The sequence below is a fragment of the Eumetopias jubatus genome, unplaced genomic scaffold (assembly GCF_037043125.1).
Source record: "Eumetopias jubatus isolate StellerSeaLion01/CBP00866 unplaced genomic scaffold, mEumJub1_p1.0 scaffold_13, whole genome shotgun sequence".
NCBI classification, from domain to species: Eukaryota; Metazoa; Chordata; class Mammalia; order Carnivora; family Otariidae; genus Eumetopias; species Eumetopias jubatus.
The window spans coordinates 13,270,801-13,410,328 of NW_028274819.1; the positions used below are offsets into that span (position 1 = coordinate 13,270,801).

Below are 139,528 nucleotides of genomic sequence, written 5' to 3' on the forward strand. Positions count from 1 at the left end.
TCCCTTGCCCTTCAAGTGGACTGATTCTAAGGCACGTATTAGGTACTGTTTCCCAGGGCTTCCCAGGGGGATCAACTTCCAGGTATCCCCTGAGGCAGCGGGCTTTGCAGCACACATGTTATTGGCTGTCTTCCCTCATCCATCTGAATTCTCCTCTTCCTTACAAGTGTCCCTGCACCTCCCAAATAAGCTACTTGCTCTCAAATCCTTGTCTCAGGGCCTGTTTCTGGGGAAACCCAATAGAAGACAGCATGTTCAACTCTCTGTAAGACCTGGGAATACAAGACCCAGCTTCTGGCCATTCGGGAACATACAGTTGTTTGAAATAGAAGCACAACAACATCTACTAATTGTTACTGCTTATTGCACACCCACGAAGTACCCCCAGCTGAGGCAGGCACCTTGCAAAGGTGACCTTGTGTGATCGCTAATTATGACCCCATTGTACAAAACCAGGCTTAGAGAAGTTATGGCCCTTGCAAAGACCGGCCCAAGGCAGAACCTCTAAAGGCGACCAATGTTGTGACTCGGCCATCTGTTCCAGAGTGTGTTCTTTCAACCATAGGGTCCTGTGGCTGGTAGCACTGACTGCTTCCAGGACAGGGTCACCTAGGGATGGAGCACTGTGGAGAGGCAGGACACATTCCCTGACCCTTGGGTTCATCTTGGGACATAGGACTCCCACCCAGTGGGACAGGAGGGAGTCCCAGTCAGAGGTGGGGAAGGAAGGCATTCCAAATCCTCACTCCACCAAGGAGGTGAGCAGAAAATAAGGTGTCAATGCCCTAAAGTGCCTTTTCCTCCTGGACTCCTCAAATACATAGGGCTCTAGAATCCCAGAGGCAAATTAAGAACCTGAATTTTTTGAGTGTGGCCCAGACTGGGGAAGCCACTTGCTCAAGGCTGCACAGTTAGTTGAGAAAGATAGAAATCAGACTGAAGCCCATTGTAACTGCTGTTCTATGACAGTCTGCTGACTTCAAAGACAGTGGAATTCTGGGATGTTCTTCCGGGTTCAGCCTTGGGCTGCGTGCTGGGGAGGATGCCACTTAAGTAGAACTTTCACTCCTTGTCCTCATAGACTATATTCTGCTGTGGGAAGGCATGGCTTCCCTATATTCCAATATACCTAATAAAGAGTAACACTACTTCCCATTGATTAAGCATTTACTAGGTGCCAGGCTTTACGCTAAGTGGTAAGTGGACTTGGTCTTGGTCCTCACCGATCTCTTCTGCTGGGGTTGTGTGTTGTGACAGAAGTGGGCCTTCCAGTCCATGGAGATCCCCTGTGGGGGATTCATGTCAAGGAGCCATGAAAGAGGCATTTGGGTTCCTGGAAACATTCTGGGTCTTGATCTGGGCACGGCTCCAAGGGTACATTCACTCTGTGAAAATTCCCTGAGCAGCCCACCCTCCAGTCCACTTTATAGGATGCATGTTATATGTCCATAAGAAAAGTCATATAAAAGTAAAAAGTGAAATAAGAGGACTGGCCTTGCATCCCCAAGTGTGGGTTTGTGTGTCATTTTTTCATCTCCAACAAAATGTTAACTAAGCTCTCTGAAGCTAACTTGCATTTTTGGGACGGAATCCCTGGAGTTCGTTACACTCTGCAAAGCACAGAGCAGGAGCTCAATCAACACACAGTGCTCATTTGTTGACTGGGGTCACAGTTCCAGGCCTGGCTTCCTGACAAGGGCCACCTCTCAACCCCATGAGTCAGGCACTGTTCTGGGAGTTTGGCGCATTAGATGGAGGTCCTGCTATGAGCCTCTGCTTTTGGATGAGAAAACAGAATGACAGACGGGCTGCATTTGGACTCTTGATTCCAGGACACAATCACACTACACTGCCCCTCAAGACAGAGAGACCCGCCCTCTGCACGGTTTGGGGCAGGGCTGAATCTTGAGACAAGAGGCAGTGTTTGAAACCCCTATGAATCCAAGTGCTAACAGTAAGCCAGAGGATTGGAGTCTCATGAATGCTGGACATGTTAGCCAGAATGTCTGGGGCTAACACAGTTGGGCCTATCAAAGAAAGCAAGGATGTGGGAGTCCGACAGACAAGGGTCACACGTGCCGCTTCTTACTAGTTGTGTCTACTTGGGCAAGTAATTTAACCTCTCTGAGCTCGAGCAGTAGATATGGAGGCTAGAGATGACAATACCTAATTTGCAGGATGATTGTAAAAATTAAGTACGTAGGATCGTGGAGATAAAAGCCTTAATGAGACATAGTGTTTGGTCTGTGGTGGACCTTCAAAAATATTATTTTGGAATCAGACAAGCTTCACTGTGGTCAGTGAGGAGGTCACTAAAGTTAATGCACTGTCTTTGCCCAGGGTTTGTGTGTAAAGAAAGTGGGGTGAATGCAGAGAGGGGCAAGTTGTAGAGAAGGGAGGTCCATGAGAGGCGGCAGAGGGAAGGGAGGCGTGGGGTGGATGAGAGGCTCGAAGGCCTGGGTTTAGGCCTGTCTCTGACTTGCTGTGTCTTAAGCTCTCTGAGATGCCATTCCCTCACCTATGAAATGGACTTTCCAATGAAAAGACACATGTAAAACTTATCATGGTGCTAACTGACTTTACTGGTCACCCCAAACACTGATGAAATGATACCCCTGTCTGGGCCCCAGGATGGGTTAGAAAAATGGGGAGGGGGTCTAGCCCTCCCACTAGGGAGATCTCAAGTTCAAAATCTGGAGACTGGGTTTTAGGGGCCTGGAATTGGCCCAGCCCCCAGTCTCTGAATCAGGAAGAGAAGCCGAGAGTCAAGTCCGTTGGGCTGGGGAGATAAGGGGCAAGACCGTTACCCTGCAATTGGGTGCAGAAATGAGCTCTCAGATATTTCTCCATTTGTAGGTCCCCTGAGAGAGCAGAGGAGGGGAGGACCCAGGCCTTTTCACCTTCTGGGCTACCTGTCTGGTGCTCTGGGTACTGGAGGGTTGGGCTGGAATCCAATAATCAAATATGCATTGCCCAGCTAGGAAGGCACAGAGTTGAGACACCCAGCCCAACAAGTCCTCTAGCTCTTGGTGGGGATATCCAGCAAAATCAGGGCTCAGCACTTGCTGGCCTCTTCTTGGATTACAGTTAATTTGGCCGGAGCTTGATTGATTAAAAGTTTGCTATTTTGTTCATTGTGGATTTTTTGCATGTATCTTGAGTTTTAAGAAAGATCACATTAAAATATTGTTTCTCTTGACTACTGAATTCTTTAGTGCCCTCTTAAATTTTGCAATGGAGGCAAGTGCCTTGCTCATGTCCCCCTAGTCCTGGCCTTGGTGGTGATAGAGAGCTGGTGGGAGATGGGGAGTGGGGGTGGGGAGAAGGCTGGCCCAGAGTGTCTGAACGACTCTGCATGAAGTTTTCCATTGCAACTGCTGCCTCCTGGCCAGAAGATATGGCTTGAGATTGGACAAAATGGCATGTTCTACGTGTTCTAGATCAGTGATCCCCCAGCCAGGGCAATTTAGCTACCCAGAGGACATTTGGGACTGTGGGGAGACATTTTTGATCATCGTAACTGGGGGAGGTGCTACTGACATCTGGTGGATGGGGGCCAGGGATGCCGCTAAACTTATTACAATGCACAGGACTGCCCCCACCCCCCAGCAAGGAATGATTTCACCAGAAGGAGCAAGAGTACAAAGGTTGAGAACTTGATCTGGAGCCACATCATAAAAGAACGGGCATAAAAGCTTTCACATATTAAAGATGAGAAAGAGGGAGAAGGGGCGGAGAGGGAGAGAAAGGAAGAAAGTGAAGGAGAGAGAGGGCCAGAGTCAGACAGAGACAGAGACGGAGAGTCAGAGAGAGACAGAAGTGTTTTGAGCCACAAAGACTTAGAAATCCCAGTTCTCCTACTTCTTGTGCAACCTTGGCAAGTTGCCTTCCCTCTCTGAATCTCATTTTTCACAACTGTGAAGAAAGGATAAGCATACCTTCTCATGGAATGAGGTGAAGGTGAGGATTCAGGGATGTGAAGCATGTAAAGGACCTGGTCTAGATAAGCGCTCAGGAGGGCTGAGCCTCCCGGGGGCCTCCTACCTGCCGCCCCAACGTGGTCTCCTAGCTCCCTGGGATTCCCCACCTCATTAGCTGGGTTACTGGCCAGAGGAAGGCAGCTCCTGGGGTTAGGGAGTGTTGTTCAGACTGGGGCACCTTAGGGGCAGTAATAATGCCTGGACAGTAGTCAGCTGGGGTCTTCTTGAGCACACCAGGGCGTCTGGGTACCCACATGAGAAGGGGGCCCCGGGAGGTAGGTCTCTGCAGTCCCAGCGGACAGCGAGCTCAAGGGTGGGAGGACTGAGCAAAACTCTTCTTATCAGCTCCTCTGCTGTCCACCCCAGCCAGGGGCAATCGTCCTGGCCTCTTCCCACTTCCCCAGAAGCCCAGTATAAGAGCTGCCTCTGGGGCCCAACAGCCAGAAGCACCGAGAGTGGCGGCCTCAGACTCTCGGAGGCGAGTGCTTGACCCAACGTGGCCTGCACCTCCAAAGCCCGTCCTCAGGACTATTATGGCCACCATCCTTTCCCCTCATTCCCTAGTGTGAACGAACGTGGCCCTGACTCAGAGCAGGCCTGTTCCTGCAGGGGCAAGGGTCTGAGCTAAGGATCATCCAGGAAGCAGGGATGGGGCTTTCGGGGAAAACGGGACTTTTGTACCTGAGCTGACATCCCACAGCCTTTTCCTAATTCTCCAGTTCAGGGTCTGTTCACTGGGGAGGAAGCAGTGCTCTAATCAACACTTTGCCCCGTAATCAACTGGTTAAACAAGCATTTCATCCCCTATGTGCCGGGAGCTGTGCAGACACACAGGACACCCACACGGAGGGAAGGGGGAGATGTGTCCCTGTCCCAAGCTTGAGTGGACATGAAAGGCCCCCCCCTGGGCGCCTGGGTGGCTCAGTTGGTTGAGCGACTGCCTTCGGCTCAGGTCATGATCCTGGAGCCCCGGGATCGAGTCCCGCATCGGGCTCCCTGCTCAGCCGGGAGTCTGCTTCTCCCTCTGACCTTCCTCCCTCTCATGCTCTCTCTCTACCGTTCTCTCTCTCTCTCAATAAATAAATAAAAATCTTAAAAAAAAACTTACAAAAAAAAAAAAGATAGGCCCCCTGCTCCTGCCCCTTCTCTTGCTGGGGACGGTTGCTGCTCTCCATCTGGGTAAGCCTCCCCTTCCTGTCTCACCAACCTTTCTCTTTTCTCCTCTTTCCTGCAGCTTTTTTGCCTCATGGGGCCAGGGCCCAAGCTGCCCCCCTTCAGCTGACCCAGCCCATCTCTGGTTAGATTTCTCCTGGACTCGGAACTGGGACCCAAACTTTCTGTCAGGGCTATTTCACAGGAAAACCCACCCACCTGTGAAGATGAAGGGCTTCTCAAAGGTGCTTCCTCCCACCTCCACAACACACAGCTGCGGTCTCAGCCAGAAGTCAGGGTCTCATTCATTCGTGCTTATGACCTAAGCGTTCTCACCTCACCCAATGCTAAGGAGGTCCTTCCAGTACTGACTGCAGACGGTGGCTCTAAGAAGGCCCGCACGGGCCTTCAGAGTTGTCTGTGGTCCTGGGAGAAGGGAGACCCCTGACCTGATAGCAGCTTACCCCTTCTTCCCGGAGAATAATGGCCCCCGTCTGGACAGCCGAGAGACACAGGCAGACCTGAGTCAGAATCTGGAATGCTCAGGGGAGCAGGAGGGAGACTCAGCCCTGACCCAGGAAGTGATTTGTCTGAGGGAGAGGAGACCAAGCCTTCTGGATATCAGGACACATTTGAGGAGGAGGAGGCCATGGATTCTGACCCAGCTGCCCTAGACAAGGACTTGCAGTGCCCCGAAGAAGAGGGCACAGTCTAAATCCCGGCAGTACTGGGTGCAAGACTTGCTGCTTCCTGTTGGTGCGGAGCCTCGAGAAATTTGTAAATGCTCAGGTGAGTGGCAGGGAGGCTACTGTCGAGGACTGGAGGCGGGGAGAAGAGACCGGACTCAATCTTCTCTTCCCTTTTAGATGAGTGTTTCTCCAAGCCTAGTGTGTGTCAGGATCTCCTAGAGGTCTTGTTAAAATACATTTCTGGCTTTGCGAATCTGGGGCGGGGCTTGAGAGTTTGCATTTATAACAATTCCCAGGTAATGATGGTGTTGTTGGTCTGGGGACTGCACTTTGAGAAACACTGTGTGGACGAAAGGCTTTGGTATTAGATATGTCTGTGTTCAATCTCGCTCTGCCTGTCATTGGCTGTGTTACTGGGCAAGTCAGCTCACCTTTTGGGGTTTCAGAGTCTTCGTTTGTCAAATGGAGATATACAGTACCAACCTGTTAGGGCTGTGGTTGAGGATTAAATCAGATAATACATGGAAGTATTTGGAATAGTCCCTGGGTCACTAAAACTCTCAGCAAATGGTAGCTATGATTGTTCCAAGTATCATTAGTTTTTGCAAGAAGTTCTGACCACAGAGAAGGGACACAAGATGGGATTGAGAGGGGCAAGTAGGTCACTGATTTCTGACCTGCAAAGGGATGAGAAGCTCTCTCCTGGAGGCTCAGAGACTTGAGAAAAACCAGCGAGTTCTCTACCCTACATTTTTGTCTTTCTGCCGAATGTCTGCAGAAGGTGCTGCAGGGACAACCTTGTCTCCATACACAACTACAACTTAGATTACCGCGTCCTGTGCACGGTCAGAGGGTCAACGAAGGCCAGGTCTGGATCGGAGGCATGCTCAAGGGCTGGGTAAGCAAGGCACCAACCTCCGCGGGGACAGGAAGTTCTCTCTGACTGCCTCCAGGGAGCCCCTTCTGGCCGTCTGGCCGCATCTCAGCAGCGGAGGCCAGCCTCAAGCAGCGGGCAGGGCTGCGCTGGAGCTGGCTTGGACTGGATCAGGAGGACGGATGATTCTGGGCATCTTGTCCCAGCTCCATGCTCACGGACCTCATGCCTGTAGCTTGAAATCTGCCCCCCGTGGACGTACGCACACCAAGGAAATGGGCAATTGTTGTAAATCGGGGTTCCTCCCGCCCTTTGTGTTCTCACCGTCCCCCAGAGCTGGCTGCCGAACATTTCCCAGCGCATCACTGGAGTCAGGAGATAGGCTCCATGGCCAGCTTAGTGACCTACTAGCTGGATGACTTCCTTGGAGTCTCAGTTTCTTCATCTCTAAAATAGACCACTTCTCTCAAGGCAGCTCTGGGATTGTGGATGAATAGGTGCCATTATATTTGCTTCTCAAGCGTGGTCCCTGGACCAGCAGTGTCGGCAAACCGGGTAGGTTGTTAGGAATGCCCGATCTTGGGCCCCACCCTAGAGCTCCTGAATCAGAACCTGCATTTTAACAAGATCCCCAGGAGATCTGTATGCACAGGAAAGATGGAGAAGCCTGCTCTGTGTGATGGCTGGGGGTACTGGCATTGCCTGCAAGCCCTCAGGCATGGGTCTCTAGCGACTCTGGCTCCTGTCTGGGTGGGCGGTGAGAGGAGGAAGGAACACTCAACGAGCCTTCTCTGAGGCTCCTGGATCTGTCTCCCTGGACCTCAGCCCTCTGACCCAGCCTATCACTTCGTTAGTTCCTGTGCCAGAGATTTCATTAGACTGATGGGAGCTGCGGGAATTTTGGATACTGGGCCCCAGGGCAGCCTGCGAATGGGGAAGGCAACTGTGTGACCCTATGCACCAGAGGTGAGGGGAACTGGGGACCAGGGCAAGGGGAAGGGGGGACAAGGTAGACTCTTACACACTGTCCCTTTGAGGTCCCTGAACACACCTCCCCAAACTCACACCTTCCCCCCAACTGGAGAAGCCACGTCCTCTGTGAGGGGGGCTGAAATGTAGGGATTCCTCAAAGCAAAACCAGGCGATGGGGTGCCCTGTATGGGAGCTAGATGGAGGCTCTCCATCCTCACCGGCAGCGCTAGGCTCGGGGCCTGGGGGCTGCTTTCCTTCCTCTGATATGAGGGCCACGAGGAGTGACTGATGCGACAGATGACAGGAGCAGATGTGAATGCAAGGTATGGACAAGGGACGAAGGCAAAATGTGGGAATCAGGGCTGGCTGACGGATAATTCACCAGTTTGAACAGCATGGAAGCCAGATGTGAGGGAGCTAGCACCATGGCTAAGACCGTATGTGCTGGAGGAAGCCTGCTGCCATCCACATCCGGCTCTGCCTCTTGCAGGCTGAGACCCAGGCAAGTTATCACCCCCACTAAGCCTCACTTTCCCCATCTGTGAAATGGGGATGATGATAACATCTACCTGTTGGGGTCACTGTGAGGATCAAGTGCAATAGCCCACAGGCAGCACTTAGCACACTGCCTCCCTCCTCCCTCGGGAAGAGCCGGATGCACCTTAGCTAGAAGGGACACGCGGGGAGCACAACTGACAGTCCTGACCACAGCCAGCTGGAGAGGGAACGAGGGCCATACGCCGCACAGGTGGCAGCTGATGTCACCGTGCTCTCCACTGCTGGGGGGACACTGACAGTGGACTTCATTCAAAAGGAGTCTGCCCTTCGTCTGCTCCTTCTAAGCCCGAGGCTCGAGGCGCGGAGCCCCTGTCTTGGAGCCCCCTCCCTTCACCACTCCCGGCAGCCCCCAGAACCCCCAGGCTGTCCCCCAGCCACTCCTGGCCGTAAACCCAGACTTTCCCGACTCTGTCTCATTATTGCGCACATTGGAGGGCTGCCGGTGGAGCTGTGGACGTCTCCCTGCCGCGGGGCGGGCCGGGAAGCACAGCTGGAGCAGCTGGGGCCCCCGGGGGGGGGGTGGTGGGCTCCCCATGGCTCTTCTCCGCCTGGCTTCCTGCACTTCCACCCACTCCCCAGGCGCCGGGGGACCGCCTCATTTGTGCACCACGCGAGATTGGCCCTCTTGCTTTTTTGGCTCCCTTAAGGGGTGCCGGGGGGGGGCGGGAGTGGGACAACTTTCCAATGTGGAGGGGATGTCACTCATTCATGAACTGGGGTGTGCATGGGGCGTAGTGAGATCCCACCTGGGGGAACCACGTGGGAGGGAGGAAGTCTCCTCTAGGGCAGCCGGCTCCTCTAGCCCTGGATCTTCCTGGCCTCCCAGACACTGGCCCCTGTTTTCTATTCTCCCAGCCACCTGTGGCTGAGTTCCAAGTCCCCCGCTCCTGAGATGGGTCCTCACTCCTTTCCCAGGTGTGTCCCCCACCCCAATCCCCTCTCCCTCTCCCCTATCCCCCGCTGACCTCCCTAGAGAGAAGACATTCTCAGATGGGAGCTGCCTCCCACCTGGAGGGCCTTGGGGCAAAAGTTACAGCATCAGGGAGCAGTGTGGCTCCCGTCCCTATTCTCGAGCTCTAGCGACCCCCCACACCCCTCCACCCCCCCACCCCCCCGCGCCGCTGCTTTCCCTCACCTCACTGTCTCAGACTCCGGGGACCCAGATAGACAGATGGAGGGAGAACACTGCTGCAGCTCTTCGTTCCAGGCAGGATGCTGGGGTTGATAGGCAGGAAGCTCGCACCTGAGACTGGGTATTAAGAGGGCAGAGAGCCCTGGGTTGTTGGGGGGCGGGGAATGCAGGGAGAGAGACTGAGGCACAGAGCTAGCTAGCTAGATGATATGCATAAATCTGTATGAGCCTCTGTGTATTTATGGATACACCTGGGTGTTGTGTTCGTCTGTATCGCTCTGCCCCCTCACATGCCTGGATCTGGCTGTGCCTGTGTATGTGTGTACCAGTACGTTTGTGAGTGTGCGTATATGTGCGTGTGTGGCATACGTATGTACAGGTCCACGTCTGTGTGTACATGTATCTGTCCAGGCACGTGATGGGATGCAGAGTTTCAGGAACAAAAAGAACAGTATTCTCAGATGGGCTTTGCTGCTAAAGGGGCAGGAGTTAATGGCATAGGTCAGGAATGGAGACCCCCAGGGGAAGGAGGTGGTGAAAAAGCAGGAGATGAGACAGTGAACATGAGCAGGCCCCTGGCAGCAGGATGGGCCTGGGCATTGCAATGAACATCACCAGTGCTGGGCCCAGGGACTGCCTCTAGTGTAGAGGCCTCTCCTCAGGAGAGGGGTCTGTCCATCTGCCCTGGATGGACACTGAGCCGGGAAGCTAATCACAGCATGTTGGTCTTCCCAGGGGCAGAGACAGGGGGCTCCCTGGGGGTCAGACCCTCCTCCCCCCAGGTCCCTTCCTTGCATACTTTCACAAGCTAATTCTTGACTCTCTGCTTCTAAAAGGACAGTGGAATCCCGCTGGGGGTGGTGGGAGGATGCTCGGTAAGGGAAGATCTGCACAGGGAGCTCTGGGACCGGTATTTTTGCTTTTATCAGCCTCCACTTATCTCCTGGATGGGGATGAGCAGTAGCCAACACCAGTAGCCCAGTATCTTGCCAGCCAACCCAAGAGATAGAGGCAGGGAGGGGAACTGAGCAGGGCTCAGACCCCTCCAGACTGAGGCTCACTTGAGGCAGGACAGGGGAGATAAGATATCTCTCAAATATCCAGCACTGTCAGTTACTGGGCTTCAACTTCAACCATTATGCATTTATATCTTTGGCTGTTTAAGGCCTTTCAGTCTTGTATAGCCCTTGATTAAAAGGCGAATAGTCTTGGGAGAAGAAACTCCTGAGGGTGTTATCTACTAAAACCTCTGAGAGGTTGATGGGTAACTGGTGGAGAACAAGGTTTTGTGAGAAGGAACACAGGAGGGAAGGGTGTGTGTAACTGTCAGCGGCCGTGGGCTGGAGAGAAGGGGGATCATGCAGCGGAGGGTGCTGTGTGCACCGTTTCCTCCTCCCGAGGACCCAGGAGGACTGTTTCCCAGTCTTCCTTGCGGTGAAGTTGGGCTCTGCAGCCTGCCGCTGAGCCTGGCCTGTGTGGCGGGTTTGGAGGTGCTGTAAGCAACTTCGGGGCCTGGCCTTTCCGGGGTCCGTGAGCCTCCTGTTCCCCCTTCCCTATCCCCGTGACCTGGCCTCCCTGGGTCTCGGATGGGACAGCCACCAGGCAGGGGGAGGGGGCTGTCTGGCCCACTGTGTGATGTGAAACTTTTGGGTTCTGCTATTTCCTTGGTCCTGCCGCCCAGACACCTCGTTTAGGCCAACACACACCGAAAGGAAGGGGCCCATGGACGTCCTGGTTTTTCTCAGACAGCCGTGGCACAGAAGTCAAGATCGCAGACTCCGGAGCCATAAAGCTCGGGGCTGGAGGCCCAGCTCTGCCGGCTCAGTCTCTTCCCCTTACTAAGCCTCATCCCCCTTCTGTAAAAGGAGGGTCACAGTAGACGACCCTTGTCGCGCACCCCGCCCATTGCTCAGCAGAGGTGAGTTATCTCTAAATGTTAGCTTTTATGCGGGGTAACTACAGACACAACAGACTGCTAGGAGTGAGTATGGGCTCCAGTTCAAACTTCCACGCATTCCAGATTTCTTTTTCCATCCGGCAGGATTAGTGACAAGCCACGGCAACCCCAGCAGGGTTGGTGCGTCGGGGATGCGGCAGGGTCCAGCCAGCGGCTGTCGCTACTGCAGACGACAGCTGTCCATCTAGCGCCCAGAAGCCGTGGCTCAGCTCCGTGTGGCCTGCACGGCGGGCTCGCCGCCCCGAGTTCACACGCTTGCTGGCAGGCCCAGGAGTGGCTGCTGTACCCGCGGGAGGACCACCCCAGTCCGGAGGAAAGGGAGGACATGGTTGCTGCAGTCTCCTCTGCAGGGAACATCCCTGTACCCCTGCCGGGGCTGCCTGTGGGTCTCCCGGGTGCAGAACACGGCCTCCGCTGATGTCTCTGCTGGTCAGATCTCTGGACACGGCCTGATGCCCGAGGCCACCCCTGGGGAAGTGTGATCCCACCAGTCTGAGGATGAGGTGGGGTGAAGGCCGAGCAGGGGAAGGCGCGATGGGCCTCCTGCGACGGAATCTGACCCCTTTCCCCCAGAGGGGGGCATCACTGGGGTCAGGCCTTTGCAAGTGCCCACTGCCCCTAAACCAGTCCCTTCCAAATGACTCCCAAAGCTGTCTCCCCCACACCCCGCCATCTCCCTGCGCCTTCTGTAGAGGGGCCAGCCCTCCATCTGCAGGCAAGCTCCTTGCAGCTCAGACCACATGGTCATGCCTACACTCCAACTTTTCCAGACACCTCCAGACAGTGGGGCTAATGAAATTCGTCCTTCAGGGCCACCCTCATGCATGGGCCCCTTCTAACACCTAATTTCGTATTATTTTGAAAAGATGCCCTAAATTGTATATGCTTCAGTCTTCCGAAGACCTGGGTGTGCTCCTGAGCTCTGCCCTGGGGAGACTCCCGGGCCTCTCACTGGAGGAGAGCACAGAACGGGGAGGGGACGCCAGGCTGACAGAGGTGTGGGGGGACTAGATGCTCCCACAGCAGGCTTTCTGGCTCCTTCTTCTTGCCAGGACACCTGGGTTCTCGTTTGGCCACTAACTGTGTGACCCAAGTCATTTCCCCTCTCTGGCCTCGGACTGCTCATCTGTAAGCAGGAGAGTGGGACAAGAGGGATTCTAGCACTTGAACACTGACCACCGATTAGGACCCCGTGGGGGGTGTCCTGGCTGACCACCTGCTCACAGGGCATCGGGCCTCACTGCAGCCTGTTCACCAGCGTCATAAAGGAGCACGGCCCGCTGAGAAAAGGGCCTGGGTCTGGGAATCACGCCCACCCTAGGGGTGGCCTAATACCACTGCTGAAGTGGGGGGCCCAGAGAGAGAACAGAATGGCCCTTCCCTGGCTGGGGACAGAGCTAAGTCATGCCTCCTCTTTACTTCTGAATTGGGGATCCACCCAAGTCAGAGAGAGAGACCTGCATCACTATCTAACTGGTCTCCACTAAAATGGGGCCTGAGTTCCTACTGAAAGCACGGGGCTTACTCTTTATTAAGCAGAACCTAATCCTGGTCACTGTGGGGAAGGCTGAAGCCACAGGGGCGGATCACCCCTGGGACTTCACTCTTCTCTTGTGGGCGTGGGTGATGGAGTTAGATCTGGGTTCAAACCGCAGCCCTCTTGCTTCTTGGCTGTGTGGCCTTGGGCAAATGACTCAGTCTCTCTGAGCCTCAGTTCAGCTTCAAAACAGGGAAACTATTATCTACCTCATCGGATTATTCTAAGGGCTAAATGAGATAATGTGTGTGATGCCGCCTGGCACTTGGTAGTGCCTTGTGACCACCTGTTATTACTATTACGCTCTCTACTCTTCAGAAGGGGGACAACTCAGGTGCTGCTGCCCTGGGGCTCCTGGGAAGCTGACAGGGGCAAGGCAAGGGGTGAAGGGGAGATGGAGGTCTTAGCAGGGGTACTACCTGTCTGCCAGGGCACTGGGAAGCCCAGACACCTGGGTCCGGCGTGGCTTTGTGGGGTAAGCAGCAGAAATGAAAGCCTCGCCCCTTTCCATCCTCCCTCGCCCGGGTGGGGTGCCCTATCGGGAGGCCTGGAGCCCAGGGGTGAGCCTGGGGCCCTGGAAGAGGCCTTAGTGGCCGATGGAGAAGGCCCCCGAATCCGTGGACTGCTTCTCCTCGGTGGTCTGGTCGCTGGGGCACACTGGGTGGGCTGAGGCAGTGACCTTCAGCGTTGTCTCATCCACCTGCAAGCAGAAGGGCTGGCGTTATCATCCTCTGAGCGTCACTGTGCTCACTATCAGGAAGTTCCAGCAAGTCTGTGTGACCCCAGCAGTCCTTCCGTGAACCTCATGGGCCAACAGAAACCTGAGCTAACCCATAGCTGTCCTGCCCCAGAAACGGAGAGGGGACAGTGAGTGGGTAGGGGTGTCGGCGGTGATGAGCCACAGAGCCCCCCCAGAGCCCATTCTTGGCTGAATCCCTCAATTTGCATTGAGGTCCCATGAACTCCCCTTAAGAAGCCCCCAAAAGGGGGAGCCACTGAGAGCCCCTTGGGGTCTAGTGCCCCTCCCTGCCCTCCCCTCCAGCTCACCTCCTCAAACTTCTTGGCTTTGTACTGGTCGGCCCCCTTGAGGAAGTTGAGCAGGATGATGTCACAGAGGACAGTCCCCTGCAGGAGAAGAGGCCGAGTGGGCTCAGTGGGGTGGGAAGCAGCAGGCTCAGGTGGCCACGGAGTGGCCCGGGCAGTGGGCAGGACCGCCCTCAGGCAGACAGCAGGCCAGGGGTTGGGGTGAGTCCTCCAAAGACACCCGACTGATGTTTCCACTTGGAAAAACATCCAGGGGCTTTGCAGAATGTCTTCATCACCCACCTCTCCAGCTCTTGGCAGTGACCGCCGACAAAAAGGCAGAGAGAGGACTTGGTGGGAGAAGCAGAGGGTGAGGGGGTAAAAGTCCCTTGGGAGCTGGGCTCTGTTCCTTTGGTCTGTGGAACCCTGGAGTCTCCTCCCTCACCTTCATGGTGGGGAGCAGGAAATTTATACCAGGTGGAGCCTCCTGCAAATGGGGAGGCTGCTGTGGGAGGGCTTTGCAGAATGTCTTCATCACCCACCTCTCCAATGAGCTCCCCGTGACCAGAGACGTTCACTCAAGGACTGACCCAGCAGGGAGGCGGTGAGGGAGACTGAGGCACCTGGCCAGAGGTCAGGCTTTCCATTCTAGGCAGAAGCAGGGCTTACCTGCCCCCACCCCCAGCTGGGGCCCCACCTTGATTGGTCTCCTGTCTGAGCCTGGAGGGGCTGAACTCACCACTCCCACGGAGGTGAAGGCTGCCACAGAGCTGATGATGGTGGGGATGATGTTGAACTTGCCAGCCTGCAAGCAGAAAGACCAAGGCAGGTGGGCCGAGGGTCTAGCACGAGGTCCTGAGGCTTGAGGCTGAATGTGGACTCCCAGCCCGAGAGACCGTGGAGTGGAGGTTTCTTGGTGGACCAGGAGGCCCCAGCCCTTGACCGCACTGGTGAAGAGACTAGAGATGTGATTCACTGAGGCTCCTAGAGCTGGTCAGTGGCAGGACCTTGCCCCCTGGGAGGAGGTTTTTGAGGGCCCAAGACTGGTCCGGGTTTCCTCCCCTGTCCGCCCCCTGCTCTCCCCGGCCCAAGGACTCACGTTCCCATACACCAGCACGTCAAAGCGGATGCCGAAAGCCTTCAGGAGTGTGCGGTACTCACTGCCATTCTCCATCTTGTAGTACTTGGCAAACCTGGAAGCCAGAGGCGGAAGGTGGGTCCCACTGTGGCCTCCTACCTGAAGCTTCAGGGTCCTCTAGAGCCTACAACCCTCACTTACTGAGCTACTCTTACTGATGGTTTGCTGGACACCTGCCAGAGTCCTCCCTGTGCGGTTGGCTGACCCTCTGGGCAGATGTCATCCTGGGGGCGTGTTACCAAGGCCGATTCCCAGCCCCACGCTGAACCTGTGGAACCCACATCTCCGTGGGTAGGGCCCAGGATTCTGCCTTTTAAGTAATTTCCCTAGATGATTCTGATGTGTGCAAAAGTCTGAGTCTGGACCCCAAGCTTCTTCGGTTTTATTTGTTTGGGTATCTCTGGGCCCAGCTCACTACAGATGCTCCCCTCCCCTTGGCTTCTCAGCCTGCTTGTGTTCAAAGCCTGGCTCTGTCACTTACCAGCTGTGCAAACTTGGGCCAGTTACTTAACCTCTCTGAGATCCAATTTCCACTTTTATTATCGGGAATAATATAGAAGTCCTGCTTCACAGGGGTGTTGTGAACATTGAGGGAAAGCACACATACCAGCGATCTAGAGCAGTGCCTGGAACACAGTAAGCACCCAGGGAATGCATGCTGGTATTGGCTGTTATTATTGCTGAAGAAATACATTCTTGCATTTATAGAGCAGTTTTAAAAGCCCTGCGGGATAGGGATGTGACTGCTCGGTTTTTAAATGAGGCTCTGAGGAGGTTAAGAGACTTGTCCAGTGTTGCCCAGCTGGCTGAGACTCAGTGCTAGAGTTGCCCAAGACTTTATCTAAAGCCAGTGTATTGCCCCTATGGCCCTGCCCATTGTAGGCAAAACTCTAATATCAGCAAAGTGTAATTTCTTGGGGCTACCACGGACCCGCAGGGGTGACAGGATCCCAGGAGCATGCGAGGGGTAAGTGAGATGATGGGGAGAAGGGGCTCAGAAAGCTCCGTAACTCTGTGGGGTTGCCATGGATCTTATTTGGTGCCGGATGTCTCCCCTTCAGTGTTTCTGATGATCCCCAGATCCCCAGGCCTCTCCCACAGAGATGGGGAGTCTGGGAAACTCCTTCCCGGAAGGTGTCCAAGTGTTCTGTGACTGTGACGCCCCTCCCAGGGCTATTTGCCTTTGAGCATGCACAGCAGGGAGAGGGCAATGCTCAGCCCAAGGGCATAGATAGCAGAGGGATCGATCACAGGCATGGGACTCTTCCTTTTGGGGAAGAGTCATCGAAACTGATGCGATGTCAGCCATTGTCTGCTCTGGCTGTCTGAACGCTGGAGGCAGGCAGCAACGAATCTAAATCCTGGCTCCACCCCTTGCTGGCAGTGGGGCCTTCTATGTGACTCAGAACAGCTTCATGGCTCACGTCTATGACCTCGGGGTGCTCATGCCCCCCCCCCCCACCACGGGTCTGTTAGTGAGAGGGGTAAACACTGAGACCCACCATTTAAGACGGGCCCTGTCGAGATCCGGGGTTGGGCCTTCTGCCTGTCCCTCCACACAGGTTCTCTGCCCGCCCTTCCCCGCAGGGCCTGGGAGCCTGGTCTGCAGACCTCCCCTCCACCAAGCACCCTGCCCTCTGGTTCCCGGTGGGCTCAGCAGTGGGAGGCATCCATGGGCCATCAGAGAGCGGGAATGGAAGAAGAGTTTATTTAACTGGGTCAGGAAGGAGTCCGGGCTGCATGTTTTCATGCCTGCCTGTGCCTGGGCATGGCTGGAGCCTGTGTGCCCACATGGTGCACCTGCAGCCCCAGGCTGAAAAGCTAAGGCTGAAAGCTAGTCAGTGAGGGAAAGGTTCCCCGGGGAGCCTGACCTGGGAACGTGTGTCCCATGGCCTTTGCAGCCAAAGGGAGAGGCAGGGGAGGCAGGATGATCTTGAGACTGAGACCCAGAGTAAAAATGGGAGTGGCCCCAGGAATGAAAGAAGCCCAACTACTTATGCCAAAGAAGCAAAGACCTGGAGGACAAGGAGAGAGGGGAGGGGCTGGACCCGCTTTGAAGATGTGCTAAGTTATGGTCCGGGCGGTGGCGGCAGAGGGCTTCACAGACCAAGGCAGAATGGAGTGGGCCAGGCTGCACCAGCAGGGGGACCCATTTTACAGATGGGGAGACAGAGAAGAAGGTAACTTGCCAGAGCCGGGATTCCAGTCTCTGCTCTTAACCGTGAACCTGCTGTCTCTGGGATTTGGGTGGCCGGTAAGGAGCCAGATCTCAAAGCCCTTCTGTATTCTGTGTTCTGTTCACATCACTGGAGAACTCAGGTTCCCAGTCTGGGAGATGTGGTACCTGATGTCCTCGGGGACCGGGCAGGGGTGGGGAGGAGGGTCACGGATGTTTGGGGCAGGGCAGAGGCCAGGACAGTACTCCTGAAGTCTGCATTCTGGCCCGAGGCTGTAGGCACGAAAAAACGCTCTCACCTCGCCTTGGAGAACAAAAAGTCAGCATCCTGGGCACTGCGTTCAAAGAGAAAGCTGGCTAAATTTATCTTGGGAAGGAATGTGAAGGAACAGGGAGAAAAACCAAAGCGGACTTGGTTTTTCTCCAGCACCTGCCTTCCAAGAGGCAATAAGTATGATAAGATCATTATCTCACCAACCACCCACCCTCGGAGGAGGGTTGGCAGGGACTGGTTCTCTTCCTGGGAGGGAGGGAGGAGGCAGAACAGTGCTCGGGGAGGGAGGGCCCCGGCTGCAGGAGGGAAGGGCCCAGGAGTCCTGACTACTGTGTTCAAGGGTGGCCCGTGAGGGTCACGGAATCCAGCCCAACCCTGTGGCACTGGAGTTTGGGTTATCTTATCTCTTGGCACAAGGCTGGACTATGCTGCCCACCCCCTTGCAGTGAGCTAGGTGGGGCCCTTGACTAGTAATGTGAATGGAAGTGAGGTCTGGCACCTGTGGGCTGAGGCGTGTCAGAGCCGTGTGCCTTGTTCACCCTCCCCGTCCTCATGGCCACTTGCTCAGGAGCTAGTGGTGAACTCAGGCCCTGGGGGAGCCTGATTCAATAGGTGACAGGAGCCCTGCTCCCTAGCGCCCCACCTCCCCCGACCACACTGACATTTGGGTGAAGCCTCTGAGCCGAGGGGGTTGTTTGTTACAGCAGCTGGCGATAGTTACCCTGACTGTTACAAACACCCCTGATGTTCCAGCTGAGGGAACCTGGGGTTCAGGGAGGAGAAGTTCTCTACCAAAGGATGAAGACTGAGTTAAAGTGGGGAGTTTTTCAAGATTAGCCCACAAGAGGGCAATTCCCAATGATGACACATTCCTAGGCTTATTCCCTCTAAGAGTCTTGGAGATCTGGGTATGGTTCTGTTATCTTTAATTAGCTTTTCCACCCTGGACCAGTGAAGCCTCTCTGAGCTTTCTGCCTCAACTGAGCAATGAGAGTAGAAAGAGCCATGGGGAGGATGGATGAGATAATGTTAACAAATAGGAAGTCCCTAAAGCTTGTTCCTTTTCTTTCTTTTCCTGGGATCACGGTAAATGAAAGAATATCTACGTTCACCTGAGCCACTACAGTCTCCTGCTTCCTACAGAGAATCCCATCAGTGGTAAGAAGAGCCAGCACACACCAAGCGCTTACTATGTGCCCAGCACTGTGCCACGTGCTTTATACTTCCTATCTCTTTTAAGACCCAGCCCCATGGAATTGAGTTCTATTGCCCTTCCCATTCTACAGATGAGGAAGCAGGATCACACAGATTAGGCAATTTGTCTAAGGTCCCCAAACCCAGCAGTCAGTAACCAAACCTGGGATTCAAACTCAGGCAGTTCCAGTGCCAGAGTTCACACTCTGAGCCAGTATTCTTTCTAGACTGTTCTTTTTGTTGCCTGATTTCTATTAGGTCGTGGCTGATTTCTTTCAGTTCTCCAGCTGGGGGCCCTCTTGCATTGGCAAGGCAGGTCTCCACACCCAGCGTCATCGGCTGGGAGTAGAACAGAAGAGCCATGGAGTGTGGGAAGAAGGATTCCCCAGCCTCCTCAACTGAAAAGGAGATGGACGGAGCGACACCCTGGCCAGCCCTGATTTCTCCCAAATCCCCTGATTCCTACTTCTCCAGCTTTAGTTTTCTTGGTTGGGAAATGCAGTCGGCGAGAACACCACCACCAATACCCTCCTGCCCAGTCCACCTTCCTCACCCGTCGGAAGAAGCCCCCTCCATGCCATGCAGTTCGAGTGCCAGCCACACCACTCCGCCCGCTTTCTTATTTCCTGAACACGCCCCTCAGACGTGGGCTTCTTGCCTGTGCCTACGCTGTTCTTCCCCTTCCCACCTTGCAAACTCCTATTCAGCCACCAGGGCCCAGCAGGTATTTAGAGCACACCTACCCTATGCCAGGCACTGTGCTAGCCCCACTGACACCTTGGCAACAAGCTCTGCTCTCATCAGAGGGAGAGAAATATGAATAACCACACACTCCCATAAATAGCTAAAATCTGATGTAAGGGCTGGAGAAGAGAGAGCACCATTCGAAGAGCACATTTAGTGAAGACAATCTGACCTAGGCTGCGAGTCAAGGCAGGCTTCGTGTAAAGTGACGTTAGAGCTGAGGCCTGAGGGATGGAGGGTTGACAGAGGTGCGAAGGCCAGAGGTGGGGGCCGCTTTCCTGGCTGTGGGAACCACGAGCCCTCTCCTGAGAAAGGACATAGTGTCTCTGAAGAAGCTGTAGGGGCTTGGTGGGCTGGAGACTGGGACCGGCGGAAATGGCTGGGTCCACGTGGTCCTGCCACTGCCCATATGTCTTCCCAGTTCCACATTCAGGGACTTCACATGCAGCTTGAAATTGACAAGAGGGGTATATTTACACCAGGGAAATTGGCGGCCACCATGAATCAGGTGTTTCCTTTGTCTGTTTCCTTTTTCTCCAGAGCGGTTTATCAGCGTACGGGGAGGCTGTCAAATCGCCCGGAGCTACCTTTCCTGCCACTGCTGGGCCCAGGTCTCTCCCTCCGTTCCCACGCACCAGACTGCACGTAACAGTCTGCACTATGGACGATGCGCCAGATCTCACCGCCTTTGTCCGAGGGCCTCCCTGGTGCCGAAACGGGCAGGGTAAACGCTTTCTGAAGGCAGCCGTGGATTCCTGACATCTCCCACACTGAGTTTAACGACGTTGGCCTCCGGGTTTCCTCCTCCTGACTTGGCTCCTCTAAATTCTCCCAATCTTCGGTGGAGCCAGTGTAAGGTGGTAGCATCAGGCTGTGCCCCCCCCTCCCCCAAGTAGAAAACATTTAGATCTGGCATGTGGCTGGGTAGGCGCTATGGGTGGGAACCGGCCCCTGGGGAGGGAAACGGGGTGGGGAGAGCAGAGACATAATCTGTGCGCCCTGCTTACTGCTGCTGAGCGCCAGGCTGGAGGCTTGCACACCTGTTCCTACATTCAGGCCTCACAACGACGACGGCTCGGTGCTGCGGCTGTTGGAGGAGGAGCTTTGGAAGGAGACAGTCCTGGGCTTGAACCGTGGCTCCAGATTAGCTTACATAAGCCGAGGGAAAGTCCTTCGCCTCCCAGAGTCTCCGTCTCCCCAGATGTGAAATGGGGGTACTAGCGAGAGCAGTGGGCTTGTGCCAGAGGATTCTGTGAGCTGCTGGCTGTGAGGCGCCGAGCTTTCGGTGCACGCCACCTGGTGCTCATCGGGCTGGAGAGAAGCCTGGCCCATGGCTATAAAATCTCCTGGGCCTGCCAGGGGCACAGCTGGGATCTGAACTCCAATGCCCACCCCCGCCGCTCCCCTGAGAGACGAGCCAGAAAGGGGACTTCAGGGCGGCCTCGGTGAGCAGGGACTTGCGAAGCTGGTGCCTCCTGCGGAGAGGCTGCATGGCCCCGGATGGTGGGGATGCACCGAGGAGGAGAGAAGGGCGCCCGCCGCCTGCAGCCCTGGGCCCAGGAGGGGCAGGGAGGGGGGCGCAGGGCAGGCCAGGAGCTTCTCTGATGGGCCCAGCTGTGGGCAGCGGTGGAAGGAGGGCGGAGAGCCCCTGGCATGCCCACCACTCTCCACTGCTGACCTCCACAGGCCACCTGCCTGCCTCCCTTCCTCTCTGGTTAACGCGGGGCTTTGGGGAACGGGGACACTGGAGGGGCCAGAGGGCAGGCAGATGACCGGTATGTGGTCCACTGCTTCCCTGCGTGGCTAGGGTTCTCTCCGTGGTTGTGCTGCTCTATGACTGTCGCTCTTGTCAGGGACTCCAGCTCTCGGCCGGGCTCCCGTTCCTCCCCTGGGGCTGGGGGCTGGTGGTGGGAATGGCTTCCCACTCTGTTAGGCTCTGAGTGTCTCTGCTCCCTCGCTGGGTGAGTTTCTTCACAAACGTCGGCTGAGAGGGCTTTCCCATGAGGACCCTCCCGGGGACACCTGTGCTGTGACCAGACAGGACAAGCCCAACGTGGCACTGAATCCAACAAGCCGAGGCCTGACAGGGCTGAGACACTTGTGTGTGTGTGTGTGTGTGTGTGTGTACATGTGATCCCTCATGCCACGGGCAGCAGCAGATAAAGAATGAGTAAGTACAAACATCAATTACCATAATAAATCATTTGTCAGATGTGCTTCTGCCGGGCAGCGTGGAAGCTACGTTCCAATGTGACAGGTCTATAAATAATAGTGCACGCTTCAGCAGCCCATTTCCAGAGCCTTCCCCAGACACCTACATGCACTCATTCAGACTTTCAGAGCTTGAAGGGACCTGATCACCTTGAAACAGCCCATTTCACAGAGGAGGAAACTGAGGCCTACGGAGGGCCTGAGAATTGCTGAAAAATCACACTGAGCATTCGTGGCAAGGCCTCAACCACAGCCTGTGGGCCTCCTGACGTGCAGCCTGGGCTCTCCCTGCTTCACCTTTGCTTCATCTTAAGATGAATAATTAATTATTCTCGGCTTGCTCCAGCACAAAATATTTTGCGTATAAATATTTCGTTACTTGGGTTCAGGTTTATCATTTCCACGTGATCATAGGAACGGGTCTCGTTCGTGTTTGTGCCTGACAGAATCTGGCATTGGAAGAGATCTTCAGAGCCCTCCCCTGGTTAGCCGCAAGAGGTTTGCTGCCGCTGCCTGGACCGCCCCAGAGAGAGGAAGCTCGGAGCACCCCAATTTCAGCCTTGGGAGGCTCCGGCCTGCAGGAACGCTTCTCCACGCCAGGCTGACATTTGCCACAGTCGGCAGTCCATAAATGTCTGTTGAATGGAGAAGGTTTTGATCACAATGTACGAATCCCTTGGAAGCTCTCAGACATCTGTTTAGAAACGATCCCATAGAGTGATGGAAATTCCTTCCTAAAGCAGGGACACGTAACTGTTACAGGAAAAATAGCAACAAACTCGCGGGATCCAGGTTGGACTTGCGAGGGAAAACTTGGGCCTGGGATTTGAGCGTCTGAGTGAAGGAAGTGGTGTTCTCTGTGAAGCTTTTGGCTGGTGAGAAGTGATTTTGCCAGCTGAAATATACTTTTACAGTTGATTTTATACTGATAGGAAAATATCTCCTGGCAGACTCATTGCGTGGGGGCGGGGCAATGTCCTTGGAGCAGGCTGGGACTCCTTCCCTTAGAGAAGACCCTGAGCCATGTTTACTTACGCATAGTCTGGGAACCTAATCAGCTTCAGGGGCTGACATTTAAGCAGTGGTTGGTTGTTGACCTTTTTAAACAGATTACTATTAGTTCATCTTGAATGAGGCAGGGAAAGATAAATGGACCTGGAGCTGGAAGATGTACCTGAGAGCCAGGTGGCTAGCTGTTTGTTCCTGGGACTTAGCCTTTTTGGCCTCAATTTCCTTGTCTGTAAAACGGGGGGTAACTATACCGGTCCTATAGGATACTCGTGGTCACCAGCATAGGTTCCAGAGGCTGCTGGAATTTGAAATCCAAGCCAGCACTATTTGCTGGGTGGCCTTGGGCAGATAACGAAAACCCTTGAGTGTTAGGTTTCCAGCTATAAAATTCTCTCTTCAGAATTGACGAGATAATCCACAAAGAGCACATGCTAAGTCCCTGGCTCACTGGTAAGCGCTCGATGAGGGTTAGCCCTTGTTTTCTGCCAATAAAGTTGGTTGCTGTGAGGACAGGCTAGACATTAAAATTATAAAAGGCTGTATAAATTCCAGATCGCTCTAATGGTCTCTCCTTCCACTTGAACCTAAACAAAGAGGGAAATGGATCAGGGCGAAGGCAAGCAAAATACATTCCCGTCAGCGGGGCCTTCAGGCATCTCTGTGGAGATGATGGAAGATGGCTGCTTTTTTAAACACATATTCTATGGCTTTTGGAAGGAGAAAAATCCAGATTGCAGAAAGAATGATCAAAGCCAAGGGCGCACTTTCGATTCCATCTCTGTCAATTGGCCTAAGATCTTGCTGATCTGCACGTTTGTGCATGGGAAGCAGAGCAGGCGCCAAATTTCCGAGCTCCAGGAAAGCTGTTGTGGGTACATTTCCAACACGAAACCATCACTAGAAACACCTCCGGCATGAGGAACATCTAGCAGCTGAACAAGTGTTTTCTGTCCCAGACACCAAGACAGGAAATCCAAAACTGCCTTGCCTTTTTGTAGCAAAGCTGACTCGGGAGCTCTCAGAGGAGAAATACGAATCCGACGTCGCGAGACGCACCGTTTTGCTTCTGTCCATCGTTCCCGCCATCACTGCTGGGCCTGTCTCTCCCGCTCGCTTCTTTGTTGCAAACACTCTGACGATGTGACGGTGGAAGGTGTGCTAGAAGCCGCGGCTACAGATGGACCGGGTCTCCGGGTTTGAGTCCCGATGTCCCTCTTGCTTAAGCTGTATAATCTTGGGCAAGTCTCCGTCTTTCCGAGCCTACTATGGGGGTGTGGGGGTGAGCTGTGAATCCTGTCAAAATAGGCACAAAAAGGCTTTGCAAACTTAACTCTAGGGGCTCTCAATCTGAGGTCTGGGGATGGGCTTTAAAAGATCTTCAGAGTCCCGGAATTGTATGCCTCATAAACACAGAGAAAAAGCACTAGAGGGAAGCCCGCCAAACTGTCCAAGATGTTAACTTCCTATAAGGGGAGAAAGGCTGGAGGAAGGAAAGGGACTCTCCACATCATCATGCCTATGTATCAGGATCGCTTGGATTTATTACTCTGAGGATGTATTTATATCTTTTTTTGTAGAAATAAGATATATATATATATATATATATATATATTTTTTTTTTTACAAAGAAATTGCCTGCAGAACTGCTCATGTGTATGAATATGTGCATCTTACTGGGCATTTGGTCCATGAGTTCATCCGGGGGCTATAAGGGTTAGAGACCTCCAAGTGTTCATGAAGGAAAGCCCTGGTCCGGCGCTCCTGCCTTCCCCACCCTACCCTGGGCTGCCCCCCCGGCAGCTCCTGTCCCCCCAGTGGTATCTCTGGGTCCCACTAACTGCTTCCTGCCTTCGCCCCTTCAGACCTGGGCAGTCACCAATGTCCCGTTGCTGGTCCCAGGCCCTGTGCTATCCTTTGTGGCTTCCCTACATCCTGCCCACACCTTTGAAACAGTCCTTTTATTGAACTCTCCTCATGTCACCCAGTCTGCGTGTGCTGTTTCCTGCTGGGACCCTGACTGCTACGGTATTTTCAATCGGTTTTTGTACCATCTCTGCCCACATACTCCCATGCGCTCGCATACATTCACTCACATACTCGCATACACACACACACACACACACACACACACACAGGCCCCGCTCAGGCACACTCACCCACAGATTCACGCTCATCCCCTAACAAACACACCCGCTCACTCAAAGACATAGTACTCACATCCCCCAGAACCGTGGCGGGGGGCGGGGGTAGCTCCCTGGTTAAAATCCTGTGCCGGCGAACGGAGGGTCCCCCTGTGATGCCAGAACTCAGCCCTTGTCTACACCCCCCCTGCTGGTGGGGTCCCTGGTGACTCTCGCCAGTTCTTTTTAGAAATGCTGTCCTTTGCCCACTACTAATCCGGATGGACCCACCAATGCCACATCTCAATGTACTTGGAAAGAGGCTTCATAAAAATACCAAATTAAAGTGGCCCCTGGAGCGGTTAGCCATACAGAATAGATATAGGAGTGAAAACAAAATCTTTCCACCAAGTTTCAGGCACGTCTTCATGTCAGCGGCTGTTAGGTTGGGACAGATGGCAGCTTCAGGAGATCACACAAATAAAGATTAATTTCGGTGGACGGCACCAGGTAATTTGGGGGAAAGTCGAACGGAGACACATTCTGGCTCAATACAAGGTCACCTTTCCAATAATTGGAGCTGTCAATGAGGGACAGGCCATTTTGTGAAGTGGCCCCATGTTTGGGAGACTGATGTAGCTCGAGCTGGGACAAATGACCTTGAAGGCTCCTTAGGATGTCTCTGTAACCTTGGGCAAGTCACTTCCCCTCTGAAATTTCTGCTTCCTCATCGGTGGAATGGCCACCTCAGCCTAGGGGTATCCCAGGGGTCTTCGGTGGCTACCAATTCTCTAAATCTCTGATCCTACAGGCAAAGAGCTGCAAGAAGTGGGGTGGGGGGGCATTTGGAAAGGAGCTGCCGAAGTAATTAGTGATGGAAATGAGAATCTCTAGCTGCCTCTTGCCTGAGTGTGCAGATTAAAACAAGGCTGACTCTTGGCTGAATGACTGCATTTCCTCCAGAGCAAATGGCAACAGTAGGACATTTAAAAAAACTCTGGCCTCTGTTAGAGAGGGAGTAGCAGACGAATTTGTTGGGGACACAAAAGGCCAGACCCTGAATTGTGCCTCCAGCAGCCGCTAGTCCTTTAGCCTCTGTGGACCTCAGTTTCTTCGTTTTTAAGTGACGGAAGTATCAACCACATGGGCATGTTTTTTTGAGGATTCACAAATATGAATGTCCCCAGCCCTCCTGGCTGTGTGGAAATCATCCAAGAAAAATGTGTTTGCGTCCAGGCTCTCATGCCTACTGGCTGTGTGACCTGGGGAAACTGGCTTCATTCCGCCAAGTCTTTGTTTTCTCATCTGTGAAGTGAGGGGATTGTGGCATCTACTTCACAGAGCGGGTAAAGAACAATGGACCAAAGCACATGAAACACTCGGCACCCAGGGTGGTGAGTATGGTGCCCACAGATCAGGAGGTTTGTGGGATCCGAAGGTCTACCATTATCGGAAACAGCAGTGCCGAACCTGGCTGTGATCTTTATTCTCTGTGGCCTCTCCAACGTGGGCGCTTGGCTCCGCCTTGGAGGTCCATGTGGTGCCAGTAGCTTGAAAGCAATATGAGGTGGTGGGTGGGCACCCAGGGGAGGGATCTGAGGGGGCTTGGGCGGAGACCTCTGCTTGTCATGGCTGCCAGATGCCCCCCCATGCCATCGCTCTGGAAATTCTTTTAAACTACAGGGGGGTCAAAATGAGCAGCTTTGTCCCTTCCTACTCTGGCCTGGGGGTCTTTGGTGAGGGGGTTAGTTATTTGGGTCCACACCTCTCATAGGCCCCTGGAGGTTAGGCTCAGGGATCCTCGGATCTGTCTGCCCAAATACAACCTAAGCTGATTTAGGACCAGGTCCACCTCACATTCTGCCGTGTGGAGTGGGGGTGAGGGGGGACCGGGAAGGGGAGTCGGGGTGGAGGGGCAGCTGAAGCACAATGCACTGGAGATTGAGAACTCCACACCATTGCTTCTTTAGATCAAAGAGCTTGTTCTAAAACTGTGTGGCACCCGTAGTAGGGGTCTTCATCATAGTTCACATTCTTCATAAGCTCTCCTGCCAAGTAAGTTATTTGGGAAATTGAAGAATTCCCACTGGCCACAGGGAAGTTATGAAGATGAAAACTTTGCATTTTAGATCCTGAGAATTTTATTAATATGTTGCTATTTTAAGCCACCATACAAATATCCTTTGTATTGATTTCTGTGTGATGTACCCACTGAATAAATATGCCAATTTCTGCCAGGGAGCTGAACAGTATTTTTAACCTACTTTAAAATATGTGTTGTTTCCTATGGTTTTTTAAAGTTTGGAGTTGATTATGAAAGCACTTTCAATTTTAAAAAATTCTTCTCTCCAGAGAATATACATATATATTTTAAACTATTAAATATAAAGTGTAATGGGACGTAGTTTTAGATGTAGTTTTAAAACTACAAATAAAAGTAAGAAAAAGGTGAAATGATTATTTTTTTTGCTTATGTCTGCCATTATATTGGAAAACACCACCACCACAAAGAAAGTTTGAGTAACAATTCTTTGGATATATAACTGAAGTATATTCTTATGTGTACTTTTTTTTTTTTCCTGATCACTGCCTATTTAGCCAATGTCTCCTGTTTAGTGTATAGCACTGTTGTATGTAACCAGGGCTCTGCCAGAAACTTCCGGGTCTTCAAAAATCAAGGGCAAAACAAAACAGAGAGCTGAAGCTTTTCACACCTTGGCCAATAGGATCCTCAAGATAATGGTACTATGGCCATTTCATAGACGGGGAAATTAGGATGGGAGAAGACCAAGGGCTTGCTCAGTTTCAGCTGGTTCCAGATAGTTAACCCCAGGTTCTTCTTTTTCCTTTTCTTCAAGATGGGGGTGATGGGAGGGGGCGTCAGGGAGAGATTCCTTATGGCTCAAGGCCATTGGGGATATAAACTAGATGATATTTAGAGACCGGTTTGAGCTCTTGGTTGGAATAGCAAGGGATCACTAATGATCATTGTGGTTATTTGTGAGTCAGATGAAACTTCCTGGTTATGAACAGAAAGACAAACTTCCCATCTTGTAAACTGATCCCACTATTGCTCTGGCTTTGTGGACTGAGAAACCTTAGAAAATGCAGGCACCGGAGAAGGGCTGCCTGGGCGTCCCTTAGGCTCAGGACAGCTTCAGAGCCAGAGCTAAGAAGGGCTCAGAATCACAGCACATGCATTCTGGGAGACCTTGGTCACATGCTCACACCGCTGACATAGCCTGTCCATCTCCTAGGGACGGCGACAGTTAGAAAGCCCTTCCTGGTTTTGAGCCAACACCTGACGGGGGTACATGGGGTCTTTTCTTCCCGATATACACGGCTGCTGGAGGTGTGACTCTTTAGAACAGCCCCTGCTTCCTCCTCCCGAGGTCCCAGGAGACAGGGGATTACCTGAAGTTGTAGCCTGGGGAGACGCTGCTCTTCTCCGAGACGCTGTCCAGCCGGGTGAAGGAGTATTTGGGGATGCACTGGTCCCAGGCCCTGTCCAGGTCACACACCCAGCCGATCTTAATGCCTAGGACTCCACCCTGTGCAAAGGGGCCACATATGAGGAGGGAGGGCTGTCTCCGCCGCCTGCCAGGGTGGGGGCTGGGGGTCGTGACACAGAGACACGTGATTCTTCCTATTGGCACACGTCGCTTAGTAAACAAAGTACTGCAGTCAGGGACGTGGACCTTTGGGTCTCTAGATCCTGCTTTTGTCTTGCTTCTCTTAGCAGCAATCCAGGATCCACTTTCCCGTTGTGTGGGCTTTTTCAGAGCACTAAGGTCAAGTGTGAAGGCGGGAATGGGAGACCGAGGCTTGGCGGGAAGGGTGCGGGAGGCACGGCCCCTCAGGTCAGGGGTGGGAGCCCGCGGCGAGGCACAGAGCCAGTTGCAGGCCTGACGTGCTTCCACTAGGTGGCGCTGCTGCCTCGCCGCTGCTCCGCCTTCCCGGTAGTTCCACCCTCCGCATGCCAAGGGGCCCCGGGTATTTCGTGAGGTCCTCACCGTGCTGGCCAGCTTGGCAAAATCCTGCCCTGCAAACTTGACCACATCCCCCACCCGCAAGATGGGGCAGAAGGGGGCCTTGTCAGGGTGGAAGCGGCACGTCTTCATGTCAGCGGCTGTTAGGTTGGGAAGGAGGTTTCCCCTGCGGAGGAGGAGAGGAGAGAAGCAAGGCCCAGGGGCTGGTGTGAAGACAGGCATGCACCAACGTCTCTGGCCTTCTCCAGCCCAGGCAGGAGGATCTGGGACCTGATGTCTTGGATACTCGCGGGCTCTGTCTCCTCCATTCCTGCATCTTCCCTATGACTCCTATCCCCTCTCTCTGCATCAGGGTTGAGTGTGTTCGTGTCTAATGTCCCCCAGCTCCCAGGCTGGGGGTCCCAGGGGGCAGGAGTCACACCTGACTTCTCTCAGCACCTCCGTGGTGCCTGGCGTTGTGCTTTGTACATGCCTGATGCCCACTGGGGGCCTGCCGAGGGAAGGAGTCAGTGAACTCCTAACTAGCCTGTCAAGAAGGGACGCCCCCGCTTGGGCTTGACGTGGGAGGAAAGGAAAGGACATGACGTCCCCCCTTGGGCCCTGACCTTTGCAGGTATCTGGACTCCAGGCCCAGGTGGAACTTGACCCTCACCTGCCTCAAGCAGAGCTCCCATCTGTGTTCCGAGCCCCAAGGCGGGAGGCTGGCAAAGAGACTGGCTCCAGGGCCCACCTAATGCTCGCTGGTCAAGGCCAGCTAGGAGATCGGGGCTAGGAGCCCCAGGGAGATGGGCAGGGGGTGAGAAAGTGTGGAGAACCGTGTGGGCGGGATTCTCCACCCCTCTGAAAATGAGCTGGCAGGGTGGGGTGGGTGCCCTGCTTTCTGCTTTAGGGAGGGAGCTGGGACTCACTTCTCAAAGTTGAAGAGGGGGAAGCGGATGCTGTTCTTGATGAAAATAGTAAAGTTCTCGGCTTCCATCATGACAGGCCTGTGGGTGAGAACAAGGGGGCCTTAGCTTCTTGGGAAGAGGAAGAGGAAACACGGGGCTTTCGCCCCAGGGACCACCTTTCTCGGTGGACGTTTCCCACCGGGCACCTGGTCATGGCCTCTCTGGGGCTCTAGGGACAGAGGGAGGGGGGTGGCAGGTGAGGCGGGGGGAAAGGCGCCATCCTGAGGCCACTTCCCCCCCAGAAGTGGATACTACTAGGGGAACCCAGGAGACCCTCTGCAGGCTCGAGATGCAGAGCTCCCCCTATTGGCAAAGGAGAGCTGGGGCGGGGTCCTCACCTTTCCACTGTGTCCACCTCGGTGGGGCACCAGCCCTGGATCTCACAGGTCCGGAGCACAGAGCTGTAGTTCACGCACCGGCCGGTGAGGATCCCTGCCAGGGGGAGCCACACGTGCTGGGTGCCTGCCTGGCCCTTTGCTACTCCCTCACCCCCACCCCACCTCTCATCAGGGACCACCCCCCATTCAGGGATGCCGCAGGGGAGGGGACAGACAGGCAGGGCAGGGGAGGTGGACCCGGGGTACAGGAGCCCTGCTGAGGTCTCGCCCTTGGCTCCTCCTGAGCCCTAGACCAAGCTAAGGGGAGGTGACAGCCTTCCTCTGACATGTTCTGGGCCCAGCCACCCTGAGGGCCCTGTTCTCTTTGTTCCCAGGGCACACCGTGCTCTTCCTTGCCTCCGAGTCTTTGCTGTAGCTGTTCCTTCTGCCTAGAATGTTCTTTCAAACCCCTTCTATCCTGCCAACTCCTTCCCATCCTTCAGGGCCCATCTAAAATGTCCCTGCCTCTAGGAAGCCATGGGGGGCCCCCTACCTGGAACAGATCCCTCTCCCTTCCCCAGCACCCACTGCCCCCCTTCACAGCACTTGCTGCCTCATGCAGGCCTGCTCCCTGGGCTGCAAGCTCCTCCGGGGGCGGCCCCCACCGGGTCTGACACCAGCCAGTGTCTTAAGTGCTGGCAGAATGGCGAGGAACAGGCCAATTCCCACTTTCTCCGCCATGGGGGCTGTGCTGCCTTCCAGGGTCCCACGAACACCCTGGGGTTGTAAGGGGGTGGGGAAGGGCTGCACTCACCCCCACCCGGGAAGCGCTGAGGCCCGCACTGGCTGTCTGATACACAGCGGTACTTCTCCTCGCTCTGTGGGGAGACACGTCTGCAGGTGGGTGTAGGACCCTGCTCTGGCCCTGGATGAGCCCTTTGGCTCCCAGTGCTTCCCCATAACCAGGGGCCTTGGGAAGTGGAGGTCTTGAGACATAGCTCCAAGGCTGGAGCTCGACCTCTGCATATAACCACGCCCCTCCCTGCCACCGCTCCCCACTCCCAACGTTTTCTTCCTTGACCTGCTCCAACCAACCTCCCTCCCTCCCCTCACCTCTGGGCAGAATCCTTGCATCTGGTTTTCAGTGACTATCATCTTGGTGATGATGACAAAGACAGAGGTGCCCTTGGTAGGAGAAGGGAGAAAAAAAAATTCACCAGTACCAATCCCCATTCTACAGGTGGGGAAACTAAGGTGTGGGCTAAGAGATCTGGCCAAGGTCACAGGGCTAATAAAGGGCAGAGGTGGGTCCAAGTCAAGTCCAGCCACCCACCTAGCTTCTCTTGCTCCCTCTGTGTGTTGTGTTGATCACAGGATGAGTGTGGCAGAACCTACCCCACTGTCCTGATGCCTAGGGCTGCACTCTGGAGGGCACCCCCTGACCCCCCCTCCCCGGCACCTCCCAGCCGCTGCGGAGGGGTTTCTCTGATCACTAATGCCTGGGGATCGGATCCCATTGGCACCCTCCTTGCCTTGCCCCAGCATCTGGGAATCTACCTGTGGCCCTGGGGTAGGGGAACCATACCTGGGGTGGGGTCACATAATCAGACACGTCCATGACTCTGTTGGCATAGCGTCCAAAGCCCTTCACCTTGGTGACGACCGAGGACTCAATGGCTGTGTCCCGCACCTGGTAAGCCTTCTCGTGCAAGAAAACCCACCTGGGCAGGAGAGCAGGGATGGAGAGTAAGAGAGGAGGGTCTAGGACCAGCAGAGAGAGGCCGGGAGGTTTTCTTCCCCAACACTAGACCGCATGGAGTGTCCGGTCAGGGGAAGGCCTGTGCTGGAGGGGAGGGACCTCGCCCTGAGTTGGCTTAGACTGGTTTTTTTCCATCTTTCCCATTTCCCGCTTCAGGACCATTTGTAGACTTTCTCCCCCAACCGCCCCATCATGAAATTTTAAAAGTATAGATATTAACTTATGTGCTGTATGTATATTTGTGCTTTACACATAAGAAGAATGAGATTTTTTTTATCCCTCAAGAACAAATTTTCACCCCCTTGAGGGTGACATCACCCCTTTGCCAATGCGTAGTCATTCCCCCTGACCAGGAGGCCACCTCTTTGGCAGGCAAGAGGAGGGACAAAGCATCCCAAGCCTCTGACCCTGAGCATCCCAGGCTTTGCTCATGGGTGTATCCTAAGTGCCGGCACATAGTAGGTGTTCAGTAAACAAGGCAGTGAAGGCATTTGGGAGCTGGGTGCTTGGAGGAGTCTCCATCTGTGCAGGCGCCAGATGAGAAGGGTAGAGGAGGAAGGTTGGGGCAGCCGCTGAGCCTTTCCCTGGCAGGTAGGAGTTGGGTTAAGCAGGGAGAGGCCGCAAATCTTATTCCTTGCATTGTGCTGCCACCCAGTGGACATTTACCTGTACTGCCTTCTTCCCGCGGCCAGGATCAGGGAGGGCCCCCTTCCTTCCACCCCCACGTCCCTCCCCGGACTCTGGCAGCTTTCCCCAGCAGCAAGAAGAGCCTGCAGGCAACTCTTCCCTCTGCAGTTCTGTGAGGTGCCCGCCTTTCTCATCACAGCCCTCAAGGCTCGACCCACTCTCCGCCTCGATAGCAGGCTTCCAGCCTGCGGCCTGCCCTATCTGTAGCCCAACAGCACACTGGCAGGCAGATGCTGTCACTGTCCCCATTGCACGGATGAGAAAAGGTCATCAGATACGTTTGGAAAATGCCGCACACACTCTTACTTTTGGAGAAATGCTGGTGACATCTTGTAGAGTCGGGGAGTGCACTTTTGGAAATGCTCGATTAGGGCATTTTCTGCTGGCTAACCAGGGAGGCACAAGGTTGAGGATGAGCGGGAGGAGGGGACTGGAGACGGTGTAGTGCAGAGAACACAAAGCTGGGGGCGCGCTAGGCTGGGAAGCTGACCTGACGGCTTTATAAAGAGGGAGTTGGGACTTCAAGCCTGGGAGCTTTCCAACCCCAGAAAGTTGTCCAAGAGCAGACTGCTGTGGGTGGTGAGTTCCACATGCCTGGGAAGACTTAAGGAGAGGTGTTCAGTTGGGGGGTGGTTGGATTGGATGACCTCTGGGTCCCCATAGAGGGGAACAGCTCCTGGGTCATGCTGGGGGGTCACAGTCACCTGTGGGATGGGGCACCTGCCCGTCATGTTTGTGCTCACACAGGCTGACATTTGCAAGAGACTCTTCACTCAGTTTTCAGTGAGGGGGCTGGGAGTTATCCCTAGCATGGGGCTTCCCTCATGCGCTTGAATTCCGAATGTGAATGCTCTCTTGAGTGGGAGAGAAAGGGTGGAGTCACAGCGCTGGTGGATGGCTCCTAACCTGTCCCCGGTTTTATTGCTGCTGCTGTAGAGCAGGTGGTGCCCTGAGGGATGCACCGTTAGGAGGGGGTCACAGGTTTGTAGAAGGCTCTTACGAACACCCCGCCTGTGTGGACTTTTGTGGTGCTATGTGCTTTCCTTTCCTAGCACCTTTCTTCTTTTTTTTTGGAAGGGGAGGGGTTTCATCAAGTCTCATAAGGAAGTATGGGTTTCACAGAAATGTCATCCACCACCTTATGTCCGAATGAGTATTATCAGCTCACGGGTGGGGGCCCTGCGCAGTGGAGGGAGTGAGGCTGAGGGCCCAGATCTCCCTGCTCCCAACTGAGCGCACCTCTGTCCTGAGTAGAAGCCACAGTTGCAATACGCCCTCTAGAGCCTCAGTGTGCCTGGCCACGGAATGGACACATCTCTGAGTGGTGATCTAATGACATGGTTTCCCAAGGCCCCCTACCCTGTCCTTAAAGTCCAGGAACATTTGCAGATGAGAAGCGGGGTTCAGATTATTATTATCTAACCAACACAGCCTGCTGAGTGCTCTATGTGGTAAGGGTTCATGGAGTCCTTACCACGTCCCAGTGAGAGCCCTTTATTGTTCTGCTTACGTTACAGATAAGGAAACAGAGGCACAGAGTACTGTGCTAACTTGCCAAGCCGGTAGGTGGGCTCCAACCTGGGCAGACTGCTCAGAACCAACTTACACCCTGAACGGGATCCTGGTCCCGGTGCTGCTGGTCCTGTCGGTCACTAGGGGAACATCTGCAGCTCCGGGAAAGTCTCAGGAGGAAGGGCCCTAGGGCTCGGAAGAACAATTAACCTATCTCGCTCACCTTTCTCCTCCTTCAAGGCTCCTTCTTGTGCCCAGTGGGTAGGAGAGGCCACATCAGAATTCTCTCTCTGAGTTAAATAATAAGCGGAAGAATTTCAGTGGCCCCTTGGGGCCCAAGGACGTCATCAGGGCAGCTCAAAATAAGGGGATGCTTCATTTCCAGAACAGAGGGGGCTGAGTCTGTCTCTAGAGGCCAGGGCTGAGGAGATGGGGCAGGACTAAGCCTTCAATTCTTGGCATTTACTCTGCTGCTCTTATTTTTTTTCCTCGTGTTCCTGGTTTATTATTTATAGACTGGAAGGCGGGTGGCAGCTCCTTGGCAGGTGGGATGTACAGGAAGGAGGCCAGAGCAGCATCCCGGCACCCTTCTGTCCACCCCCAAGGAGTCAGGGAGGAGGCTGCGGAGTGGGCGTGGGGAGTGTGTGCTCTGTGCGCCAGGAGGAGAGGGGTCTCTGAGGAAGGTGTGGGCTGGATGGCGGGGAAGGGGGAGGTGTGTTGGGGGATCTAGGAAATGACAATTGTTGCCCTCTATTAGTGGGTCTCCCATTTCAGGCAAGGCACTTGACATGATAGTTCTCCTTGCTGTAACTCCCTGGGGTAGGCATTCCTAAACCCATTTTCTAGATACAAGGACTGAGACTTAGAGACATAAGGTGACCTGTCCAAGCCCCACTCCTAGTTGGTGTCACAGTGAGGCTTCTAACCAGGGGGTCCTCGTTCAACGGTCTCCCCATCATGGGGCTGCAGAGAGGGGTGGGGGAGACAAGAGTGACACTCTTCTCTGCATCTGTAAGGTGGGTTCCAACAGGTCTTCCCACCATACTTGTCACCTAGTATCCCACGGGATGCCTCAGGGTGCTATTCTAGGCTGAAATGATGGGGTGGTGGGTAAAGAAGGTGGAATTCCAGGCCCTTCTCTTTAAGCTAGAACAGCTCCTCTGTTTAACCACTTTATGTATTGAGCTTCTTCATAAGATTCAAAGTGAGGCATGGGGCACCTGGGTGGCTCAGTTGGTTTGGCATCGAACTCTAGATTTTGGCTCAAGTCGTGATCTCAGGGTTGTGGGATCGAGCCCCACATCAGGCTCCATGCTCAGCGTGGAGTCTGTTTGTCCCTCTCCCTCTGCTGCTCCCCCCGCCCTCTCTCTCCCTCTCACTCTCAAATAAAGAAGTAAATAAATAAAAAAGATCTTTTAAAAAAAGATCCAAAACAAGGCTGAATATTATGAACCAAATGGGACAGCTGTGCAAATAGTGAGTCTGTGGATCAGGTTTTGCAGGGGGAGGAAGGGATGGGGAGAGCAGGGCTGTGAGGGGTCCAAGGCACCACCAGCCACTACAGGTCTTTCTGATGATGGAGCATCAGATGGCCGGGAGTGGCCCTCTTCTGGTTTGCAGGGAGGTGGCTTCCTTCCAGGAGGCTCTGCAAACTAGCTCAGGCCATGGAACAGCCAGCACTTCTGGAAATTCAGTCCCTAGGGATCTCCTGTGTCTTAGGATCCCAACAAGAGATTGGTTCTTAGGAAGTCCCACCCCACAGAGGAGACTGGGGATTGCCACCTGGGCCCTGGGAAAGCCATGTAGAAACACCACTGGTGTCTCTATGCATCTGGGTGGGTAATAGACACCAGGGATGAAGTGGTGTCAACTCCAGACAAGCAGCTGAGGCTGGAGCAGGGGTGAGAGCACATGTGGAGACAATTAGCTGGCATGCTGTGGTAAATGCATAAGAGAAACAGTTGGCTCATGTTACACGTGTCCTAGGAAGACTGTGCATCTGGTCTACCTCGCAGGGATACTATGGAAGAGATTCAAGTCCTAGTTAGATATTAATATTACAGCGTTAAAAATCCTTTCAAATTCTACTGAGTCTAGGCCACCATCATCTCTCTCAATATACTGCACTGCCCTCTCCAATCACTGCATTCACTCCTACCCACTCCAATCACTCAGTGAATTAGCCAGAGCGATCTTCCCAGCTCGGATCTCATTGTCTGTCTCCCCCCCGCCCCTGCCCCCAGACACACAGACACAGACACAGACACAGACACACACACACGCACACACACACACACACACACACACACAGAATTCCCATCCATTGCCCCTGTGTAAAAACGAAAGCTCTGAGGGTGTCTGAGGTCTGGCTGGGTGTGATCCCACCCCCATCTTACAACCACCCTCACCTTTGCTCCCTCTGCTCTAGCCATAGAGACCTTCTTTTCTTCTCCCCATTTGCCTGGCTCTTTCCCTTCACAGAGCTGGATTTCTCTGCCTTGAACGCTCTTTCTTCCCTTTTTTTCTCCTGGGTTGCTCTTACTTATCCTTCGGATCTTGGCTTGGGCATCACATCTCCAGAAAACCTTCTCTTAGCTCCCCGACCAGGTCAAATGCCTCCATACTAGCAGCTCTCCTAGCACTGTGCACCTCTTCTTCAAATCTTGAGCCACAGTTGAAATTTTACATTTGTTTTGTGGAGGTTGTTGATTAATGTGCATCTCTTGCATTGTAACCTCCATGAGGGTGAGGGCCCTGTCTGCTTTTGCCCATGTTCTATGCTTGGTGCACAATGCCTGGCATGAAGAAATGCTTGATAAATTTCTGCTAAATTAAAGACAATGGATTCATGAAGTCCTAATGGTGCCTGGGCTCATGTGCACAGAGATGGGGCTCAGGCCAGGGGGCTGGGCTACAGACTACACAGATGTAACTGGAAGGAGCAGCTCCGTGGGGAGCTGTCAGGCTGGGAGATAGATGGGGTTGGATATCAAGACGCCAAAGAGCCTCTCATGCTTGTTTCTGCAGGCCGGGCTCCAGCACTGAGGATCAGAGCATCAGATCATATCACAATGAAGGAGAGACAGGGGCAGCGGGAGAGCAGAGCAGGCTGGTCCAGCAGCCGCTGTCTACCCTCCATCAACCTTCCACCTGGAGCCAACAGAGTCAGGAATGTGCTGAGGCAGCTTTTGGACTCACCTGGAGCCCCACACCGTCTTGTGGGTATAAACAGTGACAGCATTGCATGTACATGCGAACATGGAACATTTAAGAACCAACTTTGAGCCAGCCTCTGGAGATGCAGACACAGAACATTTGCAAACACCATACCTCACAAAACCTCGAAGTTGTAAGTAAGCTTCAAGGCCATTTTTCTTACCCCAAAGCTTGAATCCCTTCTCTAATATCCCTGAGAGAAGTACTAGAAATACAGCCTTGCCTACAGCAGCCACAGAAATGAGTCCTACTGGCTCCCACAAAGCATGCAAAGCAAAAAAAAAAAAAAAAAAAAATCCCTTGATCCACGCCTGCCCACTTTTCCACACACACGATCACACACTATTCCGACCTTTCAGGCAAGGAGGCCCACGCACACGCAGCTCCAGCCCACGCGCACACCGGATGTCTTCTTTGACTGACTTGAATTAACTCATGACAGTTGTCCGTGGCTTGTCGTTTCTCATACACAGAGCTATTGTCTCAGGCAACAGCGTGAGACTAGAGACCCACACACCAGGAAAGAAAACTCTAGAGGTTTCTGCCTGTCATTTCTGGTGCCCACCAGTGGGTGCAAATGACCACAAGAAGGACGGAACCATTGTCTGCTCCATGGCCCTTGGTGCATATGTGTGCGTATGTGTGTGTGTGTGTGGGGGGGGGGTGGATGCCTCTAGAGGTGGGAGCCGAGAGGGGGTGTTCGGATCACTGGCTCTTAAGCAACTCCTGGGATGGGTTATATGGTACAAAGTCAGTAGCAGTAGAGAATTTATGCTTTCTGGGAAAGGGGAGTGTTTCTGGATTCACGAGGAGGTCCCCTGGATTGTGTGCAGAAAAGCCACTTTCCCCTGAGCACCTCTTCCACTGAGTTATTTGTGCCCGTGTCTCTCCCCCTCCCCAAGCCGCAGACACCCTGCTTTGTCCTACCTTCCAAGAACAAGGGCTTCTCCCCTTGCCCTGTTCTTTCACCATCTCCTCAAGCCAGCAGGGGAATCCCTCCTTTCAAAGCGGTCCAGTTCTCTCCTTCCCATCCCACCGTCGACCTGATCGACCCATGACTGTCTCCCTCATGTCAGCGCCATCCCTTCCCCTTTCCTGTGCTCCCTCCTCTTTGTGAGACCCCAAAGCACTGGCTGAGGAGAATGGGAAGGTGTGAAGGTGGTCTGTTCTCTGGTGGGAGCAGGAAAGAAGGGAGAGGGGAGATGGTCACTTGGGACCTCTCCTGGTGGAGGGTGGCACCAGTGCAAGAACCCCACTTCTTGCGGTGTGTGCCTAGAAACCACTCTGTGACTCCAGAGGATTTACTGGGGAAAAGAACTAATCTGGGGACCAGATCCCTGGTGGGGGTGGCAGAGTCCAGTTCTTGGACTCCAGAGTAGAGACTGTTTCCTCCAAGAGAGGAGAAGGTCAGGCAGCTGGACAGCAACACTGACGGGACACCAAGCAGCCCTCCCCTGCTATGACCCGAAGGGCCACAGGACTCACCCCACGAAGTAGGAGATGATCAAAAGCTGGACTGCCCGGTTGATGACCCCAATGGTCCAGCTCTTCACAACCACTGACTTGGTGGTCTCGTAGGTGAAGAAATCTGACACGCAGTTCATGCTGAGAGAGCATTCAGGGGCCACTCAAAAGGGACCCAATGGTGGCCTCAGGGGGGAGAGGTCCTCAGGACAGGGAGAAAGAGATCAAAGCCTGGAGGGGACAGCTTGGAGGGGCTTGAGGAACGGGGAGCCTGTTCCTTTAAGTCAGGCAACCCTAGCTCAGTGTCCAGGCTCTCTCTGCCCTTGACACTCTGGGCTGCCAAGAGTCCAAGGCCAGGGCGGGGGACCCCCTTTTTGTTCGTCTCCACCCCACTCCCCTGTGATGTCACGGCAGGGGTGGGGTCTCCAATCCCCGGCTCCTGATTGCCTGGGATGCAGCTGGCTAGGGCCCTCTGGGACTAATGTTTTATCTGCACTCTGTCTACCCTTTCTGTTCTGTTCTCTTATGCTGCATCTTCATCCCTGCTCACCAGCTGCTTCATGCTCTCCTTAAAGCTCCTTGCAACGCCCCAGCCCCAGCCACCTAATAGCCTTCCCAGGGCTGGGTGCCCCCTTCATTCGTGAATGCCTTCCCAAAGCCACTCAATTCGGCAACCGACCGCTCCCTTCCTGAGTTGCCTCCAATAGCATGGGTCTCGGGGAAGGGTCTCTTGAATATTTCTCTTGATCTCCTGGGGCGGGGGTGATTAAAGAGTCATATAGTTCACGTCCCTAACTCAAGTCAGCAGTGGCTGAAGCTCGACCTGCAGCACAGCATTATCCCATTGGGGTGTTTTGTTTTATTTTGCTTTGCTGTACTGTTGAGTTTACTTATCTGAATCTTTTGTTTGATAACATGCTCCTGGAAGGCTGGGGCTGTTCCCATCTTGTTTACGAGTTTCCTCAAATCCTAGAACTCAGTGGGAGCTCAATCCGTAGTTACTGAATCCAGCTGAATGTATGTTGCTAGACAGTGCTGGAATAGCCATTTCCCAGAGTTAAAGTCATGAGTTCAGGGAGCGACAGAGCATTCCTGCCGTCTCTTATCCCAGGATTGAGTTGGCAAGCTGGCATAACCAAGATTGTCAGGGAAGTCTTGAATTTAAATATTCCATCCTAGGGGCGCCTGGGTGGCTCTGTCAGTTAAGCATTTGCCTTTGGCTGGGGTCATGATCCCAGGGTCCTGGGATGGAGCCCTGCATAGGGCTCCCCGCGCCGTGGGAAGCCTGCTTCCCCCTCTGCTTCTGCTTGCAGCTCCCCCTGCTTGTGGTCTCTCTGTCCAATAAATAAATAAGATCTTAAAAGAAAATTCCTAGCAGGACAGGTACCATCAATCGTGCTGGGTGTAGAGGAAAACTAGAGGGGGGTAAGGGGATTTGGGGCCCTGGGCAAATCCTCTTTGGGCCTCGGCTTTCCCATCTGCAAAGGAAGGCTGCGGGGGACAAACTCAAACACCTCTCCTAGGCCTGGCCTTTTGGCGGCAGGAGGGCGCACGGCTTCTGCCATCCCGCGCTGACGTGGTTTCGAGTCAGGGCCGGCTCTGAGGTGACTGACTCGCGCGCTTGAACTTGACACCGCCGTTCGCGAGCCTCTTCCAGGCCTCCCCGACACTTTGGTTTCAGAAGTGAAGTTTTTGGGTGCGGACTGAGAACTCCTTTCAAAGAGGATCCAGTCCCACGTGACGGGGGAGAGCAGGACAGTCACCGTGACGCCGACACCCCGGGTGCGGGCGGGTCATTTCCCTCCGCAACTCGAAATGTCTTGTCTTCTTGCCTCACAGACTCCTTTCTACTCCACACAAAAGCCACTCCTGTGCAGGACGGACGGAAAGACACACACACGCGTCTGCGGGAAGCGTGACAAGGGAAAACGACAGAATTTCTCTCCAGAACCTAGTCCTCCACTGAAGAGGTGTAATTTTTAAAGAAGGAGCCCTACACCCTCCCTTCCGCGGTGCGACTTGAATCGCAGCTCCCCTTCCGGCAGGTCCTCCAGAGCGGTTGACGCTCTAGGAGGCCGCCTCGTAGGCGGGCCCGGCTCGCGTCTCTCTAGCCAGCGCACACCCTCTCTATGGTCCATGCGCGGCTTCCGGTGGCGGGACGCGGGGCCGCGCACGCGGGAAAAGCTTCCCCAGCGTCCCCCCCCAATCCCCCTTGTCCCCGCCCCCCCTCCCGCGTCCCCCAGCGCGCCCACCGGCCGCACCTGGGCCGTCGCGAGGCTGCAGCTTGAGGAGGTGGGTGGTCTCCGGCCCTGTGCCCTGGGAGGACGCGGGCCCCGCTTCCCCCCGCGGGACGCTCAAGATGGACCGTTCCGCGTTCGAATCCACGGGCAGCGGGCGAATCCATTTTAGGGGGCGGGGGAGCCGCGGGTCTAGGGCCGCGACGCGGTGGGAGCGCTGGGAGGGAAACCTTGCACTGGGAGCTGGGTCGGGGCGCGGCTGAGGTGCAGGCCCCGGGCAGGTCCCGGGGTTCTGCTGCTCGTTGCCATGGCGCCCGGTGGAGCGCCCCGGGCGGGTGTCTGGTCCGGCTGTAAGCGCTACTCCAGGCCGGGTCGTCCAGCCCCGGCTGGGCCTGACTCCTTGAGGTCTGCAGGGCCTGCTGTGGGTTCCCAGGCAGAGGAGATACTGAGACTTCCCAGGCTCAGCCAGGGGTTGCCACCTGGCTCCATCCATGGGCCTTTGATGTTTGTCTAGCCCCCTCTTGAATTCAGATTCCTAACCTGCTGAGTGTCTGCACACCCACCCAGGAGTTGGGGCCCAGCTCCCAGTTGAGGCCAACAGGGGCAGAGCAGTATGGCGGAAACACTGGAGTTCAACGACGTCTATCAGGAGGTGAAAGGCTCCATGGTAAGAAGGACCTGGGTTTTTTAGTATAGGCTGAGAGAGGGAAGGAGGAGTAGACTTTTTGTCCGTCAGTAAGAGCTTACTTTGATGACGTTGCTATTTTAGAAAAGGAGTCTGAGGATAATGTGTAGTTGGTGTTTCCCCAGCAAAAGGCAATGCATCCAGATCTTCCTCCCCTTCCAGTGGGGTTACATCCCCAAAAACTCATTGTGAATTGAAAATACTGTTTAAGTTGAAAGTGCATTTAATACATCCAACCTGATGAGCATCGTAGGTTAGCTTAGCCTTAAACAGGTTCAGAATGTTTTCATCAGTGTACGGTTGGGCAAAACCATCAAACACAAAGTCTACTCTATAATAAAGTTTGAACACCTCGTGTAATTTATTAAATTGTGTGCTGAAAGTGAAACAGAACGGGTAGAAAATGGTTGTGTGCATATCGGTTGTTGACCCTGGTGATCAACCCTGGTGGTTATGTGGCTGGCTGGGAGCTGCCACTGCCCAGCATCAGGAGAGGATTGTACCACCTGTTGCTAGCTTGGGAAAACATATTCAAAATTCAAATTATGGTTTCTGTTCAATGAGTATCATTTTCACACCATCATAAAGTTGAAAAATTCTAAGTTGAGCCATTGTAATTCAAAAAATGTCTGTATAGGAGTTCTAGGGTCACAGTTTGAAAGGGACCGTTCATGCTGCTCCATCCCAGTGCAGACTAAGGACCTGCAGGGGATTTGGATGCCAGGGTTTGGTTTTAGGATCCAGATTTCCTGGTTACTTGTCTCTTCTTTCTGACCCTCACCCCTGCAGCTGTTGGTCCTGCATCTGTGTCTGGCCAGCCCAGTGTAGGTTTTGGGTGGGATTGTCTATGCCCTGTACACAGTGTGTATTGTAGCCTTGCATTTGGGCCTGTTTTTCGAACAGAACGATGGTCGGCTGAGGTTGAGCCGCCAGGGTATCATCTTCAAGAACAGTAAGACGGGCAAAGTGGACAACATCCAGGCTGGGGAGTTGACGGAAGGCATCTGGCGCCGTGTTGCCCTGGGCCACGGACTTAAATTGCTTACAAAGAATGGCCATGTCTACAAGTATGACGGCTTCCGAGAATCGGTGAGGTGTCTTGTGGCCACCTTGTTTGTTTTTAATCTTCTAGAAAGATTTGGGGCTCCTTTGATAACCATGTAATTGCTAGTTTTGGCTTCTCAGAGCAGGGCCATTGTGGCCATTAAGCAGTGTTCAGCTTTGGGTGTCTTGTGCTTTGACTCCAGGTTTTCTACCGTAGTGATTTTTTTGGTGGTTTCTGCTCATTGCCTTTATCCAGATTCAGGGTCTTAGTGCTTTAGTTTGAGGTTTGTTTTTCTGTTTTGAACTGAGTTAAAGACTTTACTGCATTTTAATTTCCCTTTCATCAAAGCACTGCCTATCCAAAATCAGAGAGCATTGTGAGGCCTATGATCAGGAATGTCATTTCCATACTTTACTCCTCCCCTACTCTGAGACCCAGTCCCCGGCAACAGTTTCTGGGTTTCTGATAGAAGGTAGATGGGGGCAGTTTCTCAGAGAGAATCCCAGAATGTTTGTGTTAAGGCCACCAGGGTTTACGGGGACTGCTCTCTCCCCTCTGCCCACAGGAGTTTGAGAAACTCTCGGATTTCTTCAAAACTCACTATCGCCTTGAGCTCATGGAGAAGGATCTCTGTGTGAAGGGTTGGAACTGGGGAACAGTGAAGTTTGGTGGTGAGTCCTGGGGAAGACTGAGGTTTGGAGGAGAAGGTAGGATGAAGGGTTTCAGCCTTTACCTTGTTTTGCTCTTTTTCCACTACAGTTTCTGATTTCCTATCAGTTTGTAATTCATCATAAATTTATTGAGGACCAGTAGTGTATGAGGCACTGTGCCTGGTCTTGCAGGTACAGTGTGACCAAATAGCCCAGTGCTCTGTCCTTGGGATCGACAGTCTGGTGGGAACGTCGTTTATGCAGACCTTAAGGGATGGAGCTTGCGGTTGATAAGCCCTTTCCCCGCAGGGCAGCTGCTTTCCTTCGACATTGGCGACCAGCCTGTCTTTGAGATACCCCTCAGCAATGTGTCCCAGTGTACCACCGGCAAGAATGAGGTGACACTGGAATTCCACCAGAACGATGACGCAGAGGTGTCCCTCATGGAGGTGCGCTTCTATGTGCCTCCCACTCAGGAGGATGGCGTGGACCCAGTTGAGGTGAGGCCTCCCCTGGTCGCCTGGAGAACAGACGGTGCTGAGCAGGCCCTGGCTGGCCTGGGAGCAGGATCCCCCGCTGCCTGACTACCAGTGTGTATTTTTGCAGGCCTTTGCCCAGAATGTGCTGTCTAAGGCGGATGTGATCCAGGCCACCGGAGACGCCATCTGCATCTTCCGGGAGCTGCAGTGTCTGACTCCCCGAGGCCGTTACGACATTCGGATCTACCCCACCTTTCTGCACCTTCATGGCAAGACCTTCGACTACAAGATCCCCTATACCACGGTGCTGCGTCTCTTTTTGCTGCCCCACAAAGACCAGCGCCAGATGTTTTTTGTGGTAAGCAGAAACCATGGGGGCTGGATCTCGTCCTGGTTTTTGCCCTGTAGATCGGTCTTGCTGGTGTTTAGTTAATGAGCAATTCTTGTGGAACACTGATTGGTGTGAAACCTTGTCGGCTCTTCCTTACCAGATCAGTCTAGATCCCCCCATCAAGCAGGGCCAAACGCGTTACCACTTCCTGATCCTCCTCTTCTCCAAGGATGAGGACATCTCCTTGACTCTCAACATGAATGAGTGAGTGTGTCCCTGAACTCCTGTTCTTCCCCTGTCCAGGCAGGGGACTGGTGTGCCATTAGAAGGCAGCAACGCTTGTGACCTCGCCTTCCTCTCTTTGTAGGGAAGAGGTGGAGAAGCGCTTTGAGGGGCGACTCACTAAGAACATGTCGGGATCCCTGTACGAGATGGTCAGCCGGGTCATGAAAGCGCTGGTCAACCGCAAGATCACAGTGCCAGGCAACTTCCAAGGGTGAGAGTGCCGGCTTGGAGTCCTGGCCTGACTGGGGGGCACTGTGCTGTGTCTTCTTGGTAAATCCCTCCTGGGCTGGGAACGCAATCTCCTAGAGGTCTGGTTGGGTCAGAGCATGATGGGTGTCAGTTGTCTCCATCAGAGCAGCGTAGCGGGGTTTACTCACTCGAGGGCCTGAGAACATGTGTGTCGCTGCTGAGAGATGTGCCTTTGGCTCTGTGCCACCTGCCCCTGAGGGAGGCACTGACTAGGCTCCTGGCCTCCTCCACAGGCACTCAGGGGCCCAGTGCATCACCTGCTCCTACAAGGCGAGCTCAGGACTGCTCTACCCCCTGGAGCGGGGCTTCATCTACGTCCACAAGCCACCTGTGCACATCCGCTTTGATGAGATCTCCTTTGTCAACTTTGCTCGTGGTACCACCACCACTCGTTCCTTTGACTTCGAAATTGAGACCAAGCAGGGCACCCAGTATACCTTCAGTAGCATTGAGAGGTGAGAGCTTCTTCCAGTCACTTCCTGGGCATCCTGGTCTGGACCGAGCCTCTACTGGAAAGCCTGGCATGGCATGGGGCCCTCTCTGGGCCTGTGACTCTTCCCCAACTTTTCAAGCCTTGAGCAGAATTTTTCTTTTGCTTCCCTGGGATTTGGTCCTTCTTGGAGTGCTCAGCCTTTGAAAACCTCTCCCTGGCTTGCTTTCTGTACTTAAAGTGTTTCCCATATTGTGTGTTCAGTACCAGCCCTTCTCCACTCCCCCCATGATGGAAATGCTATCTCTCCCTTTCCTGGAATGAGCTCTGTGCCCGAGAAAACAGCAGCTAATGTTTATTAAGTGCTCACTGTGGGCTAAACGTCTTCCAAACATCTTCCCGCTTCACCCTCATGACAGTCTTGTGAAGTACGAAATTCAGACTAGCACAAAGGTGAAAATGTCCCTTTCTCTGACGTTTTCCCCCTGCTTTGGGCATATCTGGTGAATAGGTACACACCAGCCCCACCTTTTCTTTCCCAGACGCTTGAGACTCTGCAGGTTCCTTTCGAGACTAGTGTCTGACTCTTCCTTACCACCGTCCTCTGGGGCTCTCTGAGCTGTTAGCTTGGGTAATGTGGTCAGTAGCTCTAGGCCCCACAGCCTGTCCCAGCCTGTGGGTGTCAGAACAGCGTGCAGCCCCTCCTGGGCATGGGCCCCGCCTGTCTAGTAACCTGGTGCATCTCGCCTCACAGGGAGGAGTATGGGAAGCTGTTTGATTTTGTCAATGCCAAAAAACTCAACATCAAAAACCGAGGACTAAAAGAGGTACCTGTGTGTGAGGGAAGGATGACCCTTTTCTGATCTGTTGGGGGTGTGGAGGGAGCAGGGATTCTTCTGCCTTCTTTTTCACTCTCTCTTTTCTTCTTACCCTTATAGAAAAAAGAGGTGCGTGTGACCCTCCCCCCTTCCCGGTGCAGGTTTCCTCAGCATGACCTTAGATCAGTCTCGGCTGCCTCAGGAGCCCTCAGTGGGGCTGGGAGAGGGAGGGGCTTGGACTAACCCGGTCGGCAGGAGGTCCTCGGGCACAGGCCCTGCACGTCGCTGTGTGTGGCCAATCCAGCCCCAGGGTCTTCTGGGAGCTGATCTTACTCACAGGCATGGGGGGCGTGCTTTTGAGTGTGCAGGGTTCTGGCACCAGGGTGAGTCGGCCCTCGCTCACCTCTCCCCCCTGGCTAGGGCATGAACCCAAGCTACGATGAATACGCCGACTCCGACGAGGACCAGCACGACGCTTACTTGGAGCGGATGAAGGAGGAGGGCAAGATCCGGGAAGAGAATGCCAACGACAGCAGCGATGACTCCGGAGAAGAAACCGGTGGGCCAGCCTCAGCAGCGCCGGGGCGTGAGGGCGCTCAGGAGCCTAGGCTCTTGCCTGGGGCCAGAGCCGGGCGTCCGGGGAAGAGGGCAGGATCTCCATTTGGGGCAAAGCTGATGCATCATGCTCTTTTTCAGATGAGTCATTCAACCCAGGTGAAGAGGAGGAAGACGTGGCAGAGGAGTGAGTTCTGGTTCCACGCCCAGGGGGGGAGGTGGAGGCCTGTAACCTTAAGGGACCAGACGCTATCCGGACATTTCTCATGTCTTCACATTAGCTACTGACCCAGGGTGGCAAAGTGACCTCCACCGAGGTATTACACGGAAATGCTTTGGAAATTGTCGAGGGCTTTGCAAGTGCATGGCACAGGGTAAAGCCAAAAAATACAGTGGGGAGATAATAGGAATAAGAACCAATGCCTGCCCACTTCCTTGCTGGGATTTTTGGGGTGAGTTGTTGAATCTCTGTATCCTCACCTAGAACCTCATGGTGGTCCCCCCATGCTGTCCTGTGACTCAAACTGACTTTAGCATAAAAGGGAGTTTCGTAAGTTCACGTAATGGAGAGTCCAGGGATATAATTGGCTTCAGGTACTTGGATCCAGATGCTCAAAAGTTGTGGGGAATCTGTTTTATTTTTTCTGATTTTCTTATTTTTAGATAGGTTTGGCCCATGCAGTGTCACATGACCCTCAGAAGCTCTGGGCAGGCTTAATCCAATTGGTTTAACACCCAGAAGTGCCTCTTCTCTCAGGGCAGTAGTGAACAGCACGGTCACTGCCCCTTCCTGAGGTTACCAGGATGTGTGCTGATGTGCTAGAACCAGGCATGTACCCATCCTTAAAGCCTGGGGGTGGAGTGAGCCCCTCCTGAATGAGGGCAAGGTGGTTCCCACAGAAAATTAGGAAGAATTTCTTTATCCAGAAGAATTGGAAATGAATGTTGGGCAGCCAAAAAACCCAACCTCCCCCCCAACCCCAAATAGATTATATATAGAGAGATACGTAGCTATATATACGTGTGTATACACGTAGCATATGTATATAGGAGTTGACTAGTTCTGCTGGCCACGTACTCATGAAGGTCAGTGAGCAGATGATTGCAAAAATCTCTTGAAAACCGGCACCACACAGGTGTGTCTATCTTCTGAGGAGTTCCATGCGTATTGGATAGAACTTAATTATATGGTTGTGGACGTACTTGGACAGAGGTCAGTTTCCCCTTTTAGATATGTATTTTTTAAGTAATCTCTTTACCCAACGTGAGGCTTGAACTCACAACCCTGAGGTCAAGAGCCACATGCTCTTCCAACTGCTGGTCAGGTGCCCCTAGATCCTATTTTATTATATTTATCTTTAAAAAATGTTTCCTTTTCTATAGTAATTATCTCTTTATCAGAAAAGACTCTAGGGTGGATTAAGACAACTAACTCAAAGGAAGTGGTGAAGAGTGTTTAGGGTGTTTCTGGGCAAGATAAGACCAAGTGTCTCTCCCCAAGAGTATGGGGTTGGAGTAGGACATGGGTCAGGCCATGAGCAAAGACAGCAGCTGAAGCCCACTCGTTATTTTGTGTTTCATTGGTTGACTGATGCCACGGATGGGTGTTCAGAAAGGGCCAGGTGTGGGGAGGGGACCGCTGAAGCCACTTCAGCTGAGAGGAGGAAACGGGGTGGAGACTGTCCTGTGGCCCCATCTCCCCCCTTTTTGGGCAGGTAGCTTTAGACTTGTTTCCCTCCTGTCCTGAGGCCGTGGGGTGCTCTCTATCCCGGCTCTAAGCCCCCCTCTCCTTGGCAGGTTTGACAGCAATGCCTCAGCCAGCTCCTCTAGTAATGAGGGTGACAGTGACCGGGATGAAAAGAAACGGAAGCAGCTGAAGAAGGCCAAGATGGCTAAGGACCGCAAAAGCCGCAAGAAGCCTGTGGAGGTGCACACTCAGAATGGGAGAGTGGGGAGCCATGCCCTTTACCTTCTCCTGTCCACCGCCAGTAGGGCCTCAGGTGGTCCTTCTGGGGCTGCTTTTTGTAGCCAGTGAATAATGGCCTTGAGGAGTATCTTCTTGGAAATTTTTTCTCTCTGGTCTTTGGGCTAATTAGCTTCTGGGAGATCTGAATTAGGAGACCAGCTTCTGTCCCAGGGGCCTGAGGCAAGGGGTCCCTAATGAGTGAGGTGGTGGGTGCAGGGGGAGGAAGACAGGGTTCCTGGCCTTGGGAGCTCTCAGTCTAGCTCTATGCCTATGTAGTCCTCTCATTTTTTTCCCCTCCGAGCAGGTGATCTAAATAATTTGTTTTGGAGAAGATGGGGGTCTATGAGAAATGGATGGCTGAAGGCATTTGGGTTTTTATGTAGGTGAAGAAGGGCAAAGACCCCAATGCCCCCAAGAGGCCGATGTCTGCCTACATGCTGTGGCTCAATGCCAGCCGAGAGAAGATCAAGTCAGACCATCCCGGCATCAGTATCACGGATCTTTCCAAGAAGGCAGGCGAGATCTGGAAGGGAATGTCCAAAGAGAAGAAAGAGGTGAATGGCAGCGGAGATGAGGGGTGGCAACTTAGTCACTGATAGCGGGGGCAGGGATGGTCCATCAGTGCACCTTCTCTGTACAGATTTTGTCTGCATCAGGGAAGAGGCCTCATTCTTCTCTCTCTCTTTTGTGTGTGTGTGTGTGTGTGTGTGTGTGTGTGTGTGACAGGAGTGGGATCGGAAGGCTGAGGATGCCAGGAGGGAATATGAAAAAGCCATGAAAGAATATGAAGGGGGCCGGGGTGAGTCTTCTAAGAGGTGAGTGTTGGGAACAAAATGGCCCAGTAAGTGCTTTTTTGGCATCTATTTTTGTGGGTCCAGGTTGAGAATTGGGGTGTTAAAGATAATAGATATGCTCTGACTGCATTAGGGCAGTGCTTTTCAAGTTGGGGTAGGCAACTGCCCAAGTATGGGTAATGTAGGGAATTCCTGGGGTCACTGGATAAATGGGGCCCTTTCCTAGAGAGTTAGTTTTATTTGAAGGTGTGAAGGAATTAACAAAAAATTATGACAGAACATAACTCACACGAATTTTTAGAGATAAATCAAGAGATGTCAAACAAGTTCTGTATGTGAGACTGCTTCAAGCTATGGCCCCTGATTCTTCTGGTTATTTACTTAGGAGGCTTTCCCTTGGGGCACTTGGGGCTCACCTGGCTGGCTGTTTGCATTTATAGTGAGAAGGGGCAGTGTGGCTGGGAGTGAGAAAAGCCCTGTTAAAGTTAGGGGTGGATTGGTTTTGATGGGTGAACCTGAAGGCCCAGGCCCTTTTCCCTCTTGCTGCTGTAGGGACAAGTCGAAGAAGAAGAAGAAAGTAAAAGTGAAGATAGAAAAGAAATCAACACCCTCGAGGGGCTCATCATCCAAGTCCTCATCAAGGCAGCTAAGTGAAAGCTTCAAGAGCAAAGAGTTTGTGTCCAGTGATGAGAGCTCTTCTGGAGAGAACAAGAGCAAAAAGAAGAGAAGGCGGAGTGAGGTGCGGTCAGAGTTTGGGGGTGAGGGGCACCTGAGGCAGAGGGGTGGATGTCTAGGGCCTGGTTGTGGTAGGTAGGTCTGTAAGAGTAATGAGGTGGAATGGAAGGGTGCACATCAGAGGTTCTGAAGGCCAGTGCTGCATTTGGGGGGGTGGGTATGGAATTAGGGGTCCTTCACCCCTGAAAAGTAGCTTGCTGGGAGGGCAACCAGGACTCAGCCTTTCCCCTTAAGAGACCTTTGATTTTCAGGACTCTGAAGAAGAGGAGCTGGCCAGTACTCCCCCCAGCTCAGAAGACTCGGCATCGGGATCTGATGAGTAGAGAGGAGAAAAATTCTCTCTCCTTGGGCTTGCCCTGTCACACCTGCGGTCTCTCCACCCATGTTTTGGTACCAGTTTCTCATACGAAATGTAGTCCCTGGGTTTTGTGCCATCTTGACAAGCTTTCCTGCTGGAATGCACTGCACTGAGGCAGCAGGGGAGGCGTTTCCCTCTGCTTCCCAAGGATGGCTCTTTATCATTTGGGGAGAGATTGGGTGGGGCAGTGCAGTGCAGGGTGGAATCCTGGGCCTGCTCTCCGGACCTTAGGGCCGCTGCTTCTCCTCTTCACTTTGCCGCAGCAGGGGTCATGTGAGGTCGAGGCCTATAGCTCCTAAGGGGGGCCTATTTCTACTTTTATTTTGTATTTCTGGTCTGTGAAAAATCAACATTTAATAAAGGGAACTGACTTTGGAAACCATGTCCTAATGCCTTCTCTCTAGCCCTGTTGTATTGCACCCATTTTTGGGGGGTGGTGTTTACCATACTGTTTTGACTGGGCGGGGCCCTGCCGGCCAGCCGGGAAGCAAGCCTCCAGGTACATCCTGTTCTGTTCCCGGTTGGACAAGCATTGGTTTTCACAATCTTCTGCCGGGGTGGGCCACCTGAGAGTCTAGAAATGAGAGCTGATCTGATTAGGAAGTCACTCTCACAATTCCACTCCATTAGCCAAGCTGAGGGGAGGCAGCTTCTGGCTCAGTCCTTAATCACCTATGAGTCAAGGGTCTTCCACGGGTTTAGATAATGGAATCAGGATTGACCAGCCTCCGCGGCGCGGGACAGCGGAAACCCGATCCTGGAGAGATGTGGACGACGAGCGGTGTGGGGGGTGGGTAGGGGTGCAGGAAAGGTGTGGAGTATGGAGGAAGCTTTTGTTTTGGGGGACTGGGAGGCATTTACGTCTGGGAAGGGGATATAACAGCAAATAAGTGAGGATCAGCTAGGGAACCAGAGCTTCCAGTCGTCCTCACGGCTCCTCCACGTCTGAACTGATACACGTGGAGCGGCCACGTTGCGTGCGTTCTCAGGTGTTTGCCATAGGAAGCCTCTCCGGTCGGCCAACGGTGACCTTCTTTCTCGCTGTGACTCTATGGTGCTGCAATCAGTGCCGGCCGCCGGGCCCGAGCCGGCCGTCCTCAGGCAGCCTCTCTAGGCAGTCGTCTCGGTGGCCATCTTGCCTGAGCGTTCCTAGCCTCCGAGTTGCGTCAGTTTCGCGGGGGTCCGAGCCTGGGACAGGCCCCTTATTTGCAAGGCTCATAAATAATTGAGTACCGGGGCTGCGCCTATTTGCATACGACTCGGCGTGTTCTGCCCGGGCTTCCCACTCCCGGTTTCCACCGGCTCATGGATATTCATGAGGCGCTCTGGGGGCGTGCTCCTGGGCGGAGTTAGGGGCGGGGCCCCGCCGGGGCTCGCACGGGCTTGGTCCCGCGGTGACGGCGGCGGCGGCGGTGGCGGCGGCGGCGGCAGCGGCAGGGACTGGCGTCGGGTCGCAGAGCCCGAGCCCAGCGGAGCCGGATCCCGGGGGAGCGCGTGAGTGCGCGGGGGCGGTCAGGAGGGCGAAGGAGGGGGCGGGGTCCGGGATGGGGGCGGGGGAGAGGCATGGAAGGAGTGGGCGCTTTCCTGCCGGGACCTCGGGTTGAGGTGGAGAGGGGGTCATCAGGAAAGTTTGCAGGGGCCGGGGGCGCGGAGGAAGCGGGGGTCGCGGGGGAGCTGGCGCGTGTGCGCGGGGGCGGAGGGTGCACGGTCTGGAGCTCGTGCTGGCCGAGCTAGAAGAAAGGGGGGAGGGGGCGAGGGCTTGAGGCGGGGCCGGGGGCGGGCGGAGCTGCTGGAGGGACCCCCGCCTTCCCCTCCCCGGGCCCGCGCTCGCCCCCTCCCCCGGCTTCCTCGACACGCCCTCAGCCACCCCAGTCCGCCCCCACCCGGTCCGCGTCCCCAGTCCCTCGTCTGTTCGCCGGCTGCTTCACAGCCCGCGCACAGGTCCTCGGCTTCTGCCGCCGCCGCCCCCTCCTCCTCCTCCTCCTCCTCCTCCTCCTCCTCCTCCTCCTCCTCCTCCTCCTCCACCTCCTCCACCCTCTTCTCTTCCTCTTCGGCTGCCGGCGTCCCCTCTGTGTCCAGAGCTCCCCACTGGGCCCCTCCAGACGGCCCCTCGCCCCGGGCTGTTCCGTCTTCCCGTTGGCCCTCCCTCCTCCAGCAGTTTACGTGCTGTCCCTGCCGACCTCTCTGGCCCCGGATCCGGCCCGAGATCCCAGGGTCCATAGGGGCGACCCCGCTTGCACCGATGGCGCTCTGGGCCCTTGCCCCCCTGGGCTGCAGCTGCCCGGCCTCTCCCCAGCCCGTCTGGCGGCCTTTGCTTCCGGGGGTCAGCTAGTCTCTCCCTGACTGTTGGGGGGTCAGGGGTGCTCCGTGCTGCTGCGATTCTACAGCTTTTGGCTACGGCCTTGGTCACCTGGGTTTCTCGGTTGGGGCCTCTGAGCTTCTGTGGCCCCTCTCAACTGGGGAAGCCGAGCCCCCACTTCATTGCTGCAACCCCTCATACTGCAGAGGTGCCCATCAGGCCCCCAGGTGAAAGGGTTTTACGGTTCTGGGCCAAATTGTCCCCATTTCTAACCACCCACACCATGTCCCTTGAAATAAATGTTCAAGGACAAGGAAGTAATCTTGTGTTTTTTAATTTTTTTTTCATGGCGTGTGCCCCTCCCCCATGCACGCTCGGACTGGCTCTGCACAGTTATCACCCACCCACAGCGGGCAGTCCTCCCTTGTAGTTGGCTGGCCAAGGGATTGACGGTCCTGGGTTTCTCTTTATCCTCTTGGTGTTTTCTCTCATCTTAGAAGCAAGCTGGGGCAGGGTCAAATGTGAGGGGTGGGTGGGTTTTCCAAAGGCTGGGCCCCAGGGGTCCCTTCTCAGGATTTGGTGCTGTCTCCCCAGGCTAGCTGGAGTGGGTGCTGAGGAAGGCAGTGCCCCTTGCAGGTGTGAGAGGGTTGGGTTGTCCTCAGGGCTGTGTGCATACCAGGTGATGGGAAACCTCTTCCTGCCTTTGGAAGGAGAGGGGCAGGGCTCTGGAGCCTGGGGGGTGGGGGTCTTGTGGGTGGGATGGAGCTAGAATGGGAACTGAGGAGGTGGTGGAGTATCTGAGGAGCAGGTGACAAGATTGGGGCCCGCAGGAGTGAAGGAATGGTCTGGAATGCCAGCAGCCTGTGGCCTGGGGAGAGGAGGAGGTAGTTAGTTACCAAGGTCTTAGCTCATTGGTGACACTGAATGGAATCGTACTAATGCTGGCCAACATTTACTGGCTACTTTTTACGGGTTGGGCGTTGTGCTAAGTTTGCATGCACCATCTCACATAGGTCTCCCACCAGCTTCAGGTACACTGTTTTTCGCATAGAGAAACAGGCTTAGAGAAGTAGGCAATGTGCCTAAGGTCACACAGCTGGAAAGTGGTGGAGCCACTCAGCATTTGAATCCTGGTATCTCAAACCCCAAAGCTCCTGCTACATACAGGTTTAGAGGAGGGGCACCATTTGGTCCCTGCCATAGGGCTGTGTTGCCGGGTCTTAAAATTTCTTCTGTCCCCCTCAAAATCCCTCAGGCCAACCTTGGGGGCCAAGTGATGCCCAGAATCCCCATTTCATAGGCTGTGGCTATCCCACCCTGACTGCCTAGAAGGGGGAACCCCAGGGAGTTTTTTCCCCCAAGCCACCCCACCCCCCCGGGTGTTCTCAAGCCCTGTCCCATTCTCCCAGCCCAGGCCTGGGCCGGCTCCTCCTTCCTCTTGGCGAGGCGCTGGAAATCCAGTGGGAGGCCATTGCTATGGCAACAGGACTAGGCCCTGGCTTTACCTCATCAAATTCCAAGCTGAAGCCAAAGCGATTGAGAAATTAAAGAAAAAAAAATGTATTCCAGATGTTTACTTTTTATTCCTTATTTTTCCGTGTTTGGATGAGACAGCTCGGAGGGAGGCGGGAGTGGGGTAAGGATGTGGAAGGAGGAGGGGGAAGAGGGGGGAGAGGGAGCCACTCCCAGCTGCAGGAGGGGGGGAAGGAGGGTGAGCGGGAAGGGGGAGGCAGGCGGGGCGGAGCCCCAGGTTGGGGAGGAGCGGGTTTTTCCCGTCTCCCATGAGGTGATTCACGGAGAAACCTCAGACTTCTCGGCCCTCTTGCTCTGCCCCCGAGTAGGTATCTCAGGCAGGGCTGCCGGCCCCAAGGGGTGCCTTGGGAACGGTAAGTGGGGTGTTTTGGAGAGCTTGCCAGAGGGAGCAGCGGGCGGGTCCCTGAAGCTCCAGGACTTCGGGGTTAGGAGCCTGGAGTTTAGAGACTAGGCTGGGAAGAGTGGAGGATGCAGCCGCTGGGGACGTCCCTTGACCTCTTCCAAACCCCTCTGAAGTTCCCGCTTCCTGTCCCACACTCTGTCCCTGTTAGTTGTAGGAGACTTCCCTCAGCTAAGCCTGCTGCCAGTGCCCAGCCCCTTTGCCTTCTCAGTCTCTCTCTCTCTCTCTTTTCCTGGGTTTCCAGCTACCCAGCTCACAGCCCCTCTGCTCCCCAATTCTCATGCAGGTTCTGCCGCATGTGATGAAAGTGTCGGCTCTCAGGGAAGGCACACCCATGGCTTCCCCACCGCCCCGGGAGATGGAGGAGGAGCTGGTATCTGCTGGCTCTGAGCCAGGTACCTATGGGTGCAGGGTGGAGCAGGGTGGGGGGAAGGGCAGCAGCTGAACCCCAGCTCTGCCTTGGAGGGGGGTGGGGGAGTGAGGGCAGGAGGCATGCTGGGGATATGCAGGGTGAGTTCTGAAGGCTGTCCGCTCCTGTTGAGACCTTTCAGAAGCGTTTGAGACCCTAGATCCCCAGCAGATGAGAGCAAACTGACCCTCGAGGGCAAACGGATTAAACTGTGTTTTGCAGGGGAGGACACTGAGGTCTAGGGGAGAAATGGCATGCACCTAGGGGAGGGTTTGAACCCAGGCCTCCTGGCTCTGTCTAGACTCCTTTCTTGGGCTGAGCCCAATGAGTGGGTGATACAGGATTCTATGGGAAGGGCCGTGGCCATGAGTAATTCCAAGTCTTTTATTTGGCATTGGAATGCCTTATGTAGAAGGTACGTTTCTGGTCTTGTTTTTTTTCCTGTAGCAGATTTACTTCTGTTTGGCTTAGGTCAATAGTAAGTTTGCATTCCTGATCACACACCAGATGACCCAGGTGGCCTGGGTGTGCACTTGGCGGGGGGTGGGCAGTGGAGGGACAGAGTGGGGAGGCTGAGCTACGTTTACTGTGGGTGGTGGCATAGTAGAGTGTCATGTGTCATGTTGGAGGAAAGGACTGGACTGGGGACATGGTGGCCTGGCTGCTTGATGTGGGCAGGCCGGCATCTGTTTATTGGCTCTTGTTCATTCATTTGTTTGTTCATTTGAGGAGAACGCGTGCTAGGGTGCAAAATGGGGTACAAGGAGAAATAAGGTGCCAGCTGGGCCCTTAAGTGGCTTTAGCTTGTGAGGGAGTTGATTAACATTCGTGAAATTTGGAGTTGGGAGAAGATGCTTCTGAGATGTGTATGGTAAATCAAGGAAGGCTTCCTGGAAGCGGTGACATTTGACTTGGACCTAGAAGGATGTGAACATTCTGAGTTTTTAGGGTGGGAGATGAAGTTCAGTTTTCTGGTTCTTCTGACAGTTCCCCAACCAACCGTTTCCTTTATGGTAGGTGACCCTCGGGCCAAACCTCCCGTCAAGCCCAAACCCCGGGCCCTGCCTGCAAAGCCAGCCCTGCCTGCCAAGCCAAGTCTGCTGGTGCCTGTTGGGCCTCGGCCCCCCCGGGGTCCCCTGGCTGAGCTGCCTTCTGCCCGGAAGATGAACATGCTGGCAGGACCCCAGCCCTACGGTGGCAGCAAGCGTCCCCTTCCCTTTGCACCAAGGCCTACCACCGAGGCCTCTACTGGAGCAGAAGCCCCTCAAGAGACTGGGAAAGAGGAGGCTGGGAAAGAAGAGATACCCCCTTTGACACCCCCAGCCCGATGTGCTGCCCCAGGAGGTGTGCGGAAGGCCCCTGCCCCCTTCCGTCCCGCCTCAGAGCGCTTTGCAGCCACCACAGTGGAAGAGATCCTGGCCAAGATGGAGCAGCCTCGGAAGGAGGTCCCTGCCAGCCCCGATCGCCTATGGGGCTCCCGCCTCACCTTTAACCATGATGGCAGCTCGAGATACGGCCCCAGGACCTATGGTGTGGCCACGGGTCCCAGGGATGAGGACGGTGGGACCCTCTCCAGGGCATGGTCCCAGGAGGGGCCAGCAAAGTCTCCCAGCGAGTGCCAGGAAGAGCACAGCAAGACCCCTGAGGAGAGGTGAGGGGTGGGAGGCAGCCCGGAGGACACGTGGGTGGCCTTATCTGGGACTGTGACCTTCACGTTTAGGTTGGTTTAGTTTAGTGTGCTATGAGTGCAGGCAGACCCTTGTCTAAGTCACAAAACATTCCCCTTGTAGACAGCGTCATCTTAACGCTGTTCTTTTTATAATTGTAACGCTGTTTACAGAGTGGATGGACGTTCACGGTGGAGTTCAAATGTACCACAGGGAAGTTTATTTTTAGGTCTTTTTATACTGAGAGTTGAATTTTGCCTCATTTAATCGACAGCCATGCTCTTTAGTGAAGAGAATGTTAGACCTCTTCTAGAGATCTGGAAACAGTCTCGTGAGTAACTTTTCATGGTTCCTCAGCATGTGAGAGACAGAACTGGGATTTGAATTCAGGTCTCTTTGAGGCCAAAGCACGTTCTCTTACGTGTAGCTTGCACTGTGGGTGCAACGGTGTGCAGGTGCTGGTGTGTGTGTGTGTGTGGGGGGGGAAGCAGGGGGTAGGATGAGTAGGGAGCCCACGAGGAGGAGTCTCATAGAACAGGTAAGACCTGAGTACACCTTGATGCCCGGCCAGGTTGGAGACTGTTGTGTAGGCTTCACTTCCCTGGAGTTGGTGCCAGTGTAGACGGAAGGCTGGCCGGGAGGTGGGTGCCCCTTGGGGTGGTGGGCACTGGGCATTGGAGGGAGAGGCTCCGCTCCCTCTCCTGCTGCTCTGAAGGGCAGGGCTGCTGTGGTGTGGCCTGAGCCCCAACCTGAAGGCCCTCCCCCCCCACCCTACCCTGCCCCTCCAGCCTTGCCGTTCTCACACCTGAGCCTGCCTGGAGGGTAGGGGCCCCAATTCACCCTTCTTTGTTCCCAGCCTCTGGAAGGTCACACCCTGCCCCGGTCTGCTCTCTGGCTTCCTCCTCTTCCTTGCTCTAAGCAGAGCTTAAGAGAACGTCAACTTTGGAAAATCACTCTTCCGCCTTGTCCTCCCCCTGCAATCCTTCAAAAAGTATTGGCAGGGCAGCTGAGACCAGCTGCACTCTCCCTGGCTGGAGGAGAGCGTTAACCCCTTAGGGGCTAGGGGAAGGAGGACTTACCTTTTGGGGAACCACTGAGGGGTCTGGGCATGCAGGGTGCTTCTCCTGAAGGAGCGGGTTGTGCGGGGGGGCATTTAACCCTTGATGTGCGGGAAGGGAATGGGGACCTTCTCCTTGGGCACTTTCTCTATGGAATCTGTACAGCATCCGCCCTAAGTGATTCTGGGGGTGGGGGGGGTTCAGGAATTGATGGCCTGGGGCGGAGGGGGGTTACCTTTGGGTGCTAGTACAGTTACTTACGCAGACTCTTGATCCACTCTCCCCTTGCCCATCAGTGAGGGGCTGCTCCATTCTTTGCCTCCATTTCCTGTCTTGTTCCTTCACAGGAACACCACCCCTTTGGACCTGGCCTTCAACGGGGACCTGGCTCTGCCAGTTGGCTCGGACCCACCTGCTGATGTGAGTTAGCCTCCTATTATGAATCAGAATCCTAGTATTTTAGAGCTGGAAGGGTCACCTGAGATCATCTGTGTTACCTCCTGTAGTTCAGATATGGGGACACTGAGGCCTGGGGAGGAGGTGGCTTGCCCCGGGTCTGGCCCCAGGACTCAGATTTCTTGACCCCCAGGCCAGCGTTCTCGATCACCGAGGTGGTTAAGTGTGGTTCAGGCCGTAAGACAGGTCGTTATGAAGAGTAGTTATAGTGTCTGTAACAACTGGGACTGATGAGGTACCTACCTGGGCAGGTCCTAGGAACAGTGACTAACTCAGTCGTTGTGATAACTCTGGCTAGTGGGTGCTCCTGGTCCCATGTGAGGCGTGTGGATGCCATGGCTCACAAAGGTTAGGTATGCAGGGGCTGAAGCAGGATCAGAGGTGCCTGGTTCTACTGTTCTCCCTGGCTGGGCTGCCTTCTTGGGGTTTAGAAGAGGAGGGTTTCCTGTTTCATTCCCACTGTTCCCCATAGCGTGCTCAGAGGGTGGCCAGGCTCAGCCTGCTTTTCTTTCTTTTTGTTTTTTTCTTCAAAAGATTTTATTTATTTGAGTAGGGGGAGGAAGAGATCGGACAGGAGTCGGGGAGGGGCAGAGGGAGAGGGAGAAACAGACTCTGCTGAGCAGGGAGCCAGACGTGGGGCTTGATCCCAGGACCCTGGGATCACAACCTGAGCCAAAGGCAGACGCTTAACCAACTGAGCCCCCCAGGCGCCCCCCAGCCTGCTTTCCTAAGTAACTGATATTCCTTCTTGCTCACAGAGCCCTTGCTAGCCAAAGGCTGTTCCATCTCCCCGACAGTGGAGACCTGACCACATTTCCTTGTCCATCCAACAAGTGTTTACCGAGCACCTACCGTGAGCTGGGTGCCGGGGACACAGCAAAGAACAAAGCTCGCACTGTCCTGCTCTCAGGGAGCTCACCTTCTAGTGTGGGGAGGCAGACACGAGCACAGGCCTCCCTGTGAACCCGCAGACTGTAGTGAGTCAGACAAGTGTGGGAGACCTGGAGAGGCAGAGAGCTCTGTGCTGAGGGTAATCGGGGAGGCCTTGCCATGAAGGTAAGGGAGTGAGCTGCATGGGTGTTTGGGGAGCAGCGTGTTGGGCAGAAGGAACTGCAAGTACAAGGGACTTGGTACCTTGCTGGCTAGGAAGCCAGGACGCCTGGATCGCAGCGAGGGGGGGCGGGGTCGCGTGCTGGTGAGGTGTGACAGGTGGTGGGTCAGAGTGCTTGGAGCCTCACAGGCCACCAGTAGGACTTGGGCTCCACTGAGAGGAAGAAGCCATTGAGGGTTGTGGAGGAGGGCGGTGACGTGTTGCTGGCTTAGTTGTAAAGGGTGATCTTGGTGGCAGGGACCTAAGAGCGGTAGCAGGGCCCAGTTGGGGCCTAATCCAGGTAGGAGATGATGGTGGTTGGACCCTGGCCGCCGACTCCAGGTGCGGTTGGGAGGCGTGAAGTGGGTAGGGTTTGCAGGTAGACTGGTAGGAGAGGGGGGCCAGTGCAGAGGCACGGATGACGGCAGGGCGTCGGGCCTGTACAGCGGAGGGGTGAGGTTACTGTTCACTGAGATGGGGACTGGGAAGGCTGAAGCAGGATCAGGGGAAATGAGGAGTTTGCTTCTGGATTTGTTGCGTTTGCAATCCCTCTTAGACATCCAAATGGAAATACTGAGCGGGGGGGGGGCAGCTGGGGAGTTGTAGGTGTAAATGTGGCGGTTAAGATGGCTGAGGTCCCCAGGAGGGTTAAGGTCACCAGAGGCACAGGGGAGGTAGTGGAGGGCAGAAGGCCCTCCCCAGACGTAGCAGGGGAGACCCCGAGGGGGTCGGGGATGGTGGAGTCCTAGAGGCCACATGGAGCCAGCAGCCAGCTTCGGGGCTGGACGAGGGCATATCCATGGTCAGATGCTGCTGCCAGGTCAAGGCAGGTGAGCCCTGGGAATGGGATTTAGCTACAGGGAGGTCACTGGTGACCTGGACAAGAGTGTCAGCTGGCATGGTGAAGGGAAAAGGCTGTTGGGAAGTGGGTTCGGGAGGGAATGGGGCGAGAGGAACTCTCTGGATAGATAGTGAACGTAGGCAAGGTGTTCAAGAAACTGAGTGGTACCCTTGGAGAGAGGTGAGGTTAGGAGGGTGTGTTTGTTTTTGAAGACAGAAGAAATGAAAGCAGTTTGTGTGCTGACGGAAATGAGCCGGTAGAGAAGGAAAGGTCTACGATGCAGGAGGGAGAGCTCTGAGCAAGGACGCTCACAGGCATAGAAGGGGCGGGGCACAGCGCTTGGGTCCACGTGCAGGCGGTGGGGTATGAGGGCTGGCAGCTGGCAGGGACGGCAGAAGCATTGCCGGGGAGTGTGGGCAGGGGAGGGGAAGTGTTGGGGGGCCGCTGGGCACTCGAGGCCCATCTGAGGTCCTGGAGGTTCGAGTGCAGGTCAGGCTGTCGTGAGACCGTGCATTCTGTTTGCTTGCTTTTCTCCAGCCACATCCAGTCCCAGGTGTGGCTGCTGGGAGGTGGAGACCCGGGACGGGTGGGTCACAAAGTCAAGAAGAGGTCAAGGAACAGAGAGCCAGGATGCGAGAAGTGTCGCCTGTGTGGCCATTGAAATCACTAGGGATTATACCAGGTGGCTAGTGGGGGGAGGGGTGCTGTGATCCTGGAATGAGAGCTCTGCAGGGGGCATTAGCAGGAGGGGTCACTGGAGGTGTTTTCTTTTTTTTCCTTTAAGATTTATTTATTTTAGAGAGAGAGGGAGGAGAGAGAGAGCATGGCAGGGCAGGGCAGAAGAAGAGGGAGAGAGAACCCCAAGCAAACTCTCCGCTGAGCGCAGAGCCCCATGCGGGGCTCAGTCCCAGGACCCTGAGATCATGACCTGAGTTGAAGTCAACAGTCAGGCACTCAACCTACCGAGCCACCCAGATGCCCCGAAAACGAGTTTTGTAGAGAGGAGGGAGGATGGAGTGAGTGGAAGGGGCCTTGAGAAGCAAGCAGGATCTCCACCTGCCCAGACTGAGCAGGGGATGATGTGGGAGAAAGCACCCCATTGGAGAGGGTGGCAGGGGAAGTGTGACCCGTGGGGAGGGCAAAGGTCAAAGGGAGCAAAGCTTCCTTCATTGTCCAGGGACAGGCCAAGTGGAGTGGTGGAATGCCAGGAAGCCAGGGGCTTGGTGCTCCCTCTGCCCCTTCCTCCTCCCCCCGGGCCCCTGTCCCGTAGCATCCGTTGTTCCTGTAAGTCCTATCCCAAGAGGCCATGTGCACAGATCTTACTTAATTCTGACCTAATTCTCTGAGGTGGATGTTGTAGCCCCAGCTTACCCAGGGGAGAGCTGAGACTCTGAGATCCCAACGACCACCGTGGTCATGGGGAGGGCGTATGGCTTAGGAGGGGCAGTGCTCGTCACTCCAAGCCCTGTGCGTTCATGTCCCTCGGTGCCTTTTGCCTGAATCCCGAGTCAAGGCCTGCCTGCTTCCTCGGGGATTGGATAGTGCTGGGGCCTGTGGATCCGCAGAATCTTTGGGAGAGGGCCTGGGGTGGAGTCTGTGCGAACCCTAAGAAGCATGGGATACTGTAAATCACTTTTGGCACCTTTCCTAGCTGTCCTGAGAGGCCCACCTTCTGAGCGCTTGTCTCCTCCTCTGGTCTGTGGAGCGAGAGTGTGAGGAAGCAGCTGATCTGGGGTCTATGTGGGGTTGGCAGGGCCCTTCCCCCTAGCTGGGCAGTGAGTAATGGCTCTTGACCTTTCTCTTGCAGATCTCCAAGCCCTGGGACCCCTCGAGTCCAGGCCCTGCCCCAGAGAATGGAGGCTCCTCCAGCCCAGGCCTCCCCACTGAAGTCTCTGGCCTAGCCCCTGGGTCTCCCCGACTTCACTCATCTGATGAGGGGTCTTCCCGACTTCACTCACTTGATGAGGGGTCTCCCCGACTTCACTCACCTGATGAGAGCTCTCCCCGCTACTCTCAGCTTCCAGAAACCCAGAGTCCTGCAGTTTCTGGGCCCTCTCCCTGCCTCCCTGTGACCCCAGCATCTCCAACTGTAGCCCTGCCCAATGAGGGTCAGAGCTCCTGCTGCCCCCCAAGCTCAGGGCTCCCTGTTGTGGAAGCCCCAGAGGCCCCCACACCTGGCAGCCCAGCCCTTGAGAAGGTCTCGGGGCACCGCAGCCTGGAGCAGCCCTCAGCTACCTCTGCCCAGCTCCTGATGGAGGGGGGTGAGTTGCTGGACCTTCCTCGGACGTTTCCATCTGGGGATGTGGTGGCCAAGGGTGACATAGACCGTCCCATCAGCCTGACTCAGCGCCGATTTTCTGAAGGTGTGCTCCGGCCGCCTGACCAGGACCAGGAGAAGCTGGGGGGCTCTCTGGCTGCCCTGCCCCAAACCCAGGGGAGCCAGTCTGCCCTGGATCGTCCCTTTGGGAGTGGGACAGAGTCCAACTGGAGCTTGTCACAGTCCTTTGAATGGACCTTTCCTACTCGGCCTTCAGGTCTGGGGGTGTGGCGGCTGGACTCCCCACCTCCCTCCCCCATCACTGAAGCCACTGAGGCCGCCGAGGCTGCCGAGGCTAGTGACTGGGCTGCATCCAGCAGAGAGGAAGGAGTGTCCGAGCCGGGGCAAGGGGCCCAGTCAGCTCCAGAGGGGCCAGGAAAGCCTGGTTCCTGGGTGCAGGCAGATGACCCGGGCATCTCCCCAACCCAGAAGGGGGATGGGGAGAGTCAGCCCCGGTCCCCAGTTCCCCTCAAGCCCTTCTCAACACCAGGAGGCCCACCTGGAGTGGCCTTGCTGCAGGCAGAGGAGAGGTGTGAGGAGCGGGAGCCCCTGGCTGGACAGGAGTCCCTGCTCCCTCTGGCCACCAGGGACGCTGCTCTGCCCGTCCTGGAGCCGGTCCTAGGGCAGCAGCAGTCAGCACCCCCCGACCAGCCCTGTGTCCTCTTTGCTGATACCCCGGACCCCCAGCAGGCCTTGCCTGCTGAGGAGGAGGCCATGACCCTGGCCCAGGCTGAGGCCACCCAATCCAGAATGGAAGGTCGAGAGCCCTGTAGTGTGTCGCCCGAGCCTGCAGGCCCTGACGGCAGCTCCCGCTGGCTGGATGAGCTCCTGGCCTCACCACCATCTAGTGCGGGCAGCGCAAGGCGGGGAGCTGGATCTGAGCTCAAAGACGCACAGACCCCAGGTGCATGCTCCGAGGTGAGGACCGGGGCAAAGGGAGGGTGGGGGGCCTCCGGATGGAAGCCGGGGCTTGGGTGGGCTTTCTCAGTGTGGATTTCATGTGTCGAGAGCTTGGGATACGACCCTGGGCCAGGCACCTAGAGCTGTGTCCCTCACAGCTATACAGTGTGGTAGAGCTGATGGAGCAGAGGGTACGGGGCTGGTGTGAGTTCACATCCAGCTCCAGCTCCCATCAGCCGAGCCGTCTGGCTAACCTCTTAGCTTCAGAGACCTTTCAGGGTAAGAAGCATTTGCCTCTTAGGGTCGGACTGCAGGTAGACCGAGATGTCCAGGTGCTCAGTGCTTGACCTATACTGAGCGTTAGTTCAGCTTTAGAGATGGGACTGTGGAAGGCAACGTAGCGCAGCCATTAAGCATGCGGGCTCTGGAACCAGACTGCTTGGCTTCTCTGCTCTTTGCCCAGATGTGAGCTTGAATGAGTTACTTTTCTGTGCCTCGGTTTCTGCGTCTGTAAAATGGGGGTGACGATAAACTCTCCCTCACATGGCGAAGACTCAGGAGGCCATAAAGCACTAAGAATAGCACGTAGTTCATCGTGAGTGTTTAGGAAGTGCTGGCTTTATGAACGCCCTTACCCTTGAGCTCAAGACTTGCCTTGTAGACAGGAAGCTGAGGCCCAGAGGAGGCGGAACCTTGTGCAGGGTTACCCAGCAAGTCGGCAGCTGGGCCGCGGTCAGAGTGCCAGTTCTCTGGCCAGTGCCCTTTCTCCTACCAGGCTGCTCTGAATTTAAGGGCTGGGGTCCAGGTGGCTTTTGAAATGTCTTTTTCAAGGCCAGCCTGGGCTGGTAGGGGTGGGGCTGGAAGGAAGGCAGAGCCAGGCGGCCTCTAGGGGTAGGGGGCGGGGAGGTGGAGGCGGAGGAGGAGGAGCAGGAAGGAGTTAAGACCAGGCTGGCTCCCAGTAGGTGTGTCTGTCCCGGGCTCTGGGTGACTCAACTAGCTTCTGGGCGGGGCTACCAGAGCTGCAGCTGCCGTGGAGGGAGCGGGGCCAGGGCGAGCGCGAGCCAGAGTCGTTGGACAGGTCCGGGCGAGGGGAGCAGCCCAGCCCTGTCCCTGCGCCCAGCCGCACCCAGGAGCCCGGGACGAGCTGGGGGCAGGGGCCATGGCGGGGCTTGGGGACCGGGAACCCAGCATGTCTATCTTGGAGAGGCTGTTAGCCAATGCAGCGCTGAGGGATGAGGCTGGCCGGCTCCGCAGCCCCGAGCCCAGGGCTCCCCCGCCTGAAGGAGTGAGTTGGGGTGGGGGGATGGGGGGTGCTGCAGGGAGCCCTGGGCTGGCTCCTTTTGCCATGGCAGAGGTTGTCTTCTCCAGGGATGAGGCGAGGGCTACGAGGTCTTCCTGCAAAGGGCTAGGGAGAAGGGTGCTTTCCATAGGGAGGAAGGGGCTGGGAACTTCAGGAAGGGTGAGTAGGGCCAGGGGCAGGGTCGGACTGTTCCCTTGGAAAGGAGGTTGTGGAGGGCCTTTAAGTCTTGATCATTCCTAATAGAAAGTGGACCTCTTTCACAGCCCTGTGAAGACCACTCTGCCAGGCTGCCTTTCATTTTGGCAGTTAGCCAAGTGTTGCCCAAGGGCTGTAAACATGACCATGGGATCATTGATTGAGTGTCCATAAGAAGTGCCCCTTGCATGCCAGGCACTCTGCTGAGGTGTGGTTTAAGTGATCTTGTTTCATTCTCCCAAACCACCCCATGCAGTAGGAATTCTTCCCATTTAAGGGTGAGGACGCTGAGGCCCAGAGTGGTTAAGTGATTTGCTCAAGGTCACACAGCTGGGATCTAAACCCAGGCTTTCTGTTGCCAAAGTGGGGCTCTCAGACACTAGGCAGTGCTGTGTCTCATCATGGACTCCCACTCTGATGGACTGTAAGCATTGTGTTTTTGTGTCTTTATTTTCTGATGCCTAGGGACTCCTTGGCTGGGCCCAGAAAGATCTGCAGAGTGAATTTGGGATTGCAGCAGACCCACCTCCCAGCAGTTTCAGTCCTTCCAGCTGGTCCCAGGACACTTCTCAAAACTATGGCCTTGGGAGTGCAAGCCCTCGAGGGGACCCAGGCCTTGGAGAGGGAGACTGGACCAGCAAGTGTGGGCAAGCAGCAGGGGAGGGGAGTGCCAGGGAGTGGGCCAGCAGGTGTGGCATTGGCCAGGAGGACATCGAGCTCGCCCGCCGGGATGGGAGTGGAGTGTCTGCCCCGGGGGGCCTTGCCGCCCAGGACTGGATGATTGGAAAGCCAGCCCAGCTTGGTGCTCAGCAGAGCCAGGAGGCAGATGTTCCGGACTGGGCGTTCAGAAAGCGGGATTCCCAGGGCACTTACTCCAGCCGGGATGCGGAACTCCAAGACCAGGAATTTGGGAAGAGAGACTCGCTGGGTACTTACAGCAGTCGGGATGTAAGCCTTCAGGACTGGGAATTTGGGAAGAGAGACTCTCTGGGTGCTTATACCAGCCAGGATATAGATGAGCAGCGCCAGAAATTGGGGAAGAAGGACCACCGTGGCAGGTACAGCAGCGAGGATGCAGATGGGCAGGACCCGGAGTTTGGCAAGAGCGCGTCTTCGCTCAGCACCTTCAGCAGCCGGGGTGCAGAGCCGCCGGATCAGGATTTCGGGAAGAGCGCCTGGATGAGGGACTACAGCAGCAGCAGCAGTTCCACAGCCGCGGGCCCCCAGGACCGAGGCTTCGGGATGAGAGCCCTGCGCACCGGCTTCAGCCCCGAGGAAGCCCAGCAGCAGGACGAGGAGTTTGAGAAGAAGGTCCCGAGTGGTGGAGACGGCCCGGGCGAGACCAGCAGGGAGGCCAGCCAGCTTGAGGAGAGAGAATCGGGGGGCCTGTTTGGCCCCAGCACCCCCCAGGGCCAGGATGGGGCACTGGGACAGAGGGACCAGAGCAGCTCTCATGGCGGTGGCACCGGTCAGGAGGCAGGGGCCCAGAGCTCGGGCCACGCTGGCCAGGATGACAGGGAGGTGGGCCGGGGAGGCTGGGCGGGCGACTTCAGCCGCGGTGTCGTCCCCCAGCCAGAGACCGCCTTCAGCCCGGGGCAGCGAGATTGGAGTGGTGACTTCTGCACGGAAGCCTCCGAGAGAGGCCATCAGTTCGGCATCATCGGTGACGACCGGGCGGGCAGTGCTGTCCTGGGCCCTTCTGGCCAGATGGCGGGAGGTCCCTTTGTGCCTCCAGAGAAGACCCCGGCCGGGCCTGTGGACTGGACCGACCAGCTGGGCCTGAGGAACTTGGAGGTGTCCAGCTGTGTGGCTTCTGGGGGCTCAAGGGGGGCCAGGGAGGAAGCTATGGGACACATGGGCTGGTCAGACAAGCTGGGCCTGAGAGATGTGGACCTGGCCGGCCGTTTGGAGGCTGGAGGGTCCGAGGAGCCCAGGGGGATTGGGGTTGGGGAGAAGGACTGGACCTCCAACGTCGGGGGGAGGAGCAGAGATCTGGCTGGTGTTGGGGAGGTAGGGAGCCCCGGCCAGGCTAGAGAGAGCGGCGTGGGACAGACTGACTGGTCGGGTGTGGAGGCTGGAGAGTTTCTTAAATCAAGGGAGCGTGGGGTGGGACAGGCAGACTGGACACCAGACCTCGGGCTGAGGAGCATGGCGGGGGCAGGTTGTAGCCCCAGAGAGCTTGGGGCGGGCCAGGTGGACTGGGGTAGCAGTCTGGGCCTAAGGAGTTTGGAAGTGCCGTGTGACCTAGAGTCCGGAGGTTCTCGGGACCCACGGGGATGTGGAGTGGGCCAGATGGACTGGACCCAGGACTTGGGACTCCGGGACGTGGAGCTCTCGGGGGCCCCGAGTGAAGCCAGGGAGCATGGCGTGGGAGAGGTCAGCCAGTGCCCGGAGCTAGGGCTCAGGGACCACAGCGCCTTGTCCCTGGGCCTGGAGGCCAGAGAGCTGGGGCCTGGCGGGACAGGTGGGCCAGAGACCCATGGTGAAGACCACTCCACACCTTCCCTGGAGACCTGCCCTGAAGACCCCGGGATGGAGACGGGAGAAGCCCCCGGCTTTGGAACCAGGTAAGGGAGCCCCATCCCTGTGTGGGAGGGAAGGTTTGGCAGCTCTCTGAAACACTGCAGCCCTTTTCAGGAGGGAAGAAACCACTTTCCCCCAGGGACTTGTAGGGTTTGGAAAATTGAGATGGTTTGGACTGTGAATTACTAATTTTACTTTTTTTTTTTAATTGGAGTGTGATACACATACAGTTGGATTCTTGTTTTGATGATGATGGTGATGTTTGAGGTGGTGGTTGCTGCCCATGCTTTAGGCTCCTTGGTGACTGTGTATCGTGACTGTGCTGGAACGGCGTGTGTCCCATCTTTGGGGTCCCCCAGGTCTCTTGGCGCAAAGCCGCAGGGCTTCCCAGGCCAGGGAACGTGGATGCTTTCACGGGTGTCAGCAGGAGGACTGGGCTCTGTGTCCACTCGGCCTGGGACCCTCCAGGTTAGGAGTGGAGTGGACAGTGGTGCTTGTTGTTTCTTGCAGAGATTGGGAACTTGGTGTTTCTTGCCTGCCCTGTCTTTAGGCCCGGAAGAGCAACAGTTTAAAAACCTGAAGGTCATAGGGACCTGGCTCCTGACCCCCTGATCTTGACCTCCACACACACAGTGACTGAAAGGGAGCTTTCCCGAGGAACAGACTAGTGGTTTTACGAGCCAACCACAGGCTGGCCCAGGGATTTTTATGTTCTGAAACCAGTTGAGGTGGTCTCACAGATGGAAACGGGGCTAAAAAGAGGTTGCGTCTGTTTTGTTAACATTTCCCATTCATTGAGATTTGGTTTTACTCTTTTGACTGGGTAGAAGGTTATACTTTTCTGAAGAAGCTGGAGCTTCTCACCAGGCAGTCGGGGAAGAAGGGAAAGGGAGGCATTGGGTGGGGGCCGTGTTGTGAGTGGAAGGGGCTGAGGGTAGTGGCAGGGACGGGGAAGAGTTTAGAGGGAATGGTGGGGATGTCAGCCAACGGGTTGGGAGAGGTACTGGAGCTGAGGAGGAGGAGGAGAGAGAGAGAGAGGAAGGTGGGCAGAGCGTGGGGAGGTGCCGAAGGCTGCAGGGCAGGGGTGGGTTCACAGGACATGGAATCCAGAGGCTCCTGGGGTCTTGGATGAGTTCCTGGACATCTGTAACGTTAGCCTCAGGAAACTTTCCCATTCCTGGGGCCCAGGACCCTGCTCTGCAGGGCCCAGTGCCCTGCTGCCTACCTTACCTTGTTGACCTTCACAGCTGCCCTGTGCCGTGGAAAGGGATTTTTACCATCTCCAGTTTGCATGTAGACGAGGGGTGTGTACCTCTTTCTGGCTTCGACATTGTAAATGCTGTCAGGTGTGGTCACAGTGCTTGAGAGTCTCAGACTACTAGGGAGCCGGACTGACGCCCTCACCTTTCGCCTCTGCTTGGGTGGCTGTTGAGAAGGGGATTTTTCCCTTTACTTAGGACCGGGGTGAGGGCCGTCAGGAGGCTGCAGGACTGGGTTGGGGAAGGGGAAGGTAGGAGCGGAGAAGGAGGACTCAGCACTCAGCCAGCTGAGCTTCGATCTCTAGCCTGCCTTTAAGACGCTCTGGTCTTCTGTCTGTGTTCTAAGTTTGGGGAAGGCTTTGTGCTCTGTGGCCACATAAGGAGACCTCGAGTGTTGGTGCATGAGCATGTGCTAGCAGGTGAAAGCACAGGAATAAGGAAACCTGTTTACCTTTCTCTAGTGCAAGGTTTCCCAGACTTATCTGACTAATATCCAAGGAGCTGGTGTTCTGGGCATCTGACTTAGGGGAAATTCTACACCCTGGAAAATTGCTCTTTGTGGGAAGTTTTGGAGATTCCCCTGGGAAATCCTTGAGGATAGCCCAGAGTAGTCTGGGTTTGGGTCTATCTGCCAGGTTTGGGTCCTGATTCAGCCACCACCTCTGTGACTTTGGGCAAGTTCCTTCTCTTTCTCAGGGCCTCCTATTTCTTGCACTTACTCCCCCTACTCACAGAGTTAAGAGGCGCGGACACACACAAAGTGATAGAAACCTGCCTGGCACGTGGTGATGACTGAAAAAAAAAATGCTTGCTACTTGTATCTGTTTTGCCAGTTTGGATGGATCTGAGCTGTCCATAAAGTGAGGCCTGCAGGGACATTTTTGTCATTGCCTCTGTGTGGGACAATGACCCCTGATGGCAGGCGGTCATTGGCTGGAATGCTGTCCAGCACGGTTGTGACAAGGCCAGCGTGGGGGTGGGTGGGTCACGGGGAGAGCTCAGGCTCCTTCTTTGTGTCTAGGGCCACCTTTTCCTGGTGGGAGTGGCTCTCTCGGGTCTCCCGAGAGCTCATGAACTGCCCTCTCCTCTCTGTGGCCTCCTGGTAATCTCCTGCCCCTCCCCCAGGCCCAGGGGTGCGGACGTCTCTCAGTCATTTTGGGGTCTTCATGAAATCTCCTCAGAGATCATTGAGGCCAGCTCCCTCATTTCATGGGTGGGGAAACTGAGGCCCAGGGAGGCAGTGTGACTCACACAAGGTCCACAGCTGGTGATTATGGGCTCCTTCATGTTCCCTCGGGCCCCAGCCTTGTCATCATCTCTCCGGGCATGTTTCCTGTCTCTCTTGGGTCCGGGCCATGTGCCCTTTAGGCACATCATTCCAGCTGGAGGCCTGAGCCTCCCTCATTTTGGGTCTTGGAGCCTTGAGTACTGCGAAGCTGATTTTGTGCACATCTGCTTCATGCCCTTCCCCAGTTCTGTGCCTGGAAGGGCTGTGGGGGGGGTGGGGTGGGGTTGGATCAAGTCCTGACCCTCAGGAGACGCTAAGTCCAGATGGGGTCGAGGGTATAGATGGTGCAAGATGGGACAAGTTCTCGGGCCAGGAACCTATGTTAGGGATGGTGATTATCCTGAAACAGTTTTTTTTTTTTTTTTAAGATTTTATTTATTTATTTGACAGAGGAAGACACAGTGAGAGAAGGAACACACCAGGGGGGAGTGGGAGAGGGAGAAGCAGGCTTCCCACGGAACAGGGAGCCTGATGGCGGGGCTCGATCCCAGGACCCTGGGATCATGACCTGAGCCGAAGACAGGCATCCAATGACTGAGCCACCCAGGCGCCTCCAATTTTTTTAAAAAAAGACTTATTTATTTATTTAGGGAAAGAATGTGCAGGCATGAGTGGGGGAGGGGCAGAGGGCGAGAGAAAATCCTCAAGCAGACTCCCCACTGAGCATGGAAACGGACGTGGGGCTCGATCCCAGGACCCCCCGAGATCCTGGCCTGAGCCAAAATCAGGAGTCGGATGCTCAACTGACTGAGCCACCCAGGTGCCCCGATCATCCTAAAAATTTATCAGAGTTTAGCACACGGTGCTAACGGTGTGCTGGGCACATGTTTCCAGTGTGTTGCCAACAGACCCTGCAAAGTATCAGTCTTTTATGGTCCCCATTTTGCAGATGAAGAAGCTGAGACTCAGAGTGGACAAGTACCGCAGGTGTAGTAGGGGATGGAGCCCATCTCTGCCAGTGGCAGCACCCAGCACAGGTTCCCGACCATTCTCTCCTGATTCCCTGCCAGGGAGGAGCTCAGGTTATAGGTGTTCTGGGTGCTCAGAGGCAGGCAAGCTTCTCCCGAGCTAGGGTGGAGCCAAGCCAGCAGGGATGATGCACACTGCATTCCCCGGTGCTCTTCCCACCCTCCCCTCCTTGTGGCCACCCCCGAAGCCCACGGAGCTCATCTGCTGCCCTCTGCCCACGTGGCTTGGAGCCAGGTCTTGCTCTAGATGTGGATCTTTCCATCCACCCATCCGCTGTTTCACATCCCCTTAAACTCCGCGGGCCTGCCCTCAGCCTTGTGTTTTCCCCACCGCAGGGAGAGGCTTTGGGCAGGGCCTCAGGCTGGTTGGGGGTGCCACCCCTGCCCCCTCTCTCCCGGCCTCCCTGATTTTAAGCTGCAGGGTGAGCTGGCTTTGGCCCCCATCCAGGGCTGCTGCACTTCTGCTGCCTGCCTCCCTCCCTCCCTCCCTCCCTCCCCAGACCGCTTTAATTTCCATCTGTCAGCAGCTTGTGGAAGGACAGACTGACACATGTTCTCTCTTGCCCTCCCTCCTTCCGGCCTGCTACTGACTCACCTGCCCTACTCCTCTCCCCTTCCAGTCTCTTTGGCAACTCTCTGAGGCCTGGCTTCCAGCACGGCCCTGCCCTGTGTGTGTGTGTGTGTGTGTGTTGGGCTGTGGCTTGGCTGTGCGTATGGAGGCAGGGTCCTAGATGTGCCTTGAGGGAGGTGTGTGGTGAGTGTGTGCAGGGTGTGTCCTTATTTCAGGGGGAGCTGGCCAGCGCACCGGCTCGTGGTGCGAGGTGTGTGAGTTAGCGAGCGTGCGTGTTTGTGTCGTGTTTTGAGGGAGTGGCAGGTAGGAGATGCGGAGGCTGTATTGAGGTGCAAGGTGACCCAGCCTCTCAGTCACTGGGCAAACATTTGCTTAGTCCTGCTCCTCCTGGCCAGGCCGCTGGCCCAGGGGCTCGGGGCACAAAAGCAAAAGGAGCCCATCTTTGCCCTTCAGTTGCTCCCAGATGGGCTCTGAGGCAGGGGCTGGTCCAGGTGGGAGCCCAGGGTGTGCAGGGCTGCGGAGGGGGGCAGAGGCTGAGGGAGGGGAGCAGGCCAGCTTCAGAAGAGGAATTGAACTGCAGGGAGAGTGAGCAGAGGGGCGGGGGGCAGCCTCCCAGGCGAGGGAACAGCTCGTGCACACACGCACTGCAGTCTGCAAAGGCCCAGCATGTTCTGGGAGTCCCTGGCTGTTCTGTGAGACTGGGGCACAGGGAGAGATGATGTGGGGGCTGAGGGCTGAAGAGGTTGTACAGCCCGATGGGCCAGTGCCTGACCCGTCCCAAGCAGGTGCCCCTAGGAGGGGCCCGTTGCTGTCAGTGATGGGGTACACGCTAGGGGCCAGGCACTGGGCTTTGCGCTTTGGTTCCCATTTCATTCCCCAGTGACTCTGGAGTTAGAGGACCCTCAGGCTTTGGTAGTGGAGGGACTCATCCCAAGCCTCAGTAAGTGGCGGACCTGGGATTTGAACCTGCCAGGCTGCCCACCTTGTCCCCTCTGTGCTGTGCTGTATAAGGCCCTGACCGCATCCTTCTGGAAGGAGTCTGGGAAAGCCTGGAAAGGCGGGAGAGGAAAAGGGTGGGGGAAGTGGGGGGCACAGACACTGTGGAGTGGGCTTTGGGGGAGGGAGATGGGGCTTCATGGGTGACCCTGTCCTCCGGTCTGTCTCCTTTGCAGTCCTGGTGGGTGCCCGGCCCGCCCCCCGCCCTCTGGCTCCCAGGGCCTGCTGGAGGGGATGCTGGCCACCAGCAACTCCAGGGCAGCGGTCTGTGGGGGGTCAGCAGCCTCGGGCCTCAGTGGCCTATTGGAGGAGGAAGGAGCCACAGCGGGTACTGACCAGGGGAAGCCCCTGGAGCCTAGCGGGGACCCTCTGCCTTCCTGGAGGCCACAGCCGGATGGTGAAGCCAGCCAGACAGAAGAGGTGGACGGCACCTGGAGCCCTTCCGGGGTCGGGCAGGGCGAGGAGGGCCCGACACGGCCCCCTCGGCGGCCCTCCCAAGGCCCTCCTCCCTGCTCTCCCAGTCAGGACTTCTCCTTCATTGAGGTCAGTGCAGGGTGAGCCCAGGGCAGTGGTTGGGCTGTTGGGGGGCACGTGGGTGATGCAGCTGGAGCCTCGGCCTTCAGGCCACCCTGAGCCGTGTCAGCCCGGGGTGGGGGCAGGAAGTGGGCAGTGGGTGAGTCCTATGAACAGGGTACTCTAGGCTGCTGGAGCTGTTGAGGGCTCCTGGGGGATGGGGCAGGGCCATGGGACAGCAATGGCAGTGGTGTTGCCGTTGTCCCAAGCAGGACACCGAGATCCTTGACAGTGCCATGTATCGGAGCCGTGCCAACTTGGGGCGCAAGCGAGGGCACCGGGCCCCGGCCATTCGGCCCGGGGGCACCCTGGGCCTGTCAGAGGCAGCAGACTCGGACGCACGCCTGTTCCAGGACTCTACGGGTAGGGCCCCTGTATTGTTGGGTGATATCCGTGTCGCTGCCTGCGGGCTGTGCAGGGGAGGGCTGGTCTGGGCTTGCTGTCTGTGCTGAGCCCCCACTCTGGGCCCTTGCAGAGCCACGAGCTTCTCGGGTGCCATCTTCAGATGAGGAGGTGGTGGAGGAGCCTCAGAACCGCCGGACACGGATGTCCTTGGGCACCAAGGGGCTGAAAGTCAACCTCTTTCCTGGCCTGAGTCCATCGGCCCTGAAGGTACCGTCTGATCCTTCAACCACACGTTCAGCCACTAGCCACCTTACGTCCAGCATTTCTTCTGTCCGTCCATCTCTCCCTCCCTCCCTCCCTCCATCCTCTGGGCCCTTCTCTCCTGTCATTTTGCTCTCCACTGAGGGCCCTGCTGGCCCATGCTGTGTGCTAAGTAGGATGGAAGGAAGAACAAGGCGTTCATGTCCCAGTACTTCATGGGGGTGGGTTGGGGACACAAGCCCTGTCTCTGATTAGCTCTGGTGAAGAGGGGGAGGTGTTTAGGTGTCACTGGGGAGGTACAGATAAAGGGCTAGGCCTGTTCAGAGTGTGTGGGGGGATTATTTCCTAATGGTCATACGGTACGGGATGGGAGAGTATATTGAGGAAGGTCTCACGTAGGTATTTGATCTTGGCTTTGAGGCATATGTAGGAGTTGGCTCTGGAGGGTGGGGTGATGACGGGGAAGTGTTCCAGGCAGAGGGAACAGAACGAACAAAGACACAGGGCTGGGAAGTCACCACTGGCTTTGTGCAGCCCAGTTGGTCTGAATTCAGTGTAGCAGGATCTTCTTGAGCACCTACTCTGTTCAGGGCATGGCTCAGCTCTTGAAGGGTTATCTTTAAGGGACTTCCCATCCATCTGGGCAAAAGGACTGCAGAGGGGTCTGTGCCTGATTCTGGGGACAGCATACCCTTGGGAGAAGGCCTTGCCCTCTGGGAATCCTCCTGCTTATTCCTCTGATGTGTCTCTGCACTTGGGCTCATCTCCTAGGCCAAGCTGCGCCCCCGGAACCGCTCAGCTGAGGAGGGGGAGCCTGCGGAGAGCAAGCTGAGCCAGAAGGAGTCTGCCGTGCAGCGTTCCAAGTCCTGCAAGGTCCCGGGGCTGGGGAAGCCCCTTGCGTTACCTCCCAAGCCAGAGAAATCCTCAGGGTAGGTGACCTCGACTGGCCTCACTGGGTTGGCCTGAATTAACGCTGTGAAGTTGGCGCTCCAGTTCCTGGTGCTGCGGTGAAGCCTCAGCCTCCCTCTTCCGGTTGGAGGGCGGGTTTCCCTCCCTACCACTTCCTCACTTTGTTCACCTTTCCTAAGGTTTGCCTTATGACGTTTTCCCTGTGCCATCTAGGTCAGAGGGATCATCGCCCAACTGGCTACAAGCCCTGAAGCTGAAGAAGAAGAAGGTCTGAGAAGTCCTTGAGGTGAGAGTGGGTTCCCGGCTGGGGCTCTGTCTGGGGCTCAGGGGTGAGTAGGGCCTGCCCTGGAGGGTTCAGGAGGCCCTGTACCTTCTTCTGGGCCGTTCTCTCCCCCTTTCTCTCTGAGGAAGGCCAGTGGAGCCCAGCTCTAGGACCTGGTGGGCCCCTCGGCTCCCTTTGGTTTTGCCAACAGAACAAGGTGTTGCCTGGGATGGACGAGGAGGAGGGCTTCCGTCCTGCCTTCCTCCCTGGGCTCAAGGACGGTCCCCATGCGCCCCCCGCCCCGTGGCTGGCCCAAGTGGGGTCAGCCAGCCCTTCTGGTCTGGGACCCCTGGAGGCACTTACGAGGCTCAAGGGCCCCAGCTGGGACCCTCCTCACAACTAGGCTCAGCTGGGGGAGCCGGGCTGGGCACAGGGAGAGGAAGCTGAAGCTGAGGGGGCTCCTCTGGCCGCCATAGTGTCCCCCACGGTGTCCCCTCCTGACCTCTTCCCTCCCCTCCCCCTTGCAGGTCCTTCCCATTGGGCAGTCTCAGGCAGTGCCCATTCCTGTGGGGTCCCCGGCGAGGAGATGGCTGGAGCCCCTCCAGGCCCCAGGCTGCAGCCTCTGTCCCCCTCCACGTCTGAGGAGCGTCTGGGGAGGCACATTTATGCACTTTGTATCCCCTCTTTCCTTCCCTCCTGACCAGATTCAGGCATTAGTGGTTGAAGGTTTTGGTCCCTCCTCCCTCGCTCTCTTTACACCTCCCTCTCTGCTTCCTTCCCCAGCCTCCCTTGGGTTTTCTTTTGATACCAGTTTATAGCATTTTTATAAAAGCCTTTGATTTTTGTAATGGGCGGAGCCCTGCCCCAGCCCCAGCCCAGGCCTCCCTCCATCCTGCCAGGTGCCCCACAGAGACCAAGAACATTTTGCCACTTGAAACAATAAAGTTTTTTGGGAATTGGTGCTGCCCAGGTTGTGGTGTGTGGTTGAGGTGCCCCAACCCCCATGCAAGGCCATCGCTGGGCCATCCTGGCCCGCCAGCAGCTCGCCGTGACCCTGAACACTCACCTCCCTTGTGCCCGTGGGCTCAGTGTCCCTGAGGAGGGCGTATTGGTGACAGCAGGCTGTGTGCTGATTCGACAACCCCCGAATCTCAGTAACCGAACACACAACGGGTTATTTTCCATTCATGGCACAGTCCAGGGTGCGCTGGTGGTGGGGACGCTCTGCGCCTTGCAGTCATTTAGATCTCAGCTTCTTCACTGTGGTGGCTTGGCTATTGGCAGGGGCCTTGGAGTCCCCCAAGGACCAGTGGGAGACCCTTCCCACAGGGACCATAGGACGGGAGACTCTCCCATCGGCCAGAATTCAACTCCTGGCCCCCGCCAACTGCAGGGGCTGCTGTTTCGGGAAGTGTAGTTTAGCTGTGTGGCCAGAGAGCACTGGGTGTTGGTGAAGAGTCAGTCCTTTTTGCCAGGGAGTTTGGCTTCTGTGAACCCTAAGGGCCCTTTTAGCCCCTGCATTCTGGAGTGTCCGCTGGGCCCTGGCATCCTCCTCGGCCGGTTCCCCAGACCAGCCAACCACTTTCTCTGAGGCTTGTTGAGAAGAGAGGCCCCCGTGGGCCTCGCCTTGTGGAGCCTGAACTGAGTGGCTGAGGTCAGAGCTACACCTGAATTTGGAAATCATCCCATTCGCCAGAGCTTCTTAGCTTGTTACTACGTTATGTTACATTATGTTATGTTACTTTAGGGGGTATGGGGGCTGTTGACCTAATTTGAGAATTTGACCAAAGCTGTGGACTCCCTAGAAAAATGCACATATACACAGCAGCCTGGAATTCCCATCACGGACCTCCTAGACTAATGGTTCTTAACCTTCACCAGGCATCACAGTTTCCTGGGGTGCTTCCTGACATGTACATTCCTGGGCCCACCTCCAGGCTTCTGATCCAGTAGTTGTGCCCAGGAATCTGCATTTTGAGAAGCCCCCTGAAGTAGAGGGGAAAGAAAGGTGGGGGGTCCCAAGTCAGCTCGTGGCTGCACCCCTGGTGGGTCAGTGCCAGGCAACCCCTGTGCCAACCCTCCCGGGGCCCAGCAGAGCGGTGCTGGTGTGAGCTTTGTCCTATTCTCTCCCATTCTCTTTTCCTTGTATGAGTAGGACTGGCAGGAGCCCAAGCCAAACACTTAAGACTCATTAGTGGGACAAATGGAGCCTGGGCTGTCCCGGTGCCCGGGCTTTGCTGGGAGGGAAAGAAGAGATGGTCCCGCTCCCAGGGAAGGCAGAGCCAGATCTGGGGTGTGGGTGGGGGTGTCCCACACTCACCCGCCGCCTGGGGAATGGTTCAGGGCCTTTGTTGGGAGCCCAGGAGAGAGGGCAACCCACTCAAGCTTTGACCATAAAGGCAGGTGTGTGACAAATACCACAACTGGGATAGTAACATTCTCGTGGTGCTGCCATTTCTCGGGGCTGTGCCTGGGGTTCTTGGGAGTGGCCTTGGAGGGGCAGGTGTTGTTGGTCTTTTGCCTGGATTTGGATTTTTGGAAACAGCCGAAAGTCACTTGGAGGCTTGCGTTGGGGAATACTCTGGGCATTCAAGGAAGCTGATCAATTTTGGTCAAAGGTGGCTCTGAAGGCATTTTCTGAAGAGTTGAATGAGCTCTGGAAGAGTCACTAGAATAAATGTGCAGCCTTTCGGGCTGAAGGCAACAGGTCAGTGTGCTTATAAAGGAATCGAGCCTTTTTCAACCCTTTTCCTGGATGTTAGAAAGCTGAGCTGTCCCTTCTCGGAGAACCTTGTCCCAATCCCATTACCAGTAGGAATGTCTCATCACCATCTCTCTCCTATTCCTTGCTTCTGAGGCCCTCACCATGAGTCCGGCCACATATGAATCAGATACCAGATGATGGAGGAAGCCTTTGGGAACTGAACAGGAGTGGAGCCCAAGGAGTGGTCCCACATTCCCTGTGATCTAGGAGCTGGACTTGGTGTTCGAGGTCGGGCAGAGCCTGAGAACAAGCCGGCCTTTGCCCATGGTGCCCTTGGGATCTGGGTGGTAGTGGTGGGTGTTGGGTGGGGGGAGTCTTCTGAAGGGTTGCTGCCCACTTAGCTCTTCCTCCTTCCAGTGTCCTGACCCCAAATGTGATCCAGCCATCTGTCGTGGTCACTGCCTGTCCCGAGAGCATTGGAGGCAGGCCAGTTCTGATGGAGCAGTCATTCCTCGGCTCATGGCCCAGAGCAGGCTGAAGCTGGTGGACAGGATCTCTCTGCCTGTAGCGTCTCACTGAGCCAGAAACTTCGGCTCATCTGGGACAAGCCGTTTGGCCTCTGTAGCAGCTGCCCACCCCCCTTCCTCTCCCAGCAAGTGCTGATTGATCACAGACAGGAAAAGGGCTGGCAGGGCTCAGAGGCACACCACCCTGCCCTGGGGAGCGAGCCAGGCCCTTGTGGCTCGAGCCTCCTGGGCGCAGAGTGATAAAGTGGGTTTTAATCGCTGCTGGAGAAACGACTCTAATTATACTTTTATTTATATAGCGCTCTGTCTCCAAAGGGCCAAATACCCGTTCATTCATTTTTTTGAAACAAAGTTTATTGAATTTTCTTCTGATGGCAAAAGCAGAACATTCATGGTGGACCACCTAGAAAACACAGAGAAGTAAGATTCAGAAATCCTCCTGTAACATCGTCGCCCAGATATGCCGCCAACATTTTTTTTTAAAGAATACTTTTTATTTTAGGATAGATTTTTTTTTTTAAAGATTTTATTTATTTATTTGAGAGAGAGAGAGAATGAGAGATAGAGAGCACGAGAGGGAAGAGGGTCAGAGGGAGAAGCAGACTCCCCGCTGAGCAGGGACCCCGATGCGGGACTCGATCCCGGGACTCCAGGATCATGACCTGAGCCGAAGGCAGTCGCTTAACCAACTGAGCCACCCAGGCGCCCAGGATAGATTTTGATTTACAGACATGTTGCCAAAATAGTACAGAGAGTTCCTCTAAACCCACACCCAATTTGCCCTAATAGTTTACATTTGTAAGGTACACATTTGTTACAACTAATGGAGCAATATTGATGCATTGTTATTTATTCAAGTCCACACTTTATTCACAGTCCTTAGTTTTTGCCTAGCCTCCCCTTTTCTGTTCCAGGATCCCATCCTGGACACCCCCATTACATTTAGTAGTCACGTCTCCTTAGGCTCCCCTAGCCTGGGACCATTTCTCAGACCTTTCTTGTGTTTGGTGACCTTGACGGTGTGGAGGAATCCTGGTCTGGTAATTTGTAGCATGTCCTTCAGTGTGAGAGTGTCTGATGTTTTTCCTGTGATTAGAAAGGGATTATAGGTTTCCGGGAGGTAGAAGTAAAGTGCCATTTTCATTCTATCGAAAGTACAGGCTCTTAGTATGACCTATCATTTGTTCATTTTTTAAAACAGATTTATCCATTTATATTAGAGAGTGAGCAGGGGGAGGAGCAGAGAGAGGGGGAGAGAGAGAGAGAAGCTCCCTGTTGAGCGCGGAGCCCGCCGTGGGGCCCGACCCCATCACCTGAGCAGAAATCAAGAGTCGGATGCTCCACCAACTGAGCCACCCAGGCACCCCTATCATTTATTCATTTTAACCATGCCGGGCTGGCCGAAGCAGTGTCTGTCAGGATTCTCTGCTGTCAAGTTATTCTGTCCCCCTTCTATACTGTACTCTTTGCAAGGAAGACCCTAGCTTTGGCATATTCACAGATATGCTTGCAGTCTCAACGTTTCCCCTCACCCCCAAAGCAAAAGCAAAGTCCCAATGGGCGCTTGTTAACTCCTGACCGCTAAGGATCTTGCCAGAAGTTGGGATCTGGGTTCTAGCCTTGACCCTTCTATTTTCATAATTTCTGGAGCTCTTAGCAGGGAGGCACCAATTACCTTTTTAAATGTGTCTGTGCCTTAGTTTCGTCCATGAAAACCGAACTGTTGAGTACTTACTATGCACCAGTCCCTGTGTGAAGTGCGTTCCATGCCTTGTGAATCCACGGATGACCCAGTGACGGAGGTGATGTTACTGTCTTCATGTTACAGCTGAGAAAACTTTGATTTGCAGAAGTTGCCCAGAGTCACGCAGCTTTGCAAGTGGTAGAGCTGGAATCGAGACCTTGGTCTGTGACTCCAGAGCTCGGCGCCAAACCATGCTTACCTGGCCTCGTTAGCCACAGTGCAGGGAGGTTCAGAGTGCGGGCTCACGGGTTTCAACCGTGGCTCTTCCATTCATTAGCGGTGTGGCCTTGGGTAAGTCACTTCACATCTTTCTGCCTCAGTTCGCCTATCTGTGCAATGGGGACATGACATCTTCCAGATGGGGCTATTGTGAGGCTTAATTTTTTTTTTTTTTTAAGATTTATTTATTTTTGAGAGAGAGAGAGTGTGAGTGAGTGCATGAGCAGTGGGGAGTGGTAGAGGCAGAGGGAAAGAGAGAATCTTAAGCCCCTGAGATCATGACCTGAGCCGAAATCAAGAGTCAGACGCCCAACCGACAGGGCCACCCAGGTGCCCCGAAGCTTAAATTACTTTAAAAACATGCTTGGCTCAGGGTAAGCAGGGAGTGTTATCATTATTGTTATTACTATGGTATTTTTTTCATTTGTCCGTCCATCCGTCCGTCCATCCATCCATCCATTCATCCAGGAAAAGCATTGCCTGCTCTGGGCCCCTGTTTCCCATCTATCGTGGGTGTCGAACCAGAGTAGGAGTTCTTAGCCCTTTTTGTGCCATGGACCCTTCTGGTAGGCCAGTAAAATAAAATACACAGGATCACAAAGGAAACTAATTATACTGAAATAAAGCTATCAAAATATTAAAAAACAAATCTGTGGTATATGTGTTTATTTAGTAACATAAAACAAGATCTGGTGGTAGGTCCAATCACTACTACAATTTTGAGGTGGTAATATTAACAATGTTTTGAGAATACTGCAATGACTAACGAGCTATGAAAAAACCTGTCATTATTCTTAGTGACAAAGCCTTAGGTACTCCGGATTCTACTGTGGTTTGATGCTTCTGTTCACAATAGGAAAAAAAGGCTAAGTTTCAGTTACAGGCGTGTGAACACTGTCCCCCTCAGTTCAAGTTCACAGATGGCTGAATTGTTAACCACGGACCCCAGATTAAGAACCGAGGTGCAGGATGCCTCGGGTTCCTTCCAGCTCTGCCAAGTGTGAGTCTGATCCCCAGGAGTCCTCTGGGTGGGGAAAGGGAGCCCTGGGCTCTGAGGATGTTGGCCCCAGGACAGACATAACACAGGGCCTTTCAAGCCTCAGCCTGGCTTTCCTGAATTGCTCTTCGAGAGAGGTTTCAAAGACACTGGCTGGCAGCGCCCGCCTGTGGAGCCTTTGCCCTCATCGATCAATGGCTGCAACTGCAGGATCTATTAACCCAGCCCTTTGTTCTCAAGAAGCAACCTGCCTTTCTTTGTTAACCCCTGCCAGTCTGGCCCCAAACAGGATTCCTTCTGTGTTCCAGGCTCAGCACTAGGTCCAGACACACATCAGGAGAAGGGCAGCACCCCGTGGATGACGGGGACCCAGCAAGGGTCCTCGGCTCTGCTGGGTTCTCTCATTGAAATGTTTGGCTCACTGAATCAGCAAAGACGTCAAGCCCCAGGCCCAGCTGAGCTTCAGACACCGTTCTCTCCAGATTACTAGAAGCCTCTATCCCTGCTTTACCATGCATGGGAGTTTGGGGTCTTTTCCACCCCAGGATCCACACATAACCATCCCCACCCCCCATCTCTCTCGCGCCCTCTCGCTCTCGCGCGCGCGCTCTCTCTCTCTCTCTCTCTCTCTCTCTCTCTCTCTCACACACACACACACACACACACTCTCTCTCTCTCTCTCTCTCTCTCTCTCTCTCCCCTTCAGATTCATATACAGGTTAGGGCTGGTCTTACCCAGCATGAAAAGGAACCATAGACTCAAGCTTTGGGGTGCTTGGAAGGTGGGAAAGGACTTCTCTCCCCTAAAGTCTGCAATTTGCGGCCCCTGATAGCCGGTATCTTCATCACTAACCACCGGGTATCTGGGGATTAAGCTTTGCTTCCCCACCCCCAGCCCCGCCCCTGGGCTTTTGTTTTAGAATGAAGATCTCTAAGGGAGTGCTAATTTCTTCTGACCTTAAAGCCTTTCTTAGAGTTTGTTCGAGGAGCAGGGCAGAGGCACAGAAGGGGAAGTCATGGGGACTGAGGGCCGGAGACCCTGCCAGAGCTGTGCTAAGGCCCTCAGCAAACTCCTCGATTCAGTTCCATCCAACAGACGTTTTATCGGGCCATCTGTTATTCACACTGGGCACGTGGAGATAAGGCAGGTACAGCCCCTGTCTCGGGATAAACGTCTGGCAATAACCCCAAGTGTGGTGTCATAGAGATTATAATGGTGACATGTGGACAGAGCTGGACCGTGCTGAGCAGTTTGCCGACTCGGGGGATCTTGAAGGGAGCCGCACTGAGCAGTTAGCTAGGCCTGGAAGGTGGGGTTTGTCAGAGCGTGGGAGGAAGAGGGAAGGAACTGCACCCCGGGTGGGGGTGGAGTCAGCCTGGGCAAAGGCCGGTGTCAACACGTGATACTCTCGATGGTGAGTGTTGTCTTGGTCGGCTCAGGTGCGGTTACAAAATAGGACAGACCCGGTGGCTTAAACTACGTCTCGCTGTTCTGGGGGCTGGAACCCTGAGATCAAGGCACTGGCAGGTTGTTTTCCTCCGAGGCCTCTGTCCTTGGCTTGCAGACAGTCCTGCCATCTCCCCACGTCTTCACGTGGTCTTACCTCTCTGAGAGTCTGTGTCATAAACTCTTCTTTATAAAGACACCAGTCTTATTGGATTAGGGCCCATCCATAGGACCTCATTTTAACTTAATTACCTCTTTAAAGACCCTATCTCCAAATATAGGTATTTGTATTTGAGGTATAGAGATGAGGACGTCAACATAATGAATTTGGGCAGGGAACACAATTCAGCTGGTAACAGGATTTGACTGCGGAACATGCAGAAATGGGCCTGGGTGGGAGGGTGGGCTGGGGATGGGCTGAGTCAGATCAGGAAAGGCCTTGACTGTCTGGGTTGAGCCTTTTGTATCAGTACTTAAAGTCGTTGGCACCTGCTCTGGCCTCGGAGGCCCGCTGGAAAGAGAAAGCATCTCATCTTCCGTTCCCCAAAGCACTGGAAGTTCTGGGAGTGGTGAGATTTGCTCAGGCCTACAGCCTTCAGGGCTGGTCATGGGGTGTGCCCCGAGGAGGGGCCAGCAGGGGCTTGTCTGCCCTGCCCCGTGGGAGCCCCGCCCAGCTGGGTGGGTCCCAGCATCACACCTAGTAGTGAACCTTTCTGCTTTCCAGAAACTCCCATCTGGGTGGGCAGGACTGTACAAAGGTCTCACTAATCTGAGTCTGATGGATCACAGAGAGCTCAGCTTGCCCGGGAGCGGAGGAAGCGGAGTTCTGCGTCGGGGGTGAGGCCACCCTGGGTGGGGAGGCTAGGAGGTCTGTGGTCCTAGGCTGTCTGCCTTTCCTTCTGCCTCCTGCTTTCCTCCGCCACAAAACGGGAGGTGGGGTGGAATAAACTCCCTAAGGGCCTGGCCCTTACAGCATTGACTTCAGGATCCAGAAACTGAGAAGGAAGTAGGGGCAGAAGGGCGAGAGCAGGGGGTGGAACCCACGGGCCCCTGGGGAGAGCCTCCCTGCTCCACCCACCAGCCAGGACGGGGAGGCCTGGGAAACTACTCTTCTAGGACACATAAAGCTGGTGGCAGCAGGGATGGAGGGCGAGTGCTCCTGCTGCATAATTCTTTTCAAAATCCTTTATTGACCTCGTGTGTTGGGTGCATGAATTCTAAGTGTAGAGTTTGATGGTTTTCCAGGTATGAATATATTTGTGTAACCACCACTCAGATCAAGATATAGAACATACCAGAGCTCAGAAGTCTCCCTTCCTTGTACCCCTTTGCACCCCACCCCCAGACAACCACTCTTCTGACCATGAATTAGTTTTGTCCTTGAATGTCGCATACACAGAATCATACAGTATGCACCCTTCTTAAAAAAATGTTAAATTGCAGTATGACATATTAGTTTCAGGGGTACAGCATATAGGGATTCAACAATTATATACAGTAGGAAATGTTCACCATGATAACTGTAGTCACCATCTGTCACCACACAAAAGGTATTACCATATTACTGACTATATTTCTTATGCTGTATTTTTCATCCCCGTGACTTCTTTATTTTATAATTGGAAGTTTGTACGTCTTAACCCCTTCCCCCTTCACCTATCACCCACCCTCCCTCCCTCTGGTAACCACTAATTTGTTCTCAATATTATGAGTCTGTTTCTCTTTTGTTGTTGTTGTTGTTTTGTTCATTTGTTTTTTCAGATTCCACGTATAGGTGAAATCATATGGTATTTGTCTTTCTCTGTCTGACTTATTTCACTTAGCATAATACTCTCTAGATCCATCTTTGTTGTTGTGAATGGCAAGGTTTCATTCTTTTTTGTGGCTGGGTCGTATTTCACTGTATATGTATATACACCGTATTTTTTTTCTTTCTTTCTTTCTTTCTTTCTTTCTTTTTTTTTTAAGTAAGCTTGGTGTCCAGTGTGGGGCTTAAACTCATAACTTTGAGATCAAGAGTAGCATGCTCTACCGACTGAGCCAGCCAGGCACCCCTAGACCACATCTTCTTTATTCATTCTTGAGTTGCTTCCATATTTTGGCTATTGTGAATAATGCTGCTATAAACATAGTGGTGCATCTGTTTTTTCAGATTACTGTTTTTGTTTTCTTCAGGTAAATATGCAGAAGTGGAATTACTAGATCGTATGGTAATTCTTTTTGTTTTCTTTTTTTTTTTTTAAGATTTTATTTATTTATTTGACAGAGAGAGACAGGGAGAGCAGGAACACAAGCAGGGGGAGTGGGAGAGGGAGAAGCAGGCTTCCTGCTGAGCGGGGAGCCCGATGTGGGACTCGATCCCAGGACCCTGGGATCATGACCTGAGACGAAGGCAGACGCTTAACGACTGAGCCACCCAGGCGCCCTCTTTTTGTTTTCTTTAAAGATTTTATTTATTTAGGGAGAGAGTACGTGAGCAAGGGGAGGGGCAGAGAGAGAGGGAGAGAAAGAACCTCAAGCAGACTCCATGCTGAGCGTGGAGCCCGACATGGGACTCGATCTCACAACCCTGAGATTATGGTCTGAGCCGAAATCAAGAGTCAGACATTTAACCAACTGAACCATCCAGGTACCCCAGTAGTTCAGTTTTTAATTTTTTGAGAAAAGTTCATGCTATTTTCTAGAGTGGCTGCACCAGTTTGCATCCCCAGCAACAGTGCAAGAGCATTCCCCTTTTTCCACATCCTCATCAACACTTGTTGTTTCTTGTGTTTTTCATCCTAACCATTCTGACAGGTGTGAGGTGACACCTCATTATAGTTTTGATTTGCATTTCCCTGATGATGAGAGATGTTGAGCATTCTTTTCCTGTGTCTGTTGGCCATCAGGATGTCATCTCTGGAGAAATGTCTATTCAGGTCCTGGTATGCACTCTTTTGCGTCTGGCTTCTTTTGTTCGCTCTTATATCTGAGAGGCTCTCCCACTGGATTCTGCTGGAAACAAGGAAGATCCTCCTCAAAGAGTCTGTTCCACGTATACTCCTGAGCTTGACTCTTCCCTGAAACATGACCCCCAAATTTCTTGACATTCCTCCTGTCAGGACATCTGCCCATTCATCTGGGTGGGCTTGTGACTGTCTTGATCAACAGTGAGTGTGGGGAGGATGCTTTGGACTTCCCAGGCTGAGGCATAAACGGTGATGCAGCTTCTGCCCGATGTGCTAGAACACTGGTCCTTGAAGCACTGGGCCACCTTGGAAGACTGCTTCCTACCCTGAGGCTGCCATGTTCCAAGGACGCCAAGACGCATGGCGAGGCCACACATACGCACCCTGTTGTTAGTCCATCTTGAGTCTACCCAGGCAAGGCACCTCACATGCAAGGGAATGGATGCTAGAAGATTCCAGCCTCCAGCTGTCAAATCATGCCCTGCCTCCACATCTATCCAGTTGAGGCCTCAGACATCATGGAATAGAGACATGTCATCCCTCTGGTCACACGTCCACCCTGTGCCCTGCCCAAATCTCTGACCCATGAAATACAGCTGCCTAATAAAATGGCTGTTGCAAGGTGCTAAGTTTTGGGATAATTTGTTCCCCCAATAATAACTAGAACATGGGGCGAGAAGCAGCTGGACCTGGGAAGGCAGAGTTAAGCCTTCTCACTGGTTGGGACCTGGCAAGAGAATCTGCTTTCCTGAGCCCACCCTGCTCCCCAGCCCTGCCATGACCTTATGCTTGATCCTTTCTTCCGACCTGCTCTGATCTGTTTTAGGGCGCTTGTCAACTAATTCTCTGCCTCCTCCATCCCCCCAACGGAAAAGGTATCTTTTGTAAGGGTATGATTCCTCCTATACATCTTTGCCTCCCTATCAGAGCCTCCTGAAACGGGGAGCGTATAAAATATCTGTGAGTACAGTCTCCGGTATGTGTGAGGAAAGTGTGTAATCATTCTCGGTCTCTTCAACAAACAGTGTTGGGAAACCTGGACAGCTACATACAAAAGAATGAAATGACCATTTCTTATGCCACACACAAAAATGATTAAAGACCTAAATGTGAGACCTGAAACCATAAAGATCTTAGAAGACAGCACAGGCAGTCATTTCTCTGACATTGGCCATAGAAACATTTTTCTAGATACGTCTCCTGAGGCCAGGGAAACAAATGCAAAAATACACTATTGGGACATCAAAACAAAGAGCTTCTGCACAGTGAAGGAAACGATCAACACAACTAAAAGGCAACCTACTGAATCGGAGAAGATATTTGCAAATGACATATCCCATAAAAGGTTAGTATCCAAAATATATAAAGAACTGATACAACTCAACATCCAAAAACCAAATAATCCAATTAAAAAATGGGCAGAAGACATGAACAGACATTTCTCCAAAGAAGGCATCCAGATGGCCAACAGACATAAGAAAAGATGCTCAACATTTTTTGAGCATCTCAACAGGATACAAAAATACTAATTCAAAGGCATACATGCACCCCGATGTTTATTGCATTATTTACAATAGCCAAACTCTGGAAGCAGCCCAAGTGTCCATGGAAAGATGAGTGGATAAAGATGTGGTATAGATGTGGTGTGTACACACACACACACACACACACACACAGGAATATTACTCAGCCATATAAACGAAGGACACCTTGCCATTTGCAACAATGTGGATGGAGCTAGAAAGTATAATGCTTAGTGAAATAAGTCAGCCAGGGAAAGACAAAAACCATATGATTTCACTCATGTGGAATTTAAGAAACAAAACAAATGAGCAAAGAAAAAAAAAAGAGAGAGAGAGAGAAAGAGAAACCAAGGAACTGGCTTCTTTCATTTAGTGTAATGTTTTCAAGGTTCATCCATGTTATACTATATGTCAATGCTCTGTTCCTTTTTACTGTCAAGTAATACTCTTTGTATGGCTATACTACATTATATTTGGTAGGCACTTGGACTGCCTTCACTTTTGGGTTGTTATCAGTAATGCCCATGAACATTTGTGTATATGCTTTTGTGTGGACATAGGGTTCATTTCTGTTGGGTTTATGTCAAGGAGTGGAATTGCTGGGTCATATGCAAACTTGATATTTAACCTTTTGGGAAACTTTCAGATTGTTTCCCGGGCAAGTGCACCATTTTCCAGCATTGTTGTGAGGGTTTTGGTTTCTCTGCATCTTCGCCAACACCTGTCTTCTTGATTCTAGCTCTCCTAGTGGGTTTGAAGCGGTATGTCTTTGCGGTTTTGCTTGGCATTTCCCTGCTGGCTAACGATGTTGAGCATCTTTTTATTTGCACATTGATCTTCTGTATATCTTCTTTGGAGAAATGTCTATTTAGACCCTTTTCTGATTTGTCTTTTATTATTGAGTTGTTGGAATTCTTTATATATTCTTGATACAAGTCCCTTCTTGTGGTTTGCTTTACAAATTTTTAGGAAAGGCCATTTCTCAGCTTCCCTGTTTCTGGGTTTACTGGCTGGAGAATTGTGTCCGAAACAAAACATTGGCTAATCCACAAGGCAGAGCAAAAACCCCATTGGAAGCAACAGCTCATATGCATTCTTGGTGCTGGTGAAAACAGACAGGATTGTCCTGGTTCCCCTTTCCTCTCCTTTCTTGTTTCTGGAGCTTTGCCTCCGCCCTTGGGTCCCTAATAGCACAGGGAGGAGGCACATGTCAGAATCACCTGTGGGACTTTTGCAACTCTTACAGTCTCATGGCTCCCCGAGCATGTCCTCAGATACACTTTCCTCTTCCCTCCACCCACACTTTCTTTTCAAGAACTACTGTCCTAAAAGGGACACTTGGAGACAAACCCTGGCATGGCATGAAATGGCCCCTGGGTGGCAGCAAAACTGAGATGAAGGGCCAGGGGTTGGGGTCAATGGCCAGTGCTGATCCCCAAAGAAAAATGGTATGGAGGTTCCTCAAAAAATTAAAAAGAGAACTATTATATGATTCAGCAACCCCACTTCTGAGTATGTAGCCCAAGGAATGGAAATCAGGATCTCTAAGAGCTATCTGAACCCCTATGTTCATTGCAGCCTTATTCACAATAGCCAAGATGCAGAAGCAACTGAAATGTCCATTGATGGAGGAATGCATAAAGAAAATATGATATATGGGGCACATGGGTGACCTAGTCTGTTAAGTGTCTGACTCTTGATTTTGGCTCAGGGCATGGTCTCAGGGTCATGAGATCGAGCCCCATGTTGGGCTCTGTGCTCAGCAGGAAGTCTTCTTGAGATTCCTTCCCTCTTCCTCTCCCTCTCTTCTCACTCACTCTCTCTCTCTCAAATAAATAAATAAATCTTAAAAAAAAGAGACGATATGGTATATATGTACAATGGAATATTATTCAGCCTTAAAAAAGAAGGAGATCCTGCCATTTGCAACAACATGGGTGAACCTGGAGGACATTAAGCTACATGAGTAAGTTAGACACAGAAGGACAATACTACATGATACCCCTTACATGAGGAATCTCAAGTAGTCAAACTCAGAGAACCAGAAAGTAGAAGGGTGTGTGCCTGGGGCTGGGGCGGGGGAGGGAGAAACGGGGAAGTGTTAATTAAGGGGTACAAAGTTTAGATTATATGGGATTAGTAAGTCCTAGAGATCTACTGTATGGCATAGTGTCTACAGCTGGTAATACTCTATTGTATACTTAAAAGACTTGCGAAGTGGGTAAATCTTGTGTTAAGTGTTTTCATCACACACACGCACAGAATGAGGGCAAAAGAAAGATTTTGGGAGGAGATGGATGTGTTTATGGCTTACATAGGTTGTGGTGATGTTCTCATGGGTGTATACTTATTTCCAAACTCAGCAAGTTGTATAGTTTAAATAGGTATGGCATTTTGTATGCCAATAATAGCTAAATAAAGTTGTCTTTAGAAAAGATTTATTTGTTTATTTTAGAAAGAGAGAGGGAGAGGGGCGTGGGGGAAGGGACAGAGAGAGAAAGAGAGAGAGAGAGGGAGGGAGAGAATCTCAAGCAGACTCCCTGCTGAGCATGGAGCCCCACACAGCGTTTGTCTTACCACCCTGAGATCATGACCAGAGTGGAAATCAAGAGTCAGTTGCTTAACTGACTGAGCCCCTATTTGTTTGTTTGTTTGTTTGTTTGCTTGAAGAATGTTCTCTTTTTGTAGGATGCTGCATGTGCAGCTGGGTTAGGGGGTCAGATTGTTCTCTGGCAGAAGCCGAGTGTAACATAGTGACGCGCAATCATGCTGCGGGGAGGAAGGAAGGGGTACTGATATCGTTTTGTCTCTAAGAAGGATCGGCAGCATCATTCAGTGTTTATTAAGTTCTGATGTTGAGTGAGGCATTGTGCTAAGCATTCGATTTTCCTTATTTCATTAACTCTCCACCATAACCTTATGGGTTAGGTACTGTCATCCTTGTTCTCCAGGTAAGGACAGTGAGCCCAGAGGGATCGACTTGCCACCTCTCACCCAGCTAGGAGGTGGCAGAGCTGGGCTCCACGCCAGGCTGTCTGCCTCCAACACCTGCACTTCTTTGTGGTGCCCGGAGCACCCACGCTCTTGAGTCCAAATCCTGTTGATGTTCATTTTCATGTGGTCAGTTTCCATCAAAATTTGCACGGGAGGCAGCTGAGCTGCGGAAGAGCCTGAGTGTGGACCCAGAAAGCTGGCATGGAGAAAGACTCTAGCACGCACGGGCTTTGTGTGACTTGGGTCTGTTATATCATCTCTCTCTGCGTTTCCTTACCAGGCAATGGAGATAACATACCCACGTCACAAGGTTATTGTGAAGGTCAAATGAGATTTTGGCTGTGAGTCTGATTTGTAAACTCTAAAGTTTGGAAAGTCAGGGATTGTTATTCTTATTACATTGTTCCCTTGGCTCAGGTCAAATCCTGTCATTAGCAGCCCCAACTTAGATAGGAGTCTCAGCCAAGTTCAGTGGTGGCTGACTTCTTCTGAGCAATACCCAGGACGGTAGAAATGTAGCACCGCCCCGAGCTGGGGTCTGGAGTTGGCGGCACATGGTGAGTCCCCAAATCCTACCCACCCGGCCCCTCTTTCCCACCAGCAGCCTGGATCCTGGCCCTTTCGCCTTCACCCCTGCTCCCATCTGTGCTGCCTGGCTGTCTTTATCTCTTGCTTGCCCCCTGGCAGGAGCTGCATGGAAAATTTGTGGCAAAGACAGGATGTGTTCACCAAATGTCCACATGCTCTTGGTTGGGGTCAGGGAAATGTAGGCAGAAATGACATGTGTCTTTTCTAGGCAGAGGCAGTTAAGAGCTGGTGCTCCCCTTCCGTGTGTCCTGTCCCGTTGGAGGCCACCTATAAGGTAGAGGAAGGCCACTTGACCCTCGGCAGAGTGTGGCATGGACAAGAAATCGATCTTTGTTGTAATAAGCCCCTGAGATTTGGGGGTTAATTGGTGAAGCAATGTAGCCTAGCACTCCCTGCCACCAGTATATTTCCTGCCATCAGTCTACACAGAGGGGAGGAGGGAGGACCTTATTCCGGGCAAAGCAGCATGAATAAAGGTGTGTCATGCTCCAGGAGAAGGAGAACATTGGTGTGGATAGAGCCGAGGGTCCTTGCTCATAGGGCTCAATCACAGAGTGGTTAGGGTCACACCCTTTGAGTTCTGGCTCTGCCATTGACAGGCTGTGTGCTTTGGGCACATGACTACCAAGCCTTGGTTTTCTTAACTATAAATTGCAGGTGATCACAGTGCCCAGACCAGCCCGTGGGGCTGCTGTGAAGATCAAGTGGGTGCTGAGCTCGGCGCCTGAATTAGGGTAAGTGCTTGATAAAAATTTGCTATGTTCAATCTCAGCCATTGTTACTGCTAAGGGAGGACGGGGAGGCCGGTTTCCGGGCCAAGAGAAGTGCTTTCCATTCTTACAGTCATCTGGAGCCCAAGATGGTAAAATGTAGGAGATAAGGACATAGGGAGTCCTAAAGGTACCTAGAACGGATTCGTCCACCCATCCAACAAACGAAACAAAATTCTTAAAAATAAGTGTCATTCTCTGAATGTGTGAGAGTCTATAACCAACAGGATGAGAGAGCCTGAAATGCTGGGGTTATTGGACAAACCCTTCCCAGGCCTACTGCCTCCTTCACAGGAGCTAGAAAAAAATAGCAAAGTCAGGACGGGAGCCAAGCCAGTGACGTCTTGGTAGGAAGGGCAGCAACAGGAAAACACGTCAAGGCTAAGTGCTTCTCCTTGGGGCCCGTTCTTCCCTGTGTGAGGAGCTCGGTGGGGAGGGGTTGTGGTCTCTTTATCCCCGGGCACCGTGGTCTGGGGGTCTCCGGCTTGCAGTCCACCAGGTCTGGGGAGCTGGGCGGTGGAGAGTCTCCAGCAACATTTCTGGCAGGCTCCAGGAAGCACAGGTGAACGGAGTCGGAAAGGCTGGTCAGAGGGAACGTGGTGGGTCTTGTCTACCCAGCGTCCATTTTCCGGTCTCCTGGTTACTGAGCCAGCTCTAAATCTGTCCGTTCAGCAGGGCTGACCCCATGTCCTGCTCCGGGGCCCGAACACTCACAGTATCAATTCTTCCAGACTATTGTGATTGGTTCAGGGGTGGGTCTGTGACCAAACTGGCCCAGTGGGATTCAGTTAGTGAACTTTTATTTGAACCCTTGGGGGATAGAACCTCTCTTTTCACAGGACTCACAGCGAGGAGGTTATGGGCCTGGACCTTCTGGAAGCCTCTAAGTCCTGGGAGAAAATCTGCCTAAGGCTAATATAGCAAAATATAGTACCGATAGAATAGAGGCTGCATCCTGTTGCCATTGTGTGCGAGCCCCTGGATCCAACCATGCCTGAAGGCCGCCTGAACGGTTCGGTTATTTGAGAGTCCTGCTTGTTACACTGGTTTTCCAAAAAGCATCTTTGTTTGTCTGAACACTATCGGATGGCGGGATCTTACCACCAGGAGGCATTTGCATTCTCAGTTCACAGTGGGTTTCTTACTCTGTACAAGCTTATGAGCTGGGCTCCTGGGATAGAAACATAAATAGGGCTGGAGCCTTAGCTCCAAAGACTCATAGTCGAGAGAGAGTGACCGATATAACTAGAACAGTTCAGCATAAGATATCCTGAGATAAAATAAAAACTATCATGGGAACTAAGAGGAGAAAGGAAGCCTGGATCTCAGCGGGAAAGGCGTGTTAAGTAAGGCTGTTGAAAGGAGGTAATATTATTCTTTTCAACAGGTATTTATGGGGCTCTATGCCATATATTCTGCTGGGCACTGGGGATGTAGGGACATGGTGCCTGACCTCAAGGTGCTGACAGTCTGGTGGGAGCAGGGCACCCGACTTCTCAGAATAACCTGTGGGTACTGGACAGGATCGTGGTGCTGTTAGAACAAATAACCAAGGAACCAGACTTGGCTTTGGGATGTAGGCGAAGTTTCTAGGAAGAGGAAGGAGGAACAGGAATTAAGCAGGACGAGTTGGGGGCGTTGGGGGAGGCATCCTCCGCAGAAGGGAACAGCATCTGCGAAGGTTCCATGGTGGGAAGGAGCAAGACAATCAAACACACACAACAGATTCTTGGGCTATTTAACTGAGAGGTGAAGACCCATGATCCTTAACTCCAAGGGCTTTCTCACACCAGGTTGGGTTTTTTTTTTTTTTTTAAGATTTTATTTATTTCACAGAGAGAGAGAGAGAGCACAAGCAGGGGGAGCGGCAGAGGGAGAAACAGGCTCCCTGCTGAGGAGGGAGCTCGATGCGATGCGGGGCTCCATCCCAAGACCCAGGGATCATGACCTGAGCCGAAGGCAGACGCTTAACCGCTTAACACCCAGGTGCCCCAATGCCGGGTGGTTTTTAAACCCAGCTGAGTATCACTTTTCTCATCTGTGAAATGGGATAACAACACCCACTTTGCAGGCTTGTTGGGGGGGTTCACTGAGGTGAAGTATTGAAGGGCCTGGCAGAGAGAAGGCAATCAGCAAACAGGGATGATTACCAAGGTCCTCCTCCCGCTCAGCTCCGACCCCAATCACCCCTGGTGGAGTGTGCTTCAGGCTGTCATTTGGTTCCCAGAGTTTTCACTTTCCTTCTGGGAACCCTACTCCCCATTTCCCTGCTCCCTGCAGCTCTGCCCCCAGAACCTGCCCCACGGGCTCCTCCGGGGGCCGAGACCCGGGTCGGGCAGCATGGAGCGAGACAGGGTGCATCACGGGCTGAATTGTGTCTCCCCCACTCCCAAATCCACGTTGGAATCCTAATAATGCCCTGGACCTCAGAATGTGAGGCGATAGGGTCTTGAAAGAGGTCACTAAGTTAAAAAGAGGTCACTGGGGTGGGCCCTAAGCCAATACGACTGTTCTTCCAAGCAGAGGACTTTTGGACACAGACACGCACAGAGGGAAGACATAGGGAAAGACCACCTGCAAACCAAGGACAGAGGCCTCAGAAGGAACCAAGCCTGCTGGTACCTCGACTTCCACCGACTTCTAGCCTTCCAAGCTGAGGAAATAAATGTCTGTTGTTTGAGTCCCCCAGTCCATGCTATTCGTCCTGGCCGCCCGAGCAGATGGAGACGGGGGCATAGTGAGAGGTACAGAAAGGCACCAGGCCCACAGGTCACGGCCACACACCTCTCGGCAGGCTCCTATATTCTCCACCTCTCGTCTCCCACCGGCAGCCCCTGAGGCTTCAAGAGCAGCCTGCGTTCTTCTCCCCTTGGACACAGGCGATGGGCGGGAGAGAGAAACAGGCCTTGGGAACAAAGGGGTTCTGCCCTCTTCCCACTTCCTTCACGTGTGCTGGGACGCGGGTGAGTGAAGTGGGACATCTCTCCACCTAGGCTGGGGTCAGACTTTCTGGGTTCTCATGTCCCGATCCACAGCTTCCTGGCTGTGTGACTTTGGGAAAGTTGCCAACCCTCTCTGTGCTTCACCCTTCGCATCACTGAAATGGGAATAATAAATGTACCTCCTCCACTGGGTTGCTGTGGAGACTAAATGAATGCTTAGGACGGTGCCTGGCACAGAATAAGGGCCAGAAAGCATTAGGATTACTTCCCTCTTAGAACGTTACTCTTAACATGAGAGGAATGTTCCTGGCTTCATGAGATTAGGCTAAGGCTGAAATAGGACGTGCCAAGATGTTTCAGGATGTTGGACATGAAAGAATCCACACATGTTAGCTGTTGAATTCTTCACGTAGGTCAAGTCCTGGTTCTGGCACCTGTTGGAGAAGTCCCGTCACCTCTGTGTCTCGGTTTGTCTCTCTGTGAAATGGCTCAGCTGACTCCTCATGTCCCTGCCTGCCTCCAACTCATCGTAAAATGCAAGTCAAGTAGCATTTGTGAAATCGCTTTGTAAGACTGAAGCCTCATATCAATGTAATAAGAGCCAGCAATGGGGTCTTTACCATTATTTGGCATTCTTCTCCGTGTTTCACATACATTTCTCATTTCATCTTTACAACAGCTCTGTGAGCTTGGCCCTGTAATTCCCCATTTTATAGATGGGAAAACTGAGGACAAGGAGATTAAGTAATTTGCCCAAGACTCCCAGTAAGCTGTGGGGCTGGGATTCGCCTCCATGGGTCGAACACGGGTGCTCACACCCTTCATCATGTTCTTTAGCTGCCTATCCGATACAGTAGCCCGAGGGCCCTCATATGTGGCCAATGTGACAGAGGAACTGAGTATGTAATCTAATTAAATTTTACCTAATTGAAATTAAAATCTAGATAGCTCCACGTGGCTTCTGGCTACCATATTAGACAGGCACAGCACCAGGCTACTGCCTCCTGATTGAGAGGCTCATGCGACATTTCAGATGGCATGCAGGTGAGTGAGGAGGGGATTCTCCAGACCCCCACAGCTACTAAGCCACGTTGCAATGCACTGCTCCTGGCCTTAAACCCAGGCTTCAAGCCAGCCCAGGCTCTTCCCTGCTGGGCCTGTAGAGAACAGGCTGCCCGCTCGTGAGGAAAGGGGATTTTTCTGCGGCAGACACCAGACCTCCCATTTCTCCGATGGGTCGTGGCAGGGGAGGTTGAGCACCCTTCCTTACTCCCCTTACCCCTCACCCTTTCAGGCCCTGAGTTCTGCTGAGCCAGCAAGAGCGAGAAAAGCCAGAGGGGAAGCAGAGCCCAAGCTGCTTCCCTTCCTCTCTGGGCTGGAAGCTGAGCTGGCCAGCATTCAAGGCTTAATTAGCTGAAATAACGGAATAATAATCTTTAAAATCATAGTGGTAAAGCTCAGGCCGCGCTGTTTCTGATCATTCAGCCACGTGGCCATGAGCATCCCATTACCAGCTTGGCTGTGCCGAGTTGGCCAGGCTGAGCAGGATGACTCCAGTGTGCCCTGTTGGGGCTCTCCCCCTGTGATTTTCTGCGTGATGGGAGAGGCCAGGTTCAACGTCTTTGGGGGCCTGGCTTGGCATCTGTGGGACGGAGACGGTACCCACCGAGTGGGACAGTTGTGAGCAATCAGTGAGAGGCTTTGCAGACCAGAAGATACTCCCAAAGAACTACAGTTGGCCAGGCGGCACGGACGTCCCAGACAAAGGGACACTGGTACTTGCTGCTGAGTGACCTTGGGCATGGCACGTCATGTCTTGCAAGTCTGCTTCCTTCTCTGGAAAACGGAGAACACCCATCTCTGAGGGCTCTCCGGGAGTATTGAGGGAGCACGTGTGCAAGCAACGCTGGGCCCAAGTGCCCAGCACACAGCGGATGCTCCCCAGATGTCACTTTCCCCCTCTTTGGGGTTTCTCCCGTCTTTCTGCTGGATCTTTGGAGACATTCCTAGTTTGCGATGAGAGGGAAGGACTTGGTCAGGAGGTTGGAAGGAGCTGATGTTCTAGAAACAGTTCTCTCCCCTAATACCTACCAACACTCTTCTGGGTGGTGTGGAGTTTCGGGGTGCCAGGGCCTTTGAGGTTTAGGAAGAGAGCAGAAGAGGCACTGAGCAAGCCCCTTTCGAAGACCTGTCGCGCGCGTTCTTCCCTAGAACCCAGGCGAGGGAAAGGCCTCCAAAGCCAACAAGTTATTTTCCATAGAACTATTAGGTTGGAGGATACCATTTTTCTAGGTCAAAAGTTGGCCGAATATAAGCAAGACATGTGAAATAAATAAGGCCACTTGACTCGACTTTAATAATGTGCTGCTTCTATGCATCTATTTAAGGACGTGAGAAAAAAAAAGTATAAATGCTTTAATAATGAGATTTAAATAGCCTGTCAAAGCACAAGAAAGAGAGAGGTCGTCAGGCAGGATCTAACTGATTGCCAAATAATTTATAAGAAAATGATGAGTTCAGGATTTGAGAAGAGGGAGAGGCTACTCCTGAGTAAATGGGGTGATGGGCAGATTAGCAGACGGTGATGGGGTTTCCGTTTGTGTCTGGAAGGAGGGTTAGCAGCTTCAATAGGGCAGAGAGAGGGGTCGGAATGATGAGAAACATCATGACCAAGGTCTGGGGACTCAATCCCCTGGGCAGGGAGACCATGTCTGGTAAACTTTTCTGCACCTAACACGGTCCCCGTGACAGAGTGGGTACCAATATACATTGGATAAAAGAATGAATGAATGAGCAGAGGGAAAATGTGTGGAGATGAGTGAGCAGATCAGTTGTTGGGGGGGCGGGTCAGCGGGAGATAAAGCTGTCAAGTTTGGTCGTGGGGAGTTCTGAACACAGACGAAGGAGTTTGGGTAGCACTCAGAGGAGACAAGAGTTCCCCACTGTGAATGCAACAAATACATATTATGTGTCAAGTTAGTTCTAGAGGTGAGGGAAAAGCCCTAGAGCATCTCCTAATTCGCTGCTTTTGAGTTGATGTGGTCCTGGAAAACAGAGGTCACTCTGACTAGTCCAAATAAGGTGGATGACATTGCAGTCACAAACAACTTTAGAATCCCAGTGGGTTAAAGCAACGAAGCTTTGTCTCTTGCACATGCTGTAGTTCCGGCTTGGCTGGAGCATTACCCCATGGTATCTTCATCTCAGGATCTGGCTGATAGGGCGGACTGTATCTGGGACATTACTGCTTTAGTAACAGAGGAAAATAAACCCTGGTAAGCCATGTGCTGGGTCTCACAGCTTCTGCTTAGAAGTGACACATTTCCTGGCTGAAGCAAGTCAGATGGCCAAGCCAGATGTCAGTGGGGTGGGGAAGCCTAATTCCTCCTTCCCAGTAAATCAAATTGAACAATAAAAGGGCCATAGTTTCTTACTGAAATTCTGTGTAAGGTAAGAGTAAGCGGGCCAGGGAGATAGATAATAATAGTAGGGAGAGAGATGATCTGGGGATTCATTCTTGGGTTAATTTAAATCTGAATTTTGTAATTCCCCCTCCGAGTCTTAGCTGAATAGAAGCCACTTTTATGTGTGTAGCCATTCTTGGTCAGGTTCTGGATAGTTCTTTATAGGGTGGGACAGGTTACCTAATTTGTGGGACCCAGTGCCAGATGAAAACGTGGAACCCCTTGTTCAAAAATCATTAAGAATTTCCAGACACTAATCAGAGAAAGACATGTATCATATGACCTCACTGATATGAGGAATTCTTAATCTCAGGAAACAAACTGAGGGTTGCTGGAGTGGTGGGGGGTGAGAGGGATGGGGTGGCTGGGTGACAGACATTGGGGAGGGTATGTGCTACGGTGAGCGCTGTGAATTGTGCAAGACTGTTGAATCACAGATCTGTACTTCTGAAACAAATAATGCAACATATTTTAAGAAAAAAGAAAAAGAAGAAGATAGCAGGAGAGGAAGAATGAAGGGGAGTAAGTCAGAGGGGGAGACGAACCATGAGAGACGATGGACTCTGAAAAACAAACTCAGGGTTCTAGAGGGGAGGAGGGTAGGGGGATGGGTTAGCCTGGTGATGGGTATTAAAGAGGGCATGTACTGAATGGAGCACTGGGTGTTATGAACAAACAATGAATCATGGAACCCTACATCAAAAACTAATGATGTAATATATGGTGATTAACATAACAATAAAAAAAAAGAATTTCCAGACACTGACAGCAAAGCAGAAAAGCACACATGGAGCATTTTTTTTGTAAAAAGATTTTATTTATTTATTTGACAGAGAGAGTGCGAACACAAGCAAGGGGAGTAGCAGGCTGGAGAGGGAGAAGCAGGCTCCCCGCTCGATGTGGGGCCCGATCCCAGGACCCTGGAATCATGACCCAAGCAGAAAGCAGATGCCCAACCGACTGAGGCACCCAGGCATTCCACATGGAGCATTTTTAAGTGCAGGCACTGTGCAGTTGTACAGGTTGCGCACTGGTGAAACTGGCTCTGCTTCACCTATAGGTAACCTCTCCACAGCAACTGCTCAGAGATACCATGTATCAAACCTCCATTCCCTTCAAACCTCCGACCTGCTCCGCTCTGTCTTCCTGTTCATCCATCAGATGAGAACAAGCATGTTCTCAAACCCAGGTCTTCAGACCTTTCAAAAGCAGCACTGATCCTAACCCCCCAGGGAGGCAGGCCTGCTGTTCTGCTGCTGGAAGTGAGTCCTTCCACCTCTGCCTTGCTCGCTCTCTTGCCTAGATCGTCCTTTTTTCCTTTCTGCCATCATCTGGTTCACTCCTTCTTTCAACCCGATCCATTCTGTTGACTTTTGTTTTTTTAAATAACAGCTCTATTGAGATGTACTTCACATGCCATACATATAATTCACCTATGTAAGTGTAACTGTGCAATGGTTCTTAATGTATTCAGTTATGCAGTCATCACTACAATCAATTTTAGAACATATTTATAACTCTGCACCCCCCCATTAGCAATTATTCCCCTTCTCACCTCCTCTTCCCACCCAGTGCCAGGCAGCCACTAATACACTTCCTGTCTCTGTAGACTTTTTTCATTTAGCATAATGCTTTCGAGAATCATCCAGATTGTAGCATATATCAGTACTTCATTTCTTTTTTTTTAACTGCCAAATAGTATACCGTGTGTGGCTATACTACCTTTTACCTGCTTTTATTTATTTGTCAGAGAAAGAGAGAGCACAAGCAGGGGGAGTGGCAGGCAGAGGGAGAAGCAGGCTCCCAGCTGAACAAGGAGTCCGATGGGGAACTTGATCCCAGGACCTTGGGATCATGACCAGAGCCAAAGGCAAGCGCTTAACCGACTGAGTCACCCAGGCATCCCTCTTGTCTGTGTTTCTTATTACAGCCCTCCTTGTGGGTGTGAAATGGTATCTCACTGTGATTTTGCTTTGCATTTCCCTGATGGCTAATGATGTTAATCATCTTTTCACATGCTTATTGGCCATTTGTATATCTTCTTTGGAAAAATGTCCGCTAAGATCCTTTGCCAATTTTTAATTGGGTTATTTGTCTTTTTATTATTGAGTTAAAATAATTCTTTATATATTGTAGACACAAGTCCCTTATCAGATATATGTTTACAAACATTTTATCCTGTTCTGTGGGTTGTCTTCTTACTCTCTTGATGGTCTTCTTTGGAGCACAGTTTTCAATTTTAATGAAGTTCAATGTATCTATTTTTTGTTGTTGCTGCTTGTGCTTTTTGGTGTCATATTTAAGAACCTGTTGCTTAATCCAAGGTCATGAAGACTTATGCCTATGTTTTCTTTGAAAGTTTCATAGTTTTAGTTCTTACATTTAGGTCTTGGTCCATTATGAGTTAATTTTTCTCTATGATGTGAGATAGGGATTCAACATCATATCTTTGCATGTGGATGTTCAGTTGTCCTCACATTTGTTGAAAAGATTTTGCTTTCCCCATTGAATTGTCTTGGCGCTCTTGCCAAAAATCAGTTGACGGATAAATGTGAGGGTTTATTATATTGACTCTGTTCTAATCCACTGATATATATCTATCTATCTTGTCCTTATGTTAGTATTACATAGTCTTTATTACTGTAGTTTTGTAGTAAGTTTTGAAATCAAGAAGTGTGAGTCCTTCAACTTTGTTCTTCTTTTTCAATTGTTTTGGCAATTCTGGATCTCTTGAATTTCCATAAGAATTTTGGGATCATCTTGCTAATTACTGAAAAGGAGCCACCTGGAATTTTGATTAGGATTGTATGGAATCTGTAGATCAGTCTGGGGAGTGGTGCCATCTTAACAATATGAAATCTTCTAATTCATGAACATGGGATGCTTTTCCATTTATCTAGATATTATTTAATTTCTTTCAACAATGTCCTATGGTTTTCAGAGTTTAAATTTTGTATGTCTTTGTTAATTTGTTCCCAAGTGTTTATTCTTTTTGATGCTATTATAGTTTTCTTAATTTTATTTTCAGATTGTTAATTGTTAGCACAGAGAAAAATCAATTGATTTTTGTATATTGATCTTGTATCCTGCAATCTTGCTGAAGTCTGTTGTTCGGTCTAACAGTTTTTAAATGGATCCCTTAGGATTTTTTTTTTCAACTGATGGCTTCATTTATTTTTATTTATTTATTTTATTATGTTCAGTTAGCTGACATATAGTACATCGTTAGTTTTTGATGTAGTGTTCAATGATTCATTAGTTGTGTATGACACCCATTGTTCATCACAACACTTGGTTACCCCAACCCTCCACCCCCTGGATTTTTTTTTTTTTTTTTAATGAAAGATCATGTCATCTGCAAACAGGGATAGTTTTATTCTACCTTTCCAATATGGGTGTTTTGAAATTTCATTTTCTTGACTAATTGTTCTGTCTAGAGTCTATGGTATAATTTTGGGTAGAAATGGCAAAAGTGAACATCTTTGTCTTATTCCTGATCTTAGGGGAAAAACATTCATTCTTTCACCATTAAGTATGATGATAACTGTGGATTTTATATAGATGCTTTTTCACGTTAAAGAAGTTCCCTTCCATTTTCAGTTTTTCAAATGTTTTGATCATGCTGAGGTGTTGAATTTTGTCAGATGGTTTATCTGCATATATTGGAATGATTGTGTAGTTTTTGTTTTTCATTCTATTGAAATAGTGCATTACATTAATTGACATTAAACTGACCTTGTGTTCCTGGGATAAATCCCATTTTTTTCATAGTGTATGAATGCACGTTGGTATATTTTGTTTGTTGGCTTTTTTGGGAGGATTTTGGTACCTATATTTGTAAGAGATATTGGCCTGTAGTTCTATCTTCTTGTAATTTTTTTTTTAAAGATTTTATTTATTTGTCAGAGAGAGAGATAGTGAGAACAGGAACACAAGCAGGGGGAGCAGCAGACAGAGGAAGAAGCAGGTTCCCTGCTGAGCAAGGAGCCTGATGTGGGACTCTATCCCAGGACCCCAGGATCATAACCTGAGCTGAAGGCAGATGCTTTACTGACTGAGCCACCTAGGCATCCCATCTTCTTGTAATATTTTTGTCTGGTTTTGGTATCAGAGTAATAATGACCTCATAGAATGAGTTGGGACTCTCTTCTCCTATTCTTTTTTTTTGAAATTTCTATGAAGAATTGGTATTAGTTCTTCCTTAAATGTTTTTCTGTTGCTGCTTTTAATTTTTTTCTTTATCTCCGGCTTTCCACATTTTTACTATGACGTGTCTGGGTGTAGAGCCCCTTGCATTTATCTTATCTTTCTTGAGTTTGTTGAGACTCTTGGAAGTATAAATTGCTTTTCATCAAATTTGGAAAGTTTTCAGCCATTATTTCTTTGCATTTTTTCCCTCCTCCTTTATCTCCTCTTCTAGTAATCCCATTATGTATATTTTAGTGTGCCTAATGGTGTCCCACATTTCTCTGAGGTTCTGTTCATTTACTTCATTCTTTTTCTCTGTTCTTTGGATTACATAGTCTATCAACCTATCTTCAACTTTATGGATTCTTTCTTCTGTCGGGTCAAATCTATTGTTGAATCCCTCCAGTGAATTTTTCATATCAGTTATTATCCTTTTTAACTTCAGATTTTTCCATTTGGCTCTTTTAAAAATAAATATAACCTCTATCGCTTTATTGATAGTCTTTTTTTTTTAAGATTTATTTATTTATTTGGGAGAGAGAGAATGAGAGAGAGAGAGAGAGTATGGGGGGGGAGGGGCAGAGGGAAAAGCAGATGCCCTGCTGAGCAGGGAGCCTGATGCAGGACTCGATCCCAGGACTCCAGGATCATGACCTGGGCCGAAGGCAGTCACTTAACCAACTGAGCCACCCAGGTGCCCTGGCAGTCTCTTTTTGATGGAATATTGTCATCATATCTCTTATTCCTTTAAACGTGATTCCCTTTACTTTTCTGAACATATTTATAATGGCCGCTTTGAAGTCTGTTACATCTGACATCTGGGCTATCTCATAGATGGTTTCTGTTGCTGCTTCTTTCCCCCCACCCCCTTGCATGGGCTACAATTTTTAGTTTCTTTGCATGTCTTGTAATTTTTTCTTGAAGTCTGGACGTTTTAGGTGATATACTGTAGAAACTCTGTAGACTGATATTCTCTCCCTTCCTGGTGTGTTTCTGTTGTTGCTCATGTGTTTGTTTAGTAACTTAGCTGAACTCTTTTAGCAAATTATGTTTCTGCCTTAATATGAAGCCTCTGATGTTGCTCCTCACAGAGTGTAGCTTTGGACAGGCACACAGTCACCCTGGGATGGTGGGTTTTAGCAGGGCTCTCTTTGATGGTCTCTTTCTCTAAAATCTCTATTAACCTGCTTGCCTTTGCTATTATCACATCTAGCTCTTAGCCTCCACTCATTTTCTTCTGATTGCTTTATTGTTGTTGACAGTGCCCTGGGGGCGTACATTGTTCCACAGTCTGATCCAATTAGATTTGGGCACCTTTGCAGAGGTAGCTTTAAAGGCAAGTCTTTAAGTTTGTTCTGACCCAGGAAGGCTCTTCTTTGCTGTCTCTTAACCTGATTCTTTCTGGTAAACTAACTGGCCTATGATTTAGCTTGTTGCTCTAAGGGATCTACTAGCTTCCTCTTCATTGCTTACCACCAAAATCTTCATTGTTTTTGTGAGCACTCTTAGGCTTGAAATTCCCCACACTCCATTTTGAATTCATTAAGTCTCTCTGGAATGAGCTCTCCATTTGTATTAACTGCTTCTCATCCTAAGTAAAATCTCTGAACTATTTCTTCAGAGGTGAGGGACAGTCACTTATCTTGGAGGGACAACCCTGACTTAAGAGCAGGGCACTGAGGGATGATGGCAGCCTCTGGTCTTCTCTGCTTGCTTCTCCTGTGTGGAACCTCCACCCTACAACTGAACTGTGGTGGGGGCAATCAGGGCCCCCATACTCTTAGACTGTTGTTCCTGGGGCTAAGCCTCTGATTTATGAGTGAGGACTAAATGGAGGGAGTGAGCCCCTGATAGTTTGGCCACCTTTGCCAGGAAGTTAGCCTCTGCAACTTGGAGTTTGGGGAAATGAGAAATGCTAGTGGTCTGCCTTTCCCTGTGAAATACTCTGTCTCTCGACTAGGAACTTAGGGGAGAGGGAGGCCCACTTTATGCATACAACCTGCTCAGATTCGAGCTTCCATTGTCTTGTTGAGATGAAGAATGGGGGAAAGAAGCTCAAGTTTCATAGTCTCTCCCTGTACTTACTGAGATTTAGTTCTTAAATAAATGTTTCTTTGTGTGCTGTCCTCCCTTACAACAACTTCCAGAGACTTCTAGCCATTGGGTTTAATGATTTTCACCAGTGATGGTTCTTTCCTGGGGAGTGGGTCCATGGCACTCTGAACCCTGCCATCCCAGAAGCCCCCCTTGGCTTTTAATCAAGCTCAAGTCTTTGCCATTAAAAAAATTCTGTCCTGCTCTAACTACTGCTCTGTTTTTACTTTCACTGTCAAAGTTTGAGTAAAATTCTGTATTTCCTCTTTTCCAGCTTTCTCCTCAATCATTCTAAACAGGTTGTCTAGGCCCACTGGTCCTGAGGGAGCAGCTTAGATCCTGAGGTCACCGGTATCCCCATATCTTGATGTTCATCAAGTATTTGTCTCTCACCTTATTTGATCTGTCAGCAGCATCCCAACACTGCTAACTCTTCCCTCCTATCTTTTCCTGGGTTCTGTGACTTGGCATCCACTTGGATTGCCTCCTATGCCCATGGCTGCTTGCTCTTGGCCTCCTTTATTGGTTTGTTCTCCACTCCAGCCTTTAAAGGGGTAGGGATCCTCAAGGCTCTGGCATGGGCTCTGTCTTAGTTACCAATTGCTGAGAAACAAATCACCCCAAACCTGGTAGTTTAGAAAACAAACATTTATTATCCCATGGTTTCTCTGGGTCAGGAATCTGGCTCTGGCTTCGCTAGATGTTTCCAGAGTAAAGTCTCCCAAACCTGCAATTAAGGTATTGGCCAGAGCTGAATAGTATTCTGAAAACTCAACCAGGACTGTAGAGTCTGCTTTCGATCTCCCTCATGTGCTTATTGGCAGGATTCATTTTTTCACAGGATGTTGGATTAAAGTCTTCAGTCCCTCCCTGGCTATTGGCTAGAGGCCTCCTTCAGGTCCTTGCCATGTGGATCTATCCATAGAGAAGCTTACAACATGGTGGTTGACTTCCCTCAGAGCAAGTGATTGAGAGAGAGGGCATCCAAGATGGAAGCCAGTCTTTTTGTGACCTGATTTGGAAGTGACATCCCATTCCTTTTCCCATATTCTATTTTTTAGAAGCGAGTCAGTAGGTCTAGCCCACATTCAAGGGGAGTTGCACAAAGGCATAAATACAGGAGGTGGGGATGACTAGAGCTATCCAGGAAGTTCCCTCCCATAGCTCCCATCTCTTCTCACTCTCTAACCTCTTTCTAGACCACCTCAGACACATTGAGACTTTCATTACCAGTCACGAAGAAGAGGAAGATGATTCACAAACTTATGTTTTCAGTCCAGCCCTCCCCAGGCTAACATCTCAATTGCCATTTCACTCAGATTTCTCAAAAGCTGCTCAAAAACAAAAATGTCTGAAACTGGACTCACGGATTTTCCCCAAACCTGGACTTCCTATATGATAGTTAAGGTATAGTGAAGCAGTGAGACAAGACAATGTGTGGCTCAGTTCTCCTCCACAAGATGTCCAGATGTTCTGCCATTCCTCCACATCTTGTCTTCACCCACATGGTCAACACTGGCTCACTAGCCCCACGCCCCTTCCAGGAAGTGAAGCGTAAGCAACATCCATTTTGAAAGCTGTGACCCAGGTAATGGACGTATCACTTCTACCCATACCCTGTGGACAGTTAGAAAGTAAGCTGTAGAGAGCGGGGCTGGACATGCCAGTCTCTAGTCATGCAGCCGTGACCCCAGTTAATACATGGGGGGTCATATTACCGCCTAGACTGGGTTCCCCTCAGGGCAACGTCTGAGGCAGGGGGCTTCTGTGCTCTTATTTTATTAGGGAACCAACTGCCAGGGACTAGGAGTAAGTGGCAAGGGGCGTGGCAGAGGAAGGAGGGAGAGATGAGATGAGCATGCATATTATGAATTGCCAATCTGTCAGACGACTACAGTAAATTGTATAAACTGCCCCTGAGGACCAGCCCTCTGGGAGAGAATGCAGGAAGGATTTTTCCACTGGCTTGTTTTCCATTGGTCAATGGTTCGTCCCTTGGGGTGCTAACTCCCTTGCTTTTCTGAGCTGGCATGTCTGCAAGGACATGGGCACCAGAAGCTCCAGAGAGGGAGGCCAGTAGGCATGGCATGGGCCAGAGATGAGGAGCCGCCAGAGTGCCTGCTTTGGGTTCATCAGGGCCCTTGTGGAGCGGGGGCAAGGGCAGGGGAGCCTGAGAAGAGCTGAACTCCCATGCAATCTCTAAATAGAGAAGGAGAAAATAGATATCAGGGTTCACTTACCACTTCCTACCGCACCCTGTTTCCATGAGTGACACCCCATTCATTTAGTTCCAGCAAGTGAGAAACCTTAGACACACCCTGACATCTCCCTTCTCCTTATACCTAGATCCGATCCAAAATATCTCTGAAATCTGGTCGCTTCTCCCCATTTTGACTACCACACTCTTAATCAAAGCTTCTAATCGTTTCTCGTGGGAACAAATGTCTTCTAACTGAACTCTTTTCCTTCTTCACAGCCATTCTCCACACACAGCCAAAGTGGCTTTTCTGTAACACCAACTGGATCTTGTCACCATGCCCTGCTAATTAAGATCCTTTTACCCCTCTCCATTGCTAGGAGGATAAAGGCAAAACTCCTCAAGGTGGCCCACAAAGCCCCATGTGGCCTGGCCCTTAGCCTCCTCTTGCAACACAGTCTCTGTCCTCATTGCCTACTTTTGGCCTCGGCTTTCCCAAGCTCCAGGCTGCCTCAGGACCTTTGCACATGCTCTGCCCAAGTTTTGCTGTAATTGTTCGTCATCCTTTTCTCCTACCTGCCTTCTCATCTTGAAGCTCTCAGGGCAGTGGTCATTTCCTCAAGGGGCGTATTTCTTGATTTTCCTGACTAGGTCAATCCCTTCTTATATACGTATCCAGTCCTGGATTCTTCAATAGGCAGACTAAGTGTGTATTTTGTATTTCAGGCATTAATGAATCAGAGTCACTCCTAATTTTTCATAACATGCTATTTGACTTTTCAAAAATAAAATAACATCAAAGAAGTCATCGTGGGTAAGACAAGACTTTTTGGGGATTTCATTACACTTGTCTTTCTGTTTTAATTTCAAATTGATTGTGGAGGAGGTCATAGTCTGCTCAGTACTTGGAGCCTCTAAATGTCAGACCCTAAAACTCTCACTGTGGCTTTAACTCTCCGTCATTGCTTTCCACTGCTACAGCTTAACTCTTCATTATGTCAGTTAGCAGACACTGGTCTTCCCCGCTAGTCTCTGTTTTTCAAAGGTAGAGGGCTAGGTAGTGTTTGGGTTCATCTCCGAGCTTAGCACAGGGTTCCCACAGAGGGAAACGCAACATTCATTCATTAAGTGAGCGAGACTCGGGGAGCCTGGAGCTCCCACCCTGGCATGGCCACTGATTGGATCTGTACCCCCTCCTCTCTGTGCCCAAGTTCACCTGGTCTTATCACAGCAGCTGCTGCCTGAGACGTAGGAAAATCTCTCCAGAAAGAGAAAGAGAAAAAGAGGAAAAGAGAACACACACACACACATTAGGAAAAAAATATGATTAGTTAAATCCATATGTAGCCGCCAAGTTCCCAGGGCTAAGATTGCAATAGCTTGGCAGGGTTCCGAATGAAGAATACTTGCATATTCACACTTCTCCCTCGGGCCCTCAATTGTGTGTCCACCTTTTTTCCATGCCAGAATTTGTGGGTGTAGCGGGAGACATTTCAGTACAAAGTCCATCGAGACAAAAGATTCCAGACAAGTTCTCAACAAGTCTTAAATGGCTGAATGAAGTGGAGGCTGCGGTTGTTGTCATGCAAGCAACCACAAGGTGGCGCTGGGTGTTCAGCAATGAGATTCTTGCCTCCAGGGACTTCACGACCAACTTTTTTCTTATCACTTGTCAGTTTATTTTAAAAAGTTTCCTTAGCCTTTTTCTAGTCCATAACTTTCTTTAATAAAAGAGTTACATTTTCCCCTTTTATGTGTCTTTACACAGTGACATGCTTAAGGAAGTGTCATGAATAACACTGAGGATGATTCAGTGTCTCCGGTTTTCGTCCAAAGTGGAAATGACAAGAACATTTCTTTTCCTACATGAGTGTCATAATGTGATATTGGATAATTACAGCTCAATGTAACTACATTTCAGGAGATAACATGTAGCTCAAAACACTGCACTGGTTGTAGGGACCTAGTACTTGATTCTCCAGGACACTGGGCACCTGAGCTAGCTGGGGCCTAGGATCCACTCAGCCTCAGAATCATCAGCTGATTGGACTGTGGGGAGGTCCCCTGTGCTAAGGATTCTTAGCACAACCCCACAGCTGGAAGATTCTGGGGTTGGCAATTCCAGTGCCATGGGAACCCAGAGGAAGGAGAGGTCTGGCTTACCTGAGCCCCCTGGGGGACTCAGCCTGCAGGGTCTCTGCCCCCAAGGCAGGGCCCAGAAGCCAGTGCTGGGAATCAGGCTCAGGGGGAGGTCAAGGCTGTGTACCAGCTCATCCCCAGCAGATGTCAGCATCTCCCCGGTCAGAAGCACACAGCAGATACCAGCCTGGCCAGGGTATAGCTTGGGAGGCAGCTCTGTGCTCTGGTCTGGTAGTGATACTGGTGTCACCTACCATCGCAGGTCGTGGCTCCTTGGCGAAGGCAGATTGCCATCGGACACCTGCGGTACTGTGGAGCCCTAGGGCTCATGGGTAACCCCTCAGCGGAGCTCCGTGGCATCCAGAGGTAACCTCTCTGCACTCACACAAAGCTGGGGACTGTCCCACTGGCTGCCATCAAAATGTTGGGCAGGAAGAGCAGGCAACTTTCATACCTCAAGAAACCAAGATAGAAAGTGTCATTAAAAAAGAACAAGAAAAAAAATATGACTTCACAGATTGTTCAAGATGACGAACTCCATACCATGGTCTTGAGACTGCAGACCTGGGAGCCAGCCATCCTGGGTTTGAATTCTCCTTCCAACACTTAGAAATTGTGGGACTTAGCCAGGTTTCTCAATGTCTTTGAGCCTCAATTTCTGCATTTGTAAACTGGGAATATTATTGTTCCTCTTTATTTTCATTGACCCTTCCAGTCCCGTTGGGTGATTGTGAGGATTTACGTGAGATCGCTGTAATCGGCAGTATTTGCTAAGCCATTCTCTCCGCCAGGCGTAGACCCAGTCTTTTTGTGTAGTATCTCATGATTCTGACCACTGCAGTGTGTTATTACCCCACTGCATAGTTGATGAAACTAAGGCTCTGAGAGATACAGTAGCAGAGCTAGGATTTGAAACCAGGCGTTTTGCCCTCAGAGTTTACTCTCATGATCAGTGCAAAGCACGTTTGCTGGTTTTGCAAACTATTCTGTTGCTGTCATGGCCCTGTGAGCACCCACCCCTGATGGCAGCCCTCTGTCTCCTCTCTGTTACTTGTAAGCCAAGTGCTCCCGAGCCAGTGATGTCAGTTTCTGAACCTTGGTTTACTAATCCGTAAAATGGGAATCATGATGGAAGTTATCCAATGAATTTTTAAATGAAATTAAAAAAATGTTTTTAAATGAAAATTACGTTGAGGAAAGCATTTAGAGGTGCTTCTGCAGTGCCTGACAACATTACCTATCAAGATGTGATAAGCTTTAACCTATTTCTAGAAGTCATATTTACTTGGCACCCTAGCTCAGGAAGAGAGAAATCACATCCCTCTTGGATTGTGCCATCTGACCAAAAAAAAAAAAAAAAAAAAAAAGTCTGAGTCCTCCCCTTAATACAGAACTTCGGTCTGGACAATTGCATTTACTTCCCCCTTCTAACTCACCCTCTGAGGTGCCTCCCGAGTGGGCGTCTTAAAGCTTAGAGCCGATCCTTTAGCTCAGTGCTGTCCAACAGGAACATAATGGGAACTACATAGCTAATCAAAAATTTCCCAAGAGCCACATTAATAAAGTAAAAAAACCGGTAAAATTCATTTTAATAATATATTTTATTTACCCCAATGTACTCAAAATATTATCATTTGGACACGTAATCAAATAAAGAATTACTAATGAGATGTCTTACGTCTTGTCTCTGTGGGAAGTCTTCACAGCCTGGCATGTGTCTTATACCGTAACTCTTCTCCACTGGCCCCGACCGCCTTTCAAGGGCTCGGTAGCCACCTTTGCTGAGCAGATAACACATGGAACATCGCAGGTCGAGTTTTCTGTGTACCTTTATTTCCTTTTTTAAAAGATTTTATTTATTTATTTACTTGACAGAGAGAGAGCACAAGCAGGGGGATCGGCAGAGGGAGAAGCAGGCTCCCTGCTGAGCAAGGAGCCTGATGTAGGACCCCGTCCCAGGACCCTGGGATCCTGACCTGAGCCAAAGGCAGACGCTTAACGACTGAGCCACCCAGGCGCCCCTCTGTGTCACTTTAATGGCAACAAAATGGTGCTTGGCTTTTCCGGCTGTATGTAACTTTAGCCGCAGCTCTATCTAACTTCAGCTCCAAGAAAAAAATAACTTCGTTTTGTGTCTCTGCACCTTTGCTGTGTGTTTCTGCCTACGTGGCATCCCCCCCCCCACTGGGTACTTCAACTCGTGTTGAATCCTCACACCAAGCCCATAAGGTAGATACTATTACAACTCCCATTTTACAGATGAGAAAACCGAGGCTTGAAATGGCTCCTTTACCCATGGCAACATGACCTGTGGGCTGCAGCACTGTGCTCTAAACCCCTTTGCTCTATTGCACATGTCACTGTTGAATAAGCAGTGCTGTACCCAGTTGGAGTGGGAATGGCTCCCAGGGGCAGGAGTGAGTGTCTGGTATTCAAGCAGAGGTATTCAAGAGGCCCCTGGATGGCCCTCAGACTGGGGTGCAATAGAGGAGATTGCCGCGCTGGATTGGAGCAGGGAGGCAGGTTGGTGATGCTCTTTGCAGTGGTGGGGGTCCAGGGAGTCTTCCGGCTCCCTGGGAGACTAGGCTCCGGCCGCTGGAATGTGGGGATGGGGAGCCCAGGACGGAGGGCTTGACTTCCTCCTCTAGTGGTCGCAGGGGCCCTTCCCCAGGCTCTAGAGCCCTTGTGCAGCCAAGGGGCCATTGGCATTGGTCTTCTCTCCTGGAGGGCCTGGCTCCACATCCTCCCATTGTCAGTGCTGATACAGTACCTCATTAATTTAAGACTCACTGTAAATATTTTTGGAAACACCCTGTTTCTCTCCTGAAGACTGGTAGGGCTGGGTGTGAGCAGGGCCAGGGCCCTGTCCGCCTCTTCCTGACCTCCTTCCGGCCTCTGCTCTGTTTCCTGCTCTAGCTGCCTCCTGCCCAAGCCCTCCGGTCAGGCTAACAAAGGCGGGTGAGCTCCAAGGAGTGAGGCTCCCTCTGGACTTGATCTTTAGGGTTGGGAGGGGAAGGCCGAGTGGCACAGGGGAAGTGGGTCTGACCCAGTGGGGACACCTGCATGAGTTCCCTTTTCCCCTTTGGGCCTCCTTTTCCCCATCAGCAAAGCCGAGAGCGTGTGGAACCGACGGCACCCGCAGAGGCCCCTGGGCTCGCTCTCCCTTCTCCCCCGGCAGTGAGTTGTCATTTCGGAAGGATTCTGTTTATTTAACCCACTCTGTTTGTGAAATAATAATTAATTCATAGTCTCAGTTCTCATTCATCAAAGCCATCCTGAGCACCAGGGAGGAGGAACCAGAACCACCAAAGTGGGTTGTGAAAACCCAAGCTTGGGGGGGCCTTGACATTTAGAGAGCACTGTCTTATGAAGGGGTGGGGGGTGCGCTATAAAATGCTGATGCCGCCCCCATGTGATCCCCTTGCCCCCCACCCCCTTACTGTCCTCTCGGGCTTCAGCTTGGGTGGGTGGGGGGGTCAATGGCCTAGAGAAAGGGTCCCCACACATTTACTAGAGGCCCCACTATGTACGGGGAGGTGTGCTAAATAATGGGGAGGTAATGTCAGGTGGGGGGTAAGGGGGTGGCTGGGGAGATCACAGCCTAATAAACAACCCATTAGGCGGGGCTCGGTGCCACGGCAAGGGGAACGGATTCTGATCTCATTTTGCCTCCCTGTTCTGACCCCGTTAGCAAGAAATCCACTTTTCCAACCACCCCTGGGAGCCGCTGCTACAGTCCCCAGAATCACCAGCTGGTTCAAAGTCCTCATGTACGGATAGGGACACTGAGGCTCAGAGAGGGCAGAGCCTGGTGCAGGGTCACACAGCAAGCTGGTCGTTCAGATTTTAGTTAGAAGGTCAGCCGCTCCAAGAAGGCCCTCTTCTGGTGGTCCACCCTGTCTACCATGGATCCAGCTCTTCTCACCATCTGAGTTCATTGAGTCTGTTTCGAGTTCAGCTCTTGGGTCTCTTCACCTCCAGAGCACATGTGCAGGAGATCAGGGACGTGCTTTGAGCGCTCACACAATTCAGTGCGGGCCGCGTGCCTCAGCTGGAGTCTGGCATGTAGTAGCTGCTCAATAAATATTTGCCGAGGGAATGAATTAGTAGCCAAGATGGGACTGGACCTTATATGTCCTGGTGCTTGGGCCAGCAGGCTCTCCTGCATTCACTGTCCCCAGAGCCCTGGGTGTCCTTGGTGTTTGGAGTGAGCCTGGGAATTTGAAGTAGCACCAAATGGCCAGGGGAGAGGAAGGGGCTGCTGAGGGGCTGAGGGGGGTCTGCCTTAATTGTCAGAGGCAGCTGGCCATTTGGTTTTGCTCAGATAAGCTGCTAAGTTAGGGCTTGTGAGTGTGTGTGTGTGTGTGTGAGTGTGTGCAGGGCTGGCCTGGGGAAGGCGGTGTTGTGTGGCTGAAGGAAGGGGAGAGGGATCCCTGAGTGGGCTGGGCAGCCTGGTTTCGTCCCCAACCCCGTCCTTCCCTCCCCTTCCCCTCAGATAACACCACCAGCTGTTCAGGACACAGCTGTGCTTTCTCTTGGGAAGGGGAGAAAAGGACCCCTTGGCCCTGAGTGAGTTCAAAGCAGACCTGTGAAGTGAGGGGGCTGGAGAGGGGCTGGGGGAGGAGGTGAGAAGTCAGCAAGGGGCAGAGAAAGACAGCCTGCACTTTGATGTCCCCCACCCAGAGCCTGGGGCAAGCTCTGGGCAGGCCCTTGCAGACCTGGAGGCTTTGGGCTTTCTCTCTCACCCCAAGCCCTTAGAGAGATCCAATTAACCACCCTTTCCTGTCCCTGCCAGGAGGAGGCTTACCCAGTCCCTGACCCCAGCACACACTGGCTCGCGAAAACATGCACGCACACAGTGCACACTCGTACCCCACAGCACATGCAAGCCCTGCCCCTTGGGTGCACACAACCACACACACACACACACACATACACACACACAGTCACGGGCATGGGGCCAAGCCAGTCTCGCTTCTAGGCCAGGAACAAACCCAGGGCTGGGGTGGGTGAGGGCTATTGAATCACTGACTCCAGAGGTCCCCCAGCAGTCTGGGCTGTCCTCAAAGGGACCCACAGCAGGTCTGGGGCGCTGTTCTGCCAGGAGCTGACCATGCCAGGCTCCTCACAATACCCTGAAGAAATCTCCCGGGAAAGAGCAAAGTCCCCAGGGAAACCAGTCAGCCTGTCCAGGGCAGGCCAGCCTGGGGACACTGGTCAACAGCCCCGCCCTGGGTGCTGGCTTGCCAGATGGCTCAGGGCTGATAATTCTGGATCAATGTAGCAAAAGAGGTGCCCTTGTGAAGTCAGTAGCGCGGTCCTGGAGTGAAGACCCAGCCTTTCCCGTCTTCTCCTGAGTGCGTTCCTACCACTTTAATTCAACAGGCATTTACCAGGCTCCAGCTTGGTGGGGGGGGGGGGGGAGGGTACCAAAATGAAAACAGGTGTCTGCCCAGGTGTGCTCTGTCTGGTGAGTAATTCCTTCGGAGCCCTGGGGGCACATAGATCAGGCTTCAGCTACGGGTCCTCTTTACTAAACTTCCATCCTCTGTGTTGGATGGACAGGGATCCGGGGTGCCAGGCCGGGTGAAGAGTAAGCACCTGGCCATTTGGCTGATTCTGCTCATTTCAGGCTGCCGTTGCTGGGGGCACGCGGGCCACCTGGTTCCAGCTGGCTTTGGGCCGGAGGTCAGATCTTACCCGCACCTCACCCAGTCCGGCCCTCATCAGTAGACGCCCAGTCTTGGCCCCCAGTTCCCTCCCATTTCAACTAGTCTGGTTTCTCTGGTGAGATTAACTGCTCCTTCTCCCCTCAGAGGCAGAGAGCCTGGCAGCCAGAGGACTAAAGAGATGGGCCCATAGCCTCTCCCACGGGGTCTCTATCTGGCTCAGGACCCAAGTAGGAACAGCTGGGGGGAGAGACCTGATTTTGGGAACACTCCAAGTTCACTGGCTCTCCTTCTACATTCCTAGCTGCAAAGGGCCCTGGTGCCTACATCCTTCTGGGAGAACCAGAGAAGATCTGGATTACCTGGGGGTCTTGCAGTTGGCCTTTATCCTGGAAGGTTCTGAGCAGTCAATTTAGTTCATAACAGCTGCTATCAGTTATGACCTGACCCGAGCCATACTGGTTCCTGCACACCTCTCAGGTCCCCTTTGACAGGTCAAGGTTGAGGCAATCTGACACGGTTGAAGTTTAACCATTTTCACCCAAGCTCACTGTCAGATTAATGAAAGCCACTCTGCCACGGGCACAGACTTCTATTAGAGAAACATGTGGGAGCAAGCAGGCCCCAAACGGCTCCTATCCTGTGTACCAGAAGGTCGATGAAGCTCCTGTGCTGGGTCCTACTGGGTGTCCTGACCACCATTTTGCAGACTGCCAAGATTCCAGAGGCTGGGTCCTGGTCAGCTTTCCTGGGCCTCCGGTGACCAGGAATCCTCTTTGGGAATGGCCGCCCACAGGGCAGTTTCTGGATCAAGGTGTGGTGCCAACGCTAAGGGTACAGACTATTGCCTGGCCCCGGTTCTCATAACCTGTTCACTCAGGGGAGTGGGAGCGTGGGGAGGATCGCTAAAGTATTTTAGTCAATCTTTTTTTTTATTAGTTTTATTTTATTATGTTATGTTAGTCACCATACATTACATCATTAGTTTTGGATGTAGTGTTCCCTGATGCATTGTTTGCGTATAACACCCAGTGCTCCACGCAGAACGTGCCCTCCTTAATACCCATCACCAGGCTAACCCATCCCCCCACCCCCTCCCCTCTAGAACCCTCAGTTTGTTTCTCAGAGTCCATCGTCTCTCATGGTTCGTCTCCCCCTCTGATATCCCCCCCTTCATTTCTTCCTTCCTGCTATCTTCTTCTTCCCTTTTTTTTAAACATATAATATATTATTTGTTTCAGGGGTACAGGTCTGAGATTCATCAGTCTTGCACAATTCACAGCACTCACCATAGCACATACCCTACCCACTGTCTATCACCCAGCCACCCCATCCCTCCCACCCCCCACCACTCCAGCAACCCTCAGTTTGTTTCCTGAGATTAAGAGTCTCGTATGGTTTGTCTCCCTCTCTGGTTTCATCTTGTTTCATTTTTCCCTCCCTTCCCCTATGATCCTCTGTCTTGTTTCTCAAATTCCTCATATCGGTGAGATCTTATAATACTTGTCTTTCTCTGATTGACTTATTTCGCTTAGCATAATACCTTCTAGTTCCATCCACGTCACTGTAAATGGCAAGATTTGTTTTTTTTTTTTGATGGCTGCATGATATTCCATTGTGTGTGTGTGTGTGTGTGTGTGTGTGTGTGTGTGTGTGTATATCTCACATTTTTTTTTTAAAGATTTTACTTATTTATTTGACAGAGAGATAGAGAGCACAAGTAAGCAGAGAGGCAGGCAGAGGGAGAGGGAGAAGCAGGTTCTCTGCTGAGCAGGGAGACTGATGCGAGGCTCGATCCCAGGACCCCAGGATCATGACCTGAGCTGAAGGCAGCCACTTAACCTACTGAGCCACCCAGGTGCCCCAATATACCACATCTTTATCCATTCATCTGTTGAAGGACATCTAAGCTCTTTCCACAGTTTGGCTATTGTGGACATTGCTGCTATAAACATTGGGGTGCACGTAACCCCTTCGGATCGTTTCATCAATCTTTTAAAAATTTTACTCAAGAGAGCTTATTTTAAATTACAGGTATCCTAGTGCTATCCTACATTTTTATAATGCTCAGCAGATGACAAACCCCTAATCTAAAAGCGCTGGGGTTTTCTTTTCCTTTTCTCTCTTTTTTGGGGGGGAGGGGAACTTAGAGGGTGTGTCCATGCGCTCAAGGCTTCGAATTCGGGCTCTGACAATTACTAGCTGAGTGACCTTGGCCAAATTACTTCACTTCCCCATGCCTTCGTGCCTTCGCTTCCTTATTAAGTGGAGATTAGTAAGAGTGCCTACTTCCTAAAGTCACTGTGCCGATTAAAAGGGATAATAAGTGCATATAAAATGTAGAACATTCTTAACCAGGTCCTTGTGGGTATTTGAGTTTGGGGACGCTGCTTTAAGATTCCTGCAGAAGGTTTTCTGACCAACCCTCCTTTGAGATGAGGGATTCTGGCTTTATAAGCCCTTTGCTTTGGATGGGGCCATGACTTGTGTGCTGATTTTGTCCCATCTTATTATCCCTGCCCAACCTTAGATGGACTCCTCCACTCTTGGGGGGTATATTTAAAAATCATGTCTTGCGCATCCTTCTCTCTTTTATGCCCAGAGGTCCTGGAAAGATGAGCAGACCGGGCAAAGTGAGTTTGTGTGGGACTGTGCCCACGGCAGCCCCCCAGGGCCGTTCCTTTCTCTGCCTCCTCCCCTGGCTACGTAGTCTCCTAGAGACACGGTCCCCAAAGACTGAAATGTGCCTATGTTCTTAGCGCATACGGCCCGTTCTTTTCACTTGCTCCCCAGTTCATCCATCCCTTTACTCACTCAATCATTTAGTGATCACCCACTACCTGGCAAGCACCTACTATTTGGCAAGCTTGGAGAAGAAGAAAAGCAAACAACAGAACTGTAAGGAGATTCATCCTGTGACTTTGAGCGAGATATTTGCCTCGTTAGGCCTCAGTTTCCCCACAGATTTAATGACTTGATTTAGTGACTTTTATCTGGGGTTTCTTTTTCCTGGGACTTTGTCCTCAACCCTCTAAAACTTCCTAGGCCATCTGCAAACTGCAGTCTGCCAACCGCTTATGAATTCTAGAGAAATCCCCTCAACCATGCCTGTAAACCATAAAAGTTCCCAGAGAGAGGGTCAAAATGGAGGAGTGAAGGAGGATGACTGTGAAGGGTGAAGTCTGGTCTGGCGGGGGGGGCGGGCTGGGGGGGTGAAGTCTGGTCTGGCGGGGGGCAGGGGGGCGGGGGGGGCGGGCTGGGGGGGCAGGAGGGGAGGGTGGGGGCCAGACCCGAGGGGCCAGACCAGCCTGCCAGGAGGGCTTGCCAGATGCTCAGAGCATCCTGTGAAATCTCACACCCTCCTAGCCCCCCACCCGTCCGGGCTCCAGCTCAGGCTGGATTTCAATCTGCATAATTTGCCCCATTTAGAGGGGGTGGGAGGGGGTGAGAGTGAGAGGGTGGGGAAGACTGGGGAGGTGGTGCTCCAAAGGCCAGAAGAAACCAGGGATAGAGGCTGGGGAGAAGGGGGGTGGTAGCCAGAGGGTGAAGGCGGGGCCAGGAAGAGAGCAGGCTGCTGCAAACCTCAGATAATATTCTGTCCAGCACAGCAGGGCTCAATTTGGTCCACTTGCCCGGGGAGAAGAAGGAGAAAAAAAAAAAAAAAAAGTGGGCTGTAACTTAAAGATCTTAAGACTCCCAAGTGAGGGGTTGGTCTGGAGGTGGGAAGAGGGAGTGACCAGACAAGGAGGAGACAGAGACTCAGGAGGGCGCAAGGAAGCGTCTTAGCTGAGGCCAGGACAAGGCCGGAGAGGGTGGAGGGAAGTCTGCGGGAGCAGGCATCCTCCAGGATCCAGAGGCACCTCCTCCCGCTCGCTGGGAAGGGCTCTGGACACCCTCAGCCCTTCTTGTCTGCCCTGTGAGGCTCAAGCCAGAAGCTCCGGGCACTTGCTGAGTTGGTGCCACAGCCACGGAGCTGGTACCCCGGGGACCCCCTGCCCGTCTTCTCTCCACTGCCCAGCATGGAGGAGGCCGGTGATTTTGACAACTACTATGGGGCAGACAACCAGTCTGAGTGCGAGTACACGGACTGGAAGTCCTCGGGGGCCCTCATCCCTGCCATCTACTTGCTGGTCTTCCTCCTGGGCACCACGGGCAACGGCCTGGTGCTCTGGACTGTGTTTCGCAGCAGCCGCGAGAAGAGACGCTCGGCTGACATCTTCATCGCCAGCCTGGCCGTGGCCGACCTGACTTTCGTGGTGACCCTGCCGCTGTGGGCCACCTACACGTACCGGGACTACGACTGGCCCTTTGGCACCTTTGCTTGCAAGCTCAGCAGCTACGTTATCTTCGTCAACATGTACGCCAGCGTCTTCTGCCTCACCGGGCTCAGCTTCGACCGCTACCTGGCCATCGTGAGGCCCGTGGCCAACGCTCGGCTGAGACTGCGAGTCAGCGGGGCCGTGGCCACGGCGGTCCTGTGGGTGCTGGCCGCCCTCCTGGCCATGCCGGTCATGGTGTTCCGCTCCACCGGGGACCTGGAGAACACCACCAAGGTGCAGTGCTACATGGACTACTCCATGGTAGCCACTTCCAGCTCGGAGTGGGTCTGGGAGGTGGGCCTGGGGGTCTCGTCCACCGCCGTGGGCTTCGTGGTGCCCTTCACCATCATGCTGACCTGCTACTTCTTCATCGCCCAGACCATCGCCGGCCACTTCCGCAAGGAGCGCATCGAGGGCCTGCGGAAGCGGCGCCGGCTGCTCAGCATCATCGTGGTGCTGGTGGTGACCTTCGCGCTCTGCTGGATGCCCTACCACTTGGTGAAGACGCTCTACATGCTGGGCAGCCTGCTGCACTGGCCCTGCGACTTCGACATCTTCCTCATGAACGTCTTCCCCTACTGCACTTGCATTAGCTACGTCAACAGCTGCCTCAACCCCTTCCTCTACGCCTTCTTCGACCCCCGCTTCCGCCAGGCCTGCACCTCCATGCTCTGCTGCGGCCGGAGCAGGTGCGGGGCCACCTCCCACAGCAGCAGCGGGGAGAAGTCGGCCAGCTACTCTTCCGGTCACAGCCAGGGGCCTGGCCCCAACTCCGGGAAGGGTGGCGAGCAGATGCACGAGAAGTCCATCCCCTACAGCCAAGAGACCCTTGTGGTTGATTAGGACTGGGGTCAGAGAGGAGTCCGGTGTCCTCTGCCCTGCCCCGGCCTTTGCCCTTGCTCTCTGAAAGTCAGGTAGCATGATAGCACCTTCTCCCTTGCACTTGACCCTTTTCCCTGCTCCCTGCCTCCCTGCCCCTCTTGTCTCCTTCCTCCTTGAGCCTTGTTCAGAGGTTTGTGGTTTAGTGGAAGGAGACTGAGGCCTGCAGACTCCTGCTCGGCCACTCGGTATCTGTGAGGCGGACCTTGCACGAGTCTCTTGACCTCTCTGAGCCTCAGTTTCCCCATTTGTATAAAACGGGAAGTCAGGCTGGCTCAACTGAAGTGTGTTGCCCCCGAATCCTTTTCTTGGATACCCAGCTTTTTCTTTGCTCTCCTTTCTTCCTAATGTTCTCTCCCTTCTCCCTGCCCCTGCTTTGCGCTCTGTCTGCACTTCCCACTCGGAATCCTCACCTGCTGGCTCCAACCCCCTCTCCCGCAGCACACTCCTTCCCTCAATCCCTCCTTCCTCCCCTTTTTGCCTCCTGGTTCTGCAGGGCTCCTAAGGGTTAAGAATCCTGAAGCTTGCACACAGGGCCCCTGCTCTAGGTCTCGGGCTCCCTGACAGCGCAGCAGGGACTGGTGTCGGCCAAGTTAGCTCCAGCCTCTGCAGCTGGGAGCTGTGGAACTTTCCTGCAAACTGGATCAGTTCACTGTCCTTTCAGGCACTAAGGATCCCAGAAGGGGGACCTCCCCTCCGGCAGCCCCTCCCTGATGCCCACTAGATGTGCTTTTCGCAGATTTCCTCAGACCCTCTCTTCAGCCTCTATTCCCTGTGGCAATTGGAAGGCTACGGGGTTGGTGAAGGGATGGCCGGCTCCTGGGTGTCATTATAGGAGCAGGGAGTCGGGAAGGGAACATCAAGGAAGAAGGGAGTCTGTATTTAGTCTACATGCTGCTTGGCTTCCCTCTCCGATTCCTCACCCCTCCAGCCTCCTCCAGAACTGTGAGCTGCAGGCCTCCGCACCACAGCCTGGCATCCCCACGCAGGACACTTTCCTGGAGCACTGGGTGCTGCTGGGTGTCAAGAATTGTGTGTGTGTGTGTGTGTGTGTGTGTGTGTGTGTTTGTGGGTATGCATGGATGAGCGTCACTCATCCCTTGTGTGAACGACCCCCTTACTGTCTACCGCTTCTCCACTCTTCACACAATATCCTTGGGGGAAGAGGGACATATTGAGACAGTATAGAATACAATGAGTCCACCCCACCCCCACTGGATTTGGGGGCTCTGACGGCTGGTCCGTGCTTTAAGAGAGAAGTCTATGCTAATGCTGGGGCCCCTCTGGGGAGATCTGTCTCCAAGGCCTGGGGAAACCCAGTGTGCTGGGTCCCATCCTTCTTAGTTCCGTGAGGGAAGCAGGAGGTGGGTAAGAGCTTCCCTCGGCCCCTTCCCCGCCTGCCTCCCCGACCCTGCTCTGAGTTTATGAGTGTGTTCCTTGCCACTCTCCCTTTGTCCAGGGTCTGTGGCCCTCTCCCTAAGGAGGCCGCCTTCTTGCCTGGGTGAAAAGCACTGGGTGGGTTATTTCTCACCTCACCATCAGGATGGGACCCCTTGGCCTCTCCTGCTGGGCCGGGGGTGGGGGGCGCGGGGCATGGTGCAGCAGGGCTGACGGCCTGACTTCATGCCACCAGCGAGGCCTCAAGGACAAAATTGATGGTGGGCCTTTGTGAGCTGGGGGCAGGGGTGTGTATATTCCAGGTTTTGTTCTTGGAGGACTCCGGGCAGGACGTGAAGGACAGGATTTGCGCCGTGGAGGCAGGAAGAGCCCAGCTTGGTGTAAATGGAGAGCCTGGCCACCCCTGGGCTGGCACCCGCTCTGGGAGCAGAGGAAGAGGCCCGTCTCAGCTTAGTCTCCTCCTCACAGGCCAGAATCTCCCACAGACTCCCTTTCTCAGCCCAGGGCTCTCCTCAACGCATGCGGTTAAGGCTGGAGGAAGCTTCAAGAAGGGAAGTGGGCGCCCTTCTGAGGCCCTCCACTGTGACCCCAGAGACCTCTTGCCTGGAACTCATCGGTGGCCCCGGAGAGAGGGTGGAGGTTCCCTCATCCCCTACCAGCCCCTTCTTTGGAACGTCTCTGCTACTCTTTTTCTGACCCTGTTAGTCACTGCGGTTCATTCAATAAATCTGTTTTGTGTAACTACTGTGTCCAAAGCCTCTCCTCACACAAGTGTCTTGGGACAAGGAAAGGCCCCCCAGTTTGCAAATGTCTCCGTGGGAGGTGGTGTTTGGCTGAGGGAGCACAGGAGGAAAGTAGGAGCTAATGGGAGTCAGGTGGGAAACTGGAAAGGGAGTGGGGGAGGCGGGCAGAACAGGGAGCAACAGACACAGGGCAGGGCACAGGTGGGGAGTGAGATGAGGGGAAGCACAGGAAATAAGGGCGGGGTGCGGGGAGCAGCTCAGGTTTCGTGCTCTGAAAGCCCGTGGGACACATGGGCACACACCTTCGAGTCCAGGGTACAGGCCTGTAGGAAAGTGCTAGCATTCATTCATTCATTCATTCATTGTCCCCTGAGCATCCACTCAGATTAGAAGTTCGGGTGCCTGGCCTCCAAACAGTCTCTCCGGATGTCTGCAAATACCCATGCCCCAGCACACCCCAGACCTAAGGAATCTGAATCTCCTGGACTCACCCTGGGTGTTCGCAAGTGCTAAAAGCTCCTCAGATGATTTTTGGGGGAGGCCAGGTTTGGGGATGTCCCCATCCACACAGATTCTGCGGGCAAATGAAGGTGGACACAAAAGACCAGTGAGTCAGAGACAGAGGAAACGGGGCTCCGGCTGGTCGCTGATTTGGAGGAGGAAGAGTCTGAAACCATCCTTGGGGTGGGGGGGAACACTCAGTCCAGAGCTGTTTAACATGTCCGGTGAAGATTTCGGGCACTAACAGTGCCTGCAGATGACACAGAAACAATCACCGCAGTAGAACGGATTGGAACGAGAGAGCCCACGGTTACTGTGATTCCCCACGGTGTGTGCTAAGCACCTCCAAACATTATCTCATTTAATCCTTGCAATGCTCTGAGTGGGGTCTCTTCACCTCAGTTTGCTGATAAGGAAGCCAAGGCTCAGAGAGGTTAGTCATGTACCCATAGCAGGGTTACACAACTAGTACGTGGAAGAATGAGGACCTGGTCAGGATGGGGAGGGCAGGGGAATGGTGGGGAATGCATGAGAGAGAGAGACAGAGAGAGACAGAGAGAGAGAGAGACAGAGAGAGACAGAGAGAGACAGAGAGAGAGAGACAGAGAGAGACAGAGAAGAGAGAGAGCGCGGGGAGAGACAGACAGAGAATGTGGAGAGAAATACAGAGAGTGAGGGGGGCAGTGGGTAGAGGGTGGTGGGGCCAGGGAGGGCGCTGGAGGACGGGCTGTCAGTACTTGTTTTCGGTCTCTGGAAGCGCACCAGGAAAACCCGGCAGGAATTTACAACTGCAACAACAAGCCATTCGAGCTTTTTTTTTTTTTTTTTTTAACAGATGCTGTAAAAAAAAACCCTCACCAACCCTCCAGGGAAATTTGAGCTAAGTTATCCAAAAAACTAAGATTGTAGAGCAGTTAATAATTCATTCGTCCACACATTTCTTCATTTCTTCACTCACTCTCCCACTGTAGTTATTCATCCAGTCCTTATTTACTACTTCGGTGCCAAAGAGCATGGTGGGCACAGGATCAAATGGTGAACAGGACCCAGTGGGCTGATGGAGACCGTGAGAGGGGCGATAATAATCAGCAAGCTGTAAGGCAGGAGCGCACAAGGTGTTTGGAGGGCCTAATGGAGACAATGGAATGAGTCCAGGCAGGGTGTCAGGGCAGACCTCAGAGAGCGTGCCTGTGGTGGTGGGGGGGGTGGTGGTGGTTGTGGAAGGCTCTGTGCAGAGGAGTTACCCAGAAAAGAGAAGGAGCACAGCCCCTATGAGGAACTGGAACGCCCCTCATCTGTGCTTTCTGCCACCTCCACCAGCTCTGGGAGGGGAGCCGGGCAGAGGCACCATGACAAACTTGCCCAGGTCTCAGAGTGAATGACAGCAGACTGAGGCCTGGGACTATGGTCCAGGTCTTTAGACAACTTGGAGGCCAGGGATTACTTTAGGGGATGACTTCCTGTGCCTGGGCTTGAACTGTTTTCCTTAAAGATACATACCAGGGTCTCCTAGACAGAGGCTGGGGGCTCTGGTCCCCTCACAGTGTGCTTGTTGGAGGAAGATGCTAAAAGAGGCTGATGGGTCCCTTGGGAAGACCACCCCCAGAAACCAGGATGACACAGCATGCCAGGACCTAGTTGTGACTTCTGCCTTTCTCAGATGGTAGCCCTCTGTCTGAACTCCAAGCAGTTGGAAGCTTGCAGGGCCTGATGCAACCAATGCAGCTCTTGGGAATTATTGCCCAAATGCTTAGACAGTCCTTGTGAGCAATGTTGGAGACAATTACAAAGGAAGCTTAAAATCAAGTTGACAATAAAGGAGATTCAGAGACCTTGGGCCGACTAGTTATAGTGAGATTGTGAGAGTCTCTAGCAATGGTCATGGATTTTTTTCACTCAACAAACTTTTTGTTCAGTGCCTACTATGTGCCTGGACTGTCTTAGAAGCTGGAGATACTGACATGAACCTGACATCATCCCTGCCTTCATGGAGCAACACGGAGAGCCTTACCTTCCCATTGAATAGGTGGGGAAATTAAGGTCTGTGGAGGGTGAGGATTTACACACAGACAGTGGGAAAATGGGAGGGGTGGGACTGGAACCCTGCTTCCCACTACCATGGAAGGGGATGTCTCATGGCTCCAAGTTCAGAAAAGAGAGACTGTCTTTCATCAAGAATATGAAGAGCATGGGGCGCCTGGGTGGCTCAGTCAGTTAAGCGTCTGCCTTCGGCTCAGGTCATGATCCCAGGGTCCTGGGATCGAGCCCCCGGTTGAGCTCCCTGCTCAGTGGGGAGCCTGCTTCTCCCTCTCCCTCTGCCCTTCCTCACCCTCCCCCCAACCTCGTATTCTCTCTTGCTCTCTATCTCAAATAAATAAATAAAATCTTTAAAAAAAAATCTTAAAAAAAAAAAAAGAATATGAAGAGCAAGTGGAGAGAGTCAGAAAAATGATGGACTACCAGCCAGGCAGGGAGAGGGCACAAAGGTGTTTGAGGATGATTATCCACGTTTCTGTTACTACACCTTTTATTTTAGATTTACAGAAAAATTGCTAATCTAATACAGAGAGTTCCCATATATTCCATATCCAGCTTCCTTTATTGTTAACATCTTACATAGCGTGACACTTTTGTCTCCATTTATGAACCAATATTGATACATTACTATTAACGAAGTGCCTATTTTGTTCAGACTTCTTCACTTTTTACCCAATGTCATTTTTCTGTTCTGAGGACCCCACACAGGATGCCTTATTACATTTAGCCATTATGTCTCCTGAGGCTCCTCTTGGCTGTGACAGTTTCTCAGACTTTGGTTTTTTTTTTAATTTTTTATTGTTATGTTAATCACCATGTATTACATAATTTGTTTTGGTGTAGTGTTCCATGATTCATTGTTTGTGCATAACACCCAGTGCTCCATGCAGAATGTGCCTTCTTTAATACCCATCACCAGGCTAACCCATCCCCCTACCCCCCTCCCCTCTAGAACCCTCAGTTTGTTTTTCAGAGTCCATCGTCTCTCATGGTTCGTCTCCCCCTCTGACTTACTCCCCTTCATTCTTCCTCTCCTGCTATCTTCTTCTTTTTCTTTTTTCTTAAAATATGTCGCATTATTTGTTTCAGAAGTACAGATCTGTGATTCAACAGTCAGACTTTGTTTTTGATAACCCTGACAGTTTTGAGGAATACAAAATATATTTTGTATTATATATTTACATATATAAATATGTATTTATTTTATATTATATATACTTTGCTCCATGTGCTTTTTAAAAGAATATATTTTTATTTCCATACACCAGGCACAGGCCAGATGATAAGGATAGAGCAATAAATACTGTACGAGGGATTCCGGCTCTGCTGGAGTTTAAGGGGGGAATAACAGCAGCATTGTGGAGGACAGACAGGATGCTGTGGAGGCACACGGCCATATTTTGGTGCGCACCACAGGGCGATCACAGGCAGGGCTGGGGTACTGGCTGAAGTCACAGGTTCTTCTCTGGGTTTATTAAATGTCTGGCATTTTCTCCCACCTCCAAAGCCACCCCAGGGCTTATTTTCTTGCCTGAATAACTGCAAGCCTGGCGATATGAGACAATATTTGTGTTCAATGGATATCTTGCCCTACGTCATTTTGTACTTTATTATTTAGCCATGTGGCACATCTCTTGCCTACTCAAGGCTGCCTCTTATGTGGACAGAGGATAATCAGAAATGGATTCCCCAAACCTGCTTGAGCTACCTTGCTTGGCCAGCATGCCGTTCCTCCTCTTCGTGTCCCCCAAGCACGGGGACTTGGTCTCACAGTAATAGCTCTGGGTGCTGGTCTGTCTCCTCTGCCCTATGGGTAGCTGTTCTAAGGCAGGGGCTGTGTTTACACATCTCCGTATGCCCACTGCCTGGAATGTGGTGGGTGCTCAAAGGGTATTTGTTGAAACAATTGAATAACCCAATAAAGGAAGGGCAGGAAGAAAGGTGAGAAAAACTGATTTTTGCTTGATCAATTGATTGCTTTTAAAAGAGCCCAGAAAGACGAAGTTAAAGACTGGTGCCAGAAGAGATGAACTGGGGTTGATGAGCACTAAGATTCCTAACCACGGACTCAAACCAAATAGCATGGTCCTCTTAGAGCTGTTGCTTGGGAACCACAGAGTCAGAACCCAGGGGGCACTTCTGATATTCTTGTAAGTAGGACTCCTCACCTTATAGTACTGAAACACTTTGTTCAGTGTTTGTGCTGGGAACTGTCTTCAAGCCTCTTCGGTTGGGTGATGTTGTTCAAGGCTGGTTGGCTTCCTGGGGAAGTTATCAGTGAGCCAACTGGAGCCAGCACTGAGTCAAACAGTTTCTGGGAATCTATGCCTGGATATCCACTGTTCATGGAGGAAGGACTCATGATGGTGGGGATGTACCGATTGAATGAACAATCGAATCTTGGACTTCCCCCCTTTATAAAAATACTCAGGGAAAACTTCTCTTCCGGTCTCTGAGAAAATCTGGGCCAGATTTAAGGGCATCAAAGATTTGGCCTATTTTCTTCTGGGTCTGGAATATGTCCATAAGTTCAAGGAATCTTCCTGTTTGATGGGGATGAAGTGGCCTCTGGTCACAAGAGTGACCCAGACTTCACTCTAGATGGGCCAGTCTCTTTGGCAGAGAAAGGATTTTAGTAGCAGGGACAACAGTGACCCAGACTTTGGGGACTGTCATCCCATGGTGCCAGGATTGAAGAGCATGGATATAACCCCTGCCCTTAGGAAAAAGGATGCACCAATTTGGTGGTTAATTGGTTTCCGGGATGAAACTTGGAAGCTCCTGAGTATCCTTGGGATCCAGCTGGCTGCAAGCTCTGTATTGGGGGTGCTGTTATGCTGTCAAGCCCCTGGAAGGTGGTGGTTATTTGATGTGCTACTAAGCTATTTTTATGTTTGGGAAAAGCAACACAGCAATTACCAAAGAAGTGACTAAAGATAGATGTTGCAGGCTGGAGAAGGAAGTGGTTTCCACTCTGATTGTAGCAGGAGACCAGGCAGCTCAATCTGCTGGCATGGAAAACACGCATAATTGACCTGGAGAAGAGTGCTCCTACCTTCCCAAGTCACTAGCGAAGGAAGTGAGACCTTGGCAGGGGAGTGGTATGTGACTTTCCTACTGTCATTGCTAAGTGATGGCTGAGTTGGTTGTCTTAGTTCTCTTGATTCCCAGACTTGCTTGCTTTCCATGTCACCAAGTTGTCTCTTTTCTACACTGTGGATGGCTTTAGAAGGGATACCCATCAGAGTAGACAGGCAATCGAATGTAGTATTAACATGTCCAATTTGTGTTAGTGATAGCTTAACTTGTTTTCTTCAAAACCATGATGTTTGTCTCGGTTGTCCATTCTGTTGAGAGCACAGTTAGACAGGTATAGTTTGAATTCCAATTCTTCTCTTGTTTGTGTCATCAAGACCAGTGCTTCTTAAAATTTAGTGTGCAGAAGAATCACTGGGGGATGTTGTTAAAACACAGATTCTGATTCAGTAGTTTTAGGGTGTGTCCCGAGAATCTTGTTTCTGAAAAACCTCTGCCAAGATACTGTTGGTCCAAGGAACAAAGTCAGCGAGCAAAGATCTGGGGCACCATACTCATCAGTGGACTATTTTCTCCTCTGTAAAATGGGATAATAAAAGTAGTTACCTCACAGGACTGTTGTGATGGTTCTATGAGGTAACGTCTATAAGGGCCTTGCATGGTCTCTGGTACATAAGAGGCAATTAATATTGTTTTAGCCCATTCAGGTTGCTGTAACAAAAAATCCCAAGCTGGATGGCCTATAAACAACAAATGTTTATTTCTTACAGTTCTGGAGGCTGGGAAAGTCCAATATCATGCCCTGGAGGATTCAATGTCTGTTGAGAACCCACTTCCTCATCAACTGCCATCTTCTTCCTGTGTCCTCACCTGGTGGAAAGGCAAGGGAGCTCTCAGATGTCTCTTTATAAGGGTGCTAATCACCTCCCAAAGACCTCACCTCCAAACACCACCATGTTGGGGGTTAGATTTCAACAGGTGAATTTTGGGAGGGGACACATTCAGTCTGTGGCAAATAGGATTTAATTTTCTTCCATCTTCCCTTTCCACGTTTCTTATTACAAAAACCAGAGTGACTTGATGACTTTGGTCATCAAGGCCAAAGTCTTGGCCTTGGAGGGTCTGTGCACCGAAAAAGAGAACATAAGGAAGAAGGGAGTGTTCAACTCCAGGACTGTAGCTACTGGTAATTCTTCTTCTTGTATTTAAAATACTTTTAGCTTGGTGGTAAACAGCAAAATAAAACTGGAGACTTTTGACAGAAGTTTGCATATAAAATTAATCTGGTCAGAAGTCTGTTGGAAAAGAAAGATTAAAAATAATACACTGCATATATATTTTTTACATTCAAAATCCACAATCTCGATAGTCTTTTAAGTTTGTGTGAGCCTCAGCTTCTTTGTCTGGGAGTGTAGAAAAGGCAGCCAGATATAATTCCACACCAGTGGTCCAGAGACACCAATCTGTTCTCAGGGCTGTTCCCTGGAAAGCCACCCCCCCAGGCCTGAATATCAGCTTCCCCACCTGTAACAGGAGAAGACTGAATGAGATTAGGGCAGCCATCCCCTTCCCATCATCATAGATGGTCTTTCTTGCTTGATTGTGGCCCTAGCCAGCACTCTGGGCAATTGAAGCAACAAATGGGATTTTGAATTATCACCTCCAAGAACTGACATTCCAGGATTCTAAGAATTGCTGTTGGTGGGAGATTTCAGACATTAGACTTGAAGATGGCCCTTGAAGGATGACCAAGATTTTGGCAACTCGAATGAGGAATGGGGTTGGTAGGAAGATATCCAGACTGATAGGATAGTGTGAGCAGAGGCAAGAGGACAGGGAAAGGCATGAGACATTTGAGGAACCGTTCTAGCCAGCTCGTGTGTAGGGCATACATCAAGGGAGTGGGGGATTCATTCATTCATTCATTCAACAAATATTTATTGAACACTTACTGTACGTCAGTCACTTTGCTAGGCACTGGGATTACAGGGGAGGATGAGATAGGCATTGTGGGGGAAGTTAGACAATAAACAGGTGCATAAGCAAAACATTAAATGGCAGATTATAAAAAACGCTGTGAAGGACATAACATTTCAGATAGAAAGTGATGTTGAGGACAATTTCAGACAGGGTGCTCAGGGAAGGCCTTCCTGGGAAGTGACCTTTCCATTGACACCTGACAGATGAGAGTGAGCCCACCATGTTAAGGGCTGACTGAGAGAGTTCCAGATGCGGGGACAGCAGGTGCAGGGACTCTGAAGCAGGAAAGATCTCAGTGGGTTCTCAGAGCTATGGTCAGGGCCCCTGGAAGACTAGTGGGCAGGAAGCCAGGGAGAAGATTGTGTGAGACAAAGTTAGAGAGATAGGCAGGGGACAGCTCATGTAAGGCTTTGAAGGCCATGGCAAAGATTGTGACTTTAAGTGCAATGAAAAAAATGACATGATCTAACTTGCATAAGACTACCCCTCAGGCTGCTGCAGAGAGAATGAATTGAAGGGGAGCAAGAGGGGAAGCAGAGAGACCAGTTAAGAAACCACTTCAGAGGTCAAGTTGAGACACGATGGTGGGTTGCACAAGGGTGGGGTCCATGGAGACTGAGAAGGGAGACACATTTGAGCCATATTTTGGATGCAGGATGAACAGGACTTCTGATGGGTGGCCTGGATGTGGGTGAGTGGATTAGGAGGAGAGAGAAGGAGAGAGAGAGGGAGAGAGAAAGGGAAAGAGAGAGAGAGGGCTTTATCCCAAATTTCTGACTTGAATAACTTGAAGAGTGTGGCACCAGTTACTGAGGTAGGGAAGGCTGGAGAAAGAATAGTTTAGTGTTTGGTGTGCGTGTGTGTGTGTGTGTGTGTGTGTGTGTGTGTGTGTGTGTGAGAGAGAGAGAGAGAGAGAGAGAGAGAAAGAGAGAGAGAGAGAGGGAGAGCGAGCTAGAGAGAAAGAGAATCAAGATTTCTGTTTTCACTGTGTCATACCTGAGATGTTAATAAGATATCCAAGTGAAGATGTCAAGAAGGCAGTTTTGCATGCAAATCCAGAGCTCCGAAGAGAGGTCGGGCTGGTGATAAGATCTGAGCATGGCAGAGATGGAACACTGAAGAAAGCTGCTAAGAGGTCAGACAGGAGGAGACCAGAGTGTTGTCCCCTGGATTTGGTGACATGGAGGTCAGGGGAGACATGGACCAGTCATGATGGGTTGTATTGGTATAAGACAAAAAGTTGAAGAGAGGATGGAGGGGGGGCATTGGAGAATGCTTATAGAAACCACACTTTTCAAAAGCTTTGTCAGGAAGGTGAGCAGAGAATTGGGCACTAGCTAGAGGAGGAGGTGGGATGAAGAGAAAGTCTTTAAACAATCTGAGCTTCAGGGCCATGTTTGTGTGTTGGCAATGACCTGAGAAAAACCAAAACTATGAGTGAGAGCAAGAGCAAGCCACAAACAGGATGGTGCTTCCACAGAGAGGGAAATGATTGGAGAAGAAAAGCCTTCAAGAAGATCAGAGAGGGTGTGAGCTGGAACATGTGTGGAAGGACCAGCCTGATAACAGGAGAGAACATTCCTTCCTGACATTAAGAAGAAAGTCAGAGAGGATGAATCAAGAAGCAGGTAAGTTGCTGGATTCTGGTGGTGGAAGGGTGAGGGAATCCTGGTTTAGTGATTTCTCATTTTTCAGTGAATTGTAAGATGAGGTCATCAGCTGTGCATGAGGTGGGGAAGGATATATAAAGTTTTGAGGGCATAAAGTATTATCTTGGGCAATAACAAAGCAACATTTCCAGGGAAACATAGATCTCTGATTCTCCACTTTGTGATTTGGGTCCATTGAATTTAAAGCAAAATCCCTTAGCCAGGCTGTGTGATTTTCTCTGGCAGCATTTAGCTCCTGTGGTTTTAGGCACAAAGAACATGCTCAGTAGGTGTTGGAGTTTTGCAAGGTGATTGTACCAGAAGAGAGAGAGACAAGGGTGGCTGGGTTGTTTGCAAGAGAGTGGTTATTAAGGACAATGAAATTTGATTTATGTAAGGAAGGAAGCAAGGATGGGAGTTGCTGACTGGTGGTCGTGGGATGGGGTCAGTGGGTTGGTGGGCAGCATAAGGGACGAGAAAAGTGGGATGGGGTACTGAGCGAGTGGGCTGGAAGCACAGAACGTAGAGGTCAAAGAGCAGGATTTCAATGTAGAGATTTCTGGTAATGACCTAGTCTACAGTGTGGCTGTCGAGTGGGCGGCTACAAGAGAGCAGGGGTGGGGTGGGCGGAAGGAAGATTGTTGGGGTGAAGAACATCGAAGAACCTAGAGGCCAGGCTGCTGGGAGAGTTGCACGTGTAGATACTGAAGTTTTGGAATTACGGTAAGAAGTGGACAGTGAGTAGCACTGTAACCATGAGCTCAAGTCTGTGGTGAAGGAGGCATGACGACCAGAGGAAGGTAGCACGACCTCAGCGGGGAGGAGGGCACGGATGTGCAACGGAAGCAGGGCCACAGCCAGCCAATATGATGAGACCGGCTCTCCTCCAGCGGAAGCAGCCCCACCCAGGATTCACAGCCTGGGGAGTGTAGACTGGATTTTACTTACCCCTCAGAGGGGCATCCTTGGCCAGAACACACTTACCTGTAAACCCATACAGCCCTGCCCGGTAGCCCTGGTTGACTAGCATGAAAGCAATCAGCTTTTTGCAGAAGAAGATGGGGAGCCAAGGTCAACCCCTCATTTTACAAACAGGGAAACTGAGGGCTCAGAGGAAGGAAATAGCTCAAACACATAGGAGTCTGGTGGCAGCATTGGAGTGAAACTCCGTTCTCCTGACTCTCAGCCCTCGGTGCCACGCCCTCCAATGGAAGTGATGTTGTAGCAAACACGCCAAATTGCAAATTCAAAAACATGTTGTCCCTCAAAGTTTCTTCTGTGGGAGGTGACAGACTTCTTTCTAGTGATGTTGCCATTGTTCCAATCATTTCTGGAAACTCCGTCAGAGAAATGATCTTCAGAGCCAAAATTCCGAGTTACAGAGACAGCCCACTGCACTGTAGAGCCTTATTTAATACAAAAGGCGTGGGACCTTTTCCTTTTCTGGTGCTGGGTCTGAGGCCCCAAGATGCAGGCTGGAAACATGGACTCTCTTCACTTTATTTCAATACATATTTATTGTGCACTCAGTATGTTCCAGGTCCATGAGAGCCCCATCTAAGTGTGTGTGTATGCGTGTGTGTGTGGTCAGATATTGCTGTGAGGTATGTTCAGCCTAAACAAGTTTTGTTTTGCAAGGCTGGCATGCATGAGGCTTGCATCCTTCTGGCATCTAAGATGCAAACAACAGAACCTTGCCCAGCTATTTATGTAGAAAATGAATTTAATAAAGAAGACATGTTAGGTAGTTTGCAGAATCTCTGGAGAATTAGGCTTCAGGAAGGAGCCTTCCTTGAATTATCTGGCTCTAATGGGGCACACACACGGCTTGCACCATGAAGTTGTGCCTGGGACTGGCATTTCCATCACCACTGTCGCCCAGACCTAGAGGATTTTCTGCCATTCCCCCACCTCAGCCAGAAGACAGATTCCACACGGCTCCTGGGTCCTCCGGGTTGTTCTCCAAAGCCAATAATTGCACATGCAGGACTGGTGGAGCCCAGGCCACCTGCTGACAGAGCTGCAGAGGAGGCCAGGGAAATTGGAATTAGCCTCCAAGCTGAGAAGCGATGCTCAGATTATGGGAAGAGCCCCAAACATAGGGAGTTTGTGCAAAAGAACGGTGAGTGTTGCGGACATGACGGAGGTTGCATACTAGCCTGTAGGCTTCCTTGGGTCATTAGAATTTAGGAAAGCTGCCCCTTGGTGCACAGTGGTGACCAGGCCATTATCCTTCCTGGTCCGATGGTTCATCTTCACAGAGAGTGATCACCAGCTCGGAGATCACAATACTGACTTTTTGTGCTAAAAATTTAGAGTTCCCTCTGAAATGAATGTAGTTTAAAGAGAAACAGGAAGTTGTATCTCCAATTCTGCAAATCCGTGGTTGTCAAGGTCAAACGCTCCCACCAGCAAACCCGTGTTCATGGAGAAATCCAAGACAGTCCACCTGGAAATGCTAATCCTCAATGATCCAGAATTCCTTCTCTCTAGTTTCTATGCTAAATGGAAGGATGACCCAGTGGCTCCCTGTGCATGCTGAGAAAGATCCATCTGACCAGCTTCTGTGGAGGCATTAGTAGGTGTCAGGTACTGGGCTTGAGCCTGGGCCACGGGGGCCAGGACTTACTCAGAGATGAATAAGGTAAGGACTCTGGTTATAGGAAACACAGCTTAGTGTTAGAGACAGACAGGCTTAGCTTAACTGTGAGTCCATGGGGTACAGGGAATAGTAGAAAGGGGCTGTGGGGTCTTTCAATACAGGGACCATGTCTTAGGTCTTGTAAACTCATTTTCCCGTCTGCAAAGTGGAGATATTGACTTAGCTCATGTGGTTGCTTGAAGGAGTAAATAGTATAAAATGTACGGAGTAGCCAGTGGCTTGCCTGGCACATAGTAGGCACTCAGCAAGCACAGTTCTTCCCAGTGCCCCCACACCCCGCTTTTACTCCTTTCAGTAGGAAGTGTGATGGGATCATAGAGAAGGTGGCGGTAGTTCTTGATGGGTTCGGGGCGTTCTTCAGGCGGAGGGTGAGGAAGACGCTTTGGGCACTAAAAGAGGCACAATCAAAGTCATGGAATGCTGTGTTTGGGGAATGGTGGACTGAACTTCTGGTTGGAGGTGTGTGAGGGGGAGAGCAGCCTGGCTGGAGGGGAAGTCAGGGGCTCAGTGAGTCACGCTGGGGGTCTGGATATTCTCCTGGAAACCTGGGTGGTCAGTGAAGGGCTTTAAAGCAGAGGACCATTCCCAGGAGGCCAGAGGAGCTGCTCTTTGGCTGGAGAAAATCGTTCTTTTTTATTTAGCCTTGCCCTGGACTTGGGGAGTTCTCCACATCTCTGCTTTGAGATAAGGACGGAGGAAGGGGACTGTTTCTTGGCCCCCATTAAGCCTGGGGATATGTACGGTTGGATGTCTTGGAGAGCATCTTATTGCCATTACTATTTCAAGAAGAACTAATAATACTGATATTTGTTACACATCTACCATTCTCAACCCAATGGTAGATATTTTACAGAACGAATCCCAAATCCTTTAAAGAGCTTTGTAAAGGCAGATACCTATCATTTCTGTTTTGCAGAAGGGGAAACTGCAGCTCAGAAACGTTAGGCGATTTGCTCAAGGTCACATAACAAGTACAGGGCCCTGCCAGTGTTCAAAGCTGTGTTGGCCCAGCTGGAAAGCCTGTGGTGGTTTCACCACGCCATGCTCCTGAGTGCCATTGGCACGAAAACCTACAACATGAAAACTCTGTGTCTGTATCCGTATCTCAAAATTTACCTAGGATCTCAAATTCTCTTGCATTCTGTTCCCCAAATCTCTGCGAATTCTGGTGCAGTTCCCTTTCTGGATGGGGAAGCTGCAATGTGGTTAACTGTTGCCATCAAGGGTGTCCAAGAGGGAGGGTGTCCTGCCCTCCATCTCAGTCATGGGCAGACCCAGAATTGGTTCCACGAGAAGGAAGTTTGGAGAGAAACCTACAGGGTGTGATAGATTCCCCAGACTTTGGTGCCTCCCTGCCGATCCTGTCAATTTCTCGGCAATGCCAGAAATCCCTTTGTTTTTCAATGGTTTGTGGTGTGGTGGAGCCGAGACACCTCACAGAGACCTGAGCTCTGATATCAGCGCCATCCTCACTAGCCGCAGAGGGCCTTGGGCGAGTTATGAATGCCTGGAGCTTCAGGTGTCCAGGTGTCGGCCTGGGGGGATGGTTACTGTACCTGCTTGCAGGCTGTTGTGAGGATAAAACAAGATTCCTGCAAAATTCCGGGCACACAAATGCTTATCAGGTGTCTTCTTTAAGTTTCTCTTGCCTGAGGTGGAAGTGTATTACGTCCCATTTGATTGTCATTTTGAGTAATTGTCCCCAGTCTCGTCTTTGAGAAGACAGAATGCAATTAGATTGTAGGGCTAGTTGGCCATGGCAGGGGGAGGGGGTGGAGGAAGGGAAGAAAGAACAAAGAAGGGGTATCAGAGACAAAGTTCAGCACCTTGGTAACTTATTCAGGATCCAAGCCAGATCTGCCCACGAAGGCGGTAGCAGATGGGCCTGGGTGGGACCTCTTTGCTGCGTGCGGACCATGTCCGTAAAAGGTTGGATGAAATCTTCATCAAGCCATAAATATGTTTTTGGGCTCTAAACACAGCCTTTCCTTAAAGGGCAAAATGCTCGTAAGTGGGGAGGTGACTTTATTTGGGTTTCCCTGGGGTGGGCAGGAGTTCACAGAAGGCTCCTGGCAGGAAGCAGCCCTGGTGGCTCATGGCCAAGCCGGTGGAGTCCTCTGACCTTCTCTCTGGCCCTCAGGAACTTCTGCTTCCCTGGGAGGAGGAAGGTGGCAGGGAGGAGGGGAAAGCACAGGGAGGAGCATTTGGGAAAAAAAAGGAGATTTCCGGAAAACAACTGGCTGTGGGGGACCAAGGTGAGGGGGAGGACCCCGGCTGATTGTTAGTCTTAAGGGGCTTCTTGGTGCCTTGGGTTGCTGTTGTTTGTTTCCCTTGTTGGTTTGTGACCCTTAGGTTTTGAACACATCTTGAAGTCACTGAGTGATGAAGGCTCACTGGTGCCATCTCTCCATTTGGCTTTAGGTAACAAAGGTCCGGAAAGGGGAATTGAGTTCCCAGAGCCAACTGGACTCTGTACCACCTCTTCCCTGCTCTCCCATGCTCTTTGGTGATCTAATTCTTCTAGAATTGCGGTGGTGGGGGGGTAGTTGGTAAGAACAACAGCAGCAGATAAAGTTAATTGAGCACTTTTTGAGCTAGACATTTCCTGAGCTGGAGTATTTCATGGGCTCAAACTCATTTAATCATGGGAGGTGGAGATGCTATTGCGATCAGCTCCATTTTCCAGATGAGAAAGCTGAGGTTCAGAAGAATGAAATGACCTGCCAAATGGGAAGTGATAGCTGGTAAGGGAGGGTTGGGATTTAAGTCTGGGTGGATGGGCTCCAGGGCTGAGAGTGCAGTGCATTCCAGTACACCACTGCTGGGTGGCAGCTACTGTGTTTTAATCACCCTCTTGTCTTCTGCAAGGCTTGGTATGCAGAGGTCAAATTGCTCAGTAAATTACTTATATGTAAGTGGTGGTGAATTTTTTTTTCTCATTTTATTTTTCTGCTGGGTCTTGGTGCACAGACTACACATCAGGTACTCAAGATTGATTAGCTCAAAATTAATTTTCATGGGTAGGAAGGAACTGGTTTACAGAGACAAGGCGTTAAGGTGCACATATGAGATTTATCATCTCTTTGAGATTAAAAAATATGCAGGAAAGTGCATAATTAATGTTGTTTCACATTTATCCAGCACACTGAAGAGAGGTCACGTGCATTTGAACACACAGTGCTGGGTGCTTCATCATGTGTTATGTCAATATCGTTACAACAATCTTGGGGGAGGGTGCTATACTGTTATTTGCAGATGAAATTTAGAGTTACACTAACTTTCCTAGGGTAACAATAAAAATGCAAGAGTCAGGATGGGGACCTAGAAGAGTCAGAACCTTAAGTCCACTCACTATGCTGAGTTACACTCTAGGTGTTGGAAAAATCGTTTAAATGGAGGGAGGACCAGACTGACATTCCATTCCTCCCGCTCAGGTGAGACCTGGGCAGAGGAAGGGGAGGGGCTCATTTATTTGTTTTTCCTCTGAAGAGTGGAGAACTAATCCAAGTTAGAGGTAGGGAGCGAACTCAGCAGTGACTTCGGATGGGGCTTCAGATCAAGGGGCTTAGGCTGAGGGCCCAACGGGTATGAACACCAGCCATTCCCTTGCACTCAGAAATATTTGGATTCCTAAGCAGACTGCGCTGAATGAGAACTAATTCCTAGATTACTTCATTTACCAAAAAATTAAGCTGAAACAACCAAACTACCCACCAGACTTCTGGACTGCCTTGTAGCGGCTGATGAGCACAGTCTGGGCTCTTGTTACCCTATTGCAAGGACCAAAGCTGTGTGGTGCTTGCTTCGGCAGCACATACACTAAAATTAGGATTAAAGCTGTGTGTGTTCATCCACCTGGGCTGCTTTTTGAGTATTGCTAGCACTTGGGGACCCCTCCCCAATGTGAGCTCACTCCCCAAGATCTAGCTCTCCAAGTTGGGACCCATCAAAATGGGAAATGAAGTGTTTCTCTTCTGTTCTCACTTTAGCACTTCCCCACTGTTCTGTGTCCTTTTGGGCAGGACTGATGGCTTTTTGCCGGGGTGGCATGGGAAACCCTGCGGATCTGCAGCTCCCGATGTCACAGGCCTTCAAAACACGAAGAAGCAAGTTTCCAGTCTGTGAGCTGTAAGGCCAGGGGGCTTGAGGTGTTCGGTGGGAGGGCTGGGGGGTCCTGAGGGTGTGGCCGTAGCTCTAGGAGGCCCCTAGAAGGGTTTTTAACATGCTAGGAATATGCTAGGAATGGACAGTTGTTCTAAGCGCAGGGTCATCTTACAGGGGGATGTGTTTTCTTGGTGGACTGAGCCCAGCTGTACTGGTGAAGGTGGGGCTGGTGAGCATGTGTGTGTGTATGTGTATTTGAGTGTTTTTATGTGTGTGTGTGTGAGCGTATGTATTATGTATGTGTGTGATTGTGTTGTGTGTGTGTGTCTGAGCATATGTATTACATATGTGTGTATGTGTGTGAGTGTGTGAGTGTGTGTGTGTTCCTTTGGGGATGCGAGGCTGGGTTTGGACTTAGCCCAGCAAAGCCCTTTGAAGCAGAAAGCAGAAACAAAGCTCAGTGCCTCCTTCCTCCCTGACCAGAGCTTGCGTGGCTGCATGGTGGGGAAGGCATTTATAAGCTATTTTCTCACTTTCACACGGTCTCCTCCATCCCAAATGGTGGCACAGACAGTACTTTTGTGAGAGACCCCTGGCCGCTAGGGCGCTCTGGTTTCCATGGAAACCGTAAAGCCCATTGGAAGGGAGGGGGTTAGAGGGAGGAGGAGCAGAGCAGGCTGGGAGGCTCCCTCTCCAGACAAAGGGGAGGGACAAAGGCTGGGGGAAGGGGAGCAGGGGTGTCACTAAAGACAATTTATTGTCCTTGTCTTATGGCTTTCCAAATTGCTTCCAGGATAATGGGGCCACAGGGCCTGGGGGAGAAAGATGAAAGGCGCTGTGCGCAGTGTCCTGGGTGGGGCCTGAGCAAGATGCCAAGACGGAGACAAAGGGCCTGGAGGAAGAGCCCTCTGCCCACCCACTGGCTTTGAGATAAACCTCCCAATTCCCTGGACCACCAGTCAAGGCTTCAGTATCTAACTCCACCAGAGCTGTCCACTTTCCTTGATTTCCTCTCCCTGACAGTCCCTTAGACCAAGCGTTGGCCTTGCTCCTGGAAATACCTCCGGGGAAGTGACCTTGTCTTTTTTATTTGTGCATGGCCAGTGCTTGGTAGCTCAACTGTAGGAACTGATACAATGTGCACGCTTACTCCAGACCCGGAAGCCTTTGCTCTGATAGAGCTCCCTGCCTGGAAAGCCCTCATTCTTCCCCCTCCCTGTGCAAGGTCTAGCCCTTTCTTCGTGCCCCACTCAAGCCCCGCCCTCTCTGTGAAGTCTTCTCAGCCCCCATTCACAGCTAAGGTCTTCAAAACACACACATAGCCCCTTGGCTTGCAGGCGCAGATAAATATCTGGTTTCTCCGAACACCTGCATCTTTGATTAATTCCAGCCTCTGTTCTCTTTTTAAAATTCAAGCTGTTTCCCTCTGAGGGGAAAGGGCATGGAATCTGGAGGACAACAATGCTAATCAATAATTCAGTTTCTATCATGAGTGCTTTGTATGCAAAGTATCCTTTGAAGTAAAAACCAATCTGAGTGTGAGTCTTGGCTCTGCAGCCACGATCTGTGAACGTGAGCAAGACATGCCCGCTCTCTGATCCTCATTTTCCTCATCTGGAATCTAGGTATTATAAATAACAATTTCCATGTTCTCTTCAGAGGGTTATTTCAAAGCTCATAAGAATTATTAGTCAGGACAACGCTTTGAAACCTGGCAGATGCCCTGGTGCTCTGTGTTACGGTCATTGTTTGGGGTTCTGAATGCAGGGAGCATGTCTTACTGATTTCATGCCATTCCCCTGTCCCACTCCATGTACAAGTGCTCAGCTTCCATCCTGGGGAAACACACAACAAATGTTTGCTGAGTTGAGCTAAAGATTTACAAATACAATAGCCCTGGGAGGGTTGAGTGAGTCTGGGTGGGGAATCCCATAGTGTGGCACCCTGGGGCTTGGGTATTGTTAGGGTTTGGGGGGGCATTTTCTTAGGGTACCAAATCTGCAGGGGTCAGAGGTCACAACCTAGGGCACTGCACTTATTAAGAGAAAATTTAGGGTTAGGGTAAGGTAAGGCGAAGATTAAGAAAGCCTAAGGAATGGGGGTTAGGGAAGCTCAGGTTTTTTTTTTTATTTTAATTTTTTTAAAATTTAAATTTTAGTTAACATACAGAGCAATATTAGTTTCTGGAGTAGAATTTAGTGACTCATCACTTACATACAACACCCAGTGCTTATCATAACAGATACCCTTTAATACCTGTCACTCATCTAGCCCATCCCCCACCCACCCCCTTTGTCAAACCTCAGTTTGTTCTCTATTGTTAAGAGTCACTTATGGCTTGTTTCCCTCTCTTCTTTTTTCCTTTTCCCTCTTCCCATATGTTCATCTGTTTTCTT

General features: G+C 52.2%; 4 protein-coding genes across 7 annotated transcripts; 3 read left to right on the forward strand and 1 right to left on the reverse strand.

Annotated features, from left to right (window-relative positions):
• Positions 1-11,312: 11,312 nt before the first annotated feature.
• On the reverse strand, positions 11,313-40,107 carry P2RX3 (purinergic receptor P2X 3). The gene is made up of 12 exons (XM_028111224.2): positions 38,655-40,107; positions 31,581-31,716; positions 31,109-31,180; positions 30,810-30,873; positions 30,017-30,110; positions 29,640-29,717; positions 28,756-28,897; positions 28,157-28,293; positions 14,974-15,067; positions 14,614-14,679; positions 13,899-13,976; positions 11,313-13,551 (listed from the first exon to the last, which is right to left on the reverse strand). Exons 1-12 carry the CDS (start codon positions 38,771-38,773, stop codon positions 13,438-13,440), a joined length of 1,194 nt encoding a protein of 397 aa, XP_027967025.1. The 5' UTR covers positions 38,774-40,107; the 3' UTR covers positions 11,313-13,437.
• A 744-nt stretch (positions 40,108-40,851) lies between these two features.
• SSRP1 (structure specific recognition protein 1) lies at positions 40,852-50,629 on the forward strand. 4 transcript variants are annotated; one of them, XM_028111216.2, is made up of 17 exons: positions 40,852-40,925; positions 41,385-41,537; positions 42,459-42,644; positions 43,166-43,271; positions 43,560-43,750; positions 43,857-44,087; positions 44,221-44,324; positions 44,428-44,556; positions 44,828-45,049; positions 45,779-45,851; positions 46,263-46,401; positions 46,539-46,584; positions 48,195-48,324; positions 48,747-48,917; positions 49,090-49,178; positions 49,710-49,896; positions 50,144-50,629. In XM_028111216.2, the coding sequence occupies exons 2-17, from the start codon at positions 41,484-41,486 to the stop codon at positions 50,213-50,215; spliced, it is 2,130 nt and encodes a 709-aa protein (XP_027967017.1). In that variant the 5' UTR covers positions 40,852-40,925; positions 41,385-41,483; the 3' UTR covers positions 50,216-50,629. The 4 variants fall into 4 exon arrangements, with proteins under 4 accessions (XP_027967017.1, XP_027967019.1, XP_027967020.1 ...); XM_028111218.2 differs by having other exon boundaries at positions 40,853-40,925; positions 41,402-41,537; XM_028111219.2 differs by having other exon boundaries at positions 40,853-40,925; positions 41,438-41,537.
• Positions 50,630-51,654: 1,025 nt separating this feature from the next.
• Positions 51,655-75,631, forward strand: CNOT12 (CCR4-NOT transcription complex subunit 12). Its single transcript, XM_028111250.2, has 12 exons — positions 51,655-51,744; positions 54,769-54,877; positions 55,909-56,542; positions 57,964-58,036; positions 61,811-63,238; positions 65,181-67,282; positions 72,497-72,863; positions 73,106-73,256; positions 73,369-73,505; positions 74,271-74,428; positions 74,622-74,694; positions 75,198-75,631. The coding sequence occupies exons 2-11, from the start codon at positions 54,784-54,786 to the stop codon at positions 74,680-74,682; spliced, it is 5,205 nt and encodes a 1,734-aa protein (XP_027967051.2). The 5' UTR covers positions 51,655-51,744; positions 54,769-54,783; the 3' UTR covers positions 74,683-74,694; positions 75,198-75,631.
• A 42,212-nt stretch (positions 75,632-117,843) lies between these two features.
• Positions 117,844-118,986, forward strand: APLNR (apelin receptor). The gene has a single exon (XM_028111059.2). The coding sequence runs from the start codon at positions 117,844-117,846 to the stop codon at positions 118,984-118,986; it is 1,143 nt and encodes a 380-aa protein (XP_027966860.1).
• Positions 118,987-139,528: the final 20,542 nt, after the last annotated feature.

Excerpts from the sequence above, each read along its gene's own strand:
- P2RX3 (XM_028111224.2), bottom strand. The coding sequence starts at position 38,773 with ATGAACTGCGTGTCAGATTTCTTCACCTACGAGACCACCAAGTCAGTG. Across the intron at positions 31,717-38,654 it reads ATCATCTCCTACTTCGTGGG|GTGGGTTTTCTTGCACGAGA; the intron begins GTGAGTCCTGTG and ends TCTCCTGCCCAG. Across the intron at positions 29,718-30,016 it reads GAGGTGGACACAGTGGAAAG|GCCTGTCATGATGGAAGCCG; the intron begins GTGAGGACCCCG and ends TCTCACCCACAG.
- CNOT12 (XM_028111250.2), top strand. The coding sequence starts at position 54,784 with ATGAAAGTGTCGGCTCTCAGGGAAGGCACACCCATGGCTTCCCCACCG. Across the intron at positions 63,239-65,180 it reads CCCCAGGTGCATGCTCCGAG|GGACTCCTTGGCTGGGCCCA; the intron begins GTGAGGACCGGG and ends TCTGATGCCTAG. Across the intron at positions 74,429-74,621 it reads AAGCCAGAGAAATCCTCAGG|GTCAGAGGGATCATCGCCCA; the intron begins GTAGGTGACCTC and ends TGTGCCATCTAG.
- SSRP1 (XM_028111216.2), top strand. The coding sequence starts at position 41,484 with ATGGCGGAAACACTGGAGTTCAACGACGTCTATCAGGAGGTGAAAGGC. Across the intron at positions 44,088-44,220 it reads AGCGCCAGATGTTTTTTGTG|ATCAGTCTAGATCCCCCCAT; the intron begins GTAAGCAGAAAC and ends CTTCCTTACCAG. Across the intron at positions 45,050-45,778 it reads ACCTTCAGTAGCATTGAGAG|GGAGGAGTATGGGAAGCTGT; the intron begins GTGAGAGCTTCT and ends CTCGCCTCACAG.
- APLNR (XM_028111059.2), top strand. The coding sequence starts at position 117,844 with ATGGAGGAGGCCGGTGATTTTGACAACTACTATGGGGCAGACAACCAG.